This window comes from Onychostruthus taczanowskii, unplaced genomic scaffold, assembly GCF_017590055.1.
Source record: "Onychostruthus taczanowskii isolate IOZ18803 unplaced genomic scaffold, ASM1759005v1 scaffold154, whole genome shotgun sequence".
Lineage (NCBI taxonomy): Eukaryota > Metazoa > Chordata > Aves > Passeriformes > Passeridae > Onychostruthus > Onychostruthus taczanowskii.
This window is the reverse complement of record NW_024498730.1, coordinates 56,223-200,401: the sequence shown is the minus strand read 5'-3', so window position 1 is coordinate 200,401 and position 144,179 is coordinate 56,223. Positions and strand designations below refer to the sequence as shown.

The window sequence follows — 144,179 nt, the reverse complement described above, 5'->3', positions numbered from 1 at the left end:
TGTTTTTGTTTCAGATAGGCAGAAGAAGTTTAATTACCTCTCTTTCTTTATACATAAAGCATAGGTATGCACAAAATGTAAACTGATATGCAAGCAAGTAGTGAAATCACCATTTTAAAACTCTTTTATTATATAAACATGATTTTTTTTCAACAGCTGCCAAAATCCATCAAAATGACAGCAAAATTTCTAAATTGTAAATTCTAAAATGTACATTCTAAAATGTAGCAGATCTGTAGTCTTTCTTCAAATTCCAAAACTGAAAGCATTATTGGTAAACTATATCAGTAATAAATAAAACCTTGTGATTTGTTTCCACTTTCATAAACAGTGAAATATTCAGAAACTGACAGTGGTAGGTAGACACAATGGGTATGCACAATGTGCTGAATCTCCTTCTTTCATGACCACCATGAAAAAACAAACTCAGTTTTGGGTTCATGGCTGTAACCACATCAAGGGATTTTGCAGCTGCCTCTGGCTTTTCTTCTGTCCCTGTTTCTTCCCTGGAGAAGCCATTGCCCATTAAAGATTTTTACAGCCCTTTCTCCAGACACCCTGACCTCTCCTCACTGCAGGATCACACATCTCCTGTGAAAATGCATTTTATGTGTTTTTGTGGTAGCCTTGACACTTTCCCTGCAGACATCTGAAGAGAGTTATCTGAAGGTACTCAGGCAGAAAGGGTCTGGTGACCTTATTACACTCGGGTGGCTCACAACATGAAGATATTCACAAGTGCTCTTAAGGTAACAGGAGCCTTTTACCCTTCCTCTGGCAGAGATAAGGGGAGAGCCACACACGGACTTCCTTGTGATTTAAGTCAAGCACAACCTTAAGTGAATAACAAGCATGGTCCTTAACTCGATTACAGCTGCTCTAATCAGCAAAGCCATTAACCTTTGCACTTTATTCTGGCCTGGTCTGAATGCCCCTGGGCAGTACAGACCTGCTCCACGAGGCTTTCCAAAAGCAACACGTTGTAATCAGTGTGCCTACATAGCCTGTGCTGTGTGGGAGAAGCCAGGACAGCTGTGGCAGTGGCCCTCAGCTCCCAGCTATTCTGGTGACAGGCACTGCTGTCGTGCTCAGTTCTCAAGCAGCAAGCGTAGCACTGGAGCTTCTTAGCAGGCATTAACAGCTCAGCTTTCTTATCCTGCCTTCTCCTTCCGTTCAGAATAGTCTGCTCTGGTGTTGACTGACTTGGAAAGCCACTATGGGACTCCTGTGTCACTTCGGGGTCCCCACTGTGCTACACAGAGCTTCCTGGCAGGGTGCACTGAGAAACATGAATAACACACATAACATGCCTTTTGCCTCTACTGTGCAGCTTCTGAGCTATCAAGATCAAGGTCAATAAATATCTTGCGCTGGGAGATGAACTTGTTAAAAATCCACATAATCCCTGAGCAGTGGGCGGCACTGAGCAACCGGATTCACCTTCCCTCCAGTAATCACTGTGTGTGCATGCTACACACTACCTTGGTGAAACAACAGCAGCTAATAGATCTGTGGAGGTGAGTCTTTGGCTTGCAATGGAGTTCATTTCTTAATCCCTGGCTAGTAACTCTAAATGTCAGCCTACCACTTACAGACCCCTGGAGATTTTGTTTGTGTTTTAGACAAGCAGAATCACATTTCAGGAGACCCTCGAAGACAAAGATATGGACATTTATTACAAAAAATTCCTAGAGGAATACAGCACAGAGAAGAGGCAAGAGTTTGGGTTGCTCAAAATGAACTTTCTTTAATGTCTTATGCTGGTTTATCTTTTACCAGGTGCTGAGTGAAAAGCTCCAAACTAAATTACCTTTTAAATCAACCAGGATGTAAGTTTGTTTGGCTGCAGACTCCCAGACATTATAAAGCTTCTTCCCCCTCCTTCCTCCTCCCACCTCAAATGTGCTGAGTCTTCTCTAAACACCGGATAAGAAATGATCAGGAAAGTCACACAGTGTGATCGCAAATACAGGCTTGTTTTGACATTCCTTTTATCCAGAGCTTGAGAAATAACTGTCTTAACACTGTTCCTTATGAATCAAAAAAGGTGAAGGATATGCCTTGCCTGAACTGACAGTACTGTTATACGTAGTGGTCCCTTTTGGTATACGATGTTAAACTGTTTGAAAATCACTGTGTAAAACAGACAGTTACTAAGTTAAATATGCCAGTGATATTAGCCATAATATATCTAACTTATTTATCAATTTGATTAAATACATTTAGATGGGTACTGGACTAAAGGCCAGAATTCTAATAACCTGCAGACTTGACAGACTATGTATGTTTTATTGTTGTATAAGCCTTAGATAAATTTTACTCTATTAATAGTCTCCCACCTTTCCATGTGACTAAGACCAGTGCATTTTGGTGTTAATAATTTTGATATTGAACATAGTATAACAACTTGTAGTTTCAGAAGAGATCAATTTCAGCATCCTATTTTTTTCCCTGCACCACGGAGCTTTCAAAATAAATATCACAATTCCCAGGCCTGCCTCCCATCATAAATATTACAAAAACTGGAAGAAGTACCCCTTCTGGTTCTCCCCAAATGAAGTGTACCTTCTGTTCTCAGCTTGTGCTCCTCCTGGCCACACTAGAGTCCACAGCTCTTGGGCAGTATGGACTTTCTTCAAATATCCAAATAAGATCTGAGGGAAAATAGTGAAAAGACTGAGCCAAATATACACAGAAGTATAACTTTTCCATTCATATCCCTTTAGCTTTTTTTATATTGTGTTTGGCAAAGAAAGCCGCCCTTCCTTCCACTCCTCCAGCTTTTTTTCAATTATTTCTTTATTGTAAATTACATTGACTTTTTTTTTATTTTTTTTTTTTTTTTTTTTTCCCCCAGGATGAGAACACTGAGAATTTATCATCCTCCCTGCAACATGGAGGTAGTTGAAATTACGACCCTGGATATCAGATGTGAGATAGTCTTGACCTTCCACATGATATTAAGGTCACTTTATTGTCCAACATTCTCACCAATCTACCTCTATGAAACAGTTTTTTCTGGAAGGTACCATGTTTCTTGCCTGTGGCAGTTTTGATTTGTTGTCTAGTTTATCTGCTTTCTCAGTGACGTTAGATGTCTGTTTTCTTCCTGCCTCAAATCCCACAGTAGAGAGAATCATATCTGCTCCCTCGAGCCTCTAATACCCTACTTCAAATACATGCTTTATTAACTCTTTGAGCTCAGGCATTCTCTTTTTGAGTGGCAGTTTGTGGTGGAATGTTTTACCTAATAGTGCAGGAAACAGTTCAATGGGACTTCAGAGAGAAAGCTAGTATTTTCTAGTATTAATGTTTCTCAAGGGTAGAGAAGATGGTGCTCTTGTTATTTGGATATTTTTATAACAGCCTTCCTTAAAGTCCCTGACTTTGCACATACGACTGCAGGATCTAGGACTTGCCTTTGCAGCTGTTCACAGCCTAGAGGCTACAGGTTCCTTCCAAAAGGCTCCATCATGTAGTACAGCACCTACACCTTGACAGTATAAAGAAGGTTCCTGAAGCCAAAAGTAATAGCTAGAAGGTGTCTCCCTTGAGTAACAGTCCAAGGGAATTATTTTTTTCCTTATATGATAGAGGTCTATTTTTTCAGAACAGAGTATTGCTGTTTTAGCTCATGTTTCTTTAATATATAAAAGAAAGTAAATCAGTAAATGCAAGTGAGACTATTCCAGTAGTTCCAATTTTCAAAGTGTGATATTCCTAGGTGCTTCAGTGCCTGTCAAGAAGAAAAAGAACCGTCTTTGGAAACAGACGGCAATTAAGGGGAAATGTTTTTAATCTGTGCATAGAAATACTTATTTCAAGACCCATGGTGCTTCCTTTAAACCCAAAAATATTCCATGACAAGAAAGAAGAGTTTTACTTATCTGCATTAAAAAAATTAATTCTGTGTGCTTCATTGTGTGCAATTATATTTTATCAGATGTAGTGAGTCTGTAAATTTGTAGATGTGTTAACCTGCTAAACCTGAAGAGGTGCCACAATGCAGCCTTGAGATATAAAGAGAACATCCCAGAAAATAGTTTCCTTGTGTAGTTTTTTTCTTATTCCAGCAGAGATATCACTATAGCAATAAAAAACCCACCTGTATGCTGTGTTTTTCCTACACTTATCTGTGAATTGGTGGCTTTAATCCACTTTTGCTGCCCTCCAAATGGAGGTTGTGGTTTAATAGCTGCAATACTGGATTGGGTCCCACACACTTTTTTTTTGTTGTTGTTGTTTTTTTTCACCAAGCACATCTTTCCACAAAGGAATGGATTCCATTTGTTGCATGTGGTTCATTTGTTCAGACACAATTCTAATGATATTTCTGGTGTCGTCCAGAGTTTTTCTGCTCAAAAAAAAAAAAAAAAGGTACAGGAATGCTAGAAAAAGTAAAAGTGTAGCCAGGGTGTTCCTATATGATGGTTTTCATGTGTGGAAAACTCTTTGGTTAGATGCTTTACTTCATAAAGGAATGAAAAAGAGAGGATAAAAGAAATCTGTTATACCATCTGCTGCCAGAAAAAGAGTTTGTTTACTGTTTCATCCAAAAAACATCAAATGGAAACAAGAACTAAGGGCTTCAGAGCAAAATGTATACAATCAAACTGGAACTCTGTATCTCTGCCAGCAATGGGTATTAAAAGTTTGCCTGTGGCAGGGAAGAGAAGCTGAAGTACAGAGGGCTACAAAATGCCAGTGTGCTCAGTCAGGTTCAGATCAAGAAGATCTGTACAAGTAGCTGTACATGCCTGCGTTGTTAGTCTTCCTGAGGCATCTGCTATTGGTTACATTTGGAAACAGAACCACTAAACAGGACGGAGCTTTGATCTGATGTGATATGATCATTCTTATGGTCCCCATATGCTGCTACAACATCTGGCCACTTCTGTTAGCTTTGTCTTAATAAGCCAGAAGAAATCTAATAAATCCTTCTATTACTGTGGCTACCAAGCTTTACATGCAGACCAGCACAATATCTTTGGTGCAGCCTACTGCAAGGCAATACATCTCCTGGTTTCAGAGTAGAGGTGTTTCAGAGAAAGAGCATTGTTTTGTGCACACACCATATTGAGGGAGCTGTGCGCAGGATGCCCCAAGCTTAGATTTTCACAGATTACCGGGTCAAAAAAGCAACCATCTAGCTCTTGTGAGTGTCTTAACCACTAGAGAATGACAGCAACCAGCAAGAAAATCCTGTGATTGCAGTCACTACACATGGTTTCCAGGTTGGACTGTCAAAGTAGCCATTTTTACAGCTTAGACTAAGAAGTGGCTAGAGAATGAAAATCTGGTAATAACCAAAATTTCAAAATGTATCAGTAGGCCAACACATCACATGAAATTCCAAAGGTCAGTAATTTCTTTTGTGAAGATGTACATAAAAACCCTTGACAGATGAGCCAAGCAACCAATCAACCACCCCATCTCCATCCAAAAAAATTCCAGAACCCAATCCAACTCAACTCCACCTCAAAAACCCACAAGTAACAAAATCAAAGCAAAAACCACCACATTGTTGTTGGCTATGTTGTTGGGTTTTTTCCTATTATTATTATTAGTATTAGTGTTAGTATTATTAATGTTGTTAGTATTATTACAACAATCAACAGTCAAAACTTTCACTGGACATGAAAAAGAAGGGAAGCACCCTTTCTAAAGGAGAGCCCGGTGTTCTGTGAGCGCGGATGTGTACTCCCAGTGGATACCGACGGGAGCGGGGCGCGCCCACGGCGGGCGAACAAACATCCCTGCGGCCGTGGGAAAAGGGGCTCTGCGGGAATCCCCGGGGCCAGCGGGAGGTGGTGCTTCTGCAGGGATGCGCCCGGCGGTGCCCGGGCCCGGGCTGTCCCCGCTGTCCCCGCTGGGTGGTGGTAAAACGCTGCAGATGATCGCGCTGCAGTCAAGGAAGCGCGGCGGTCTGCTCAAGAAGTAGCTCACGAGCAAAAAGCCTTTCAGACTTATTCAGATTCTGAGGGATCAGTACATCTTTACTGCCTGCAGTACCAGCCTTGATCTTCTTATCTCCCCGGTGACTGAAGGACCTTGGTAGCAGGCCATGCTGTACCCAGAGAAAGCACGGTGATGGACACTTTCTGGATGCGTACACACTGTTCCTTCCACAGAATCAGAGAATTGCCTGGGTTGGAAGTGACCTTAAAGGTCGCCTGATTCCAAACCTCCTGCAGTGGAAAGGGATACCTTGCACTACACACAGGATGCTCAGAGCCCCATTGAACCTGACCTTAAATATTTTTGCTGTCCTGGTGGTCACAACTTCTCTGGGCATCTGGTTCCAGAGCCTCATCACCCTCACAGATAAGAATTTCTTCCTGCTATCTAGTTTAAACCTACTCTCTTTCAGCCTGAAGCCATTCCCTTAACACAGCACTCCAGGTGGGGTCTCACCAGACCAAAGGAAATGGGTCCTGCTGGTCACACTGCATTGGATGTAATGCAGGATACTATGCACTTTCTGGGCTGCAAGTGCGCATTGCCAACTGCATTCCCAAATCGCTGGTGAAAATAAAGAATCATTGGTGCAAAAGCAATTTCCAGCCATGGCAGGTTATGTGGCAATAAAGAGCCTTTTTGTCATGGCAAGGGCACTGCTATCCTGCCACTGGAGGAGATTTCATTTCACCATTGCTGCATGCACACACTGTGTCCAGACACATCTGGACAGTGTGTGCATGCAGAAATGGTGCAGCACTTGAAATGCTGCCTTGCAGAGAAGTATATGATCTCCCATCTCTATAAAGGACTGGATGAAGTAGCTCGTGGGACACATAATAAAAATTATTTAAATGCACAGTTTTAATCCAACTCCCTAACTTTCAGGCTTAAAAATAGAAACACAAATAAAAGTTTCCTGGAGTTTGAGAGAGATTGATGTAGGGTACTGCAGTACTGCCTCTCTCAAAGTTATCATTTGTCCTAAGAAATTATGTAAAAGCATGCAACATGTAAATGTACAGACACAGAAGAGAACAGTGAAAGTGTCGTCAACATATATGTTACACATTAATTTTCTTATGAACCACAAAGTACTTTTACTGAAGTTTTTGGGAAATGCACTAAGGTTTTTGTGCCTGAAATTTTCCTGGTTTAGCTGTAGACTTTCAGAAGATCACAGTTTATTTCCACTCGCAATTTGCAGCGCAGCTGAATGCTGATGGCAAAATTTGTTAGCAGCCTTCTTTTTTCCTGGCTTGTAGCTGATAAGCTATTTGTCAAATAAGCACATTTAAATCATCATGTCTATGATTTCAGTTGGGTCTGTAGGCCAATTTTTTTCTGCCTTTAGTGAAGGTAACATAGTATTGTGAGGTAACAAGAAGCATGTTTTGTAACAGCAACATCTGTGCTAGAGTGGCCTTCACCTTGAGTAGGTCAATGCTGAAACCCACAAGAGCTAAGTACTAGAAGACTGAAGAAGAACATAAAAAGGAACAATCTCAGTGTCAGGACTTGCTCCCAGTCCTTGCGAGCTGGACCAGATGTTAAAAACTAAACTTGTAAATACGAAGCTGTTTCTAGACCAAGAGCACTCTCTTCTCCATATGCTCAATGTTGTTATTTATATCTCTGGGATAAAATGGCTTGTCCCCATGTGGTAACTGACACTTCCAGATCAATAGCATAGACTGAACTGTTGCTGTCTGAAAGCAGTAGGGCCTGTACTGTTGGAGAGGACAGGCCATGTCCTTGTTAACACCTCAGGAAGTGCAATCCCATCTGGCACTGTTTAGCTAAAGCTTTACAGGAAAGAAACTGCCTTCTGGAGTTTGTCCTTTTGAAACAAGACTGAGGAAATACTGAAGACAACTTTGTCTAGCATTTTCAATTTTATCCTGTCATTGCATAAGGAGAACTTTCCTTCTTGGAGGCTGTTGAAGAACTAGGACATACTGTGCACTTCAACCTGAAAAAGAGATAAGTGGGGACACTATGACAGGATCTGCATCCTTGTGAGTGATATGAAAGGCAGTGATCTACATCTCTTCTGTCAAAAGAAGATGTGAAACAGAAGGCATAAAACTGAAACCCCATCTAGCAGCTTTTTTTACCTCTCTCATGAATAAAGCCATGGAGCTCACAGCCATGAGGTAATTTTAGTGGGCTTAGGGGAAGAGTGCAGAAGTTCATGAAAAACAAAATCAGCAAGACCCTTAAATGGGACGGGAAAAAAAAAAAAAAAAGAACCTCTGATTATGTCCTTTAGCATGAAAACACTGCTGTCTGGGAGGGCATACAGGGGAAGTGCTGCTGTGAGCTGGCTCCCCCTCAGGCAGTACTCTTCAGCTGCTGGTTTCAAAAAACCTTTGATTTCTCACTCTGAGATGGTTGTTTTCTTCCCGTGTCATGAAGGAATTTACTTTGGATTGTCTTTCAAGAATTCTCAGTTGCCTCTCTGGCAAACTGGCATGATTATTAGTCTAAATACATCCTGTTAACAACTTTCTTGCATTTGTTGCCATTGGTGAAAGGCAGACATACTTGGAAAGGTTTCTGAAGCTTGAAGGAGTAGGAAAAGACTGAGACAAAATGGAATGAGGCTTCAATGAGGCTAACCTAAGTTGCTGAATAAGATATAGAAGATGGAGTCTCTGTAGCATTCATAATAGTTTAAAAGCTTAGATGCAGTGTATGCCACCTTCAATCATGTCTTTGTAGTATTACTTATTAACAATGATCATAAAAAAGTAATTGGCAAAATTTAAAGCATCATGTTTCCTGCTGGTGGAAGAGAACTAGGCCTTCTGAGTTTAGTTCTTAGCATTGCAAAATGCTTTTTCTGCCAGTGCTCTGCTGGCAAACTTTGAAGAGGTACAGACTGTAACTATCAACATTCCACCTGCAAATATTTAACCTACTTGCATTTCTACAAGGATTTTGGGTCAATTGGGGAAAAAAGTATACTAAAAATACCTGCATTTTTCTACATTTCTCTAACTTTATGATTTTGGAAGCTGTTTGTGTATTTTGGGTTTTTACTTTGAAACTGTGCTCAGCAGTCACATTGCCAAAGGTCATACGTCTGCGCTGTACCTGTTCTTCATATTTCCTCTATAGTGAAAAGCTTCAGACCTTACAAAAATGTTATATACACATGTGCTGTTAGCTCTAGAAGCTTGAAGAGAGTTGAGCTGGTTTGACACAACTCTTTAGCTGTCACTGACACAAGCCTTTTCTGCACTGAATATGTAAGTCCCAGGAATCAGAACCTCAGTGTAATAGGTCATGGGCTCCTGCAACTTTGCTGTCAGTAACTGATTTATCTACTGATGAAGTGTTCTGCAAGTTTACATGGCTACATTAGAGAGCAGAACTAATATTTCTCTTGTCCTGGTGTTTGGAGGTAAGTGGCTGAAATGCCCTGTCAAAGACGTAGGACGGTCTTTCACACACAAGGTATACATCAGTTTAGGCCAGAGTCTTCTTGATCTTCATTTTCTTTTGCATCATGCATCTTACACTTTCCTCATGCTGCTAGGGTTGTTTTACTCTGTGATTGCCACTAAGCCAGCCCATAATAAATTGAAGGAAAAGGCTGATTCCAAGGAGACTTTTCCGAAAGAAATGAGTCATTTATTGATTCCCCAAGTACAAGTATTTCCACTGGAGAACTGATCAGCTGGAAGTAGCCTCTTGTCACAATGCTTGTCCTGTGTTCAGCCTGTATAGATATGCTGCAGAAATAAGGCAAATCATATAGCACTCTCCATTCCCTCAGACGCATGAAGGCCTCAGTCAGTTGATTAATCAATTAACTTTTTAATCAAGACCTTAGCAAACAGATGATAACGTATGTTGAAGAATGGACACTTTAATCCAAAGCAGTCCATACAAAGAACTGCCTGGTGCAAAGGAGGTAAATTTCTGGTTGCTGTGATAATCACCTCCCACGACTCACAGATGCACTTAAGAGTCCTAGCTTCCTCCATTACCTCAGCTGTGAGAATGCAGATGCCACTTGAGTGAGAAAGAAAGCAGTTAAATATACAGCTGCAGCATGAAATAATTGCTTCTCCAGTTCTCTTCTTTATACTCCCAGAGGATATTCCAAGAAAGTAGACCAAACCCATTTTTAGCTCAGACTTGAATTATTGAACATACTATATACCAGGCTATTAACCAAGGGAAAAAGTGGTTAAGAAAAAGACTTGCATGTATAGAAGAACAGGATATTTATTTGAAAAAAACAAAGTATTTTGTCTTGTTGTTTGGGGTTTTTGTTTTTGTTGTTTTTTGTTGTTTTGTTATGTTTTGTTTTTTGTTTGTTTGGGTTTTTTTGTTTGTTTGTGTATGAAGCACATTATGGGGATGGCAAATGCTGTGAATTTAATTTTTTTTTTTTTTTTTTTTTTTTTTTTTTTTTTTTTTTTTTTTGTTAAGACCTCTTTATCCCAAGTGGATCTTCCAAAATGTCATGTTAATTCGTGCAGTGTATGGCACTTGCTAACAAGTCTAATACCTCTCCCAGTAGAGGTATGTCTGCAGTGCAAATCCAAGGCATGACTGCTGTTCATGGAATTATCCATCTCACAGGTAAGGCAGTAAAGCTACCGCAGAGCAAGATGAGATACATTCAGCAAGTACACAGGAGCTGAGATATGGGGTACCATAACTCTGCTGCTAGTCTGCAAAATATTCAGTAAATCTACATCTAGATAAACCGCAAAACCATCTCCGCATACACTATCACTGGTGAGCTGCTGATCTTAAATCACACTGGACTAAGAGAAGGGAAAACAGACTGAGATGTACTCTATGGCACCCACCACAAAGAGCCACACGCACAGTATGGCATCCGCTCTGCCCTTCCTGTTGGCTGCTCCATGATTCTTTTGGGAGCCCCAGGAGCAACTCCTCAAGGAGAATGGCAGGAAGTGCTGGAGCACTGAAAGAGAGAGGTACCTCCATGTGAAGGGAAAAACTGAAACATCGCTTTAAAAGCAATTCAAACACCTACAGTGGACATCTTTGTAAATGTTTACTGTTCAGCTAACAGCAGCAAAAAAAGAGCAATGAAGCAGCAAAGCAGGACCTTAAAATCCACAGCTGTTTCCCACGACTGCTTGTTGTGCTGATCTGCAACCAGGTGAAGGTTGCTGGCAGCTCAAAATCCAGCCTGACCACCTGGACAATTAATTCATTGTAACTTCCACACCACTTGCAAAAAAGCCACATCATGTCATTGCTGTTGGAGCTATGCATATGAGAAGATGAATAAATTATACAGGGCTTTTTGAATGCATCTGTGCAATCAGTGAGGAGGAGTTACATAAGGCTCCTCTTCCTGGTGAAGGGGAAAGTGCCTTTCTTCAGCACAGTTCATCCAGGGACAGGTTCTGCATAGGAGAGTACTGACAAACTCAGACACAGAAAATAAGGTGACTGTTTTCTCTACAGTTCTCAAAAATTCCCTAGAAGGGCCAAATCCTAGAGCGTATGGAAAGCTTGAGCAAAACAGCTTTTAGGCCAAGCATCTCAACAGGCACAGGTGAAACTTTAAAAGCATTGCAGCCACAGGTCTCCTGCAGGTTGTGCAGTCCTAGACCCTTTTGCAAAAAAGAAAGCCTATAAAAAATATACACACACAATTACAGAGCCCAAATTCCATATTAACATATTTTCCACTCTGGCAGGCAATGTACAACACTGTACATCCCAGGATGTGGTAAGGCGTGGTAAGACATGGCTCCCATGTCAAGCAATCTTCAGAACAATCATTTTGGTAGAGCTTCCCACAGAGATTCCCACAATCACAAACGAAGCAAAAATTGTTGGGTAGCTAGCAGACATATGAGAGTAACCTTACAAGAGCACCTACAGTGCAAGGAGTGTTTCAGTGACTACTTCACAGCATGCAGTGTACACAGTAATTAGTGGTATCTCATGGCTAGTAGCAGAGACAGACTTTTTTCCCAATTGCTTTAAGAGACCATCAAAAGATGGACAGAGAACTGGGAGGTGTCTCAAGACTTCTGCTTAGTGTTTGGAGAAGGAGGGGAAGATGCCTCTTTCAGAGATGCCAGTGGGAACAGTTTTATCTCCAAGTGAAGAAGAGTAGCAGTGTACACATTGAACTGCAAAAACTACATGCTGTTTATTAGAAGAAAATGTCCTGTAAGGCACGCTAGCCCAGTGGAAGGCATTTTTCCCCTCACCTCTGCAGTGGCTTATAAGTACCAACATGGAAAATTACCATAACTCAGCTACTTTTGACATCTTGATTTAGGAAAGAACTTTGTGTAATCTGGTAACTTTCTTCTTATGTGTGTGTGTGTGTGTGTGTGTGTGTGTGTGTGTATGTATAGTTACACACTTTTTGCGACACCTGTGTGACAAAAGAAATCATGACCCCCCAAGTGTTCTGGGTACTAATGAGAGCTTTCCTACACAAAACCTCTGTGATTGCCACTGCTTTTGCAGATTTAGAACCTTTGTTCTGACCCCATTCTATAGTTGAATGCCTGTTTTAACTGCTGTAACTCTTCTACAATTTTTTGAACCAAGCTGGCAAGAAACCAGATTTCAGTGTTTGTTTATTTCCAGTGCTATTTAAAAATAAGAGACATGTTCACTAAAAACATCTCTGCTGCTTATGTCTTGTTGCAGATGGACTCCAGCCACTGATCAGAAGCCAGTGGAGCAGCAGATGTGGATTGTTAAGGAGTCTGTTCACATTTCACAGCTGGGAGGATGCAAATTTCCTCCTATGTGTTTGTAGCTTAGCAAGGAAAAGCCAACAACAGCAGTAACGGTAATAAAAATAACCTAGTATGGATCAGAGACCTATTAGAAAAAAAAAAAAATTAAGTCCTCTCTCTACCTCTGTCTCACACTCTTCTTTCTGTCTTGAGTTCCTTAGGGTTTTTTTTTACATTTATCTTACTAACTTGACAATCATTATCAAAATACAGTATCAGAATACAATAAGAACCTACCTTCTCAGGGAGCAATAAGAATCCAGCCACTATTAGGCATTTTATTGATTGTTTTACATATTTCTAATTCTCCGGAGGGAATAGAGAAACATTTCTGCATTGCTCCTCTCCTCCTCACTTTTGCTCTGCAGCCACTGACGCAGAGGACTGTACCCTGCAGAGCTCTCTGCTCACTGCAGTGCTGACAGACTTACAGTCAGCAGAGCACTCTCACCACGGCTCCTGCTGCTCACCCTTGAAGAGGTGGCACCTCTCAGGGTAGGCACAAGGCTGAGTATCCAAGGCACAGCTCAGCGAGAAAAAACACAGCTGACAATGATGAAATACCTTTCTGAAGAGGGCATCTGGAATAACAAGCAACTGTTATAGGCGCTAAGCTTCTGAAAGGGTCAGAGAGGAACTAGATCTTTGGGTAGTAATTCTAAACTATAGCTTACCCCACCGCTGTAGAGCAGATAGGCTGAGGCTGGGACTGCTGCTAGCAGTTAAGCAGGAGCTCTCTGGCATAAAATTGAAAGGCAGTGTGGCTGCAGCTTGTTGAAAAAGAGACCAGACAAGCATATGAGCAGACAGGTAGATGAAGTGAAAAAATACTGTCTTGGATGACTGTCTTCAGAGATAGGAGGCTAAGAAAATTCTTTTAATGTACTAGGTCGATGAGACAAATGAGAAACCATATTCTTGTTTACAGATATCAAAGCTATTTTACTTTTCCAGTCAATTTAGTAATACTATCTGTCTCTGTGTTGCTTTTTCAACAGTAATACATTTTTCAAAGCTGCTAATGCTGTAAACTGGCTGACAAATTTGCATGTGCTGAGACATCCTCATTAAGACAAGGGCAAGAGATTTGTTAGTCAAGTTAGTAGCACTGAAGGACTTGAATGTATAGCAGGCCTGGCATTTTCTTATGCCTAATCTTCTTGGAAAGTATCAATCTCTTCCTTACTGAAGAGATAAATGTATGGAAAAATTCTGTAAGTGTAACAAAACACGCAAGGAAAGGAAAAACAAAAAGAAAAGCCAAGTGGGAGGAAAAAGCAAAGGGAAAGAAAAACAAGGAAAAGGAGAAAAAAGAATTTGCCAAGCATAAAATTTATACCTATGCAGTTAGTAATAAAATTAGTATTGCCAAAATTTGAAGTAAGTTTGAACTTTCAAAGGAAATTAAATTTTTTAGTCACCAGTACTATATTTAGAATGAAAACAATAACAACAGCAAAAGATGTGGTCTATCTCTCTGCTAGGCTGAATTGAAGATTAATGTGTTTCTACCTATGTTCTAAAATAAAATTAATATTTTTAAAAGACAATGGTGTTGAACATGGAAACAGAGAATGGAAATGGAAACTATAGCCCAAGTACTAAGATTACAGAGTATTTAATAAATATATTTTTGAAAGTATCTATTATTTATTTACAAAGCATGCTTTTTGAGGTTTGTACAATGCAACTAGAAAATAGCATGAACAGTACCTTTAAAGGAAAAAAAAGAAAAATGCAGATCCAGTCACTAGGCTGAAGATATATGATGATTAAGGTCACATTTGCACAATAGCAGATCATCTGTCAGAGAAAAGCTGAGCTTTCCAGAGGGAATGCATGATTCCCATTTCTGTTGAATTATCCAGCATATGTGACACTGTCTATAGAAGACAACTAAATACAGCTCTGGTGAAGAGACCAATTCAGTGCTTTGCTTTACATGGATAAGGTTTTGGACTGGATTTACTGCAACATGGCCACTGCCTAAAAGAACACTAAATATCACAATTTTGAACAAGTGAATAGTTAAAAACTTGGTTGCAAATGGGACAAAACAGAGGCCAGTTGTACAATATACAAATGAAATTAAAATTTAGTATCTTTATTTAACTGTGTACCTGAATTTTCAGGTTTCTCAGATGAGTAAAATCTCACAGAGCTCTTTGAGTGGACTTTTAACAAGCTTTTAATACACTGACCTTTTAATATACTGCCATATGCAAAATTAGGTGATATAGCAGGGTGTTGGGTTGAAGATTATTCATAGTCACATGTAACAGGTTTTGCAGCAATAAAAATATAATCTGATGATGGTTGGCTGCTTGAGAGAATTTCTGCTGAAAATCATGGTGAGTCTACTAAAAGTTTCTAAAAAGTATAATGCCTTATACAGTTTATGTCCTTTACTGATGGTATTGTTAAGTTTTTACACACACTAAACATTTAGTCCTTTGCAGCTCCCACCTGAGCTTTTTGTCCTTATCCTTTCTTAATACCCACAGGAGGTAAATTTTCATCCCTAAGGAACAGTAAAATATTTGATAGGGAGAGGGGATCTTACTGTATGTGTAATGTATGGCTTTCAGCACAGTTTCACAGTTCAGTGGTTGCTGGATTTCTCACTTGCTCTGCTGCACAAGGAAGTTTTACCTTGTTTCTGTATCACTATCTACAATGCATCATCAGAAGCCCTGGTTGATGGCAATTTATGTACACCTGATTCCTTATTAAGTCTGATCTCAGTGAGGTCAAGGCTAATCTGTTCTAACATTGAGACCTTCTGCTTTTGTTTAATATAGCTCACTGAGATTAAAATAGGATTAGAGCTCATCTGATCGGGAGAATAACCTCTGCAGATGAACTCTTCTACTGTTCTTTTGAAAAAATCACAACAGTGTCTTGCAATGTCCACAGTTTCTACATATCAATAGACATAAGGCATTTGGTTGTTTTTTCATTTGTCCCTGTGATAGTTTTGAAACCAGAGTTATTATTTTCTGGAGTCAGATCTAGTTGTTCCTATGCACATGGAATTCATGATTACGGATTTCAGAATGGGTCATTTTCTCATTTATCTCAATGCATTTTCAGCTCACTACAGCACTAAAACTAAAACAAATCTAAACAAATCAATGGAAACTGTCAAGAGGTACATTTAATAAAGTTTAAATTTTCACCTATTTTGTTACCATGTTTGCATTTTACACATTTTTTTCTTCTTTAAACACATTCAAGTACTAACTGTGCAGAACTAAGATGTTTTCACTTAATTTTGGTTCAACATCTACATTGTACATAATCACGGAAAAAAAACAAGTCTATATTATCCAAACTTCTTGTGTGATGAAACCAAGCATAAGGATTGCCAAAAAATTTAAACTAATAATACTTTTCTGGGGTTCCCACCTCCCCCTGCAGTGTGTTCAGTAAAGCCATTCTTCTGCAGTATTTTCAATCTTGACACAGAAAATTTTATATTAAAAATAAGAATTTGATGTGAGTATAAAATTAAAGCAAAAGTAAAAAGAGCAAAATTATTTGGTGAATGCATTCTCTTTATTCAGATTCTAAGAAATGCAAGAAAATATAACTGCCAATGATTAGGATTATATAAAATATCACAGGTAGCATGCAGTGAAAAGATCAGCAGGGAGAGAGTTCTGAAAATGTTATTTGTGCACAGACAGGCTGCTTGGCTGCTGTCCTAGATTTCAGCCTGCTCTAGTTGGAGGTCATGCTGTGGCTAAAGTATTTAGCAAGGTCAATCTGACCAGCTCAGTATAAACCTGGAATAACTCTACTGAAGTGTAGAACAAGAACAATCAAGACGAAAACATGGTATTTTTGTCCTGGTTGCAGTACTACTATCCATACTAGCAATGACACTAGCAGATTTCAGGATGTTTTGTCCTTTGGGATGATCCTTACTTCACTGGTGTAGGATGTTATCTTTTGGGTGACGTTATTTCTTAATAGCAGTCTGAGAATCATTCTGCCACCAAGGTTCGATCTCTACCTTCTCTAGCAGTTAAGTTTTTGTCCTGCTTGGGTATCCAAATGAAGGAACACCCTCTTACATGACAGAAGTGAATACTAAAGAGTTGTTTGAGTTCTTAAAAAATTCTTAGTGGGAGCAAGAGAAGATACATTTAATGATCTGTGTTAATTACATTTTCTTAACTGTATGGGATGAGCTCACATACACTTTTGACTACAAGAGACAGAGCAGCAACTGAAAGCATCAAGTATCTCCCTAAATGAGAATGTATGATGATATCAGTATCATTCCATAAAGGTTGAGATTTTTAATCTGATCAGCAAATTCATAGTTTATAATGTAAGAGTATGCAACCGTGTGAAAACATGAACATAAAAAAAGCAGCATTATTGCATATCTGGAAAATAGAGCTTAGACTGCTACATGACTGTTTAATAAAGTCTTTCTTGCCAGATACTCTACAATGCATCTTACTGTTGTCTGTGTTTCTCATGTAGGCCTAAGTTTGATTTCTCCATAATGAAGCCAGAAGAGCACATGAGCATTGAAGTTGCACGTGTGTGTAGGGGAAATAATACTTTTTTAAGTTAAAGCAGTAATCACCTTTATAATCAGGAGCTGAAAATGCATTCTGTGTTGTACATCACCTTTGAAATTATTTCTTAAGCAACATTTCTTGGTTGCTTCTTGTATGCTAGGAAAAGCAGTGCAGTTTTGTTTGCTATGTTTACAAAACATAAACATCCTGCTCTTCTAACTCAGTAAATATGGTCTTTTTTTTTTTTTCATATGCACAGAAGGACAATTTATTTTGTAAAAGCAAGAATTGCCATGCTGATGGTGTTGCACAATTACAACTAAAGTGAAAGGTCTCATTCTTAACTCTGTTTTCGATAAAGTAAATTTAAATTTTTCCTGATCATCAGAGGTTCTGGCCAAGCCAGCACCAAAAATGCTTACATTGCATATCAGGAAAAATTTGGTCCGTTTACAAAACTTTGGCATTGTTGACTGGGAATTGCATTACTATTCTAACACCTCAGAAACACTTTTTGGGAAAATAGGTCACAGACCCCTATGTGATTGTTTGCCAAAGTTTTTCTTGACAGATACTATACAACTGATGATGGCTGACCATGGGATGTCGTATAATAATCCTCAATTTAAGTAATTGCTGGGAAGCTAGATTTCTTAATTAACAAACCCAGCTGAAGCTGGTCCAAAAATGTTGGTGGAAAGTCATATAGGAATAATAAACCAGCCAACTCAAATGACATTTGTTGTCAGAGTGTGAAGGTAGTCAGTACTGTTAAATGGCAAAACAACACCATTAAATCACAGTGTGTCACTACACAGGTTTTTTGGTAGCATCAATTTGAAAATGGGAATATGTTGTTAAACTGAGGTCTGAAACCTGACAATTGGAAGAATTATGATGAAATGAGCAAAGCTGCACAGAAGAAAAAACAAACTATTTGAAATTATAGGAGCTGCCACATATTTATAAACCTATGATGGAAACTAATGATTGGAAATCATAGGAGTGTCATATAGACTTACTGAGAGAATGGCTGGTACCGTTTTTCTTCAGAAGAAAGGGAAAAAACCAAGCTATAGTACATGGGAGAGTCCAAATTTGGCAACATGCACATCAACATAACTCAGAACACCAACCGCTATAGGGAAAGACTAAATTACTGCCTCCTGAAATTCCCAGCAACTGGATGAGGTACTTAGAGAACAAATGTAAAGAGTTAGAAAGCCTATTTGTACTTGACAGTGCATATAATAAAATGTTAAAGTAGTAATATGCTTTGGAAAAAACAGGTATGCTATTGGAGCTGAAGCTTTAGGAAAATTTTGAAATCTTGTGGACAGCTGCTGTAGTGGTTGAGCCATTGTGCAGAAAAGCATGCATGCTTCCAGACCTTTGGGACCCGCAGCAATCTGTCGTTGCTGGTGTTTGCAAAAGTGCAGCCCTCCCCCAGAAATTCACAGCAGTCCAGTGAATGCCTAGAGCTGGTTCCCTCTGCCTGGGGTAGTCTCCAGCATACCATGCAGCATCCATGGGCCAGGACACCTGTGAGCAGCAATAAGGAAGCAGGACTGGTCCCTGCCTCACAGCTCCCCTCCTCAGAGCCTGCAGGCAGCTCACCTGCCCATAGATCCTCAGGACTGCCCCAAAAGCAATGTCTGACAGGGCCATCCCAACACCAGCTGTGCAACACCACTTGGCAGATCAGGCTAATTTTCTATTTCCACCTTATGTCTCCATTTCATTCTTCATACATAGAAGACATACATGTGCATATACATCCAGAGAGCACATGGTACTGTGTGAAAGCAGAAGCACCCTGGTCATCACCTCTCTCCCTGCAGTCCCTTTCTCACATTTGTGTCTTTTACTCCCCTATAAAACTCATGGCACATGTGCTCTGCTTACTTGTGGGAAATCGAAGTCTGCTGAAGAGCAGATAGATCCTGTTTGGCTCTCAAGTATGTTGATTTATTAAGAAATACATCAATTTCTGTCCCAAGTAAAGTTTCAGCAAATTAACTCTATATAATCTTGAGTTTAGTATGCCTACATAAGAAGCTTAATTTTGGGTTTTAAAATGTATTAATTACCCATCCAACAAAATTACAGACAGAAGGTGACTGATGAGAAAATAATTCCAGTGAATAATTACACTTCCAGCTTCTCTTGCCAGTAAAGTCCTTTGTTTTGAAGCAGCTAGATTTTTCCCTGTCACTCCCCCAAAATAAAACATCAGGCTGGGATAAAACTGAGTACCAACTAGATTGGCAGGAGTTAAGCACCACACAAACCCCTGGCAATTCAGGTAAATCCCACAACTGACTCATCCATTTTGAAATCATGGACTAACTAGGCCACAGATTAAATAAAACAAAACATAGTTCCCGGGCCCTTTAGAAGGGACAGAAATTACCCACAGATGGAATAATTTTGCAGAAGTAGATTTGGCTCTTATAGTTTGCAGCTAAACCCACACAGGCCACAGAATGGAGCTAGTTCCATTCTAAAGGCACCTAAACCACAAATCCTTTGTTTATTGTGTTAACTCCTACTCTGACCCAAGTGACTTTCAACCCTGCATGTGTCTATTCCAAGCTTACTTCCCACACCTAGCATTGCTCCCCAAAATGTCCCTCCAGCAACGTGCAGCCTCTGCCAGACTATGATTTTTGCCTGTCCCAAACCTTTTTGCATTGGTGAATCTGTACTTTGATACAATAAAGCAAACAGCCTGCATGCAAAGGATAAGATTTGAAAGAATCAATTTCCATGGAAACCATGAAGCATCGACACTCATGTTAGCAAAGGCCACACAGATCTCTGATACACATGTAGGGCATCTACAAGTAATGAGACCCAGCCCTTTGTGTCTGAACACCACTGCTGGTGCTGCTTGACCCTACAAGTTCTTGCTGAACTTGAGTAATGAGAATGTCTCCTTAAGGGACAGAGAAAAATAAATTTGTCCAATAAATGTGGATTTGCAATTTGGCCTTCTTTTACTTGGAGGAACTTCTAGTCTTTCGCTTCAGCACACAGCCACCCTTTTCCCCTAATCATGCATAATTGCTGCTTAACATGATATTCTGTCCATTTACATTTTTTCCAAGAAGGTCTGACAATAAACTTATTGCTGAAAAAAACCCAAAAACTTACTGTTATAAGCTGGCCTGCTGTGTTCAGTGATGCATGGAAATCAGCCACCCTGTTCTGAAATAGCTGTGTATCACCATGTTCATTTCCAGGCCTGTTCTTCCTAAAGAAATGACAGAAGTGTGCACTACAAAAGGTGAGAACACTTCAAGAAGGAGCTAAAGCTTTCATCTCAAGACATCCTGCAGAAGATCTGAACATGTTCTTTCAGGTTTTAGGTTGCTCTTCTCTTGCTCTATGCCAGCAAGATGACTCAAAAAATCTTTAGTTCAGCGAGGGTTGTCAATCATTTGCTCTACGTGTTTAGAGAGAGAGAGGACAAGTTTAATGGACTTTCATTACCTGGGCTCTGCTGCAGCAGTTCCCAGGTACATGGAGAGTACCACAAAGCACCGCTTTGCTTTCTTGCCTCGTTTTTGCCTACAGGTGCAGTATACAGAAGCAGATTTCTTCCTCCTTTTACAAGTGAAGAGAACGCCCTTAGCACTAAGCATTTGTATCTCAAACTTTCTATACAACCCATACTAAGGAAAGCTGCTGTTTCAAACCCTAAGACAGAGTCTGTGTGCAAAAAGCTGCCAGCTGGTTTTGTGAAGAGTATCATGTTTCTCGTACTTTGTTGAAAAGCTTGCCCTTGTAGCATCAGCTGTAATATCATCAGTGACAAAAAGTCTGTAAAGTCACTCTCTTTTTACCCACTCGGGAGTAGTCAACCCCAGTTCAGCAACAGCATTGATTAGACCCACTTTCACTTTCTCAGAACACCTAAAGTTTAGCTAAACTGATGCATCTAATGTTATTGTCAAATATCAAGTTTAAAACTGTTCACTTACCTGCCGAAACATTACATAGTCAATGGCATACCTGTTTCTTACAAGTACGGACTTTCACCTGCAGAAGTTATCATGGATGTGTGTGATAAAACTTCATAAGAATATGTTTAGCTTGCTTGCCCTAGCTAGTGCTGAGAAATACAAATCTGGAGTACCAAGATTATAAGGGAATCAACGTGCATTTTATACTACACTTATAATGCTTGGCTTCATTTTAATTGCATGTGTAAATGTTAAATTTCCTTTGATCTTCGGTGTGGTGCATATAATTTACTATTAAATGACAAGAGCCATAAAAAGGCTACTCTTTCCCAATGATTACAGAAATCAGTAAAGATGTTTACTCATTCTTGGCATTAAGATGGAGCTAAATTGAACACATTTTCAACTTATATGTAAATTTCATGTCTTTTAAACAGAGCTAAGGAAATAAACCAAGATGCCTCAAGCCAGTGATATCAATGAGACAGTCCAAAACTGCCTGAAAGCAGTAGTAAAACAAGTCTGGAGCAGCACCTTCTCAGATCTTTTGGCAAAAAGTACGTATCACTGGAGACTGCATTCAAGGTAGCCCTGGCTATTTGTGGGAGACCTTTAGGTTCTGCAGGAACTGATGCTGGTGGTCCAGCTGCAGAGAGCTGCAAAAGTCAACATCTCTTAGATATGACATAGAACAGAGGTTCTTAGCACTAAAGATCGCATATCTGGGAGAAAAGAATAACCAAAAAACAAACACAGCTTAAGTAATTGCATCTGTCTTCTTAAATTGTTCTTAATGTAATGAACATATTACAGTGACCTTTAGAATGTTTAATGGGTGATGCATTTAAGCTTTTTGAATATTTAAGCCACCTTCAAATTATGTTTCACTTGTTTATTTCTACCTTAGTCTGTGCACTAGACTGCATAATAGCCAAAATAGATTAAAAAACAACCCAACCACTACATACGGATAGTTACAGATCTCATTTTTTTATTTTGTCTTAAATCTCAACTACAGAAACAATTCTATGCAGTTTCTCTTGGACTACTATGCTGGTTTGGTCTGTTTTTCCTAATTCTTAAAAAAGCTACTACAGTACATAAAAAGGATCACTGCTCTTCATTTGTGATCAGAATCATTCTACAAAATACAGGTTTGTAAGCTTCAGAAATTTAAACAGATTTGGGATGATTTCACCAGAAAGCTCTTAATGAATGAAGGAAGATTACACACACTTGAATTATTAAAGTCAAGACAGAGAGTCTTCCATTTAAAAAAAAATATGTGTGTCTTGTCTTCTGAAAATTTCTCAGATCATCAGTTTACTCTGGTTCCAACTTCTATTTTATATTCTGGTTCCAGATCTCATTGTTAGTTTGACAGGTCTGTTTTGTTTTTTTTTTTTTTTTCTTTTCATGACACTAATTCCTTCGTGCTGTTTTAAATAATTTTTTCACTTTACTCTAAAATTCAATACAGCACAACTCAGTGCTTTGACCACTACCAAATACAAAACCTGCTATGTCAGCTGTTCTTTGAAAGACTTTTGTTCCTTTTGCAACCACTGCAAATTTTGAAATTCTGTTGATAGATGGGGTCTCTTGTCTACTGGCCTGGGCATGCATTAGTCCATGATATAAGCACTTTCAGTGCACGTGTGCAGGACTCTTTAACTGAGCAATACTAATTGGTGCTACGCACACAAGGACCTAGCAGTGTAAGAAGGAAATGACTCGTGGATTTCTTTTCTTTTCATTGGCAATGCCAGGGGGTTAGCATTGACTTCAGTCATAAAAAGATTTTCTTATCGCTTTCATTTTGCTTCCTTCCTACTCCAACTCTATGCATAGTTAAGCATAGTTCATAAATTCTCACTGTTTCAAACCTCACTATTTGACAACAATTTTTACTTCATATTTACTTCCCTGAAATAAATCCAAAAGAGTGTAAGAATTTACCTGAAAGCTAGATTACTGCAGAGATGAAGACAACTAACTTATAATTCACTGAGTGCAAGGATTATGAGAATATAAGTATAGAGAAATAGTAGAAAAGGAATTTGTGTGATGATATAGCAACAAAGACAATTCAGTTTGTGAGACAAGTATGATCAGTGGGAGACCTTCCTTCCAGCTCTTTCTGGCCAATGGCCTAGTCATAAATATAATGTGTGAGAAACCAAGAATTGTAGCTAGTATTAAGTCTGACCCCTGCTCCTGAGGCACTCCTCAGTCACTGGGAGCTGAGGCTTTAAGCAATGTGGCATGTGGAACTGCTGGGCAATTGGCAAGGATGCTGGAGTTCATCCACCAAAACAACAACTGTTTAAAGTTATACTCAGTTTATATATCCTTATCACTTTATTCACTAGCAGAAAATGGAATTTAAAAAAAAAGCAGTTAGTTTTACCTCCTTTATAAATTGTTCATGGTGCTCATTGTAACTACGGCGTACACAGGTACAGTCCCCAGATTTCTCATCTTTTTTATTTCTAGAAACAAACAAATAAAATAGACTAAAAAACCCAGTAAAAAATTCAAACCAACCAACCAGTGAAACAAACAAAAAAACCCAAAAAAACCCAACTAAAAACAAGCAAAAAACCTCTTCAAAAATTCACAAAGACTTTTAAATTAATTATTTATTATTAAATGTTTTTAAAAACATTGAAATGTGGGGGTTTTTATTAATGTTTTCATTACAACTGATCATGATATATAATAATAGTACCAAGCCTATTTCAAAACGCGTGTGGTAGCAAGTAATATTTAACCCACTGCAAATTAAACAGAAATCTCAGATGATCTTTGAAGCTTAATAGAAAGCAAATACTAACAGTTGAAGGTAAAGCACATACTTTGCATCTTTTACAGCTGAATCCCAAAGTCAGGCTAGATCATGGTAAGACAGCAAACTACAATAGTTACAGAGTGATACCGGTCTACATGCCATTTTACCTTGTGGTATTGACTCCAGTGAAGAATATGTACCATTATGTATAGGCTCATATTTTGTTCCCCAATATACTGAGTGCCAATAAGTAACACTCCTAACTTAAGGCACTTGTAGCATTTACTTATCACTAAGAATTTTGCTTTCTGAATATTAACTTTAGATGTCCTCTTTAATACTGGCTACTGGAAACTTGTTACTGTAGTTAATTTAAAGAAGTTTGATTAATTTTTCTCAATATATTCCTCAAGAATATATTACTCAGGTAATATAAACAGTTTCTGCTCCTTAGACACTATGATTTATATGCAGTGTGTTTGGTTATTATCATTAACAATTAAATTGCTCAACATACTAATAATGAAGACAATATCCATGTTGTTCCAGTTTTTGTCTGGGATAGAGTTATCTACAAGGGCTGTCTTTTGAATTTGTGTTGGAAACAGTGTTGATGACACAGGGATGCTTTCACTACTGCTGAGCAGGGCTTAAGCAGTGCCAGGCCTTTTATGTGAGGTGCCTGTGCTCCTCACAGCACCCAACCAGTGAGTGGCCTGGGGATGCACAATGAGCTGGGAGAGGATAAAGCTGGGACAGCTGGTCCCAGATGACCAAAGGGATATTCCAGACCATATGGCACCATGCTCAGTATATAGAGCTGGAGGAAGGAGAAGGAAGGGTTCCTCACCCACAGCTACCATCCTTTCAGGAGCAAACCTGCTCCAACATAGCCCTACCCATGGCTGCATACTCCCTCATGGGACATACCGACTGTCTCTGGCCACACACATTGAGGTGCTCCAACATGACCTTATGCACACTTCAAGGTGTTCTTGCTGCAGCATGGATTAATCCCTGGGCCACAGCCCTCTCAGAGGTGTATCTGCAGTGGTACACACAAAACCACGGCCACAGAACATCAAGATGTATGTACTGTGGCACAGGCATATCCATGGCCACAGACACTTTGGGGTGCCCTGCTCCCTGCCGTGTGCACTCACTCACAGGGCACAGTGCCTCTCAGCTGATTTTGCGGTGGAGTTCCATCCTGCCCAGTACAGCAGCACAGAATGAGCAGAGATGCCCTGGCCACCTGCCAGCCCACGCGCATCACCACGGCTCTTATCAGAATCCCAGGCCCAGCAGAACAACATGATCTGCAGCACAGCCCTATGGCAAGCAGCGAAAGCAAAAAGCAGTCACTAACAAGCACTAGACTCTAATATACAGCCAGGCAAGCCAGCCCCATGGCAAGCACAGGAGCCTGTTGATTAATAGCTAAGCAGCTTAACTGCTATAAATTCAATGTAGCATTTTCCAATCAAACATTAACTTGCATCCTTTAATACTCATGCTGGGTGACAAAAGGACTATTGTGGTTTAACCTCAGCCATCAACTAGGCCCCACACCGCTACTGGCTTACTACTCTACATCAGAACTGGGGGCAGAATAAGAACGATGAAAGTGAGAAAACTCATGGGTTTGCAATAACAATGATTTAAACAATAATGCAGTAGCTGCACATGCAAGCAAAGCAAAACAAGGAATTCAAACATCACCTCCCATGGGTAGGAAAGAGCTTGTCCATCCCCAAGAAAGCGGGCCTCCATCATATGTAATGGTGACTAGGGAAAACGAAGACAATCATTTCTTGTGATCTGAACACTTCTTGTTTGTTCAGCCCCACCCCGGCTCCATATGCTAAGCATGACACCATGAGATCTGGGATATCTTTTGGGTCAATGGCATTCAGCTGTCTGGATGTTTTCCCTTCCAGCTCCTTGTGCACCCTCAGCCTTCTTGCTGGTGGGGTGGGGTGAGGAACAGTAAAGGTCTTGACTCTGCAATAAAACCAGTAATAAAGCATCCTTGACTTATCAACACTGTTTCCACCACAAATCCAAAACATAATCCCATAGTGGCTCTAACAAAGAAAATTAACTCTATCCCAGCTGAAACCAGAATGAGTGTTTTAATTTAATTCTATGTTGTCATCTTTTCTGTCCTGTTTCACTTGTTAAAAATGGCAAAGTATGAAATAATTTTGATATTTCAAATGTCACCTGTTCCCAACTGCAATTAGCATTTAAAAGCTTAACATCCATTTTCATTCAAATATGCCGCCTCTGTAGTCATGGTAACTTCCTCATCAGCTTTATCTTCCAGCTTTAGAAGGTACTGCTGGGCTACTTAGAGATGTTGTTATTTAGGATTTTTCATTTGACTCCCTCCTCCTTCCCTCTCCAGCACAAAAACACTTCTGTGCTTGCTTTTACCAAGTTAAAGGTTTACACCAGCAAGAAAATAGACAAAACAAAAATTCTGTTCCAAAACCAAAACAACAACAAAAATGTTTTATTTCTTGGAGCTTCCTGGAAATAGGAAGTGGTGAAGAAGAGTGATTTACGAATTCAGATGACTCCTTACATATGATGAAGTAAACTAGAGATAAGATAATAAAAAGTATATATTCAGCATAAATATAAATATAAATATAAATATAAATATAAATATAAATATATAAAAATGAAAACCTAGTCACACTTACAAATGTGTAGGAGTAGAATCCAAACACTTAGCAGTGGTGTCTTCTCTCTTTAAAGCAGAAACATTGAACAGCTGTGAGGAAAATATTGTTCCACTCAAATAATTTCGTTATTCTGTATTTAATCAGGATATACTCTAGTGTTTCATTTTATGAGAAAAAAAAAAAAAAAGGGGGATTTCTGCTATTGTCCTTCTTATACTAAAGTTACCGTGCTTATTTAATATTCTGCTGATTGGTAGGCAGCATTTATATGAGGATGGGTCAGCTGATTCAAAATGCTTAAGTCATTGGTAGAGATACCATTCTGTGAGCCACATAATTTTTGTTACAGATATTATTGTCCCTGGCTTGCAACACATTTTTATTGCTGGGAGAAAAATTTTCGCAACTACAGAGAAACAGATGGATATTAGAATTCAGATACAGGCACTTTCAGATAGTAGATAATATCATTATAGGGAATATAATAGCATAATTATAGGGGATTTTCTACATATTGTCCCTGTTGTCACTTGTAAAAGTCACCTACTTTCAATTTTTAATTCACAAATTGATAAAACGGGGATACTACACACATATCTCAGCCTGCCTCTGGACCATCTCTGAAGCCGTAAAACCATTTTTGATATTTTTCAAGTGGCCACTTCTCATAGACTGCAAGCCAACAATTCAGCAGTCACAAGAAATTTTGTAAGCATACGTACCCTTAATCCCTGTCACATTGTATAGCAGGCACAGGCTGAATGTTTGAGATGCAGCTACTTCATTTAGGTCTTGCATATGAGGATACAGAAGTAAATCCGCATTTTAACTTATTTTCATTTATGTGGGGTCTCTAGAAGCATGGTTAAAAGCAATCTCCACACATCCTTGCATCATCCTGAGACTGAGCAAAGGCAAGTTGTGATAATCAACAGCCCCTCCATCAATTGCTAGTCACTAATGATCACCTCCCAGTATGAAACATGAAATAAATGTACACCGCATGAGCAGACTCTGGCCTTAACGTGCACTTTGCGTGTGCAACTCAGCTGTGGCTCTCACTAGAAACCATTGAAATTTTGGAAATATCTTCGTAACCATTTATGTCTCTTTTGTGGCTACATAGTTTCTAAGATGCCAGGTGCACTTTGGTGTATCTCATTTTGCTATCTCCTAAATCTTTAGAATTTAAGAGTTTTCCGTTAATGCCAAGGGCAAACCAAACAGCCCAGGTCCAACAAAATGCCAGTGTGGAAATATAAACAGAGTGTGCATGCCAGGCTTACCTTAACAGTCCTTATTTTTCATGTGATGTCTTAATAATACTTATAATATCCGTGTATTATCACTTAAGATAAACCCTTACATTTTTGTATTCTTTGTGAAGCACCAATTAACAGTTATTTTCTGTTTGCCAAAGGATGAAATCAGAGTACAAATTGAAGAAAGTAGAAACTCTAAGAGGTTGTTATTTACCCTAAAGAGACTGAGAGTTCACCTCTTAGAGTAGGGCTTTTCAGAATGGGCAAAGTATGCCACTGAAAGCAAAGAAGTGTTAGTGAGCTGTTTATCAAACTTTTCCCATATCTCAATGGCTGTTCTTACCCAACAGCTCAAATATCCTTGCTCTTGTCTGGGCTCTGCATTTTTCAAGGACTCCCACATGAAGTTCTTAAAACTGCCCTGAACCAATCAGGGTCTTCCCGGGATGTTGGCCCGCCTACACTGGATTGCTTTGGTTTATCCATGGATTACCAAGTAGGTTTTTTTAACAATGGTGTAGAGGAGGAGTGCAACTGGTATTTCAAAAGAGCATCACCTGTGTACTCTCATAAATCTCCAGCATACATCACAGGAAATTAGCTATGGCAGAACTGCATTGCAACTGTTTCAATGTTTGTGAATTTTGAAGCATTTACTTAATGAAGCACAGCTTACTGGGGAAGTACTAATGTTGAAAACAGAAGATCAAAATAGAAGGCGACAGCTCTGGCTAAGGAATTCCCCTGTTTTCTCATGTGTACAGGGCATCGCTGCTGCTCTCTTCAGCAACTTGGAAATGCAGTTTGAAGAAATTTCTGTTCAGCAGTAAATTAATCATGACAAACAACTTAATCATGTGTATGTTGTCTTCCTGAAATCAACACCAAAATGAAACGTCCTTATCTTTCATTTCCTGATTTCCCTTCATTTGGCATAAAGGACATTTTGATCAGAAGGCCTCACCTTTTTAAAACAGCCCCGCTCCTCGAGGCTTATTACCTTTGCTAGATGCGCTGAATTTTACCTCGCTTAAAACGGCGCCAGGTAACCCAGGATGAAGGGGGAAAAGTAAAAAGATAAATTCCTGGCCCCCCTTGCTTGGCCGGTGACCCAGCTCCCGAGGGAGCGCGGCAGGCGGGGGCGGGGCGCCGCCAGCCCCGCCTGCGCGGGGCGGGTCCCGCTGCCGCCGCCCGCCGCAGTCGGTGCCGCACGGGGCTGCGCTCGGGCCGCCCATCCCCGTCCCCATCCCGATCCCGCTCCTTCCCGTGCCCTGCCGAGCGTCCGCGGGCCGGCGCGCAGCGCAGCGCAGCGCAGCTCCGGGTGAGCGCCGGCGGAGTGCGCGGGCGGGGGTTGGGCTGCGGCGGTGCGGGGACTCCCATCTGCAAATTCCCGCCTCCATGGGCGGTACCGGCTGCCTTGGGGCGAGCGGTGCCCCGAGTCCCCGGTCGGTGCCGCCGCGGCTCTCCGCTCTTGGGGCTGGACCCGCTCTCCTTTCGGAGGTGAAAAAAGTTTGTGCGGCGCGGCGCGGAGCGCGGCGGAGCGGAGCGAACTTGGGCTGAGTTAGGCGAGGCTCTGCGGCATCTCCGCGGGGGGACGGGGGAGAAGGCGGGGCGGCGGGGGGCTGCGCTGCGCTCCGTCGGGGTCTGGGGTCCGCCGTGTCGGGAGCGGTCTGTCTGAGCTCTACCGTGCGAGTGCCCGGGCAGGGGACAGCACCAGCGCTTCTCCTGTATCCCGTAATGGTCAAGGGAGCGCGGACACCGGCCCGTCGCCGCCGGCTGTGCGCGGCAGCGGCGGTGGTGCCGTTCCGGTACCTTTCCTGCCAAATGTTTTTGTGGCAGTCCGTCGAGTGTTAACTCTGGGGTGGGAAATAAATATCTCTGCTGTGCTACTGCATCTTGCGGATGAAGTATGTCTCTATGACATCTTAGTGTGGAAACTGTTTGAAAAAAAATCAGGAGAAACTGAGAATGACTTAATAACTTCTAGGGAGATAACTGCATGTAATAGCAGTAATCCTGTATTTGAGAATACAAAGTCAGTTATTCTGCTGATCGACAGAATGTTCTGAATTCAGCTACTGCTACAAATTACTTGAATAAGAGAAGTAATAAAGTATTTTTGGGGAGTAATTGTAAAGACTAACATTCAGTTTTATTGAGAAAGTGTCTTATATTTTGTTTCATATCAAATACAACTAACTGTGAAAGACATACATGTAAGTAACTTCTACATTACAAATGTTCTTCAAATTCATTAACCAAAACACCTGTTATTATCTTGAGATTTTTTTTTCCTGTATTAGAAGTGCTGTTAGTCAAGAACGCTCATCTCTGGCATATATGAATAGTCATTCTTGCATAATTCCTTACCGTTTCATTTGTTTCAGGATCTTGTGTAAATTTAAGCAATTTTCTTAAGTATTAGTAAGAGAAGCACTTCTAAAAGGTACCATATAAGTATTCTTAGTAACAGCCTACATTTATTTCTGAATGCATGACATAAATCAAAACAAAATGAGGGGAGACTGGAAATTTTGTCTTGACTCATCCAAGACAGTGTCCTAAGCTCTGATCAGAAGGAAACCAAGTTTTCTCTATAAACCTGAGTTGATTCTACAGTGGAGCTAAAGAAACTCCGATTTCAATCCTGTTCCAGCATCAGAGTGTTCTACTTACACATCAATGACTGTTGCTCTGTGCACACGTAACATTTCAATTAATGCTGCCTCAGCTGCCTAAAGGTCTGATGAGATACTTGTTAGCACTTTGATTGCTTTTCCTGGCACTATTGTCCCTGCGTTTGGGATTTGGACATTACATGTTCATAGTGAAAAGTAATTAAGCAGGTAATAATCCTTGGTGTATCACTTAAAATAATAGTTTCTTCATTTTTGTGCAACATCTGGGGATGGTTTATGCCTTCCACTAGGATTTTTTTTTCTGTCAGCAACTGAGGAGAGCAATGGCTCAGAGACATATGAGAGGCATAAAATGAGTGTTGGTAAATTGTTGTCCATAGGGTTACTGCTTAAACAAACATATGATTGCTGTGTCTGGTGGTATATGTTACATATTCTGCTTCAAATTTTAGATTTGAGCCCAGTCTGTAAAATGCTTTCATAAGTTTCTAATCACTTCTTGTTTAACTAATATCAATGTTTGTCCTTTTAAGATGAATGAAGAAAATACATCCTGTGAAGAGTAAAAGTACTTGAAGAAGGAAGACTCTTACAGCACTTCTAACTTCAAAGCTGGAGAAAAGTATGAAGGAAGAGTCCATCTGACTCCCTCAGCATCTTGCACAGAACACAAAATGGCTCTTCAGAAAAAAACTGTTGTTGGTGTCTTGGAGGAGTGGTGTTTGGCGGAACCGCTGTTCGGTTGCAGGTGGCACCAGAATGTCAGGAAAAAACTGAGACTGATACGAATTGTAGGGCTCCTTGTCAGTGTAGTGGCCATTAGTACTTTTTTGCTTTCAATGAGTGCCTTTTTCAAGATGGAACCACATAGCATGGCGCTGGTCAGCAGCCTAGATAGCCAAAAGCTGGTGCATGGGCACAAAAGAACTCTCTTGGATTTCACAGAACAGAATGAAAATGTCACTCCAGATCCACATGGGCACAACAATGAAACAGATGATCATGCGAAGGGAGAGTACCCCGAGGACCTTTTCTCTCTTGAGGAGAGAAGACAGGGAGCAGTGATCCTCCATATAATTGGAATGATTTACATGTTTATAGCCTTAGCTATAGTCTGTGATGAGTTCTTTGTTCCTTCCTTGACTGTCATCACTGAAAAACTGGCCATTTCTGATGATGTGGCAGGGGCAACCTTCATGGCTGCTGGTGGGTCAGCCCCAGAACTCTTCACTTCTTTGATAGGAGTGTTTATATCCCACAGCAACGTTGGCATTGGTACAATAGTGGGATCTGCCGTGTTCAATATCCTATTTGTTATTGGAATGTGTGCTTTATTTTCTAAAGAGATCTTGAACCTTACTTGGTGGCCACTCTTTCGAGATATGTCCTTTTACATCATTGACTTGATCTTGCTAATCATCTTTTTTCTGGATAACTTCATAATGTGGTGGGAAAGCATAACACTCCTGACAGCATATTTTTGCTATGTGACGTTTATGAAGTTCAATGTCCAAGTAGAAGAATTGGTGAAGAAATTTTTAAACAGGAACAAGGTTGAGAAGGTAACAACAGATGCTGAAGGAAAGGTTGGTCAATTTTTAGTTGAACTATATGTACTAATGTCCTTATAAGTGATAAGTCCTTCTGTAGCATAAGGGTTCTAATAGAGTACGGTAGTCAATGTAGAAAAAGTTCCATGTTTTGCTCAAATGTCTTTTTGTTTAATAAAACCGATGTTATTGAAAATAACAAAAAAAATAGCCTTCTAGTAAATCAATAGATTTTAACTCCAGAATTATCCTGATCACATAGAAAGCAAAGAAAAAAAATGCCAGCAAAAAGACAGAAACCTTTACTCAGCATTTTGGCACATTTGATGAGGTCTGAGCTATTTTTTCCCTAAGCTTTTGGATTAAGCAGTGACAATATCTGGGGAGGATCTTGTGACAAAATTTGGCTTTCTAAAGACTTTCAATGCACTTTCTTCCTCAGAGAAGATGCAAATAATTCAGAACAGTATACAAAGGTATTTTTATACTTGTTTTTCATCTATGGATGCTGATAATACAATTTAACTTTCTGTTGTAATTAGTTGCACTTACATGAAAAAAACTCATGAAAAGAGTGACCACAGTAGCAAGAGTCATAGGTTCTCTGTTTAAGGAGGATGGTTTCCCATATTCTATTTGCAGCTATGCAAACTAATTTTTGTCCACAAGTAGATAATGAAATTTATGCACAGAGGGCTTGTTGAGTCTTCAGCAATTACAATAATCTTTTAAACAGCTTTCCTCTTAAAGCAAGCAATATAATATTTAAGGGACCTATGAAGCTGAGCTGGTTAATACTTATGCACACAGCAATATGTTGGTTGGAGTGTCTGGTTTTATATAACTTTGGGTATATTCATCAGATAAGGTTTGATTATGCAGTAATTATTCAAATTATCAGGACCTAGCTGCTCACTGTTCTGTTTCTTTTGTTTAGCAGTCATATATGAAGTAGTTCAGAAGAGGCATAATCCACCAGTATAAGTGCTCAGGCACATAAACAGGACGACAGAGACATACCAGAGCTGGATATTTTAAAAGGTGTGACAGACACATTCAGTTTTAGGGCAAACCAGGAACCACCAAAATTAAAACCCAAAAAAGTATCATTTTTTTCCTGGTATTCTCTAACCAGTCTCTAATCTGTACACCTACTTATAACTTTATCTTTTCCTTTTTGTTTTTTCCCAAAATCAGCATGCTCATCTTTGTCTTTCTCAAAATGCATTATTGGGATTTTATAAGTAAATGAAAAGAAGGGTCAACACCAACAAAATACTTACCCTAATTAGCAAGGGGCTTCTTTAACTACATTAGTTGGTTATAATAAATAATTATAAATAACATGTAATAAATAATATATAAATTAGTTTGTTAAATAATCTAAGAGTTCATAGTGCACTGTACATCCTTTGACAGCTAGTGCTAAAAATATGTGATGATAGAAAGACTATGGTGTACAAAGCAGTCTTCATCTGTCCAAAACTGGACAGAAAATATAAGTCTGTAATGGGTCTGAAGCAATTATCAATATGAAAAGCAACTGCTGTGTGTTGTCCAGGCTACAAAGTAAGGAAGAATAGCTCCCTTCGTGCTTAATTATTTTCGGCTGAACAGAAGAATAAATCACTTGTGAGCCATATTGCACATTATTTATATTTGAAGTACTCTAGATGGAGTTGATTTTAAAAGGATACCTTTAGGACCACTCATTTATTGTTTAACATTTTAATTACTTAAATTTTGTTCATGATACAGATACACAGATTTCAGATGGGGTGAAATAATCAAAAATTGGCTACTACCACAAGCTTTTGCATTATATGCTTCATGAAAATAATTTTCCTGAATTAAATTTAATTAAAATGATAAAATAATGTATTCATAAATCATTGAAGGGTGAAGAAATATGAAAGATGTTCTAATCTTGTTGCAATTTAGCAAATATGTATTTTTTGCTTCCTGGGAAAAATAGCTTCTCAGGGTGTCAGACCATGTTTTTACTCCGTGATCTATGCTATAAAGACGTATTTTTTAATATTCCACTTAATCTTTGAAATGATAAATCATTATGAATTATTTTATTCTTCAGTTGACCAGCATTAAGCAGCACGAATGAAATTATTTCCTTATAGCAAGGATGTCACAGATTATATTTGTTGGATAAAATCTCAGTGAATTTCTCTCTTAATTTATTTGCTGTTATTGGATTGCTTTTTAAATAAAAAATAGCAACAAAACAAAACAAAAAACCCCCCAAAAAAACCAAAAACCCCCAAACTATTACATGTAGTCCTAAGCCTTATAGAGGTGCTTAGGACTTTCAGCATGAAGTTATTGCTTAAAGCAAAGAATAAATTGCTTTTGTAGTCTGAGGTCTGGTGCCTTGTAGTGAATGCAATGCATATGAATGTTTATTTCCTAAACTCTGAGGTTTATAAGTATCACAGAAGTGATAGTCTTGGCTTTCAGAGGTAAAAAAATATTTCATTCCTACAGTGTTAACTGTTAGCCTAGACTGCTCCCACTCATCAAGAGTGTGTATGTACAATTGTATGCATCAAATTAGTATACTGAACACGGAATTTGCAATCTCAGTTTTTTCTGATGGAAACTTTTTCACTCTCTTTTCTCCCATTGAGCCAGAGAATTGCTAGGCAGCTATCTGGAGCTGGGTGTGTTAAAGTCTCTTGAAATGTTTTAATTTCAGGAGAGTAGAAAAAATTCTCTTTCCTCTAACCAAAACTCCCTCTGCCTATCTGTTGTTGATTCTGCTGCTGCCAAACTGGCAAGTATTCTGCTAAAAAAGCATGTGTGTCATGCTTACCTTTAAGACTGTTGTAATCTGAAAGCAGCTCAACAAATTTGAGAAGTCTAAATAAGGCATCATAAAGCTGGATAGTGAAGGGTTAGGTGGCTTATTAAGTACCAAAGAGTAGAAAACTGATCAGATGAGAAATCTCTTGAGATACTAAAATGTGTTTTAATGTTAATTTCAATGCTTTTATTCTCAGTTGACTTGGGAGGTTGAAGAAAATTTTACATTCTCAAGGACAGTATTTCCCATAAGAAAAGTCTTTAGATATGAACTGATTTTTTTTGTCTAGCTTTCATTTGCTGTAGGTGTATTAAACAGATTGCTGGAATGCATGTGTATCTCTGTAGATGCCTTTTAGATTCCTATCCCCATTCTTAAAAATTAAAGTACATCTTTTTGTACTAGAAGACTGTGACTATTTGAACTTCTGATCTTATTTTCTTTAGTGTGTTGGCTGCTTGTACAAATGTGAATGCAGACAGAGTACTCTATACGAATTCCATTGTGCTCACTATTTTCCTTCACATGCTATCAAACATATACAGTCTGGATTATTATAGTGGCAGGTTGAGAAAATCTGGTAGCTTTAATTTTCAGAACAATTTTGTGTCACTGATGAGAACAGACTACAAATCTTTTTGCATTTAGAGTTCATAGGGTTCACTGGCAAGGCTCTGTTTGAACTGTGGATAGTTCTGCACCTCATGCCACCCCTTAGGAAGCCTGATGGCAGTCTGATACGGATGAACTCGAGAGATCACTGTGAAAAGGATGAAAAAAAGGAGGATAGATGAAAAAGCAAGACAGCATTAAAAGACAAGATAAAAACCAGATGGCTGAGTTCTACAGTGTAGGATGGCGTATGGCATAGGCAGATCAAGATGCGTCCCTACAAGTCACACTGGATGGGCCCTACAGTAGTAAGTGCCATCCCGCTGCTGGATATCCCCAGAAGTCCCTTCCAGCTCAACTTATTCTGTGGTATGATTTTCATATTTTATGTAGCTGTCCTGCAAAGAACAGAGAGGTAAGGACTGAGGTGGAGACTTTGGTGTTAATTTGGTGTCTTCCTCAGCTGAGCATAGAGATTTAAAAATGTAAGCCTGAAATTGACTATAATAGACAGGAAGAGGAACACAGAAGAAGCTGATGGACAAATGTCATAAAAATAAGACTTTTTTTAAACATTTGGCTAAGATTTCAGTCTATTCTTCATCATCTGTGTTGGTGAAGATATGTTGAATGTATTAAGTCACGTTAAAACATCATGTGGAACTACATTTCAGTTTTAAGTACTTTTTTCCCTTTGATGTAGCATGGAGATCATTGCAGAAATGCTTGAATCTGATTGTTCAGTAAATAATTCAAAACAGTTCTGTTTGGCAACTAGGAGAACAGAATGTGGGTGGTGCAGGGATATTGTGCAATGACATCTGTTTCACTGACAGTACCATTTTAGATAAATAGCTTGTGATATATACAAGACAGTTGCAGTTTTTCAACATTTACAGAGAACTGCATGAGCTATTTTTACCAACACAGCGTAACTATTATTTTATTGCCAATTTTGTTGTCTTAAGAAACTTGAATATCTTGTGTGTGATATTTTAAGATCCACATTGATCTCTAGTGTTGCCACGGTGTACTTAATGGCAGCATTCGCATTCTAAAGGAAAGTAACAGTATTTTAGATACTTCTCTGCTTGATGGTTGTATTAGCACTGCACATGCACGTTCACTATTCTAATGTCTGATCTAATATGTGTTCAAGGTAAAACCCAAATTACCTGCATGAATACAAGAAAAACTGAAACTTCCTTTTTCAGGACTTCTTAATTTTGAATCAACAGACCCAGTAATTGTAACTCTATCCACAGAGTAACCTTTTTTTGCTCACTATCAAGAAAAGATATTTTTTTTTCATAGTTTTCATAGTTCGTAGTGTTTAACTGTTCTTAGGAAGTTTGACTTTTATTCTAGGGACATTTCTCAGTTGGTCTACTTGTGCAAGCATGTGTGTGAATACAGAACTATGAGTATCTGGATCTTGCAAGGTAGCTGCATTGTTTTAACTACATGTTTGAAACATAAGCCTCAGCACTGACATTGAACTATCTATCTCTTGTTTAGATATATGTCTCGTTTTGTGTCATGTTTTATCTGCTTTTATTCTTTCAGAAAACTTTCAATCTACTTCTGTTTTAATTTAATGTTACCCCAGTAGCACTAACTATGAGTTAATTTGCCTTGAGTTTTTAGCATTGTTGTTTCAATTTAGGACTATTAATTAACATAACCATAAGCTGATACTTTACATATGGAACCATTAGTGCAGTGAAATGGATACTATTTTCAGTTTCTTTCAGCACTTCTCAGTAATTTATTGATCACAAAGCAATGATTATAGTTTTCACCACTGGAGTCTCTTGATTTTTTATGTATGTACTTTGGTAATGAGCAAAAAGTAACAGCAAGCAAATGTAGTGTAGATTAAATGCTCTTAACACATGGCCATCCGCTAACATACCACCCTTGTTAAGTATGATGGGAAAAGGAAGTCTAGAACTGTGCCACTATTAATTAATAGCAAGGGGAAAAATATCCATCAATATATTTAAAAATAGCAAGCATCTGTAATTAAAAAGAAGTCAAATGATACATCTTAGAGGCTATGCAAAACCAGCTGTGTTGGTTCACCATGTTGTGTTCACCAAATGTTCACCATGCTGTGTTTCAGAACTCCAGATATGGTTAAATTTGTTGTGGCAGAAGCTGTACAAAGAGAGGAAATCAGGGGACTTTATAAATGATTTTCCCTCCATCGTCTCAGTTTTGAATACTTAGTTCCAGATCCTTCACAGAATGTGAGAGCTATGGGAGACTGTAGGTGGAATTTCACCCCAAATCGGTATACCAGACCTTAAAATATCAGCCAGCTTTGGGGTGCTTAATCTCTGGAGTAGCTTTACTTTAAAATCAAAAAGAGGTTCAGAAATCTGTTTTTTGCTTACAGGCTTGTTCAGAAGTGCCAGACACAGGTGCAGCAGTAGGTACTGCTTTTCCATCTGACCCATATTCCTCTAGTTTTTTCCCCAAGATAGTCCTCCAGTTTTACCTCTCAGGTAAATATTTAACAGAATCCAAAGGCTTTTACAAAGTCCTGAGATTCTGGGGATGAGAGTGCTCAACTTTTATGAAATTACATATAGATTTCCCACATTCCCTGCCCATTTTAAGTTGGTGCCGCACTCATAGTGTAGAATTTTTGAGAGGCAAGGCACAGCTGACTCCTCTGCTTTTTTGGTCTTGTTTTAAAAGGCAATAGTGACCACTCCACAATATATGTTTTAGACTCCACAATATATGTTTTAGACTGTGGATGTGGGATGTGGATAGTGGAAGCTGCTCTTGGGCAGTGCTTGTTGCAGTGTTGAGGGTGCCACATTTGGAGTGTGTGATGCTCTGAGCACTGCTGACTTCAGAGTGACCTTGGCCTTTCTGAGTGGTGACATTCTCCAGGCAGCCAGCACTACACTGCCAGGGCCACAGGCCAAAAAATTAGGTTTGATGAAGTACTTCTTTCCTGCTAATGATCTGTGGGTTTGTTGGTTTTATTAGCAGGAGTCAGTTCTCCGCTGCCAGCTGTAGAGGTGTGAAAAGAGCTCTAGTGTGTCATTTCTCCTCTGATTTTTTTTCCCCAAGAATTCATGGATTTTGCTTTTGTAACTATAGAATAAGATTATAACCAATTTGAATTTTGTAGTGGTAAGGGATAGTGTGTTCACAACAAAGAGAGCCCTGCCATAAAAGTGATAAAGAAGTGAAGATCATGAAAGTTCTTAAAAATAAGGTATGTGCCATGCTTCTCTTGGAAAGATCTGTGTGGGATGAATGAGTATTAAAAGTGTTTTATACATGGCATATAGAACAGATGGGAAGATGTATCAGAGATGAGTGTAAATGAACAGCTGTAAAACCTGTAACTCTTAAGACATTCTATCTAACAACCTCTTTTTTACTGCTTATAAAGTAAACTTCAATATAAAAAATAAAACTTCCTTATTTCTCCCCAGACATGTACCAAGTTTTTTTCCTAACCTGCAAATGGTGACTAGTGTGATGTTGATAACTCTGTAAAATAAATGTTGTTTCCTTCACCTTAACCTAGATCAGCCATGTTTTATTTAAACATCACTTTTATTATATAACTTAATTGCTGTTTCCATTAATCTTTACAGCTGTACATGTGCTATTGGCACAAATCAGAGATTCAAATGCTTTCTTGGCACTGACAAGTTTTTTAGAACCTACAATGACAAGATTGACCAAATACTGGGTAATTGTAATTAATTTATTGTGCACAGATGTGTATCATGGGATATAGGTGGCTTAGAAAAAGAAAGGTAACTAGTTTTGTGATTTTTTTTTTTTTTAATTCAAAACCACTTATTAGGTACTACTGAAAATCACTATCTTCCTTTGTCAGTAGAAACCAAATACCTTAATAATACTTAGCTGTGCATTTCAAAATGCTGGAAATTTGGTCTCTGAAGCAGAATGCCTTACAGAATGCTCCTGACTATTGTTCTGAAAGAGGCACATATTATTTTACTATTTTTAATTTTCCTACCACAGTATTTAGATGATAACCTGGTATCCCCTAGACTAGGTGCTTGGATAACTGTATGAAATCACAGTTTCCTTCCTCAGTGGAAAGAAATTCATCATGGGGAAAAGATAAATTTGATTCACATATGATTTGTAATGTATACGACTTTATGTACAGTTAGCATACCATCAGTCTTTTCCTCCTCACCCAAACTGTCATTGAGTTGCTGATTATTTTTTAAACACAGATGTCCAAGAGGTGATTTAAAGAAGTAGCTTATTTCTCTATATAATCTTGCAATAGATCTTCGCAAGTGTCATCAATGAAATATCTGGTAGAAGGCATCACCTTTTTGTATTACAGGATCTAAGTCAAAACAGTATTGTTGATGCTCTATTTTGATTTTGGGGAAAATAGTCAGGTCGGATGGTTTGGATTTAGTTTGGTCTTGTTGTAAATGTATATTTGAAATTCTTGCAATTGTATTGTTAAGTGCGGGTCAGTGTTAGAGGCAAACTGAAAATCCTAAGTTAGAGCAGCCTTAGGGCATACTTTTGGCAAACAAATTGCATCTGACAGAATATATATTGTAGTACATTACCACATTTTGTTATTTTACAGGCAATACCTGTATCTTTGAGGAAATTAGTTATTTGCTCTCATTTGTGGTTTGTTCATTTACCCGTGGTCTGATCTGAAAAAAGGAAATGAAAACAATGCTGTGTTGGAATAGCAGCCACTGCCTTGCTGGTAACAGAAGTGGGCCTCGGGGCTGGGGAGAGCAATGAGAATTCAGTGTGTTGATCATGTATTTGTTTCTGCAGCAGGTGGAGGTTTCAGAGCTCACGTTGCTCTGAAGCAGCTTTATCTAGTGGTATAGCTACTGCCCTGCCCTAACCACGCACTCACTTTGGGTGATTTTACTGTCCCTGTCAGGTACAATTTCGTCAGGGCAACTCAAAGAACAATTACGTCCAAGTTACTGTGTTTTGCACTGTTCCATAGCTATTCCATTGTCGTCCATATTGTGATTTACATGAACAGCCATAAATAGCTTGGATGACTTCCTTTACGGTGAGTGTGCGAAAACAGGCTTAAAGGTGTGTCTGTGCAATGATATCAAAATGGCTATGAAGTCCTACTCTTAAGGGAATAACAGATTGAGCAAAATGTTTTGCTCTATGAGGAAGAATAAAGGTAGTAGGGAATTTGTACTAGAAACTGTGCTGACAAATTAATAAAAATTTTCCTGAGGAATTAATCCTGCTTTATCACCTCTTAACTGCTTAATGCTGCGAGTCTAGTCTGAAGTCAGCAGTAATACCAGTGACATTTATTGCATAACCAGCTAGTGTAAACTCTTCACCCTCTCACATTGCTGTAAAACAGCTCTAGCTGATATAGATCACTGAGGAAAAGGCACGTCTGCAGTCGCAGCCTGTGTTTGGTGACCTTCAGGGCATCATTTGAGCCCGGTCTAGTTATGTAGACTTTTGCCTAAGGGAGGAGGTTGAAGTTTGCAGGGTTTGTAACATTAGAGAGCACCTCTTTTGGGATTAATCAGATGTTAATTTTGTTGTTTGTTTGTGCTGCAAGCTTTTATCAAATTACTAATTAAGGTCCTTCTATTGCTGCCAGGCACAATCACAAAGTTACCATTTAACTAAAAAATTTATGGCAATCAAATGTTTGAGTGGAAAACCCACAGATTTTAGAACCCCAACAATTTCTTTGTTCAGGAGTTGTTTGAAATAATTCATATTATTAGTTACTTATGGATTTTTAAAGTCAACTAAAATAATTTGGAAGCATCATGCTGTCTTACAGCTAATTTTGTTTCAATATATTTTCATTTAAATGTTCCTGGTTTTCTGCTTCATTCCTAGTATTAATTGTATTTATTCACTACAGTTTCTTTTAATTTAGAATGTTTCTGGGTAGAAGCATATTCTGTTTGAAGACTTCATCTTGGCTGAATGCTACAGTGATATAAATGTTATTAAATACTCTGCAAAGTCTGAGTTAAGAAGTGGTTAGTGTTTCCTCTCTGTATTGCAAATCCTGGAAAGCTGTTAAGTTTTCCAGATCTGAATGAGTTTTTTGGAAGCAGATACAGCAATGCTAGTTTATCTCCAGAAATCACAGGCAGAATACCTCAGTCTCCTCTCAAAACTCTTGGCAAAATTCTTTTGAAATTTAGTCAGAGAATGATCCTGGGACTACATTGCAGAGGAATATTGCCGTTGTTTTTGTGTTCCATTTCTGAAATAAAATCACTACTTGCTGCCGCTCCGAACTCGACTCTGGACATTACAAGGAAGTGATTTTGTACCCCTTTGATTGTCTCACTGTCAGTCTGTACCAGAGCCATTTCCTGTCCGTGTGTGTGTGGGCACAGCTACGTGTGCATGTGCATGGGTGCACACACCGTCAGTCTGAAAGGCGCCACACAGGAGGCAGATCAGAAATGCTGCAGCTCTCTAGGATGGTCACTCGCACGCTTCCTACACCATTTCACCTGTCTTCTGCCTAGTAACCCTTTTCCATAAGAGTCACTCAAATATTTAGAGTTTGTGAGCAGCACATTCCTCAAAGGATTTTTCCGGGTTAGTAATTCAGAGAAAAATGTCTGTGTTTTCTTCTTAAATATGGACTCTTTCCAAGCAACAAACAACAATCCTGCCTGAGGCCGAGCACACGATGTACTGAACTATGGACATATTTTAGTGTACCTAAAGTATCACATTAATGATTCTTTATCCTGTACCTCTACAGAGATAGAAACAGGTCTACCTCACTGTACTGGGATAATTTCTTGCTTTACAGTGAAGTAATAATGATTTGATTCTCTAATGGGAATGGCCTATGATGCTGTTCTTTGCTACATGAAATTTCATGCGGAGAAAAGGCATTTCTTATTTAGGTGAAAGGCCAACAGTTATAATTACAGTAACTAAAATTTGTTTCATAAGTAAGAAACTGTGCAGAAAGTTGAGGTGAGGATATATTACTTTCTTCATTTAAAGTTACCTGTAAGGTGTAAGTCCTTTTAAGCAAAGTAATAGAAATGTTTCTGCAACCATTCCTTAATTATCTCCTACATTTCCAAATATATTAGTAATTATTTACAAATATCAATCTTAAAAATCAGTATTTTCAAATAGATTAGTATTGAAATTGCTCACTGAATTGTTTGGATAACTTCCTGTGTCCGTTTTGTACTTGCAAGAAACACCATAAGTGTTTCCATAAAATATAGTGTTTATATATTTAGCATTAAAAAAAAAAAAACCAACCAAAACAAACAAACAAACAAACAAACAAAAAACCAAACTAAAACAAACTAAACCTAAAACAAAACACGCCTCTTCTTTTTAGGGCTGTGGGAAATAAATGAATAAATGTTGATTTATAATCTCATACATAGACATGTGTGAAGAAATACACTCTCATCTTAGTAGCAGCAATGAGTTTAGTAACAGGCTGGACTGAATTGCAAACTCATGCCTTAGCTTTGGATTTAAGGATCAAGATGTGGTTCTCTCATTTAGTTGTTTTAGAAACCTGTGGTTTTCAAGCATGATAGAACGTTGTACAGTGTACTCTAGGAAATTTTCTTTCTGGTTGCTAAATTGGATTACTGTATGCAAGAAAGAAAAAGATCAATGTATTGATGGCAAAATGGTCTTGAGGCAAAGCAAGAACATGGTGACATCTGAGAAAAAGGTGGTCAGGCTTGGTGGAAAGAAACCAGACAGCATACATAAGGCTCTCGTTTTGTATCATGCTGGTTTTGGAGCGTCTTGGTAAGCATATCCTCTTTGCCAAAGCTGTAAATGTTAGTACATTTTCTGCTTAAGAATTCTTCCCATCATTAGCACTATTGTCCTTCCTTAAAATGTTAGGAAGGATAGTAGGAAAAAAAGTCAAATGGAACTTGAATAAATATATGTACAGATTTTTATAACTGCAGTAATTATTTTGTTTTCTTCTTTTGTCAGGAAAAGGACTAAACTCAATGAAATGTAGCTTTAAAGTTGATAACAAGTTTTCCTGTTGATTTTGATGAAAGTGAAATTAAGCCCAAAAGTCAGGACATTGACATTTATGATCTGGATGCTTCTCTGATCTCTGTGTGCCACTGTATGATTCCAAGCCTCTGAGTTGCTCTCCTTCTGTATTAAATCATCTCTAGCAAACAAAGAAAGCAATTTCTTTTGCACTTGTAGCAAGCAAAAGAGGCTTTATCAGCTTCCTTTGCCCTTGGACTCAAACTGGAAAGGGACTTTCAGTATTTCACAGCATGATCTGTCCAGTCATATGGATTATTGATAAATTTCAAAGCAATTATTATGTAGTGGGATCACAATTGTCTTTTCCCAGACCACTGCTAGAAACCACTGCTGGTTTCATCCTTTTTCAGAGGTCTGTCTCTCAAGGGGAAGAGTGGGCATGGGAAAAGTTAAATTCCTTTCTGAAAGGTAGGGAAAACTATTAGCTATTTTGTTGATTAGGTACACATACAGGCACATTTTTGTGAGTGATCAAGTGGAAGAAAACTTTTCTCTGTGAATTATGTGTTCTTCATATAGACAACTACTCTGTAAAAATATGAAGACTAATTTTCATATTTAGTTGATCTACATTCAAAATTACCAGTGAGAAGCTCAAAATGTAGACAATTGCAGAACCCAGCTCTTGGCTGCAGATTCACCTGGCTTAGCTGCGCTGCCTGACCTATGAATATAGTCTCCTCATGTTACTTATGTAATCACTACAGAGAAATGGGCATTTTTATAGTGTCATAGATTCACTGAGGTTGGAAAAAGCACTTAAGATTACTGAGTCCAGCTGTTAACCTAACACTGTCAGCTCTACCACTAAACCATGTCCCTAAGCACCACATCTACATTGTTTTCAAATATCTCCAGGGATGATGGAGACTTTCCTGGGCATTCTGTTCCAATGTCTGACCACCCTTTCAGTGAAGAAATTTTCCTTAGTACTCAGGTGCAACTTGGGGCCATATGCTATTGGCCTATCCATTGTTATTTGAGAGAATAAAATGGTCCCCACCTGGCTACACCCTCCTTCCAGGCTAGTAGTGCTAGTGTAGTGAGTGGTAAGGTCATCCCTGAGCCTCCTTTTCTCCAGGCTGAACAACCCCAGCTCCCTCAGCCACTCCTCACAGGACTTGTGCTCCAGACCCTTCCCCAGCTCCGTTGCCCTTCTGTGGACACCCTCCAGCACCTCAATGTCTGTCCTGCAGTGAGGGGCCCACAGCTGAGCACAGGATCTGAGGTGCAGCCTCAGCAGTGCTGAGTACAGGGGGACAGTCGCTGCCCTGGCCCTGTGGCCACACTATTGCTGTACAGGCCAGCATGCCAGGGGCCTTCTTGGCCACCCAGACACACATTGGCTCATGTTCGACTAGCTGTGAACTAATGCTCCACCACCAGGATCTTTACTGTAATGTTTGATCCTCTCCTGACCTGGAACTGGGCAAAAATCCGGGCTATCACTCACAGCAATAGATTGGTAAAACCTGAAAAGCTGTCTCCTGTGCTTTTATTGCAATACCATGAGTAATTACCACAGTGCTGCCTTTTCTAAAACCTGGAATTACATCAGGTTGTGTGAGGGTAATAGCCTGATGTCATTTAGCACAGGGTCACCTTTGAGATACAGGTAATTTGAAGGTACTGTTTTACTATGCCACCAAGCAAAATAAAATGCTTACATTTAAGTGTTAATCTAGTCTGTGGACATTTAATTTGCTCTCTTTTATTCAGGTCAGTATGTAGATATTACATATGGTTTCAAACAGGTACTTGGGGCAAATAAGGTATTAAGTGAGTCTTACTGTTATTTATAGAGAAGTTATTGGCACTGCAGCCACAGACACTGTTAATGTACATGTTTCATAGCAGATTGTTCTGGATTATCTTTTTTTTTTTTTTTAAATGAGGCATCCTTTTAACTTTCATAGAATTACAGTATTGGTGAACTACTTAATCCATTATTTAACTGATCAAATTTCTAACCTTCCATGTGGATGACTGAGCATTTACAACAAATTAAAGAAATTGCATAGAGCTCCTAAAATAGCAAGGAAACCCTTGTTAGGATCCAGCAACTCCAGCTTCCCATGGAAAAAAGAGTGGTTAATTATAAAAATTCAGATTACATTGTTCTTGCTCCATCTGCTTATAACTGGTTTTGGGTGTTTTTTCTTCACAATTAAATGGTAATTGTTGTTTTCAAATATTTCACAATTTAGTGAGGGAACAGAGCCTGCTGTAAGGAGGTGTGTACATACAGTCCTTAACAAAAGGAAATCAGTTTGCAGTCATGGCTCTTTCAAGCTTGTTTGTTGAATTTCAGCAAGTAATTGATTTTACAATGTCTTGGATCTTCTCACAGTTGTAAAATCCTATGCCTGCCTTATTCATTTTGTGAAAAAGCATCCAAACCCTGAATGTCATTGGATGTCATCTCATTAAAATAATCAATTACAACATCTTTGTGAAGCAAGAAGATAGTGACATTTCACTGATGAAATACAGAGCATGTTTCTTCCTGTTGCAGTCGTTCTGACCATCTCCCTATTTTGACATTGTGAATGAATCGTCAAAGTAATGATTACCCTGTCATATCAGTGTAAAGGTAAAAGAATAAGGCATAAGTGGAGGAGATTAGTATTGAGAAATGTGTATTTTTTAAAAAGCAAATTCCTTCAATTACAATAACGATTTCATGCCACATTTCATTGTTGTGCCTGTGTTACTTCATCTACTGATACTGTACCATACGTATCTATTTGTCTTGGAAAACCTAAAATTTACTATCTTCCGTTCGCCAATCACCCCTTTGAGACATGAGTACCTTCTTTTTAAATTTAGCGGGTGGGTGTGGGGGATTGGCCGATGGTAAGCCTCAGTCCCTGCTCCCTGATCTCTTCTAGGGCCAATGCTGTTTGCAATTTGTTCACCAAGCCTCTTAGAGCAAGGGAAGAATAAAGAAAACCATCAGTTTTTGGTCAAGGAGCCATTACTTACCTGATTTCCTAATATGCTGACATTTCTGCTGCAATGTGTCAGCTTTGTCAGATGCTGTCAGGGACTGAGATTGTTGCATCGCTGTTTCCAAAGTGTGGGCCAAGAAATGCTTTCTCTCAACAGAGAAATGCTTTCTCTCAGCCTGTGAAAGACCACATAGCAAAGTGCATCTTGACATCAAGAGCAAAATGATCTGTTCTTTCAACTCCAAATGTCAGCCAGGGATTGTGCACTGCAGAGAGCTGAACAGCTGCATGGGACTGGCTTTCTGCTCACAGTAGATGGATATCAGCATTGTTGGTTTTAATGGGTTTTAGATAGATTCAGAGTGCTAGAAGGACTTTGTATAATTGCAGTATATTCTGTGCAGAAAGTGCTGATCATTATGATGTTGTTTGGCATCAAATGTTGCAGAAAAATGAAGCAGTATTTCCTAATACATAATGATGATGTCCTGTACCTTTCCGAGTTTTTGTATTGGAGGGGAGCTCTACTGCCCAATATTAACCCCTCCAGCAAGGAGAGTTTTGATAGAAACACAGTTTTTCTAGGCTTGAACAATTACTATAGTTCTCCTGATATAAGAAGCTTACTTAAGTTCATGAAAATATGTGGGATGAATATAAAGCTGAGTGTTAAGAAGAACTGCTAATTTATGTGATCAGAAATAAGTATGGAATGTATCTGTGTTTATGAATTTTACTTTTGATAAAATGCAGCACCATTTCCTGTGAAAAATGCTGCTGCCTTTTTCAGTTTACTTCCAAAATATGGTGCTGCTATATTGTCTGCTGGGTGAATTTATTCCTTGTAAAATGCATGAAAGCTTATAAAAGAAATACAGGAGAAATGTTTTCCATCTGATTGAACTATTTGTGGGGACTTCTGGCAGAGCTCTCCCAGGCCTGTGGTGGCTATTCCATTGCTTTTGGTTAGTTCCATGTGAGTACTGAATGTCCAGGGAAGCATGAACTCTCCAAACTGGAATTTAGGAGAAAACCTTTTGTTCAGATGACCAGTAATGTTAGATTACAATATTGACAAGCTAGGCTTCTTATCAGCACAACCAGTCATGCTTCTGATGTTAGGCAGTGTCTTTCTTCAGCAAGATTGCTAGCTTCTCCAGTGGAGGATGTATGCCAAAAATACACTTCTCATGAAGTAAACTGCTTTCATGAATTTTGCTGTCACATTAATCCTGTTCAAGATTATGAAAAGGTGACTGGTGACTGCATTTTTTCAGAAAAAATTCAGTCAACCTTGTGTGGGTCAGGACTTCTTGTAGGAGTTGACCATTTCCATCTAAAGTTCATGGCCTGCTTTTTTTCCTGTTTCACCACTTATGAGTTTGTTGAAGTACAAAATATAGTTAACAAAAAAATTTGTTATGAATGGGATATGTGAAAGCAAAGTAATAATTTACTGAGTCTAATTCATTATCCTGTGAGTCAGGAAAGAACTGTTAGGCAGCTTGTATAAACTTTCAACAAAGCTGTATCTGAATGAAGCTAAAAAACAGCTATAACCTTGAAGCATTAGCAAGTCTAAATTGCTATTCTAAATTATGCTTCTAACAAGCTATAGAACTAATCATGACACACATATCAGGGGATCACAGGTTAGTAGCCGTAGAAATGAGCAATGGTTTTCTGTTGTAAAATACACATATCAGGAGTTGTTCAGAACATTTGTATGCACTGTGGCAATTAGGAGTGTTAAGGTTACTATTTCTACTCATGTTGTTAAAAGATGAGCTGAGGACAATCAAGAGAGGTTCAAATGCCAGCTTTCATAGTGTGCAGTATTTTTCTGATAGGTGTGCAGACACATTTTAATAGGGTCCAAGATGCACCTTGGATGTGCTGTCTGTCTGTTAGTGTAATAGACAAAAGTAAGTTTTAAATGTATGCCTAGGGCTTTTAATCTCTCTGCAATGACAGCAGAGGGTTTCTGCTTACCAAAGAGGAAAAGTCAGCATAGGCAAATGTGTGTGTGTTCCTGCTGTGATGTGCTCCCATTACATGCTAGTCCTTGAGCAGAGATACATAAATAACAGAACAGTCCGTACCTTTCCTCTTTTTATGTCTGTATTTAAACCTGCACAAGAACATCTAGTTCTCAGAGGACAGTTCCTCTGGAAGAACTTGTTACAGCTGCAGAGATTAAAACAGAGATGCTACTCGTCACACTTGCCCCAAATAGATTTAATGCTACAGTAATAATAACACCAGTTCTTCCACAATTAAAAACTTTCTCTGTGTATTAAGAGACTGAAGTCAGGATGACAATGTGTAATAGTGCCATCTGGTGACCTTCTTTCAGATTGTGCAGTGAAAATATGTGATTCAATATAAGGCATTCTACTTAGAAACACAAGCCTTTAGATTTAATTTTTTTGATTCAAATTCCTTCGAAATTTAGAGGTATCAAGAGGATATTTTATCAACCCATTAGAGATAGATGAGGGTATGCTGTTTAAGCATGTGTATAAAAAATTGGAGTGTTTGTTTCTCTAGTGGTACTGATATTGAAAAAATACAATTTTTACATATCCTGATAGGCATATGAGTCTTCTTGCTTCAGCTGAGAACTGTGCTACCCATTCAGTTTGGTGAGGAATTCAGATTATTCTTAATGCACTGTTTCTTCAGCAAGCCAAATGACACCTCCTGTACAGGCCAGCCTCGCTGTTGCTGATTAGAGCTGATCTGTCATGGCATTTGTCATAGGGCTTAATCTCCTGTGTGAGCAGCAGATTCTCCACACTGCTGCAAGCCGTGGCTCTCAGTCTCCTGCTTGATCCTGAGCTAATAGGGCTGAAGATCCTTTTCAACTTCTCAGCTGCTAAGAGCCACAAAAAAATAAAAATACAACCCCCTAGCTTTGCAGATGGATTGCCTGGAGATCTCTGTACCCCTGCTGGGCCTACTTAGAGACATTACATGAAATCTGATAATGCATCAGATAATTGCTCAGCAGCAGCTGGAAAACAAAAGATCATCTTTAAACATTTTCCTAAATATATTTCCCATTTTCTCCACCTTCTTTTTTCTGAAGCAGGGCAGAGGTAAAGGAGACATGGTTGAGATCTGAAGTAGAAGAAACTATTGCATGTACACTGTTATTACTATAAAATATGGTATCACATTTCCTGCTCTGTAATTATAGTCCTTTGTAATAGGAAATGACATTCACCTGTCTATACAGATATATACGTTATTCACGCTTTGGGCCAGAAAGTACCAAGTCCCATCACAGATCAGTCATCAGGTATATTGCATACAGCAAATAAGTTCACATAAAGGCCCAGATGTATGTGGGGTGATTTTCAGTAGGTTACCAATATTGCAAATATGAACAGAAATGTGCAAATAAATAAGAACTTTTGACAGGCAGGACTATACTTACAAACACTATGATTTTTTTTTTTTCTTTTAATGGCAGTGGTAAAAAATAGTACTGCAAGGTACACACCAGCAAAAGTATTTTGTGCTTCAAGTCCTTAAATTCTGGAAGTCAGATGCCTGTGTTAAATTTTGTAAGCTTGAAAGACAAGATGAATGTAAGTTCTGTTTTTAGCTTTCTTTTGTTATTGAAGGAGTTTGATTGAATATATTGCCCTTCTGAGCACAGAGACTGTAAGCAAGCTTATTGAAATAAACAGCTTTCATTAAAGCATCTCTAATGAGGTTCTCCATTTAGAATCACACCTGGGTTGAGGCTTACCTACCCCTGGAGATTGTCCAGACTCAGCCCGCCCCAGGCAGCTCAGCTACTATGGGTCATGTCACTGCCATACCTGGTTGGACTTAGGAACCTCAAAGGAGAGGGGATCCACACTGCCCTAGGAAATCTGCACCCCTGTTTGACCACCCTTATAGTTCAAAATAATTTTCTTACAAAGGTTAAGAAAAATTTCTTGTGTTTCAATCCGTGCCATTGCTTTCTGTCCTTTCTCTGGGTGCTGCTGAGGGGGTCTGCCCCCTTTACACCCTTCTGTCAGGTACTTACACACAAGTGAAAGCTGTCCCTGAACCTGCTCTGCTCCAGACAGACCAGGCCCAGCTCGCTCAGCCTCTCTTCCTATGACATGATCTGTTCTGCCTATTACCCTGAACATCTAGAATGGAAGCAGGCAATTATTTTTTCTTTCCTATGGGCAAATTCAAGAGTTCAGCCTCTTTCCTGAGGCTAAAACTGTCAGTATTTTAAGGAGTTATTTTCATGTCTGGGTATTAATTTTCTGTGTTTTTTTGATCCCACCATTAATTTTATACAGAATGCCCTCACATTTGTTTTGTATTTGAAATAAAAGGAAGAAAGGAGATTAGGCTGGGTTACATACACTGCATCAAAGTAACCAATTATGTATCAAGCACGATTCTTGGTGGTAAGCTCCAAGTCCAAAGCCTCTACCTTTTAGCCAGGGCAGCATGTGTTTGCACATTGTGTATTAAGTTATAAATGCTCTTGCCCCAGATCAATGTTTTAGATTTTGCAGAATGAATTCATTCCAGTGTGTTTCAGCTTAAATAACTGTTTGGAAAGGGCTAACTTGCTCTGCACAGCATGAGGTCTGGGAGCATTATATGGAGAGATACTTTAATGTTGATCTGGACTTCTTGCTGCCTATTTGTAGTATCGTAGCAAAAGCATCAAAAAATGAGTCTATGGAGAGGCGATAAAAGAACTCATTAACTGATGTCCATCAAGAACGTGACACAAGCCAGAGCTGAACAGGTTGTCCTTCTGATGCAGATAAAATGTGGATGAGTAGGAAATGCAGTACTTTTCTTACCGGGCCAATAAGTAATAGATGTTTCTTGAAAATGCTTAAGATATGCTATTTTGTAATAGCACAAACCTATTCCTGCAGGTCGCTTTGGGTGTCTTGCTTGGGACAGCCTCATGGGTTTCTCTTGCTGAAGAAATCTTGAGTAGTGCAGAGATGAGTTGCTGAAAGAGGCTGAGTTGAGCTTGAGAGATTGATTTTTTGAACAAAAAACAAGGTGCCCTAAAGCACCACTAATGCCAAATTCTAGTGTCCATTATAAGATTCCTTTTATATCTCTGATTTCCCTTGTTCCATGAGCCTGGTATGAGATATCTTTGCAATTATGACAAAACAAGTTTAACTGAGAATAAACCTACTTTTATTTTTTTGTGTGTGGTTGTATTTTAAACCATTCAGCCTAATGGCAGCATTGTGAAATTTTGCCTTTTTAAAATTGTAGACACTTGTATGAAATGGCAACAGTTAACATTTTGCTTGCAGAATCATACCTTGGTACCTGGCCAGCCATAGGAGAAAACAGATGAAACAATGATGTGACTGTGTTCTGTAAGCAATTTTTTTTACCTACTCTCAAATCTTATAGAAAAATGTACCAATCTCTGATGAACTTTTCTTCAGGCACAACATAAAGAACTAAATGAGTAGTTTGATTACTTTGTCATGATGATTGTCACAGTGGAAACCAAACACCTTCTCTGTCAGCAATCTGAAGTATTAACTAGGACTAACTCAATGGGTCTGTTTTCCGTAGAAATGACATCTCATTGAAAACTTGGACTTCCAAGCAGTTCTAAACAGCATTAAAATTCAGAGGTCTGCCCAACGTCTCCCCCCCCTTTTCTTTTTTTTTTGGTTGAAATTACTTGTAACAGAGCTTGTTCCTGAGAAGCTGATATTTTTCTTATGATATGAAAATTTACCACCTTTATTTTATCAACTGTTTCTTCCACAGCATATTTATCCTCTGAGCCTCACAAATTAAAATACTTTATACTGTATATATCAAAATACTTTATATACTTTTATAATACATTATATTTACTCACAGTTACAACAGCATTTACTTTTGGAAGGCAATAAAAATACATAGAAAGCCACATGTGCTTGCTTTCATGTACACTAAGATGAGAATTATCTGGCATAAGACTCTTGTAGACAGATATTATGACTTGACTTTCTCTGTAGTCCATGGATAGAAGTAAATGCATCTGCAATGCTTATCTATGACAAAAATTCCTGTGTTGCACCAAGGAATTGTTTTTGTTTATTTCGTGATGTGCAAGGAAACTATAAAGGTTCATCAGAGTCATATTACTATATTTAAACTATCTCAGTGACCCGAGCACAGTTTGTCTTTAATTATGTACTCTCTACAAGGAATGAAATGTCAAGGAATTTCAGGGCTAATTTCAATTCACTGAATCGCTCTAGTATGAGCTGATTTCCTTCCAGTTACTGGACCACGTCTGGCAGTCCCCAAATGTGAACATCCTTTCACATAAATGTGATAATCGAACAGGTATGTGAAACATGAGGTGAAGTGCAATGGGATGCTGCACCCCACCTTTTTAAGGTCTGCCTTATTGCCCAGGAAGACTCTTCAGAAACAGTCCTCAGAAGAGTGATCAAGGTTGCTAATACAGGATTGACCTGAGTCTGGGATTCTTTTAGCTAGCAACCATGATGGGCAGGTAGGACACAGTTTTCTGGCTAATGTGTGGCAGGTGTTAGGATCACATGTCCATGAACCCTTAAATCAGACTGAATTTCAGTTATTGTAAGAAAGTGGTAAGTACCTTCACTATCTAAATCGCAGAGCCACAAGGATTTCAAGAATTCACAAAGATTTACCATCCCCTTTGTTCCCTAGCAGAAAGCACATCACCACATCAGGAGGAGTAGAAAGGATTAAAATAATTGACTAGCAATGAGTGACTGCTGAATGCAAATTGTAAATTATCGAGAGGTGGAAGAGGGAGTAGAAAAATCAGCTGGTAGATTGTTGTAGCATTGCTATTTTCTATCTTCTGTATGCTGATGATTGAAAAATTTCCTCAATCTTAGTGAAAATAGAACTAGTTTACAGAAGAGTTAAACAAGATGAATGGCAGGTGTCAAGCACAAGAGTTAATTTCAGTTGCAATGAGTAATTTAGGAATGGGCAGGAACATTGGCTGTTGTGACCTTGGCTGAAATAGACACACACAGCTGTTTACTTATTTCAGGTTTTTCTACTCACAGCTTTATGCCTATGTCCTAAATACGGAAGTATTTATAAGAAATCCTCTGTAGATACAAGCGTGCTTAAATTTCCATAGATATGACAGCACACTATAAGCACTAGGACATGATGCTGAGAGCAGTGGAAACTGTGGTTTGTTTATGTCTATCTCACCAATACTCAGTGCACTGTAGTGGTTTCAGCTGTCTGCAGCAGCTTGCTGTGGCCTAGCAGTGTTCTTTGCATTCAGTAATCAAGGGGCAATTTTAAAGCAGTTGCCTTGTTTCAAATGTGGTAAAATTTATATTGTTCTAGCAGGGAGATTTTGCTGTGTAGGAGGCCTCACTGAATTAGAGCTAACTAGGCATGCTGCATAAATTACAGTGGGACCAAGTAAAGGGCTCTATGGGGCTGTTGTTCAGCGAGGGTGGCAGAAATGTATCTGTTCCACCATGCACCGTTGTAGTTTTGTGAAGCAAGGACACTTTGTGACAAGACCTACTTGCTGTTTGTAGGACCAGGTCCTTCCCTAGTAGTTTGTGCAGCCAGTGGCAGGGTGCCCCATGCTGATGGGCAGTGTGCAGTCACTCAAATTTGATGTAAATGGGAGTATCATTGTAAAAGCCTGCCCAAACGCAGCTGTGCATCTGAGGATGCTTTGGCATTTTATCTTTATGTCTTACTGTAAGATAAAGGCAGTGGATGAGGGTAATGGTGAGCTAAGACTGTGTGATACCTGACTGAAAATGTTTGGGGAAAATTAATTCTTGGACAAGAGCTAAGTACTTCTGGTCCTATGTTTATTTCTTCTTTCATGGAAATGTTCAAAATATCTGTGAAGTAGGTTCTTAAAAATACAAATAGTTATTTGGTGGTTCTCTGGGTAGAAGATAATCTTTCTGTCCTCACAGGTAGAGAGTGGTGTTTTACCCTGTATAAAGAACACAATATGAAAACAGAGACATTCAAAGCAATACCACCTTCCATTTGTGACCCCTACTAGACTTAATATTTTTAGGTTCTTACAGAAGGTTATTAAGATTTTTGTATGATAGCTGAGGCATAGAATGAGGAGAATATAGAGGTGAAGACAACTTTATAATAAAGGTTCTTAAGGAGTCCTCATCTCGGTACAGGAAAGGAGGCCTCAGACCCTACATCATCATATTCTTTGCAAAAATCTGTGGAACATTGATGAATAATAGGTAATTAATTTTAAGGAAGCTAGCCAACAAGGATAATGATCCCTCTGTCATATTAAAAGTATAAAAAGCCTAGTAATTACTTTAAGTGGGTATCGTACATGACATCTAGAAATTCAAAGCTGAATTGCTTTATTAACCAGCAGGTATCCACATACCTATCAGGTTAACTTATGCTGGTTATCTAAACCGGGAAGAGAGGGAAAATCATGTTTCACAGAATATCCAGTTCTGTAAAAGTCAGTGTGTCCTGGTGATTCAAAGCAAAGCTGTCTTTTAACATGCCTTTGTCTTTCTGTAGAAACATCATTTATTCCAGCCATCCAGCAGGAAGCAGAGATACTTGATTTAGTATAATTTTAATCTCTTCCTACTTTAGGCGCTGCTCTGTACCTTACACAGGCTTAGCATTCATCAGCGCTGTTATGTAAACTGAATTATACACCACTTTGTTGAATGGAGCTCGGTAGGACAGCTTGCAGCCACAGTTCCTGGTACCTGAACAAACACCGCATTCTGTAGGTTTAACTTGGAATGGAATTGTTGGCATTATCAGGAGCCGTTACTTGTTTTTTAATTAAAGTCTATATTTGGCAGCACTATCAGTTTGGAAGGGTGATTCTTCCACAGAGTCAAGCTGCTGTTTGAGTCTCTCAATAGAAGCAATAGAAGCTACAGAGTCTTTCAATAGAAACAATGAAAATTTTAATTACTAAATTGCTGCATTACAGTATCTGTTATCTCATTTCAGTATTGTGCTGATTCTAACCATCAGATAAGCCACCAACAGCACTATGATTCCTTATATTCATGAGCTGATTTTTCTGGAAACTTCAATTTTATTTGGTCACTCATAGGTGAATGATGTTAGCCAAGAGCAAATTTCTGAATTACAGTGAATTAAGAGAGTTTATGTAGAAGTGTCTGCACCTCATAATTTTTTAATCCTTCATTTTTATGTACCTGGATTGCTCTGTTTGTGGGCAAGGGAGAGGCAGAGGATGCAGAGAACCAGTGAGGTGAACACAAGGTCGGGGGGGGGGGCTGCACTGCTGGTGTTTTTCCCGGGGACCTTGGCAGCAGTGGCAGTGGTGGTTGCATGGTGCCTGCAAACTCTGAAGTGGATTGCTGCACCATAGTGCTTCTGGGTGCTTCTGAAATGCGGGCAGCAGTAACAGAAGTGACTCTTCAGCAAGGCAGCTTTATCAGAGCCAGGGCTGACATTCAGGATCCCGCCATAAGGTGGGGCACAGAAGCAGAAAAGTGCATCTTCTCTCCACCTGGCAAAAGGGTGAGGTACCAAAACTTTCTTCTGTCTGTGTCACCATGCTCCCCATGTCCTACTGTCTGTCCCAGTAGGTTCCCCGCTCATGAATGTGGACTGAGCAGGACTTCATTTTGATGCTCTTGTTCCATGCACTGAATGTGAAGCCAGTAGGCCTCAGTTAGGAATTTGGTTCCAGGATTCTGTTCCTCAGATCCTCCACTCTTGTAAGACCCCACCTGGAGTATTGTATTGTATTCAGCTCTGGAGTACTCAGCACAGGGAGGATATGGACCTGTTGGAGAGGGTCCAGAGGAAGCCACCCGGGTGCTCAGAGGGTTGGAGCACCTCTTCCCGGTGGAAAGGCTGAGAGAGCTGGGATTGTTCATCCTGGAGATGAGAAGGCTTTGGGGTGACCTAGCTGTAGCCTGCCAGTACCTGAAGAGAGCCTGCAAGAAGAATGAGGAGAGACTTTGTAGCAAGGCCTGTTGTAATAGAACAAGGGGTAATGGTTTTAAATTAAAAGAGGGTAGATTTGGATTAGATATTAGAAGGTTTTTTACAGTGAAGGTGGTGAAACCCTTGAACAGGATGCCCAGAGAAATTGTGGATGCCCCATCCCTGGAGACATTCAAGGCCAGACTGGATGGGGCTCTGAGCAATGTGGTATAGTGGAAGATGTTCCTGCTTGTTGCAGGAGCGTTCAACTTGACCTTTTAAAAGTCCCTTACAACCAGACTGTTTGATAATTCTAAACTATGTTCACAGGCCTGAAGACTTTTGGAGCTGTCCACAAATCTGTGTAATCTCAAGTATGCTTTTGCTTACTTTATTTTTTGCTTACTTTATTGTTTATTGCAATACAACTTGTTTGCTTACTCTGCGTGACAGTAAGGGAAGGTGTGGAAAGAGAGGTTATTGAAGGTGACACTACTTTCAGAAACTGACAACCCTACAGAGGAAGAGCCAAAAAGATTTTTTTCCTTATTCATTTAAAATAGGATAGTTTAATCAAGCCTCAAATAGCTCACAATGGCAGTTTTTGCTACAGTGTGAATTGCAAGATAGTTTAAATTAATACTCCTGTTCCAAGAAAATGAGATGGCATGTTTAACTCCAGAAGTTCTTGGCTCACTTGGAGGCAATATTTTTAATTGAGGATTTTCCAAATTCTGCAAAGAATTAATGGTATGCATCTTTATGAGTAACTCCTGTACGTCCAAAGTATAGGCAGAACTCTTTGTAAGATGTGAAAAAGAAAAGCTATGCTTATGTTGCATTTATTGTTACAATGTATCTGATTTTATGATGTTTATTTTATTTCCGGGGTCTTTTCACTTGTAATTCATGAACTCAGTTTACAAATGAAAGTTTTCTGTTATTTAATGTTATTGTTTGTGTTCCTATATAGAGAATATTGTAGATGTTAAGTAAAACTATTTCATGGTAAAATAATTTTTCCATAATATGACATAGTGATTCATGTGATTTTCCAATTTATATTAATTGCCTTAGTAGATTTATGCAAGTAATTAACTGGCTGCTCCTATTGAAACATTGGCCATAAAATATTCTTCTATTGGTAAGATTACAATCTATTTTACTAGATAACAGGCTGCAATAATACAATTGTTTAGAGTTTGACTGCTTTTTAAATTACATATTCAACAAAATATTTTAGTATCATTATATAAAACTGATTCAAAGTTAGCTGTTGTGGAAATATTTACTTTTTAAATATTAATTTATTATTTTTTTAATAAAGTGTTCTTTGGGATCTGTTAACAACAGGATTAGTTAAAAATAATTAAAATTTAAAAGATTACTTTAAAATGGTAATACAGCAGACCCACAATAATCCACATATTTCTAATTCACACAAAAATTATCAGTGTCTCTCCTGTTCTCAGGAAAAGAGGAAAAAGTCTTTCCTTTTTCAGGAAAGACTTCACATCAGGTTTCTGAGCCAGGATTACTAAACCATTGCTTTTTACAATGTCTGTTTCATGCAGCTAGTGCATTCTGATGTGTTACCATAAATAATTGCTGAACAGCGTGTAACTCCTTGTGCCAGTGCTTTTTGTGGCACCACAGTGCACCTGCGGAGGTACTGAGCTACAGTTCCCTACCGAGCTCCCCATTACCAGCTCTGATGTTGAACTGGCTCATTTATTCTTCTTGAAGTGTGAAATTCCATTTTTGCCAGTAACTGCAATGATTTTTAAGTATCCTCATGAAAGGATCTCTCCTCTTTCTGCTCAGATTTTTAGGCTGCAGGCATTGCAGAAAAACCATATCACAGGATGGTTTGGTTTGAAAGGGACCTTAAAGATCACGGCGTTCCAACCCCACTGACATGGGCAGGGATGCTACTCACTCACTCACTCACTCACTCACTCACTCACTCACTCACTCACTCACTCACACATTCACTCACTCACTCACTCACTCACTCACTCACACACTCACTCACATACTCACTCACTCATTCACTCACTCATTCACTCACACTCACACTCATTCATTCTCACTACTCATTCACTCACACTCACTCACTCATTCACTCACTCATTCACTCACTCACACTGCTCAGGGCCCCATCCAACCTGACCTTGAACACCTCCAGGATGGGGCATCCACAGTTCCTCTGGGCAACCTGTTCCAGTGTCTCACTGCCCTGTTAGTAAATAATTTCTTCCCAAAATGTTATCAAAATTGCTCTGGTTTTTAGTTTAAAACCATTGCCCCATGTCCTACTGCTCTCTGCCTGTATGAAAAGTCCCTCTCCCTCTTTTTTATGACATCTACAAGTTTATAAATTATTGATGCTATTGATGTTAAAACCACAGGAAGTGACATTATTTCCAATAATAATAAGTTGTGTCTGTGCAGTGTCAGATAGTGCTTGGAAGTGGTTGTATTTTATCTCACTTCATGCATTCTTACATTCAGGTGTAATAATGTGCAGCAGTTTTCATTAGCACATTTTGTATCTCCTTTTTTAAAATAACAGTAATGAATTATTTGTTCCAGTGATGCAACATTCTAGGGGTTTAATAATATTAGGAGGTTGCTATATGTGATACTGCGTCAGCAAAACGATCCGATGGGAGGTCCTAGGGGAAGGGCACAGAGCAGGCATCATCAGAAAGCTGTTGCACAATGGCTAATTTGTGTCTGAAGCTCATTGTAAAAATCATGAAATATAAATCAGGCTCTCTCACCAGACCTTGAAAAAGAAAAATAGGCATTCTAAACCATTATTTTTCTAAAGAAACATTCATAGGACATAATTTCTGATGTGGTGATTTGATTCTTTCCTTCTCCTTGCTCCTGAAACAAAACTGTTCACTGCTACAATCCATTCTAGCTTCCTCCCTCCCCCTGCCCCATCTCTGTAATAGCTTTATACATGCTTTTTGAAATTTTGAAATATTAAAGCAAAGGTCACTGTTTTCTAGAAGTCCATGTCTCTGTCTTAGCCAAAAACTTACTACAATGCCACATGATCACATTGCAATAGTATTGCTGGCAAAAGAATATAAAGGCAGAAGTAGTGAAAGAAGTAGATTGGCTATGCATTTTCCCCAGGACTATATATGTATATTTTAAACACAGATTTAGCTGCTATTCTTGCTTAAATTGATTTTCAGTCAAGGATTAAAAAGAAATCAATTATACATTGAAATAAGTCTGTAGGAATGCCATGACAAAGAGTGTAGATGCCATCTTCAAAAAAGCTTTTTTGCAGTAACACCATCTTTAAACAACAGGCAGACAAAACAATTGGAAAAAGGGATAGACACTGCTACACACTGAAGCCTTGCAGCAAGTAATCTCTGAGCTGCAGGGATTGAACTTTTGCTCCCTTCTGAAGAGGGAAGAAATAGAAAAAGCGGGGAATGGGGGGAGGAAAATTTTAGACATAGTTAATGTTTTAGTGATAAATCTTAACCCTTACTTTTTTTGCCTGAGAGATAAAACCTAAGACAACAGTCTCTGAAGAAGTGGCTTGGGACAGAAGGACATTTGGCTGCTGGAAAAAAGAAATATTCTCTTCTGGAATTTCATATCACATGTGCAGTTTTTCCCAAAGATGCATCTGCTTGAACTTTCGTTGATCCCATTTCTAAAGCTTTGAAATTCTGCCTTATCAGAAGTTTTAGGGAAAAGTGAATGAGGGTTTTTTTGGAGGAAGTGGTACAGATAGGAAGGTTTCTGAGTCAGTTTCCTCGTCTGTCTATTTCTTAAATCCTTACCATCCATGGATTTGACTGCAGAAGTGTTTGTGAAGGAGTTTAAGGTACTTGCTGTGCAAGGCAAAATGGGACAATATCTTAGAGGTGTCTTCAGCCACTCAAGCTCCTTTAGGAGCCTGAGCTTTTTGTAGTTTTAAATGTCATCTGGTTTCCACAGTTTGATGCCTGCCAGACCCCAGCGGTATGACTCAGAACAGTACACTGAATGCTTGCTTTAAAATAGGAAATTGAAGTTGGGGGTGGTGGTGGGATTTTTAAATGGAAAGAAAATGAAGAAATGGTGACATCTTCATCTTTTAGCACTCTTTTAAGGTACATTTTCTCAGCATCACATGGACTTAAATCTAAGCAATTAAGCACTAGGTGCTTGCACGCTTTAGCATTAGTGGTTTTGATGTTTCTTAAAATTAGATAAAACTGACTCATTAGAAGTAAATGGGAGTTTATGAGTTGGGTTTATGGGTTTTTTGGCTTTGCTAGGTCTTTTTAATACCATGGACAGCAGTGTGCCAGTGTCTGTGTATTACACGCCGGGAATAAGGGGTTGACACATCAGACTTCCAGCTGAAGGGTTACCTAATATTCTCATGTTCAAATAAGGGTATTCAAGGCAGTTGAATACTCCTGTTGTGCAATGTTTTATTTATTTTTTGTATTTGAAAGTCATTATTTCATATGAAAGCATATCATATCAGTATGGCCACTTTGTATTCAAATTAGTAATTGCATCCTTAAGTATCATACCAACTAATTTTCTTTATAAAAACCAAATTAAATAAACTGGTTTTCTATTGAAACATTCCAGTAATATTTTTTTGGCTTCTTGTCATAATTTTTAGTTTGGCCATGTGGGTTTATTTCACAAAATGTACTAGGTAGACTTCTCATTTAAACACAACAATTCAAAGTATATTGTCAGGATGCAAATGTTTAAGTAAATCATGTTTGTCTTTTAATTTTTGTTGTGACTTTTTAGTATTTTATCAATATAGCTAAATGTTTTAGTGGACATACATTGTGATGAATTAAATATAATATTGCATTTATACACTTGACTTAGTCAACCAAATTATTTCCAAGGAAATTATTACTGTTGCAACATATATGTACATATGTACTGCCCTTAATTTTAAGTGCTAGTATAACACAGTAAAGATGGCCTTTTAAAATTGCTGTGACGGAAGGATTTAAAAGTCAATATGTGTGTTATACCCAGCTGAGTCCTTGAAATAGTCTCTATGTTCCATGGCTTAAGCACAAAATATCCCACCTTGGTAGACTTGGAATTACATATAATCTTGAATTAATGCTGAGTGTCACTTCACATCTAATTCTAGTTTGCTCATAGTAATTCTGACTGTAGTAAAAACCTGCAGAGGCTTTTGTTTCAAAATTGTAATTTAGTGTACATAGAGAAAGCAACTATATGAACTTTATTGCTCTTCCATCATGAAAATAGGCAGATTTCTCAAAGTGACACATAAGCATCCCTGAGATGCAAAAATGTACTCACTTTCTGTCACTGAGATTTATTTTTGTAGATGACTACAAAGCTTTCTAAAATATCCTTTCTGTCCAGAGTTCCTTCCTGGGAAATAATTTACCCCAGTTTTTCAATCTTCTCTTCCCCATTACCGTACTTTAAGTGGGGAACAGTGACAAGATCCCATCCTACCAGGAGTATGCAGAAGTCTAAAAACTGTTGAAGTGATGAATCACCATTGAATTGTGTTGACTAGAAGACAATTCAGAAAAAGAAGTTTTTGCTTATTAAAATAAAATGTTGTAATAGTAATAATAATAATAACAAGAAAAAGATCAACAACAATAATAGTCTCCAAATCAAAACCACAAATTCTGCTTCATTCAAAATGTAGTGTTTTGGAGGTTGGAGAGGGAGTGTCTACTTACATGTTTTGAATTTTATTTTATGAATATTAGCTGTTAAAGTTAACAAGAAGTCTGTTACTTGCATATCCCCAAGTAGATGAATTGCTCTTTTGGTAAGTCCTAGTAAAATTCAAATCTACTCCTGGTTTTTCATCGGGATATGCTGCAAGTATTCATTGCAGAACCTGACAATATACCACAGTGTGGACTTGTCTGGTGCAATCAGAGGCAATTTTATGCTATCCTTTGTAAACACTTCTCAAAGCCACAGGAAAAAAGGCAGATTCAAGTGTGGGTGCTCAGAATGTGACCTTTCCCATATGCCAAACCCCTTCTTCTTTCAAGATTAATTGTTTCTACGACCAGCTTACAACCTTTTGTTCTGTCCTTTTTTCACTGATGAATTTTGAAAATGCCTTTGTGTTCTCATTCTCCCATGTTTCCTGTATAGAGAAATAAAGCTTTGAAGTCTTCTCTTTTCTCCTGTTCACTAGCGCCCTTCCTAGCACATGCCCTAGTCAGAACCCGTATTTCCTCTAGGCATGAGACTAGAGCTGTTCACCATCTTGCAGTTGAGCCTTTGTCAGTGCCTTTTTGAAGGGCTGCCAGCCTTTGCTGGAAACACTTTTATTGGCACATACTAGCATTTAGTTTTTCCACAGTGAAAATGTACATGGCTCATCATCATCCTGTGACAGAATATGACCTTTCTCCTTTTCTGTAATTTCTTACTGAAAGTTCCTTGCAATGGTTATGTTGCTGCTTAATGAACTGTGATTCCCTAGGTTTTAATCAGCTCTGCTAATTGAGGTAATGGAATGTCTTTATAAAACCCTTTCTCTATATGGACATAATTGTAGAGACCTATCCAAAATATGTGATCTGTTATTTACTTATCAATTTAATTTCAATGATTTTCACTGTTCACTTACTGTAGGTGAATTCCAAAATTAGATGGCAATCCTTATTTTAACAGCAAGCTGCTGAAGCCAATGAAGTTCTTCTGTGCACCAAAACATCATTAGAAAACATGCTAAAGAATTCCATTATAGTTTTGGTGACTTTTAACAATGTGTAATAAAAACCAAGGCTACTGAGTTCACAGATCTGATTTGAATCAGGTTTGGCTTTATCAGTACTGAAGGGCATGAAAATGCTTAGGCAGTGAGACAGGGACAATACATCTTGATTTGTAGCTTTCTGCCCCAGTAAATGTCTAAGGACAGACAGCATGAACAGACTGTTATTTTCCATTGTCTTCTTACAGGTGTTGTTGCTGCTGTGTATTTTGTAACTAACATGTACTTTTTATAAGGTTGTAAATTAGGTTCTGTGAAATTATCAAAAGCTTTACAAATAAATAAAAAAGTCTAACTCATCTCTTAACTCATACACTCCCTTTTTCAGTGCCACAAAACAATTCAAGTGAAAAACAGTAATATCTGAGTATAACTGAGTATTTCAAGGCAACATTCAGTCTCTTTCTTTGACCTTTTCCTGTCCGTTGGGGAACATCTGCACTGCTTTAATCAAACAAGGACAGACTTTAGTCAGTGTTGTCAGCCTTATCTCACAGCAAGAGCCATATTATAACACATGTAGGGAACAACATGGACTGATTTCCAGCACATCATTGGTACAAAGAACTCATCAAATAACTGATACTACCAAATGCATTACTTAAGCTTCAGTATTCTTCATGAAATCCAACAAACCAGAAAATTATAAAAGACAGTTTTAGCAGAAAAAAGCTGTAATATTGTTTTGGGATAATGAATAAAGTATCCACTTAAACAAAACAAAAATAAAGAACCTCCCAGTTTTGAGTTTTCTTAGCCTTAAATCCGTAAGTAAAGCCAGAAAAGCACTCAAACAATTGGAAGATGCACTATGCATACACCTGTGAATATAGTAATTTGTGCAGAGCAAGAAAAAGCTATGACCATGCACATACATTTTAGTAATTGAAAAGTATAGATATAAACTTCTGGAAAATGTGAAAAGAATGTTACACATATTTATTTCAGCAGTCTGGTGATGATTCTGCTTACATTGATTCCGTCCTTGCTTATTACAGGTTAACGTGTTGGTACATGCTTGCTGCTGGTCTGACTTATGTTACAGTATTGAAAGGAATGTTTGTTTTGCAAATTTCATACAGTGAAATATAAATATTTCTGAAAATATTTCTAAGATGCATTGAATCTCTTCTTATTTTTACATACATTGCAACAATAAAAAACCATTCTAGGCATCACACAGAAATAGTAGTTCTTCAGATGTTTGTTTTCATCACTGACCAAAAAACACTGCCCAAGTTGCATGAGATTTAGCTAGAAGCAGATGGAATTAGAAATATCTATTAACAAGGGAGTAGTGAAGATGCTGGATGATTAATCCAATACTTAGTTCATTCTCTGCATTTTTTGTGTGTGATTGGCCAAACTCTTTGCAAAAAGCCCATATTATTATCTTAAATCTCCAGATGGGGAAACAAACAGCAATACAGTACATCAGAGGGGGTAGCCCTGTGGTGTCAGTAAGTAGTGCTGGTTTATAGAAATATAAAACTCTGTAGTTTGTTCTAAATCTGCAGCAATGGTGCAACACTCTCCGGAAGGAAAGTCATTCCAGAGGAGACAATTTTATCTCTTGGTGATTGCTCTTGTTCTTGTAATATTTTCTGTGGCTAACAAAAAAGCTGCATATTCACTGAGGACCTGCTTCACAAAGGGTTTTAAACACACATTTTAGTGGGATCAAAGAGATACACTTAATAAGATTTTCAGTTTCAAAGTAGGCCCCTCAGTTTCCAGCATTTTGAGCAAGTATTCTTCAGGGCCACAGAGCCTGTGCATGGGAAACAGAATTTGCCAGTTACAGAGAGAAGGCAGATTTGGTTTTAGGATTCATCTAACATTGTATGACCTCAATGTTTTACTGTATTTTGTTAGATATATCACAAGAAGCACTTGTAAATACCTCTGTTCTCTTCTCCACCTCTGCTAGGACTGCCAAGGTCATCCAAGTCTTACCTGTCTTAATAAACAATAAAATTCTCAAAAAAGCCAGGATTCTCCTACTTTAGGTCACCACTGTCCTTGCAAGAGAAGAAAAAGTGGCTAGAGAATATTTTTAAACCTTCCATATATTGGCAAAAGAAGAAGAGCTTAGATAAGCTCCTGCCTAAGAGGAATATAACCATATTGCCTCATATAGTAATGCTCATCATTGAATCAATAGTGGTTTTCATTTCACATTTTAATGAACTAAATAAATCCATATACAAATTCTATATAAGCCCCTGCTTAGATACTTTCAAACTGTAAAATGAAAGCTTTCAGTAGCTTGTATGACCATTTTCGGCCCTCAGAATTGTAGAAATTCTGTCCCTGCTTTTGCTTATAAAGGTTGAGAAATGATAGGACATACAAGATTCAGCAGCACTAACTGCTGCTGTGTGGATCTGTTAAATTTAAACCAGGAATTTAGCTGCAGCATAAAGAATGTAATTCCATTTTCTGCCTAGAGACAGGAAAATAAGATCTAAAGATCAAGAAGTTGACACGTTCTTCGTTAGGTTTCGCTTTTCTTTCTAGCTCTTGCTTATTGTGCATAATTGAGACCATTTACCTGCCCAGAATGAAGGAAGTGCTAAAATGCAAACCTACAAAGCACTGGTAGGAAGTGCTGTTGCTGCGCTCCTTGCAGCCACTTTAGGGCTTTGTCTAACCACTCCCCCAGCTGACAAATCTGTGACTCTGCCTTCCCTTGTAAACAGCTCTGACCAAAATCTATAGACTGGCAGCAGAGTACCCCCTTTTTGAAGAAAATGTTGGCAAGATACAGTGTACTGAGCCAAGTTCCATAACCACCATGGGAAATCTGAGGCTGCTCTACTGAGGTGAATGGGGTTCCTCTGCGCACAGTTGTCTGGCACCTAAGTAAAGTTGTGAGTTAACATTGTTTAAATAAAAATGTGGGTATATCGAGGGAAAGAGACATTTCTTATTATGGAGCTAGCATTAGGCTCCCTTATCTCCCAGCAGACCAGAAATGTAGACACTTATGTATCTACATAGTGGGCCCCCTAAACTGTAAGGTGGCTGGCGGCAGCAGGCAGGCAAGGAGAATCCACACGGCTTCTGAGGGTGCTGATTAGATGAGGGTTTATTTGGGGTCCCATCCCCAGGAACAACACAATTACTGAGGGAGAAGGGGGGAAGGGGTTGGGAGGGGGAGAGAGGGAGAGCCTAGGGGAGAGAAGGGCCAAGAGAGAGTCTGGTCTCACTAGCGCAGCTTAACAGGGAGATTCAAAGTGGGCGCGGAATAAGATTTGGGCCAATGGGATTACAGGTACATGATGGTTCAGGGCAGGACCACAGCTTGGAATAAACCGTGCGTTTTCAAGGGGTGAGACAGAGCATACCATTTAACTAAAATGCAACACCACGCATAAGGCTATAAGAAATGGATATTCTCACATGGTGTGGGAGTAACTTTTGTCTTTAAAAAGTATGTGAATGAGTTTTGGGGCTTTTAAGAGAAAGGTGCTGCAGTACTCGCAGACCTGTGCTAATACACTCAGGAAATGTGTAGGTATAAATACATTCTTGTTCTAATAGACAAAATGAAAGCAAGGTCTTGTTCCCTCCCATCTGCCAGGCAAAGTTATGCCCCAACTCTTTTCCAGCAAATCTCAAGGAAGAAAGAGATGTCACAAATTTTGTCTGGTCAAATGCCAGATCCTGATTATCCTTTCCATTTGCATAAAGGACAGCGCAGCTGATCTAAGATGACTGTAAAGCACCTCTGGTAAGAGTGATTTGGATAGCCTAAGGATCTTATATTTAAATGCGACTTAAGTCCACTACTAATTTTATTCCATTTGAAGGAAAGATATTTATGCAAAATTACTTAGAATTTATCTAACTTGTCCGGCACAGCAAAATCCACATGCAGATGCAAGTGTGATTTCATCATTGTTTCTGTGGTTCCTTCAGAGGGCTGTAGAAGCAGTTTGCAGTTTTCTTCACTAACCCTGCTATTTCCCTTCAGTGTTCATCATCTGTGTGGGAGAAGCAGCAGATCAGCAAGTCCATAGAGGACTATCCCCGTTCTCACTTCAGTGGTTTATAGTCAACTTCAGTAAAAGAGCCTTAGCCAAATTTCTGGTGTGTCAGTCTAATCTGGCGATCTACACAGACATTCATTGTATTTAGATGTAGGAGGGGAGACAACAAGGAGAATTATGTGACTCCTGCCTTTGGTTGTGTGTAGCTGTACCAGGGATGCTATGAAAATCAGTACACAGCAAAGAAAGAAGCCTCATTAATCACAGTGTGGACTTGGGCTTCCACTGAGATTTGGCTTAGTCTTCCTGGGATTTATATAAAAGTCTTTTAATAATAAAATATTGGAAGGAGCAATTCATGTTATCCAAAAAAGGATTCAGTAAAAGGAACATTGTAAAATAGATGTAGAGTACCTCACAAACCACTTGACAGATGGGCAAAATTCAGGTGAAACACAGCAGCCATGTGACAACATACTACAGCAGTGTGTGAAAATGTAAATAAAAATGAAGAAAACTGTTACACTCTTCAATAAATACAGACCAAGTAGCCCCGGTTTTCTCAAGACGTTTTTTTATCCTCTCTCTGTCTCAAATTACTGTGTTGTTTTACAGTGAACTGTAGCTGTCTTTCGGAGAGAAATAAAGGGATTTTCTTTGATAGACAGAGAGAAGTAAAGGTGTTAAGTCAGTAGAAGTTTAACTTCGGGAGCAGGCATAGAGATTTTCAGTCTGCTCTTTCAAAAATGCTTTGTAAAATAAACACAAATAAACACAAAAAATATTATTACATTACTTACATAAGGCTTAAAATAAACAAAATTACTGAAATTTCAATGTTACAGTCTCTTCTCCTGAAAGCTCTCTGACTGAACAAATTAAAGTCTTGGTGTTGGGATATGGGTACTTTATTTTACCTTGCACTGTAAAAATACTTTTATTAATTTTGTGTGTTTGAGACCAAACCTGGAGTATCTATATCTGAAAAATATGAAAACCATCTAATAGTACACTTAACAAGTGCTTATAATATATCCTCAAGAAACCTGAACTCACTATGCTAAGTAGTACTTTTTCTGAGTACTACCCATATGTGCAGATGGTGAGCACTATTTCGTGACAATAAAATTATAAATGTGGTAAAGGAATTATTTTTGTGTCTGCTAAGTTCATCCTTCTAACAAATGGTCTGAACCACTACTCTTTGTCCTCTAAAACTTTCTGACACATACTGTCATTTGACATGGTGTGTTGTTGCAACATCAGCTGGCATGAAAAAAGTAAAGAGGAAAAATAGTAAAATCAGTGTTACTTGAGAAGATCAGCCCTGGCCTGTTGTTGGAGTCAGGCAAAAGATTACTTGAGTGCAGGTTTTGTTTATTGCTGCAGTACCCATGTCTAATATGGTAGTTACATTTTACCATGGAAACAGACTCATCTTTTTATTTCCAGTCATAATCAGTATAGTATTGTTTGGTTGACTTATCTGTAAAGCATTTCTAATTGTTATTTTTAGATTATAATTGCACATGGTCTTGAAAGTTAAACTTTTCCAGAGCTGGAAAAGGAAAGGCAGTTAAAATTAAAGAAAATGTAAAGAAATAGTTTGCCAAAATGGGCACTTCACAATTAAGTGAGAAACAGTACATAATTTTACTGACTGGCTTAATTTTAACCATATTTACTAAAAGGACAAAAGAATAGCTTTTCTGTGACTCTGGAATAATAAAGTTTTACAGATGAGAAAGACCAAACGTATTTCTGCCATGAATGCTGCAGAAATTAATGAGCAGCATTACAGTGATGAATACATTACCATTTTTCCTGTCATTTGATTACAATTATTTTGAGATATGTGTATGAAGTCTCAAGTCTGAGAATACAGTTTCACATTTATAAAACCAGTACTGTAAACCATTTTCGTTCAGAGGCATGAAAGTTAGATTTTCAACATAAATTAATTGACTGCCGTTGAGGGTAGCAAATATCCACCTATTTGCTTATGGCAGAAAAGCTAGGATTATTGCTTTTGATATTAGTATGTGACACTCAATAAAAAATGATAAGAAATGTATTCTAAGCTAGCCATACCTCTGTAATTGGCCCTACTTGATGTACCAAAAGAAGACAAAGGCTGAGGATATTAACACTTCACTAAGTTAAAACAAAATAGCTAGAATGCAAAATGGAACACTGGGACATCTCCAAAGAACATTAGCTAAAAAGTTCATTTTAATTTAGTTTTGTTGAACTTGCCAGTTTAGTTTTGTTGAACTTGCACAGAAATTTGTCTTTAAGCAACTTCTGAATGAAAGTGAGAAGAATAAAAATGAAGCAAATGCTTGTGGAGAACATCCAGAAAAGAGTGTGGAGCAGTAGTCACAAGAAGTAAGTGGAGCAGAGCTGGCCATGGGAGCAGTGTGTCTGATGCATTTTGCAGCAGGTGAAATAGTGCAAACAAGTAAAAATATAAATAAGCTAAAGGAAGCAGTGTATTTTATCCTCTGGCTTAATAAATGAAACATCATTTTAACAGAGAAGGCATTTTCATATATTTAAAATATGACACTGCTATAACATGGAAGAAGTTTCTGGGGTTTATATTCTTTTCTAGCAGAACCTGAAATATGAAAAATTGTCTTACAGAGAATGATTTCTTCAGTCTTCTTTATATCGCTAAGGAGGCTTCATGCTGAGCATTTAGATTGGAGACAGATCAAAATGCAGATGCTTTATTTGGTTACCTTAATAGCTTAATAGGCTTTATGGATTATTAGTCTCACAAGCCTTTTTGAGCTTATAAAATCCTAATGTATTTGCTATTAGAAATTATGAGCTCAGTCCCAAAAACTCTTACTCGTATGAGCCCCTTGGTGACTTGCCTGATCTTTTAGGGTCTGCAAGACAGCCATTCTGTGGTTACAAAAATACTGCAGAAGACAGAAAGTGCAAGAAATTCCCAAGGGGAGCCAGTTGGCCTATAAAACTACCTTATTCCACTCCACTCAGTCCCTTGCCAAGGATTTTTGCATTCATGCTAACCAAAAAACAATTGGATTTGTGTGGTAGATGTTATCACCAAAACTGGGTGTTTCAGTGACACCGATGAGGAAGAGGAGTCATCACGTAGAGTAGGAATATCAGGCTATAAAATCTGTTCAATGGCATTTGAATTCTGAAATCCAGCTCTTCACATGCAGACACAAATCTACTCTACAGTATGTCTCCCTTAGTTTGCCATGGTTTTCCCAGGGATAAAGTTACACTGCTGTTGTCCCCTAAACTGCTGCGTGCCCATCTGTGTATTCTAGCCTTGCTTTTTGTTTTGTTTTATGATATTTTTTGTAATATTGATATTTTTTGTTGATATTTTTTATAACAGACCAAGTTCCCTTGACCTTGAAGTTAATAGCAAACTGAGACTCACCTTCATAGTTTCTGAAATCAGAAGAATTTGTAGGTATAAGACACTAGGCATGACTTTGAGTAAGTGATAAAGGCAAATTTGAGGACATATATGACCTGGAAGATTAAATACTTTTTTTAGGAGAAAACAGTTCATAAAATTTAGCTCACAGAGCAGCTCTCTTCAGCTAATGAAAGAAGGGAAAAAATAAATTAAGAAAATCTATTTTTTTTCTACAAAAGTCAGTCATGCAGACACCACAATAAACTGTGAGGTCCTACATGACAAAAACAAAAGAGCAGAAATTATTCCTATTCTCCTTTCTGTAGAGGGCTACACATTCTGAGAGACAAAATGCCTGAATTAATCAGACAGAATAGTGCTCCAATTATCTGTTGGAAGAATTACATGAAAATTGATAATAAAAGGCTTGCTGCAAAGGCTTTAAATCTCTCTATTTCAATTAAATAGCAAGTAGGTTATGATTATAGGAAATTCATACTACTGTGGTGCCAGTGGAAAAAGCTGCTCTTTCTAAATACACTTTATGTAAGTACAATCCACACTGCCACGTCAAAGTTTTACAACTCTGTGTGTAACATGACTTCTTTTTTGCAGAACGTGTGATAAAAGTGATCAGGTTTTGTTTGCTTGGAGCATTTCTACTTCTAGTTCTGTTGGTGTTCTGCTATACTTGATGGTCTTTAGCTACAGATATGCAGTGTCTTTCTTATTAGGTTTTCACAGTACCTTTGTCAGAGGCATACACCAGCCCCTTTATTGGGTATTCTTTCATGGTCCCAGAAGGCATAATTATGATTAACTTGTGCCACAAATATTTCATGATCACTATGGTTCATGAAATATTTTCATCACATGATCATAGAAAAAGATGCAATCACAGATCTCAGAATCAGTCGTCCTTGGGAAGTCATGGTTGGGAAGATCTAGCCAACACATCTCCATTTCTCCAGAAGATTTCTGTCCTGTGTTTCTGAGAGATAAATAACATAAAACAGTTCCTTCCCCCAAAAAATCAGTAGTTAGAATTTAGCCTGCCCCTGGGTCTATGATTGCTTCTCAGGTAGAAAAGAAACACTTTACAGACAAAAAAATATAGGCAGTCATTTGAGTTTTTATTTAATAAGAAGATAGGTAAGAGAAAAACACCACTGATTATGTTAGTAGAGCATTTTCTTCAGGCACACAAACTTTTGTGCCTTCTGTGTCTTGGAAACATTTTTGTCTGTTTTAGTTTTCCATCTCTTGACTTGTTTTCATCCAAGATACCATGTCATTTTATGTGGCCTAAACCAAAGAATGTCTTCTTCTGTATTATATAGGATTGCAAATTAAGCTGGTATAGTTGTGTTAGCCAATTTATTTCCATCAGTGGAATTAATATATGTAGCTTCTCCACAGAACTAATAAGAATCTGGAGAGCAGTTTTTCTAAAGGGTGTACCGAAACTTTGATTCTATGTTGGCTTTTAGGTCCAAAGTCTTTGGTGAAATGACCAGACCATCCCCTATGCAAATCTGTATTTTACTGTTCTCTAGCTGTGCCCAAAAACTTGATAGGGATTGGAAATGCTATGATAGATTCTGTTAATACAACAAAATCCCTCAGGTCTATTCTCCAGTCCATTTTTCACAGATGGCATTACTAATCCAGCAGACAGGAGCAGCTCTTGTTTATACCCAACCTGAACAAGCCTTCAGCTAGAAATGAGACACGAAAAGGTTGGAATCCTGTTATAGTTCCTGCTTTGCCATCCTTTAATGAGCTCAGAGACTAGTTTATAAGGTTGTCCTTACTTGCCTGTGACTCTGGCTGCGGTGGAGGCCAGGAGTGAAAGCAGTGAGTGGCGTGGCACGTGGCTGAGCCACAGCGTGATTGCTTGGTGCTGTGTGAAGCTGCTCTGGATGCTGCGTTTGGGAGCGGCCAGGCATTCCTTTATCTGGGAGAAGCACTAGCACAACTCAATTTGCTATAGCCTTAGGAGAGCAATTTTAGTAGTGTATTATTTTTTTAAACAGCCGTTGCTGCGAGAGCTGACTAGCATAGGTAGAATATGAAGTGACTTAAATGCTTTTTGCAGAAATATTTAGGCAATTGGTCTTGTTGGAGCAGTTGAACACTCCAGAGTTCATCAATGTAGTTTGGTCTGGCTTGTCAGGATAAGTAAGTCGACCTTGAACCCTCTGTTTTCCCAGCTCTCAGTGTTGTGTATCAGACGCTTGTGACTTTAAACTACACCAAAGTCTTCACATTTTTGCATCTGGCTGTTTGCTGGGAGAGGCTCCAGGCAGAGCTGACAAAATCCCAACAATCTGCAGGGTGACAGACTTCAAAAGCCCTTGTCTGGAAAGGTCTGGGAAAAGGTTTGAAATAGGAGCATATCCTATAGATAAACTTTATTATAACCATAATAAAACCATAGTTTGCATTGCAAAATGTGTCTTTTATTTTCACTGTGGTTTTGCTTTATATCTAACAAACTATGAGATGGACACCTTCTTTCATCATACTGTGGAATAAATACCACCTCTTCTTGCATGCACAATCAGATCCTGCTCTCAATGAATTTAGTTTTATGCTAATGCCATGAAATTAATTCCAAGTGGTGTGAAATCAGACTTAGAGCCAGGGGTTTTTTTTGTTTTGATCTGTAGGGCATATTCCAGTGTCCCCTGTACTTGTTATTTTTTTATTAAGATTATGATTTTACCTCATCTTCTTAATTTTTTGTCATGTAATCTCTGTGAACCAGAATGCAGAGGTTTTGATAATTCAGATTTAACTGGAATATTGAAAACTATTGAAAATTGTGATTGGTTTGAGAGAAGATTTCTGCGACTGTAAATAGGAAAGTTTGCAAACAGAACACTGTTAGCAGGAATTGAACAGTGACAGATCTGATGATTCTGTCCCTTTCAATAAGCATGCTTTTGAACCAAAAGAAAAAAAAAATTATTTTAATAAAACAAGCACTCTTCAGGTATCACCACTGATGTCCACAAAACACAGCACACTAATTGCATACTATTTATGAAGCATATTAAAAATCTACATACACAAAGATGTCTACTGTAAAACAGCCAGCAAAGCTACTACAGGAGATAGACAGACTTCGGGAGTTCTAATTTGCATTTCTCCTCATTCTGTCCACACACTATTTTACAAATGGAAAGATGACTCTACAAGATTCAAATACATTTATTCCTTTGACTCTCTTAGTCAACATTACAAGCATAAAAGGTTAATGTAAAAGACCATGTATATAAAAATATGAAGACTGTATAGTAAATAAAAGACCATATAATAAAAAGTAACTTAAATTCATAAAATCCTGATTGGATTACTCCCACATGGAAGATCCATGTTTACTGACAATTTAGCTTGAAACAGACTGCAGTTGTACAAATCTCAGGTGAATATCGTGAAAAGAATCATGTGTGCATTGTTCACTGAAGTTTTTATATGCTTGCAGAGTGATTGCAAAACTAGAAACAAGTAGATTCATAGCAATGGGAGTTTTCCAGTTTCTGTATTACTTCCAGATGGATTAACATTGCTGAGTATATAGTGATTTCTGTTTTACCTTAACTAAAAGTTTTCTTTCTATGACTAATTTAATTGTATTAAAATTGTATCCTAGGGAGCTGGGTTGTTCCCTCCTAGAGCAACCAGATTTTTGTAGATCCAACAGTGTATGCACTACCTGGAAACAGATCTATTTTGGGATGTTAAAACCAAAAACATGCTAACCTAGAACATAGCCACAGGAACTGGCTATTAAATAATCCACAAATGTATATACCTGCTGTATTTCATTATGAGGGTCCAGCTTCACTGTGCAAGTTCAGCTCTTAGTTTCAAATCCCCTGTGTCTTGGGTGGCTTCACTCAATGCAAGGGTGTAGTTTTTGCTAAAAATTCTCCCCAGTCCTTCCATTTGGTGTACATTTTACACTGAAGAAGGACTGTTTGGGCTGGGCAGTATTGAAAGTAGTGGGATGTAACAGGCCTCTTGTTGCTAAGTGCAGATAGTTATGACCGCACTTATTAAAAGCAAATAGCTGAAACAGTGGGAACATCCCTTTCAGATACAGAGGTGTGCCAGTCCCTGAAACACAAGTGTTCCTGATGGGCTGGGTTTCCATGGGCATTGTGTGATGTGCCTGCCAATGAGAAAGGAGAAAGAAATGCACCAGGAAAGTCCAAGATACAATGAAAGAAGCACAGGTTCTTTAGGAAAAATCATAATAAAAGACCTCCTTATCGCTGTCTACTGTTTCCTCTCCAGAGGAAGCAGAGGGCCAGGCAGTGATCTCATCTTTCTGGTGACCAGTGACAGGACCTGAGGGAACATTATGAAGTTGTGTTAGAGAAGGTTTCGTTTGGAAAAGGCTCTTCACTCCGAGGGTGGCTGGGCACTGGAACAGCTCCTCAGTGCAGTGGTCACAGCAGCAGCCTGAGAGAGCTCAAGACACATTTGGACAGTGCTCTCAGGCACACGGTGTGACTCTTGGAGCTGTCCTGTGCTGAGGCAGGAGTTGGGCTTGATGATCCTTGTTGATGCCTTCCAAGTCAGCATATTCTGTGATTCTGTGATTTTATGATAGAGACAGACTGTGCATTTGGGGAGTAACTGATGGCTAAAAGGATGCTTACAGCTAGGCCTAATGGCATGGTCTTGTTCTTCTGACTTCTGCAGTTAAAGACTGCAGACTTAGAGATACCAGACTTTAATTTTTATTGTAGTGGAATGGAATTACATAAAAGATTGATAGAGTTACTGTGAGTTTCTCTTCTCTTGCTAATTGAAAGACCTTGCAGACTCTGATTTTGGCTGGTGTCCAAAATAGCATTTCTCAGCAAGAGACTCAGAGAAACTTCATGTTTTGCAGTGAAGCTCATCTGGCAGCTTACAGGTGAAGAATTGCTTTTGCCATAGGCTGTAAATGGTATAGAGGTGAAACACAGCTAAGAGCTGTACCTCAGTAGCACCTCTGTACTTCACAATGAACTCTTTTTTGCTTTCCTCTAGCTATTACATCCTATGAATGTAATAATAATGTCTCCTATTACATCCATGTAAGTCCTTCCTAACTCCAGCACCTCTGCTTTCCCAAATGCCTTATTCTCTTTTATCACAAGGTAAATTGTCCTTGGAGCTGTATGTTTTGCTTAAATATTGATTGGAAGCTGTTTTGGGAGGACCAGATTTTATGGGGAAGAGCAACAGAGACACTGGCAATGATTTCCCTGGAGGCATCTGGTTCATAGTTGTAGAGACAAATCAGTAGTGTGAAAGGCAGTGTGAAATAGCACTGATGAAGGAAGGTGAGCACAAAGATTTTCTGTCTATCCTCAGTTATGTCATAAAGGACAGAATTTCTCTAATGATCCAGACACTGAGAGCCCCACAAGATGGGGGAGGTCTGATTTAAGGTCTGAATGTTGTAACCCTTTGTTTAGGAAGAACAATGTCATTTAGATCTTTCTGCCGCAGTTTCATCTCTTAGCTCTAAAAAAGTTTAAAGCAACCTGGAATGTGCCTACTGCAGATTGTCCAGAGTCTGGACAATGTCTGCTGCTCTCTAGAATCCCAGCACATAGGGATGCTCATGATTTCAGAGTCACAAATCTTAGATCTCTTTCATCTTAATGCCAAGCAAAACATTGTAGAAAAATAGTTAAAACCAGGTGTAATCAGAGTAAGACAGAAGCTAATGTAGTCCTGTTTTTTCTTCTTCTAATCTGAGGAAAACTCTCTGTTTTATGGTTGTAGATGAAATTTGGAAATCTGACTTGCTTTTCTTTCCAGAGCTCCATCAGACATATTTGCAGTACAGTGCTGGTTTCTTATCTGCAGGTTCTCCTGTAAAATTTCTTCACTATTTCTTCATAAAATATTTTCTCCCTACCATTTCTTACCCCTGCGCCAGGTATAAGACAAAGCCTTAGATGGCATTTCCCTGTTTCATTTGAGAAGAAGGACCTAAGAGGCAGCGATGGAAAAGCTGAAAATGGTTATGTGAAGGATTAATATAGAGGAAAATGGTATTCAGTGTCAGTTAGGAGGACAGTGAGCCTGAAATACTGTTGAGTCAAATAGGTAAAATTAAGATGCTTTCTTTTAGTAGTACTTTCTCTTGGACATGATGTCTAGTTTCACATTGTAAAACTGTGAACATGTAGCATAATCCAGTTGGTGGGTGAATAAAGAAATTAAACCATCATATTTTCATTTGTTTCCCTCTTACAATGTTGAGGAATTAGTCCACATCCTACGGAATGTAAAAAGCACTTGTACATCTTATGGGATGTGCAAGTGTTATGTGTGCTTTGATGACATGAATTCTCATATAATCTTGTAAAGCCTAATCTAGGTTCAGACTTATTGGAAACGTAAACAGCACGAAAAAATTTAGAATCTTAAGTGTTTGTTAGCTCACAAAACATTGTAGGACATACATATTGATCCTTTACCTACAGCTGCTCTCAAAGATTTGCTTTGTATCTTATCGAAATGAACCTGTAGGTTGTGCTCAGCATGAGATGCAAAACCCAAAAGAGCACAGTTAATTTCTGTAGAGAGGGCAGTCATACCCAGTAACCAGCCCCTAAAGCAATCAGCCCCCTCCATAAGAAAAGAGTTCTTTACAAGCACTGTCATATTCCTGATTAACAAATGAGGATATGGAGGAACAGAAGTTGACTGCTAGATTTTGCCTGTTACACGGGTATAAAACTGATACCCATGTTCCTGCAGCCCATAGCTGCCATCATGCTCCCAGGGATGATGATTTTACATTTTGAAACACAGTATTTGAAATAACTGTTTGTACCTCAATACCAACTGTGTTAGTGATGCTTTCCTTTAAAGCTGCTCTCTCTTTTTTTGTTTTAAATGTGTGAATTAGACCACTTTTAATGTTATTTCATAGAAAAGGTAGTACCACAGGATAGCCAAGACTTTCCCTTTGGTCAGTGTTCTATGTTCTAGTCTCTGTCCCTTTCTAACACTGTGGGAAACATCCACTGTTAGCAATACTTCACTAGTTTTCCCAATATCATTCATTATTGTACATGCCCCTCACACATTTGCTTATCCAGAGATCTGGATCAGGCATTTCTGTCATCTGACAATAAAGTCGGCCGAGATCCTGGTAACAAAAAAGTTGCCTGGAGGGGAAAGGCAGCTGTAAAATAAGATGAGAGAAGTGAGATCTTGGTGGAACAGTGACATGACAAGGGCAGCTGAGGATGTTGATTCAGCATTTCCTCCCTATGGGCTGTGCAGGCTGGTTTCTTTTCTGCAGCTGGAGCTGTCCTTCAGGATCTCCAGGGTGCTTGAGGTGGAAAGGCAGTGAAACTGCAGCTTTTTTGCCCATGTGATAAATCGTCTGCAGTATACAGCCAACTGACTGCAGTGAAATTTATTCAGGAGCTGCAAATCAGCGTAGCAACAGCCACAGCTGAGATTTGTCAAACCATTTCCCCTCTGGGAATTATTGTGACCACTTCTAAGGCAAACTCTGAAACCCCCATTATCTGTAGCAGAGCCTTTGTGTATTTAGGCAAGGAGAAGTACCAGGAAATGCTTTTTTTTGCTGGCTTCTTACTAAGCCACTCATGTTTGATTGAGTTACAAGAAATGAAGAGCAAACGTTTCCTGTCAGTGGTCTCTATGGTGTTGTCACAGTTCAGATGAAAACATTCCCAGTCCCCTTCTTAGATTTTGCTTCTTGTTTTTTAGGTGATTTTACTTCCAAAATTTCTTAAGTTTCAAAAACTTATACTAATGCACTTATGCTTTCTCATGTAATGTTGTTGAGGCAGTAGCAGCATATTAAAGACTTTAAATCCATGTATTTTGAAGCTATCCACATAAATCCATACTGAAGTACTTAAACTGTCACTTGTGAACACATGTTTTGTGCATGTGTATCTAATGACTGCTAAATAGGTAGATTTATTTGTTTATTTATTTATTTACTTAAGGATTATTTTGCCCTTCTGAAAGTTACATAGTCATACAGAACTGTGGTGCTAATTTGACTCAAAAAATAGCAAAAGGTGACTTCATTAGTAAGTCTTGAAACGAGGATAAGAGTGACAACTTAAAACTGCATAATTACTTTTGACACTAAGGTGATTAAAAACTCATGAAGTCTTTAAGCTTGAGCTATTACATTGCCACCCTAAGCCAAAGATACCTGACTTTAAGCAAGTTCAGAGAAGGTAAGAGACATGGGGCAGACTCTTCCTTACACATGATGAGTAACTAAATACCATATAATTGGTTATACAGTCTGACTAGAAGAGCCTTATTTCACACAGTGGGATGCACAGATATCTGGAATTAAAACAGTTGACCTAGCTTTAGCATGTGATTTAGCAACTGATGGCTTACACCATCTATTTGTCACTGCTCAAATCAACTGAGATGCATCTCGCCTGAACATTTATGAGGATTCACTATGTGTATGCACATTGGGTAATTGCATGAATAGACTGGCATAAAGGAGACAACTGATCTGAAATAACAAAGCCATTTTGTTTGTTCCAGAGCTACAGCTTTCACAATTGTTGTCTCTAAACAAGCAGTTATAAATGTAGTCAGATATTCCATTTTGGTGGTCCAGGTTAATGTCTTTGGAAGTTCAACCTCTAATAAATTGTTCATATTGATGAGTATAGCAGCTTTACAATTTCAGTTAATTTTGAATGTGGTTTTCTGAATCGTTTCTTCAACAACACCGAAATATGCTTCTTTAGGTAAAACTCACTGTTTAATTTTACTTTTAGGAAAGGGAAAGGTGAAAAGAAGAAAGAAAGCAAAGTTAAAAAATAACTTCAGCACATTTTTCTACGGTGTAGTTACTAAAGCTTTTTCTTCCTCTGTTTTTAATAAGATCCAGGGTTAATTCACAGTCTGGATTCAGATACTGATGTCTAAGCAGTAGCATATAGGTTAAAATCTTTGCCATCAGTTTACTATGGCTTAAATACAGATGTGTTCCCTTGCAGCCATGTACAGCTTTTCTAGAGAAATAATCTAGAGTGTGGAGTAATGAGGTGTGTCACCTCAGGACTTTTACTTTAGCTTAAAGTTAGTTCTCCCCCATTGCAGCACCTCACAGAGGTTCTGCATGTAGTGATGGTCAACTTTAATTTCCATGGATATCTAGAATTTTAGTGTAAGTATATTGAAATCCACTAGGATTTGATCTTTTGAGCCAACCATCAAGTAGGCAAAGGTTATAATTTTGGATTGTTTTGGAGTATTCACAGAAAGGAGCTCTAAGGGATTCTAATTTGGTAAAATTTGAAGATGTATGCATTAAGAGAACTAGATAAAGTATTAGCTTCGTATTTTGGTTCCCTCACTAAGCTTATTAGACTTATTTCTGAAATCTGCCTAGCTGAATTTGTTGCTAGGATTTTAGCTATGTTTTAACTTGAGTTACCATATAATTTAAAAGAAATGCAGAGCAGTTCTATTCCAAGTTCATTACTAGCACTCCGTAGGATACTGGTTTTTAGAAATTAACTAAACTGTCTTAGGTTAACTAGATTGACTTCAATGGCTGGCTTTGAAATCTATCTCATTTTTCTGCAGTTCAGTCTAACAAATACCCTACAGACCTTAAGTGTAAGATTATACAACCCTAGACAAATGCTCCAACAAAATTTATCTTCTATAATTTACTTGAGAACTTTCAAGTGGTGACTCACTGCCAGCTGTAAAGTTGCTGTGTCCAGATGCCACTTTTTAAAACAGGCGTAAGAGAGAGCAGCAGAAGCCTTGGGCTAGAAAGCATCTTGAGGCAATTATGCAAATTTCTCATATAATACAATAATTGGAGACACCATATTGCATTCAGCACCACAATGCGAGCCAACAAATGTCACTAAATGCCTTTATTCCCAAAAAAAGCTCATTGATTGATTGATTGATTTTTAACAGCTTTTCATTATTATATTTGGAAAATATTTATCAAGCAGAAAAGAGATGTGAACCCACACTGCAGAAAGGGTGTTGAAATCCCATTACATTTTTATTTGATTTTTTTTGACAGCTTGCTTTTCTCATGTTAGGAGAAGAGAATGGGCAGTCCAGTTCACTGATTGTTTCTGGCTACTGAACCTTTAACATGGAACTTTCAATTAGGGCAACAACTGCTCGACAGTCAGCTGCAGACAGTCAGCTTTCTGATTCTGGCTGTGGACTACACACACTAACAGATGATTCTAGTTACTAGCCATCTTTTGTTAACAGGGGTGCTCTGTGTCAAATACCTAGGGCTTTTTATAGATTCTGCTCCTCCTTTGACTGTCATGATGCCCTTTATGACAAAGGAAAGCACTGGGAGACTCACAAGGCACTTAGTGAGGCATCACCTTTGCATAAATTACTCAGTTTTCAAGAACGTGTTCCCAAACAAGGCAAGGAAGTTGTCAGGCTCAATCATTGATGAACCTAGTTCACTTAGGAAGAGAGACATATAAAAAGGATTCCAGGAAACATTTCTCCATAGCAAGTAGACGTTTTTAATGCGACCTTTCTGAAACAAAATATTTTAAGACTTTTAGCTCACCTGAAGCAAGCTTGAATACGTGATCACTGATGGAGGCAGGAGGATGGGCAAATTCCTATGTCCTTCCATGGGGAATGGGGGAGAACTAACAAATACTCTACTGAATTCTCTAAAAACATTAGTCATCTGTCCAATGATTAATAATTTTATAATTCTGATAAAAACAGGATAATGGATTATGCCCCAATATTTTGAATAAGGTATTTTTTTTCACTTTTCAGAATCATAATAAAGTCATGGTTTTAGAGAAATTAATGTATGTAATTGCAAAAGATAATTTTTACTAGTAAAATCTTCAGAAATATTTGTAGTTTATAAGACATGGAGCCTTCATCTCTTTCTGATCCTAAGTGAACTAACATGCAAGAGTTGCCATGATTTAAGAACAAACCTATCTTTAGCAGAAACCATGTATTTGCTTTTAAATATCATTGTTGAATGTGTCCACAAATGCAATATTCACTCCCAGTGCAAAGAAACACCACCAACTGGACCAGTTTTTAAATGTTGCCTCAAATTAAGACGGCATAAAATGCCTGAATACTAATGTTTCTGCAAGGGAAAAATGATGCTTTAAGATACTTTCCCATGCAGTGTATGATACCAAAACTAAATAGCAAAGACCGTGTTCAAAACTTGCTGTGAACGATAGTAAAATAGTTTAATTTTTCCATCCTGGTTTGGACAAAATGCCATCCAACACTGTAAACAGCAACACAACTGAAATTTTTCACTTCCGTAGTTTAAGACACTATTTAAAGGTGGGGTTTTTTATTGTTTCTCCAGGATAGAATCCAGGAAATAGGAGTATTTAGTATCACCAGATTGTCAAACAACTGTTTACATTCCTGTTTTTGAAATTGTCGTGAATATTTCTGCTAGAATATAACTTGACTGGCAAGTTAAACTCAGAAACAATTGCATGGCTAATCATGTGTGGAAAAAATAATTTTAAAAATCCATTTCATGGTGTATGCCCCAATTTGTATTGGCAAATAATTAAATTATTTCACACTTCTATTTCCTTAATGCATATGGAAAATGTGTTTCATGGTTCTTTCTCTTTTCTATATAATTATCTTTTACTAAGTGAATTATGTGGTGCAAATTATCAACTAGCTGTTTTTATGCATTCATTTAGCTCCATCTCGTTCTTTTTCAAATAAATGAGAAGTGTTTCATTCAACACGAAATTTTGAAAAGTGATAGTTTTCAGACCTTTGTCAGGTAAAAAGTACAATTTACTCATCAATTATACATTCTCATATCTTTCAAAATTAAAAATAAAAAAAATTATTTCCTATCTTCAGAAAATCAAAGTTCCAAATAATACATTTTTTAACTTCTAATCAAGTTCCATTTCTGCACATCTATCACAGATTTTATTTCTATAAGTATAAGCACTGATCCTTAAGACTCATCTACTCTACTACTTTTTGAAGGGAGGTCGTAGACAGGTGAGGGTCGGTCTCTTCCACTGGGCAGCAACTGGCAGAACCAGAGGGCACAGTCTCAAGCTGCGTCAGGGAAGGTATAGGTTGGATATTAGGGAAAAAAATTTCACTGAAAGAATAGTATGGTACTGGAATGCTCTTCCCAGGGAGGTGTTGGAATCACCCTCTCTGGATGTGTTTAAAAAAAGGCTGGACATGGCACTTGGTGCTATAGTCTAGATTCTGAGCTGAGGTGTTAGGACATAGGTTGGACTTAGCGATCTTAGAGGTCTCTTCCAGCCTCATTATTTTGTGATTCTGTGATTCTGTGATACTCTAAATTGCTTTTTTTTGGAGACAATAGAAGCTTTTCTCAGCTTGTCCCTTTTGCCTCCTTGCAAATTTTGCTGTGAGTTGGATTTTTTTCCCATTAAGGTCTCTCAAAATACTCACATATAAACTGTGGATTTGCTCGTTTTTGTGTGTTTGTATCTGAAACGCAGGAGTACGAAAATATATATCCATATATATGTACACATTAGGCCAACATTTTCTGAGATGCATTTACTTTTAAAATGACATTTTAGAACACAGATTTTGTATTTTCTTTTTGTTTCCTTTTCTTTTTATTCTTTTCAAAGTTCTTTTTATGATAGTTTTCTTCAATAGAGCATAATACTTTTTTCCTATTATTTTCTTATACAAGGATAGATTTATTTTAGAGGTGACAGGTAGTTCTTTTATTAGAATGAAGATTTTTTTTTTTTTGTCTGATTATCTTTTCTTTGAGTTAATAGTCAGAGCTGTAACAGTACATTTTTAACAAGGAGTTTGGTTCTCATTATTCTTGTATTTATTATGGAACATAAAGGATTTGCTCTGTCATCAGTGTTTGTTCATGGCTGCTTGCCTTCCACTTGACCTTCAAAGTCAGTTAACCTGAAAGGCATGTCCAAAAAATCCCTGTTGATGTGTGTCCAAAAACCGTGTTTCACTGAATGAGAGCAGTTCCGTGGAGCACTTGCAATGAAATTTGTTTTCTGTGTATTACATAGCACTAAAGAGTCTTTGAGATGGAGAAAATAATTTAAGACCCATTCAGAGTCTCATTTTCTTTCATGGCAGGACAGTGTGTGCCATGTTGGTTGCCCTTAATCAGAGCTAAATGGTTATTTGTAGGGAGTTGTTAAACTGAAACACTTTTTTTCATTTCCTTGCCTAGTCTATTCCTGCAAAATATGAAGGTTACTCCTTTTTGGGCTTTTTGTGGAACAGTTGGTCAAACCTGAGTTTCTTGTTGCCCTTAGTCTTCTATCTTCACTCTCTCAAACTGGTTCCTGTACAGGGAGTTTGCCTCCGTGGGTAATTTGTACAAAGTGAACATTGTGATCTGCAGCCCAGCTGCTGTGCCAGGCCTGAAATGACAACAGTTCCTGTCCAAGAAACTGACAAGAGTAAGAGGTGCTTCCACATTGCAGTGTGAATTTACTCTGATTTACTGGATCAGTAGGATGCCTTGAGTGGTTCAAAAATCTATCACAACATAATTCATAGGATCAGACATGTATGATGTTCTACTGCCTTTCCATTCCCTGTGTGCTCCATCTGACATTTCTTTTTGTTCTTTTTCCCATTCTTGCAGTCACCTAATGCTGGAGACAAGGATGACCAAACGTTGACGGTAGGCAGCAATTATGCATCTGAGCATTTGTTTCTCAGGAGGGTGCTGAGGCAAGCCTTACATTGGTTTGCAGTGCATCAACATTTTTCTACATTTTTCTAAATGGCTGGGATTTCTTTCTCCTCCTATACTGCTACAGAGTTTAAATAATTTATTTCCAAACATAAAGCAGTGAATTAATCTTCTTTATTGGTTTCTATAATTTATCACTTTGCATGTATATGACACCAAAGCTTAATCCATGGATCATTGCCAAATATTATTTTCTTCAGTGTTGGTTTTTCCCTCTAATTGGATTTCAGGGTCTTTCTAGTCAGTAGTCTGTTGGCTCTCACTATACTTTTTATTGAAACAAACAACCACAAAACAGTCTTACTCTGTGAGATATGTATATATAGTGAATTGATTATTGTACTAGACAATTGCATGGGGAACAGAATCTGAGTATGTTTTGTATTTCATTACAAGCATGCAAAAGGTGCTTGTACATTAGATTCATTGCTGTAGATGTCTGTACTGCCTTACCACGCTTTCAATCTCTTTTTGCCATGAGACTTCAGTGAACCCAGCCAAAGCAAGGAGCATGTTTCTGACTGAGGGCCATTAAAAAAGAGTACTACTGCCCTTTTTCTCCATAGTTTTGATCATATGCATATTTGCAATGTATTGAAGTAATAAATGTTATAACTTCAGGTATTCCAGCAAAAGGTTCTACAAAGAAACAAATTGTTAATTCTTCCTGATGCAAGTATGAGGTTTTCATTTTCTTAACGCTTTATGAGTTTTCACAAAGAAGGATTCTTTTTGCCATGTTTTTTTCCTGAGTCCTGGGAGACTAATGACTGTTCTGACAATCCATCTCCTCCAGAGAAATTATCTATAGTTATGGCAATGGGTGATAAAGTCTGTAGTTTAACATAACCTGCTACAGGCGATAGTTCAAAATGTTACATTGTGCAGTGAGGTGTGAGATTAATTCATATTGTTTCAGACATCTTTCCACACAAAAACCAAAAAGACCCTAAATTCTTCACTGATTTTTTTTACCCTAGACCAAGCCACGTCTCCAGCGGGGAGGAAGCTCTGCATCTCTCCACAACAGTCTAATGAGGAATAGTATCTTCCAGCTTATGATTCACACACTTGACCCCCTTGCTGAAGGTATGGTTTGGGGTTTTTTTTGTCATCCCTGGTGCAAAAACAAACAAATGCTTTGTTTTCCTTTCTCTCCATGAAACTGTTTGTTGCATATCTCTTGCTTTAATCAGTCTTTTCTGTATGTGTCTGGAGACACATTTTCTGAGAGAGTTCCTCACTTTTATAGTGTGATATACCTGCTCCCACCAAGACTTTCAACTTAGGAAATGTGTTCATTACAGTAAAACTAAAACTGGTCACTTGGTTGATGCATAAGTACTGATTCTCTTCTCTTCTGGTTTCAGCAGCAACTAAAAACTACATGAACTGTATTGTCCTGTACTTTCATAAAGATTTTTGTTTGTTTTCTTAGCTGGTTTTGATTTTATTTTAAAAACTGTCTCAATGGTGGATAATTTGTCATGTGCACTGTAGAAAAGAATGAGAATCTGTTGATTTGACTTCAGGTTGTTTAATGCTGGCATTAATAAAAATGCAGCCACCACACCTCTGTGTTACATGTGTGTAAACGGTTTATTTGTTTTATTCAAGTGTGGCATGATTTATTGTTTCTCTGACAAATTAGCAAGACCACTGCTTTGACCTGAGAAGCTGGCAGGAAAACCATATTGGCTTTGTAATTGTGGGGAGATCTGACTCTCAGATTCTTGTAGAAGAACCAAAAAAAATCAAGGCCATGTTATTTGATATCTATGCATCTATAGGACTTTGCTTGCTGCAGTAATAGTTGTCTTGAGAAATAGCAGTTGTGAAAGAATAGGGATGTTCTAAAGAGACTAAAAGATTACTGACAGACATTTCAAACTTCAGTGACCAAAAACTATGTATAGCACTTCACATGAGCATATATGACAGATTGAAGACTACAACAAAACTAGAATTGTTGACTGGAGCACAATTTGAGCCTAATGTAAATTGAGAATAAGATCATCTCTCAGGTATTTTTCCATTGCTCAAGCTTATTTCACTTGTTTCCCATACATAGCTTGTTCAGTGTTCAGACCTCTCTACTTTTCTGCTGTAGTAAGCTTGCACTGTGTAGTGTGATCCAGAGGCTTCCCCCTTCACGACAGTGAAGGACAAAAGGGGTTTGAAATCTGAAATTCATCTTGAGAGAGACAAAAGCCCTACACTTCTGACAAACATATATTGCTTATAATTAAGTTTGTCAAGTACCTCAATTCTGGTTTTCATTTTGTCAGTAAAAGTATTGATACAATTGAAATGATTGATTGATTGATTGATTGATTGTGGACTGATAGAGATGTATGCAATGCATAAATCTTACTTAAATTAATCCAGTAACATTTTCTTCAGGGTTTTTTCACATGTAGTACTTCACTGTTGACAGATTTTTTCCTTTCCAAAGTCTTACATTTGTCCTGGAAGTAATACTCTTTAAAAAGACTGGGAATAGAAATATATTCTGGCCTTCAAGTAAGTGCAAGGCAGTAGCCATTTCATTATCTGAACATTTCATTACAACTAACACACTGCATTAAATTTACAAAGGGGAAAAAGAATCTACCTACATTTACAGTAAGCTCTGTATTTTAATGCAAGACTTCCATGAAAAAATGTCCAAAAAGCTGCTGGGAAATAGCCTATGTATATGCAGGTATTTAAGTTGGTATATATAAAGAAGCTAGTATTTCAAGCTTTTGCTGACTTTACAGAATTCAAACTTTAGTTCATGAGAGCATGAAAGTGCAATTCATTCAATCACTTGTTTTTGTATATGGAACTCTGGTTTTAGCTTTTTATAAACAGACTTGTGACTATAGGAAAAATCTGAAAAAAAATGCATCCATGTTTCTGTCACACATTATTAACCTTTTCTGAGCACCACCTCATTTGTACACAGACTCTGCTTTCAAGAGCTTTTGCACAGCAGGCAGTTTTAGGGCAAACATGGGGAGTACTGGATGTCTCCACTGACCAATGTTGTTTTCCAAGATTTTGACCTTTTGAGTGCTGTATTAATTATTCTGCATTCAGCTTATTCTGCAAACTTTCATGAAAGAAAAAATCCATTTTATGTAAATACTGTGTCAGCTTGAGGCAGGTAATGCTAGTTAATACATTTGGATGTCATTGTATTTTAATCTTACATTCACTTAAAAACTATGTATGCAAATGGATGTGGGTACCTGCTGTATACAATATTAATTATCTACATGGATCTGCATGAATTTTACTGACCAAATTCTCCCCATCTTTTTGTGTTTTAATCTGTGTATAATGACATCAAAGAACCAATTTGTGCATCATCTTTATTTTAAAAGTCTTTTGCCATGCCATCTAAGTAATTTTTTAAGCTGATAGCATTTAATTATTACAAATTGAAAGAAATAGTATTTATTAAAAGGCTGAGAAATCAGTCCTTTGCTCTGTAAACATATTATCTGGGGAGATGAGAAATGTAAAAGAGTACCTGGTGCCTTCTCTGGCCCATGTGGCTCTCTCCAATTTACATGTCCTTTCCTCTACGAAAAAGAACTCAACAGTTTTGAGTTTTGTGTAAGGAAAGAAAACTAGCTCTTCTGCACCCATGTAGTGAGTGATGGTGGACCCGCTGCATGACCTGTGGGGTTAAAGGGTTTGTTCCAAATAATTTGATGAAAGTATGGATCAGACTCAAAGGAATAGCAGAAAGATGTTATAAAATTTTTCATTCTTGCTTTAGTCAGCTTACATTTCCTCAGTATTTTTGCCAGATGATGACTTAGATCAATAGGTCAAAACCATTGCATCACTTGCTGAATTTGTTGGATTTGCTGAAAAAGAACAGCTTATGAGAGCATTAAAAAGTGCCACTCTCAAATAAAAGAAAAGTTTGAAAGGTGCCTATTAAAGCTAACATATACACGGGGACTCTGGCAGCCCCTGCACTCAGGCGTACTCCTGATGTCTTCCTCCTTCTTGTTGCCTTTCCTTTTTCTGCATTTCTCTAGCATTTACTTCTTGGCCTTTCTCATACTGGATCTCGCTCACCTGCACCCACCTTCTTTCAGCCTTCTCCCATAAGGTGGTCCTTCAGCCCCTGCTGTCTTTCTGGGTCCGTTAGTCAGATCACTTCCCAGTCAGACACCAGCAACACTGCGGCTGTCACAGCCAAGTCAACTGTGTTTTCAGTGGCAGGAAAAGTGTGGATAAAGTTTGGGAGCTCTGTGCTTGATTCTTGAGGGCTTCTCAATCAAATATTGCCTTTAGAAGATACATTTCTAATTTTTGCACTGCTGCTGAGAGATACAGCTTTTCTTTCTCTTTAAGTCAGTAATAAAATTCACTGTTACAGTCCCTTGAACAATTGCAAGGGAAATGGGGGCATCAGAAGGCACACTGCACTGTCATTTGGAGTTACGTGCATTTTGTAAGGGTGACAGAGAAGAAGTCCCATCTGTATCCTCTTGGTAGGGAAAGCTGTATAGAGTGTATAAACAGGCCATGTGACTGTTAAAGATCGGCTTGACCTACACACCATTATTACTGCATTAACATTCAGTGTATTTATAGAAAACCAGCTCATCAAATTTACTTCTGAATAATTCATTTGTGAAGTCAGAACCAACTTCTACCGCAATTGAAAGCATATTAAAAATGCACTTGATTGCAAGTAGGATAACATTAAATGAGAGAGTAAGATTTACTTTCCAAAACTGTGAATAAACAGAGCAGTTCCAAAATACTATTACACACTTTTGAACCTGTCCTTTCTTTTCCCTTTTCACATAAATGTGGCTTTGTATGGCTTGTGCCTGTCTTGTAAAAGCCAACTTGCAAACTCTCCAGAATCAGCAGGCTTGCAAGGTGTTCAGCCCACCTCTGACAGATGAGTAATATCTGAGATCAGTGGGAGCTGCTGGATATTTGGCTCTTTATATTCAGACAGGTGTGCGGTCATGCTGTGGATTTGACAGTCTAGACAAGGAAGGCTTCTCCCCTTCAAAATCTTGGTCTCAGCATAAAGCTTCTAAGAAGATAAGAGTTCAGCCACTCTAGCAGGTGAATGTGTAGGATGTTTGTTAATGAGATGTGAATTTTACATTACAGCTGAGACATCATAATTCATTAAAAATATAAATATCTGTATGACATTAGGTATTTGTTTGCTTTTATCTTATTACAGAAATAATGACCTTGATAGACATAATTTCCTGAGGATTAAGATTAATGACTGCCTGTGTTTCTGGCTATCATCAACTCTCAGCCAGTCATTAATCCCCAGGAAATCCTATGCCATATTTGCTTCTGCTTAAGTGCTAGTCTTGCAATCCAGCTGGTCTGCTCATAACAACATTACCCGTATGAATAAGGATGGCATCATCTGACCTGCTGTGTTGGTCAGACCCCAATCCAAAATCCAAGCAACCTGAATATAAATCTTGACAATCATTGATAATTTGTAGCTGTTTTCTTCTGAGTCCTGTACCTCAGATACCTTTGCCCTAGTTTTGAAAAGGATATTCCTGGGTTAGGAAAGTGTAGGTTTTACAAAGATCTCTTTACATTTTTTAATAGAAGATGGCTGTTGTTTTGCAGTGGGAGCAGGGCAAGAATAAGATGGTAAGTATTTTTTATGAAAGTGTGCCATGAATAGTAATCCTGCCTTCTCCCTATAAGCTGTAGGTTGCTGTAAAGATGATTTCTTCAGAAGTGGAGGGAGCATTTTCTCTCTGGAGGCTTCTACAGCTGCTCTGTTGAGCAGGGAAGATACCAGCACTGAAGAGAGGATTTAGAGCCATCTGAGACTACATTGTTTTTCTTGCACAGCTTTATCAAGATACAGGAAGAATGAGATCTTTTCATTGGCATAGCACCCCTTTTGTGCCTGCTGATAAGGTGCCACAGCCCAGCAAAACATCTCCCACAACTGAGGGTTTAGCTAGTTGCTGACTTTCTTGCTCTGTGTGACAAAGCTATAACTCATACGCAAATGACATCCTCTGCATGAAAATGGGTGTGATATAAATCTCTGTCATGGCTTAGTCCCCAGTGAGAAGTAGGTATCTTTGGCAATTTTCTCCTATTCCCATCTTGAGTCCTATTTCTAAAATGGAAAACTACAGGACGTACTTCTGCAGAAAATGAATTGTTTATCTTATAAGCTGTACTCTTTTTTTAAAGATATAAATATGGTGCATGTTATTGGTGAGAGAAGTAACCTTCTGTTACATAAAGCTGAGCTTACAATTCTGTCACTTCCTTCACTGAACACAGAAAAGTACAGTACTTTGTTCTGACAAAAAAAGAGAGAAAACCTGCATTCATACTTCTCAGGAAAATAAAGAAGAATACTCAAAGTTTTTGACATAGTAGTGAATTATTTATAATGGCTTGGTAGATGCTGTTGTGTTCCTAAATATTGGTCTTAAGAATTTTCCAACTTTTCCATTCACCATGAACTGTTCTGCTTCATTTGCTCCTGCTGCTTGGGTACTTTTCTTAGATGTCATGGAAACTGTCAGCTCACCCAAAAGAGACCCTGCAGAGATTGGGTAGCCTTTGCCTGGACGGTTACTCAGCAGCCTCGCAGCTTTTGTCTCATTTTGCAAAAAACCCTCATGTTCTTACTCTTCCCATGGCCTAGGTGAGATGCACCATCATGTCTGTTCTCGCTGCCATTGGTACCATTGGAAACCTTGTTTGCCAGAAGCTGTTTATTTGCTTAGAGAGTAAGGAGTCTGCTTACGCCAACTCATGGGTAATGCTCAGCTTCTGCATGGCTGTAATAGCCTAAGCGCTTCCATGTTCCTCATCTCCAGAACATGGGTCTCAGAAATCTTTTTCAACCTTAACCATTCTTTGATTCTGTTATGCAGCAGGATTTGACTGCACTTCAGAGAAGAGCAGAATCACAGAATCACAGAATCACAGAATCACAGAATGAACTAGGTCAGAAAAGACCTTTGAGATCATATGACCTAATGCCTCTTCATCAACTAAACCACGGCACTGAGTGCCACTTCCAGCCTTTTTTAAACATGCCCATCAACAGTGACTCCACCACCTGGGCAGACGATTCCAGTGCCCAATGACGCTTTCAGTGAAGGAATTTTTTTTACATCCAACCTAAACTCCCCCTGGCACAGCTTAAGGCTGTGGCCTCTCATTCTGTCAGTGGTTGCCTGGAGAAGAGACCAACCCCACCTGACCACAACCACCCTTCAGGGAGTTGTAGAGAGTGACAAGGTCACCCCTGAGTCTCCTTTTCTCCAGGCTAAACACCCTCAGCTCCCACAGCTATTCTTTACAGGGTTGTGTTCCAAACCCCTCACCTGGATGCACTCAAGCATCTCAAGGTCCTTCCCAAATTGAGGGGCCAGAACTGGCACAGCACTCAAGGTGTGGCCTCACCACTTCCTAGTACCATGCCAGAGAAGAAAGAAATACATCTTGAGAATTATACAGACACAAAAAGTACTTTATTTAACATGAAGAAATATGCAAATCTAGACAAAATTTATAGAAGTAATTTTGTATGTTATTAACTATCTCCACTTTAAATCCTTCATCATTCTTGAGCATCCTTTAGGCATACCCAAAGGCCTGTAAAGAAGCTGAGCATCCCTCTTCTTGCACCTTTGTTCTTACACAGCTTGTCCTTGGCTCTTATGTCCCATCAAGGGAAAACAGTTCTCTGAGCATGATGCTCAGACCATTCTGGCTCTCCTCTCAGCTGCAGAGTGAAATGTTTGCAAGGGATTTCTGCCAGAGAAGATGGGGGCTCCCTGCCAGGCTGGGATACATATTAGTAGTATCCCAGTAGTAACACGGTATTAATTATAATGCAGTGTTTTTTCTTTAATTCCTTCCCACAGTATTTCAGTCTGATAGGAAGGTGGGAAACCAATGAAAAAGATAATTAAACTAACCTTCAAAGTGTAGTGTCATGTCAGGGAGATACTTTTACTCTTTTTCTGTGTCTAGCTTTCACAAAAGTGATGTGGTTTTTCTCATTTAAGTTGAAAGGGACTTTTTGCATTACAGAATCCAGCTAGTCCAATCCACTGCTCAAGCAAGATCAGCTTCAGCAGCTTAACTATGACAGCTTCCAGTCATGATTAGAAATTGTTCATAAATGGAGACCCCGCAGTCTTTTTGAGAGACACATTTCAGTGTTTGCTCATCATCCTAATATGTGTCTGGATTAAATTTTCTGGTTTTTCATTTGTCTCCATTGACTCTTCCCCTCTTCCACTTCTGAGGGAAGTGCTTTTTCCTTTTGTTCTTTCTGTCCCATCAGGTGCTTATACATGGGGATAAGAGCTCCCTGAACCTGCTTTCCCCCTGGCTGAACAGTCCTAGCTCTCAGCCTTTCCTCTGATGAGAAGTGTTCCAGTCCACTCATAATTTGTGGCCCAGTGCTGGACTGGTTCTAGTATGTCTATGACTGCTCCATACTGGTGAGCCTGGGACTAGTCCCTGCACGCACCTCTGTCTCATGAGCACTGGTGGAAGCAAAATATCGCCTCCTTGACCTGGTGGAAGTGCTCTCCCTAGTGGAGCACCCTAAGGGTCACCGTTGCTGCAGTGGCACTTTTCTTGCTTTCGGTGGAATGACTCTCCACACAGCCATTTGCAAGAAGAAAGCTTTTTTCCTGGGGAAGTTTTCAAAGAGTTGAATGAGGTAGGTGAAGCAGTCATTCTCCAGCAAGGTCTTCTTTCACCTTTCGCTACATTTCAACTAGGGTAGAGACCACCAAAATTGTGCTCCTAACTTAGATACCTGAGGTTCTGTGATAATGTAGATGAGATGAGTATTTTAAAAGAATCTCCAACATCAAACACCCCATAATTCTAGAGTCAGTAACAGCATAGGTAGAGTAGAAACTCATATGGGTTGTATGCAGCCAGGGGCACGTCTATTTAAATAGGCAGAGACAGTATTTTAGATAGCCTAGTTCATATCTGTCAGAAAGAGAAAGAGACAAATTATATAGCTGTTTCCTCCGGTATCACTTAGGACTTGCAAGCTAAGAATGGATAGCAGTTGTATTTACAAACTTATACGTAACACACAGAAGACATACATGTCACTGTAACAGCTGTGAAACCTGACCTGTCTATAAAAATATGTGATTTTGGCATAGAGAAAAATGACATCTTGGGCTAGTGAAGAGAATTGTATTATGAGGTTTTGGTTCTGCTGATTTTTTAATATGTCAATCATAAATATATAGTGATGATCAAAGTAGACATTTAAAGTCTAAATTATTTTACTGAGTGGATCTATTTAGCTTACATACAGGAACCATTTCATTCTTGTCATACTTTGGGCATGTAGGTTTTGCTTTTTCTAGGTAACGGAGGCTGCACTTCCACGACTACAGGGTGAGTGGGCTTGCAACCTTTATCCTACCCACAGATATTAAAAAGTCACTGTCTTTTTGTTATACATAACTCTGTGGGCAATGAAAGCCTTGCAGATTTCCCTCAGAAAGGCCAGTTCAGTGGGAAAACTCAGCTCTTTGTTAATGCTCTCCAGCTCTGTATCAGTAAGTGTCAGATTTGCTTATCCTCAGAGGTTCCCAAGACTCAGAGAGAAGGCACAGCTCATTGTGCCTTGTGTTGTGTTAGTTTCATTATGATGTCTACTTACATAAAATTGAAGCATAGGTCTCCCTTTAAAATCCATATTGACCTTTGTAGGTGGGAAAAGTTAAATAATGAAAGTTTTCTGATGCCTTTATAATTTAGTTTTGAATCTGAAATGTAATCTTTGTATTGGTTTTGTTGTCAGTTTTCACAACAATTTACTTCTGCATGCCCTGTTTGTTGTTTTAACTATAATCTACTCAGGTTGTACAGTGCAGGCAGAATTCTTGTTTCTCTTGTCCATAATTTTTTCCAGTTTGCCCTGTTCTTCAGACAGTGTATTCTTCTTGGGGTTTCCTACAGAGAATGCAAGGAAGACATGAATATTTAAATACAAGCCTGATCCCAGCTCAGGGTACAGCTGTTCTGGCTATGTGTTTACATGTTTAATGGCTTTAGTTTCATTTAAAGTTTTTTCCTAACTCAGTATTTCTTTGTTAAAAATATGAACAATAAAGAACTTAAGCAATGGATAAACCTGCACAGTTTAGGGAACAGTAGTGTCTGCGAGGGGCTTTCCATTGAAACTGAAAAGTGGGAGATTTCCTTTAGTACAGCTTGCACATGACAGATGACTTCATCATCCACGGGTTGGTTGGATTTTGTGACTGGCTAGTGAAAGGAAAGCATGCTGTTTTCTGTTATTCTCCTTGGATATGCTGGAAAGCAAAACAGCTGAAATTTATTCAGCTGGAGTTGTAGGTTTCCAGATCCTACTGTGTCTGGCCCAAGAGACACTCAAGGAAACCCTGATCCCAGTTGTTGAATCCAGAATCAGTTGCTGAACTCCCAGTTTCATCAGCAGAATGAGGTTTTCACTTCCACTCCTTGAAATTCCTATTTTCATTAATATTTGAAAATTGTTGGAAGATAAATACCATCTTTAACGTCAGCAGAAATTGTGTTCGATCCAGGCCAAGTAAATTCTGTTGTATTGGTTGTCTTTTGGTGTTACTACCTTGTAGAGAATGTTTGGCACTTGTCTTCAAGAGTTGATGGCAGATGGAAAAAGGTGTCTTATGATGGAAGAAACAAAGCTCTCAGGAACGAGCAATTTCATGCTTTTCTTTAATTTAAGCAAAATAAAAGTACCTAAAAATATCAAAATCTGGGACTGACACGCAGTAGTAGTTTTGTTTGCTTTCTGCTCCATTGCATATGTCATTGACCATCCCCTTAAAAACATTTGCTCTTCAGCCCATATCAATTAAAGCCCCAACAAATTTCCATTTGTCACCACAAGGAGATTTGTTAGATGGTATGGACTGAAAACAGTGGATTTTTGCTCTTCATTTTAAATGTTGCACTAAGAGCAAAGTAATAGGTACATCTAACTTTTGGATGTTGTCACTACCTTAAACTGCCCAGAACTCTGCTGATATGATTGTAAAAATTTTTGTTTATATTTCTATTCACACTTCAACTTTATCAAGTTGAAATAAACTCATTATATAAAAGCAAACAACTCTAATAAAATTATTTTTAGGGCAGAACTGCCTAAAATAAAATTAAAATAACAGGGCAAATACACATGAGGAGTGAGAATAGAAATAGAAGGCTTGCAATTTAAAGAGATGAAAGGTGACCATATGTTACTAGAGCTCAGATGCACAAAGTAATAAATTATTTAGTTACTCTCAATGGCCCAATAGACAAATACCTGAAAGACTGAATTTATATTATTTTCTGTATTTATTTAGGACCGTTAATAGAGCAGTACTGGTGTAGTATAAGCAAAAAAGATGTAATTCTGAAATTCAATGCAATTTTTAACTGTATTACTTACATGCAAAAGGGATCTTTTTGTGTTTTCCACAGAAACAGCTCAGTGGCAAAGCCTCTATTTTTGAAGGACTGGCAGCTGGAAGGTCCACAAGTGAAAAATGTAGGGTACAGCATCTAATTATCCAGATGTAGTAGGAGAATAAGTATCTTGCTTTTCAAAAGAATATTTGTTTTCTCTCCTCTGCATTCTGCAATGATACTACATACAAACTCCCACAGCTGTCCCAGTCTATCCCAGATAGAATATAATTACTCAGTAAGGAAGCTAAGAGGTTTAGGAAAATTCACAGTTCCTGGTAGCCTTCAGTTACTGGGACTTTTTGTGTGTTTTTCCTTTAATAGTATAAGTAAAAAGGCATTTTCTTTTGTTAAAGATCTCTTAGAAGTTAGGACTCTAATTGTAAAACTGTAATGTTAATCTTCACTAGATCTTTCACAAGTTTTTAACATCAAGAGACCTTTGTTCCTAATCTAACATCATTGCTGAAACCAAATTCAACTTTGATTCCAGTTTAGTTTGGACAGTCACTACAACTTATCTAGAAAAGTTTTGAAGTGGCCTCCTTTTTCTGTTTTTTGGATAAGACTGATCATCTAATTAAATTTTCTCAAAACCTTGATGTCTAACAGAAAAAAAACAGTAAAGACATCTTTGTGCTCCTTGATGTTATCATATTAATTCCTCTAATTCCTTTGACCATTTTTTTGCCTGCTTTTTAAAAAATGCAAATAAAAAAAGTCTTGACACCTTCATGATTGTAGAGGTCAAAGAAAATGAGTGTCTAGTAAATACAGCCGTGTAATTGTGCTAAAAATTATGGGGTTGCCATCAGTAATTTTTCTTTACCAATTTTGTTTTAAATAATAGATATATCAGCTTTGAAGCTTTTAATGAACTTGGAGGAGTGTGACATGAATTCTCATAAAAATACATTTTTTATGCAAAGTGAAAGTCTCATGCCTGTTGAAGAAATCCACAATTAGTTTCTTTCATTTGAGAGTCTGACTTTTCCATGAAGGGATACACACCTTTAGTAATGCAGGTTGCTGTCTCTAAAATAGCTGTATGGCTTATGAGTAGCTCTAGAAACTCTGACAGGCTCATTTCTAGCCTTACCTGGGTCAGCTGCAGTCTGTACCTGAGATCTTAGTTGCAGGAGAGTGAAGAGCAATATTGGTTCTGCTTTTCTTCTATGGCAGCCTGGGTCTATATACTTAAAAGACAGAAATGGGTATTTCACCACAGACAGTATGTACTGTACTTAGTGAGTGTAAAATTAACTGAGTTATTAGCTATCTTATTTAACAGAATCACAGAAGAGTTTGGTTGCAATGGACATGTAAAGATCATCTCTCTGCAACGAGCAAGGACATGTTCAACCAGTCAGGTTGCTCAGAGCCCTGTACATCTTGACTTTGAATATATCCAGGCATGGGGCTCACCTCTCTGAAAAACCTGGGCCATTGTTTCAACATCCTCCATATGAAAAATACCTTTCTTATGTTTAGTGTGAATCTACATTCTTTCTACCACAGTAACTCCTACTAAAAAGCTTGTCCCTATTTTTTTTGCAGCTCCCCTTTAAGTGACAGGCTGCTCTATGGTCTTCTCAGAGCCTTTTCTTCTGTATGCTGAACTACCCAAATACTCTGTCTTTATACGAGAGGTGCTCCATCCCGCTAATCATCTTGGAGGCCCTTCTGTGGATTCTCTCTAACAGCTCCATGTCCTTCCTGTGCTGTGACCCCAGAGCTGATGCAGCCCTGCAGGTGGGCTCTCAGCAGAGCAGAGCAGAGGAGCAGAATCCCCTCCCTGGCCCTGCTGCCCACGCTGCTTTGGATGCAGCCCAGGACACGTTTGGCTTTCTGGGCTGGGAGTGCTAATGGCTGGGTCATGTCCAGCCTCTCCTCCAGCACCCCCAAGTCCTTCTCCCCAGCGCTGCTCTCCATCTGTTCATCCCTCAGCCTGTGTTGGAACCAGGGGTTGCTCCAGCCCAGGTTCAGCACCTTGCACTTTGTCTTGTTAAACCTTTTGAAATTCCCATTCCCATTTGTCCAGGTCCCTCTGAAATACATCCTGTCCTTCAGATGTGGTGTTGTCTTCAAACTTTCTGAGAATGCACTTGATCTCCCCGTCAATGTAGTTGATGAAGATATTAAATAAGACGGATCTCAGAGGGACACCACTCATTGCCAGCATCCATCAGGACTCTGAGCAGTTGACCACTACCCTCTGGATGCAACCATCCAGTCTATTTCTTCCCACTAACACAGATACACCTCTCTCCAATTTCAGTGAGAGGGAGCATGAGGGGATCTTACAGAAGTCCAGATAAGTGACATCTGTAGCTCTTCCCTTGTCCATTGATGTAGTCCCTCCATTGTAGAAGGTCACTGAGTTGGTCAGGCAGGACTTTTCTCTTGGTAAAGCTGTGCTTGGTGTTGTGAACGTAATTTGAAATCACAAATAACATAGCCCCATTAACCAACAATATTTTTTTGTTTGCTTTGATGTGGTGTAACACCTACAAACACAGTAGAGAACAGTGCGTAGTAAGACTGTTGCTGTGATACTTCAGGAATGTCAGTCAGGATTACTAGGAACCTTCTGTTCTGCTCTGGTGTAAAAATATGCAGAAGGGAGCAAATTAATTCAGTGACTATGTAACTGAATTGTTGGGGATCAGCTGTTGGGGATCAGCTGTTAAGCTGCATCTCTGCATCCTCTTTGTTTTATGTGACAAGCAGGGATGCAGGTACTGGCTGCCATCCAGCCTATCTACTATGACCTCACCATGGGAATTGCATGGCATGTTCACAAAAACGGAATGGTCAAATTTTAATTGTATTGGATTTGGGGATAATTTTTCAAGTAGCCTTTACAATTCCATTTCAAACAAGTTTACTTCTAAAACTGTGAAATTTTTCCAATACAATATTTTTTTCCTGAAAAGTACTTAATTTTCTGTTTACTCAAAGTTATATTAAAGAGGGTATATATATCTTGGTATAACAGGAGAACTCAAAAACAAAGAGCAGATTTAGTCCAAATTTTACAGCAGAAGTACTGTATATTGGAGGTAGACTGTGTAGAGGCAGATCTGTCTTGATGCCAAGCAGCACTGACCTAAGTAATCTTAAAACCTTAAAATATAATACTTGTGAATACATGCAGCTGATGTCTTCTGGGATCATTGTAGTGCATTGTCAGTGTGCTGATGATTGAATAAAGCATTCCACTCTGGGTATAGGACTATAAGCTTTGAAGAACATAATCTCACCAGCAAGATTGGAGTTTTCCTGGAATAATCCTTGGTGTGTTGAATTGCTGAAGTTCCAGGAACATGATTATCACCAGCATCATTCACTGTCATGCATCACCTTGTTTCTCTTCTTTTTTGGTCTCTGTAAGGTCGGATTGACCCTTTTTTCATTACTGTTTTTCTTTTATCTCTCACTTCAGATGGGAAGTAAATAGATTTAAGTGGGATTGCCAGTGTATGGAATGTCCTGCCTTGCTGCCACCCCATATTTTTGGTTCTTTGTTTTGAGATTTATAATTCACAGTTGTTGTCAGTTTCCTCTGAAATCTCTTCTTCTTCATCTGCTGAGTCAGAACCCTCATGCTATTCTGTTAATTCTGAAATTTGTTGCTGTGGTGCAATGTTCTTCTCAACTTCATTCATGCAGTCCCTCTCAGCCAACGTTTTGTTCTCCACATGCCTCCATTTCTGTATTTACTTTTACATTCCTTTTGGCAGACTCTTTCTGGCATGTGTGTTCCAGTCCTGTCCTCAGTCTCCAGTGAATGCCTCAGCCCAGGTTCTAGCAAAGCAGACCCCAGACACATGAAGGCAAAGATCAGTGAGAATAAGTACAAGCAAAGGTGCTGCCCGTAGAATCAGCAAATACTGAGCCCTAATTAAATACAACAAGTAGCTCCAAATGCTGTATATAGGGGTTCCTGTATTGAAGTTACTGGGAGCTCTTTCCAGGTAAGGAGTGAAATTAAGATAGTAGGACAATAGCTTATATGTACTAGCAGCTACAAAGATTTTGTTGCAAGGCATTTTTACAAAACAGTATATGCATTCTTTATTGCAGTAAAACAATATATTAAATTCTGTCTTTAAACTACATTTCTCTTTGCTTTAAGAGAGACTTAATGTCCTATTCTATTGGGCTTACTTATGGGCAAGTAAGACACTACATTTTATTAACAGGAGCATGTGAATACTTGTAAGTTTCTTTATAATATGCCTATGAAAAATCACTACAATCCACTCATACTTACTAAAAAATCCCAGTGATAATATCCTGTATATTTTAGTTAGATGGCATAAGGCATTCTCTATCTCTGCAAATGATGTAAGATTTCTTTTTTTTATTATTTTTAAATGTATCTCTGAAAGTGTCAGATTTGATATCATCACAGTATTTTACAGTTAAAAACTAATAGCCATGTCTCAATTGAAATTCACCTTTGTGAAAAATTGTTGAAAAATCATCATGCATCATTGAAAAACAAAATAACTGAATATCACTTTTGCATTTAATTGCTTAAGGTGTTTCATAAATATGAAGAAGAATATTTGCAAAGAAAAAAGCGTCATCAAACTGTTAAGTATCCACTTTTTAATGGTTACATTCTGTCAAAGGTTGGATGCTCAGAAACTCTGTTGCAAAACTTTTCATAAAAATTACGAGTGGTCATCCACAAATGCCTCAGCCAGATCATTTACCAATTCCTCCTTGAGATTAATTTTTCATTGTCCTGTTTTGTAGGTTTATATAAATTATTGTGTTCATACATACAATAACATGTATGCCAAATATTAAGAAAAAAACACTTCAAGAAAAGTAGTGTAAAGCCACATCTGGAGTAAAAGGGTGACTTCATGCAAGATTTTATCACACAGAAACAAATAGTAGTAGCCCTACAGACCTGGAGACCTCTGCATTCCATTCTTTTTTCTGCCTGATAGAATCTAATAATGCAATATATTCTGATAGATTGAATTATTTAATTAATTTAGGTGTCATATCACCTGATGAGGCAAGTAACTTTTTTTCGGATTTCACAAGTGACATGAGCGTGGTCAAATTAAGTAGCCCCTCTAAAGCCAGTCAATATCAGCACTGGTATCAAAACAGTGTTTGGGACACTGTATTATGAACAGCTCCTAAAATTATGTGGTTTGAGACTTTTTTGTTTAATTTGGGTACAGACATATTTGAATGTCTGACCTAGGGAATGATAAATGAGCTAAGTTTGCAAAATTACCACTATTTGGGTACTCTCACCATTTATTATCTTTTCCCAAATATAAAGGCACCAAATTGGCAAGAAACTTGAAAGGGCTAAATTTTAGATTTCAGTGCTTCTCCTACGTCTCACTTTAGCAAGTTTAACACTTTAGCTAAAGTCAATGACTTGTGAAATTTTGGAGGGGGAAAGCAGTGCCATTTCTGTAATCTGTGTTTCGTTGTCCTGGAAAATGTTTTGCATAATCACTGTTCCAGTTTATGAAGCACATGCAAAAACATGTACATTTCTTGAATGTCTGCTGGTTCCTTATCTCTGTGTCTTTTACTGTGATGTTATAGAGCTTGGATCATATGGAAACCTAAAATATTATGACACAATGACTGAAGAAGGTAAGAAATATTTTAGAATTGTTTGTATGAGCTTTTTTTGAAGCCCTATGAGTGCCTTTTTTGTGTTTCCATTTTCCTTTGTTTTTCTTGGTCCTATTTTCATTTTCTCCATTTTGGAATAACTCATTCTTGCATGTGTTTATTGGTGGCTCAATCAGTTACAACTCTTTTTTCAAGTCTTTGTTTTCAACATTTCAGTTCTGCTATTTCAGGTAAGAAAATACAATGGGATGCTTTTAGCAAAGAACATATGCAAAACCATACTTGCAAATTATATGGCACAGTATAACATCAATTGTAGGTACTTATTTGATGCCATGTTTTACAATGCATTCAAGAAGAGAAATTAATTTATTGATTTTCAAATCACTCAGAATGATTGCTAAGTGACTTCAGTTTACTGTATTATTGAAAAGCAATGAATAACCTTTAAAAACTAGGCGTGCTTATTCCTGGAGTATTAATTGTATGCTTGATTGCAGTGCAAAAAATTTGCAGTTTGAAATCCTCATTCTAGCAATACAAGAAGGAAGTAATTAGGGCCTGAATCAGGGATCAGTGAAATCTCAGGAAATTTTTCTGCTGATTCAAAAGCACTGCAGTTCTATCATACTAATTCAGGAAAGCAGTTAAGTCCATACTAAATTTCCAACACATGCTTTTTGTCCTAGTGCGATCAGCATTTCTACAGTTTAGAATTATCCCTGAATTGAGACCTGATTGTCTGTAGGATCAAGGCATCTTGTCCATCTTTCTGATTATAATGACAGATGTTTTCATTATGTTAAGTTTAGACATTAGCAGCATGTTTGGGGATGAGGAAAATCTTGAGGCCTGTAGAAAAGTTAGCCACCTATTCCTACTTGTTTTTAATCATGGGAATTTAAGACAAATACTGTAATTATCTCTTTTTAAAAACACAATTGCTTTCTAGTGTTGTGTAATCTTGAAGATTTTAAGAGAATCTTCATTGCATGACTTACTCATGATCCCTTCCTCAGGGAGGATGGAAAGTGGTAATGCCTGTTTCCCTCTTTCTGAAACTGCTGTTGATGCCCCAGTATACTCATCTGGTTCTAGGGCTGGCAGTGGGAGGTGGTTCCATGCACCTTTGCACCACGTGCTGGAAGATGCTGTTTTCATCTGTGGCAGGCCTGACCTCCTAGAATGGTCTTGCCTCACTGCGCTCCATTGCCCAGATTAAGCATCTGGTTCACGGGGGTGGTACCAATATAAGAAAAGATGACTGACAGTAGATTTTAACAGTCAAACAGTCGTGTCTACGTTGTTTAAATACAGCTCTCAAGAACCTGTAAGGAGCCATTCACCTGGGCCACTCAGATATGGCTACCAGAGATAAAGCATTTGCAGTATGTCTTATCTCAACCTTCATTACAATCAAGATAAAAAGATAATTTCTTATTGTAGCCTTAAATGTGGGTGTGTTAAGTTTTTTATTTTTTATGGTGAAGTATCATATCTGTTATTTCAAATGTAGCCTTCTGAGATTCATAAATACTCTATTGACATCTAAGTGTAGCTATTTGTAGGGAAATACCTGTTGCAGTATAATACATACATATATGTATATTATTCCTGTGCCTATGCAGAAGTAATGCTTTTAATATTCAATGTCACCTCAGAATGCATTTCTCCTTAATAAATAATTCAGGACCATACTGTAGCAACAGGAAAAATCCAGTAGCAGAAATAAAAAGGAAGCTCTTTTTCTTTAGAAACACTGACAAGAGTCTGATGCAGTTTACCTTCTCAAATACAACCATCATCATTTTCACTTGTCTTTCACAAGGCAAGTAATGATTAGTGTATTGCAGAAGTTGTATTTTGATCAAAGTGTACTATATTTTCAGCTTTCTGTGTGTATTTTCAGAAGTTTAGTTGCTACCTCTCTGTATCACACTTACTTGCATTACCCATTTGCTTCTTTCTCTTCATTTTATGACTGAGGCTTTTGTACCTTTTGCACAGCTACTTAGTCACAGGAATATATAAATCCAGTTACAAATCCATTGATTTTTTTTGTAACATCCTTATGTCCAGTCCTCAAGCCTGGAGTGGAGGTATGGAATATTCTTTCAGTCCTTCAGTGAAGAAACTCAGGTGCATTTATTCTTCCTGCTGCATCAGAACAGGACAAGAATTGTTCTGTAACCCAATTAATGGTTAAGCTATAATACACAATCAGGTTCAGCCTAATGGCCAGAGGGCCGTTGTACTCCATGTCTTAGAAACTGATTTCTATTATTTTGATAGTTTCTCTTTGGTCTGAAAGTGACTTTAAATTAGTTTTAGATTAATCAGGTCAAACTGAGAGACTAAATGTGCCCCGCAAGATGAGAAGAGATCCTCACTGGAGTCTTGTGCTCCACCAATAGTCTACAACATGACAAAATTGCATGTGTTTTCATTTGATACTTCTGCTTGATCTTAAAGGAGAAAGCATGTAAGGTGGATTTCTGGATTTAGATCGGTAGTCACTCACTAGTTATCTTCCACAGCAGGTCATAAGCAGAATTAGTAAGTACAATTCAGAGTGCTCAACAGCCGCGGATTCGACATGTTCAGACTCATGAAAGCTTGGCTACAGGCAGATGGATGCAGTAATTTTCCTTTGATCACAGACTGAAAACAAGGCAAGTGGTAGAGTCTTGAATTTTTTAAATGAGTGAATTTCTGAAGAACGGTTTTCACATCAAATCAGATATTTTTCTGACCGTAGGAGCCTGTAGACTGCAATTTACTTTGTAGATAAAGGCTTGACTTTTTAATATATCCTTTATCAGGAGGAGAATCTCTGCCAACGGATGCCAGCTGGAGTTACTCATGCAGATCAATGCATATCTACATTATACAATACTGATTTGTTTGTGTCTATTCAAACAAAAACCAATGTCGTTTTAAGCTACCTTCTTTGATAATCATCTGGCCTTGATCACCTCTTCTTTCTACTTCATTCTTTGCAAACTGAAATAAGCTGCCAAATCTGTTGGAGTTCAGTGAACCTAGATTAACTAAGAATTTTCTATAGTGATCTGTTTTATTTTGGGTCCATGGAAGCATGCATTGTCATTCATCTAAACTCTCATTATACCACCTGTTGTGAAAAGCTCTGTTACACAAACCATAGTACATAGGAATGTTCTGGAGGAAACATAGGCACCTACCTTCTAGAAATAATAACAGTGGCATAGGATTCCAATGCTTGCTTTATTTAATGACCCCACCTAAAAATAAGAAAAAAGACACAAGAGAAAATCTGTGCCTAAGATTGACCTTAGTGGCTTTTTGAGAATTGGAATGACTTAGATACATCCTCAGCCAGTCCTTTTTCTTGGTGGCTCTGTGCTTCCCCTTCAGTGAACAAGTTTTGGTTTGGTTTAAAGGAGGAGAATGGTAGAGGAAGGGAGGGACGACGGGAGGCAGAGAGGGAGGGAGGGGGCATTGCTCTGCTGTCTTTTCTACATTTCAGTGTCTTCATGCAGGTGGGTACTACTGCTTTGGTCAGTTTCATGTTTTTGATAGTTAATAATGTGTTTTAATAATTTTCTTGCACTTTCGTTGCCTACATTGAGTGAATCTAATCAAAGGTAGTGATGTAAAACAATATAAACTGAATCATGCATCTACTGAGAAATAAAAATAAAACAAAAGACATTTTCCATTTCAAATGTTGATTTTAACTTCCATGACAGTGACTTACAACTGTGGAACAGTCTCCTGAATGAAATGGTGTAACTTAAAATCATTAAAAATCAGTATCAGAAATTCTTTCTAAAGATGCTGGGAGGTTTTTGTAAATGTGAAAAAAATGGAGGACACATTCAACTACACTAATCTACACCAGAAAGAGCGTGAATCTCTGTGAAAACATTTTCTTTTCAGTTCAATAGTGGCCATGTTTCTCTGTTAAGAAAACCTACACAGTTTCACACAGTCTCAAATAAAATACTAGAATATCCTTAGGTTCTTCATCATTTTAATTAACCTCTATACCTGGACATTTAATGGAAAGCTCCTACACCATCCTGGACTAGGTGGGGACATGGATGGCTCCACAGATATTTTTCAGAAATGTGTCAGCTGCATCATTTTCATTGCTTGCATAAAATGCATTTCTATATATGTGGCATCACAAGCTGAATTCTTAAACATATAAAGCTGAGTTGGAATCTGAAAGCTAGCATAATCCTTTAGGAGACTGAAATTATATCAAGCACCTTTTAATATCTACTCACTCTTCCGGATAAGCAGTTTTAAATGCCCCTACTCTCTCTTTCAAAAGAAGTTAGGAACCACCATGACTCAGCATCTCAGCTTAAAATATTTGGGGATATGATTCGTATTTTTTCTGGTTTTCTTCTCTTTTATCTACTGTCCAGAAAATTATTTTTCTTTCTCTCACTCTCTTTAACTTCTTCCCTTCTAACTGGAATCTCTACCTCTTACCCTATGCAGTGAAATAATGCGATGCCTTGTTATTTATGATTGTGTTCTATGCTTAAATACCGTTCTGCAGGCATTTAACTCTGGGTGCCAAAAAGTATAATATTTTCAAAATATTGTGAATTGCTAATTTTGCTTGTTTTGGTTTTTTTGTTTTTTTTTTTTTTTTTACTTTCCAAGTGGTTTGCTGCTGAGAAATTAGTTCCACTTCCCAGCAAATGATAGCTGCTAGTCCCTGTGAACTGCTCATATGCTCCTCCATGTACAAAAGTGTGGGTACAGGGGTGTGAAGCTTCCATTTTAAGGAGGGAAGAGAGGATTTCCTTCCTGACTAATGATTTATCCTTATATGCTTGGAATTTTTCCAAGTATTTATCTTGTCAAGAAGTGACTGTTATCCAAATAACTGAATTAATTCATGACTTCTTACTTTTACTTTCTGCTGTTAGTCTTTTATATAAGTCCATTTAAATATCTTCTGGTCTTAAGTCTGTGCTGGTTTTGCTGCAGAGACACCAACAGTTTTCAATAGAATTTTTAAACTGGAGATGAAGAATTAAAAGAGCTACAGGCCCTGTATCATAATAGTATTTTTAATTAGAAAATCTGCTGTAAAATAGCCACCAGTTAAACTTCTAGAAAATATTTTTAAATGCTTAAAGTGCAATAACAATCAGGATAAATCAGTAAAGGCAGATACATCAACTTTCTACACATAAGATGTCCAAAGAGTCCTTATACAGAAAGATCTATGAAGGCAGAAAAATGTTTTGTTTCACCTAATATTGACATCTTTGACATTACCTTGTTTTAATGTATGATTTAGACACAGTGGTCAATAAAGAGTGACAAAACCTGGGACCTCTGGAGAGTGTGTTGCCCTAGAGAGTGTAGAGGTTGAGCTGGGTGGTTAACTTCATGGGAGACAAAAAAACTCCAACCGGGCAGGTTTAGAAGAAAAATTACCTCTAATAATCTGATATGAAAATCATGTATTCTGGAGACTTCTTTTTCCCCTTCTGAATCATAGAATCACAGAATATGCTGAAGGCACCAACAGGGATCATCAAGTCCAACTCCTGCCTCAGCACAGGACAGCTCCAAGAGTCACACCGTGTGCCTGAGAGCACTGTCCAAATGTGTCTTGAGCTCTCTCAGGCTGGTGCTGTGACCACTGCCCTGAGGAGCTGTTCCAGTGCCCACCCACCCTCGGGGTTTATCTAGCATCCAACATAAATCTCCCCTGACACATCTCCAGGCCATTCCCTACGGTCCTGTTACTGTCACCACAGAGCAGAGATCAATGCCTGCCCCCCCTCTTCCCCTCACAAGGAAGCTGTAACTGCGATGAGGCCTGTCCTCAGTCCCTTGTTCTCCAGGCTGGACAGACCAAGTGATCTCAGCTGCTCCTCACACACCTTCCCCTCAAGGCCCTTCAACATCTTTGTAGTCCTGCTTTGGACACTCTCTAACAGTTTCATGTCTTTCTCATATTGTGACACCCAAACCAGCCCCCAGCACTCGAGGTGAGTCTGCCCCAGCTCAGAGCAGAGCAGGACAATCCCCTCCCTTGCCTGGCTGGCGATGCTGTGCCTGATGCCCCCCAGGGCAGGGCTGGCCCTCCTGGCTGCCAGGGCACTGCTGACCCATGTTCAACTTGCCATCAACCAGGAACCCCAGGTCTCTTCCTGTGGCCCTGCTTTCCAGTTTCTCATTCCCAGTCTGTCCATACATCCAGGGCTGCCCCATCCCAGATGCAGAATCCAGCACTTTCCCATGTTGAATTTTATATCGTTGGTGGTTGCTCAGACCCTGATTTGTCAAGGCCTCTCTGCAGGGTCTCCCTGCCTTTTGAGGGAGTCAGCAGCTCCTCTGTTTTTGGGAACTTACTGAGTATTTCTTCCAGTTCTACATCCAAGTCATTTATGAAGATGTTGAAGATCAGAGGGCCAAGGATGGGGCCCAGTGGAACCCAACTAATGACAGGTTCCCAGTCTGCTGTCACCCCACTCACTGTAACCCTTTGTGGCTGACCTGTGACCCAGCTGCTCACCCATCACATGATGTGTTTATCCAGCTGTGGGCTGCCCATTTTTTCCAGAAGATTTATTGGAAGATTTCTTGAAATCCAAAAAGATCAAATACATTAGTCGCCGTTTATCACCTACACGTGTTACCTTATCATTAAAGGAAATCAGGTTTGATTAAGCAGGACTTTGCCCCTCATGAAGCCATGCTGGCTGTGATAAGTGATAGTGTTGTCTTTCAGGTTCTTTTTAGTGACTCCCATAACAATCTTCTTCATAATTTTACCAAGCCCTGAAGTGAGTAGAAGTCACAGACAAATAAGTCCAAAGTGACAAAACTGACCACACTCACTATAATGCAATATACATGTTAATATGAAATTCTGTTCTATGGTACTACTAATTGAGAACTGAAACTGTTTATGTTTATTTATGATATCTTGATTCATCTGTATTCATCTTCTGCTTCAGCTGAAATCTTACACCAGCACATTTATGGGTGAAACTTTACTGACTTCTTCCAGAGAAAAATCATAGATTTGGTTTCAATTTCTTGTTCTATTCATTGCTGAGTTCTCAAAAAAAAAAAAAAAAAAAAAAAGATAAAAAAACCCAACCCTGTATACAGGAACATGAGATAGTGTTTAATAACATTTGCTATAAATATTTGCTGTTTGAGGAGGAATTAAAATGGATTATCAGCAGTGATCTATGGAGTCTAAGCTATGGCAAATAAACTTTGCATCTCAAAATGGCTACATTGTAATAATGACAATGTTTTCTTTTAGGAAAGTTCAAGGAAAGGGCCTCAATTCTGCATAAGATTGCCAAAAAAAAGTGCCAGGTGGACGACAGTGAAAGGCAGAATGGAGCTGCTAATCATGGTGAGTGCAGCATTGCAGATTTATCACCTGTGCCTGAGAGTCTCTTTCACCGTTTCATTTTGTTTGAAAATTGTTAATCATTACTTTCTCCTACATTACATGTGCAATTTTAGTAAAAATACTCTGATTCTCCTTACCAAAGAATATTAAATTTATGGATGTGACAGAAGTTAAATGCAAGAATAGAAAGCCAGTCAAGGTATATAGAAAGCCTTCTAGGCGGGTTGAAAAGAAAAAGCAAGGCTGATTTTGGTTATGTGTTGAAGTGATAGAGAGACAAAACTTTCTTGCAGTATATATGGGAAAATTTAATTAATTTATTGAAATGCTCTAGTAGAATATCTGTTTTATATGGTACCACCCTCATCACAAAAAGCATCACCTTCATATTTAAGATTTGATTTGTCTGTATACTACTTTCTGGGAGTCATTGAGGCCCATCTATGCTAATTGTGGAAAATTAACTTACTAAAGTTTGACATTAAGGCAAGAATTTTTATTTTAGTTCCAAAGTTCCTATGCTAAAGGAAAATCTGTACCATGACCTGTTTTCTCTACTTTACCTTATCATATTATCTGCATTAGAAAACCAGATACAAATGTGTCCAATAAAATCTGAATAATTTTATTACTTACACTTTTTCTGACCTTGTGTTATATTTACATAGTTTTTGCTTCCAAAATCAGGCAGTTGGTTGGGACGGTCTGTTAATAAACCATAATGCTGACTGCGGGGTTAGGAGACAACATACATATACTGAAATAATTACAGATAGTCTGGCACTCTGCTGTGGCTGTGATCTCAGATTTTTAATTTAGAAGAATCTCAGGATAGCAGTAATGTAACTAGACAGATGTATTTACTTCTATGCACAAGAGCATACCATAAGGCATGTTGAACTTGAGTAAGGCATTTCATATTGCTATTCCCCATTATGTTGTATTGTCCAAGGGATTTTGGGCCATTGACACATTTATGTACTACATAATTATACAGCTGATTGCCGCTTAGAGAATTCTGAGAGAGTCAAAGTAAGAATAAATTTTAATAAACTTGGCATCAAAAACCTAAGGCCTAACTTTATCCCTTTAAGTCCTGTGGAAGTTTAGCACATGGACTAGAGGACTCTGGTTTGAAGATCATCCCCTATTATTAGATGTTATTACACCATATGTTTACTCTTTCCTATGTTTTTACATGGAAGACAACAGGATTACAGCTTGGAAGCTACTTTACTAATTGCAGGGGTTAGTGTGTTATAAAACTTTTATCGCTGAATGTATCCCCCCACCTGTATTCAACACAGTGCATTCTATAATGTCAGGTGAATGCTGTGTGTCACTTTTTACCTGAAGTATTAGGCTCAGTGCATTTAGCATAAACAAAGAGCACTGAATATTGCAATGAGCTTAAATATTTCTCAAAATGCTAGCTCACCGCTTATAAGATTTTTATTGAAAATGTGTACTAAGCAAATTTTTTTCTTTCTTTTAACACACGTGTTGACTCAACATTAGTATTTGATAGTTTGCTCAGACTGAATATAAGACAGTTTTTCATAGTATATTTGTAATTTAATATTCTGATCTGTTGTTTTTCCTCTCTTATCTATGGATGGTGCCACAGAGAAAGGTGCAAAAGTGGAAGTTGCAGTAACACCACCGAGTGATTCAGGACCAGTGCAAAATGGAATCGCCCATAATGTTGAAGAGGTTAATGACTTTTTTATTCTTCTTTTTATTCTTGTGTTAGCAAATATATTGCATGTTTGATTGTGCTTTTCACTGAAAGTAAATATCTTAATAGAAAGAAGCTGACAGTATGAACTGTCTACATAATATTTAGTTTTCATATACACCTGAAACCAATGTACAGTTTGCCATATGTAAAAGATCTTGCATTCTGTTCCTGCCCTTTAGTGTAAGGTAAGGTAGGAGTCTGAAATCTATTATTTTGGGAAATGTACTTTTACTTTACAGATAAGATGTTTGAAGCCATAAATATAGCTAATAGAAATTACTTGTCATATTGCACAAAACCTGTTCTCTTAAGAGAACCTGTCATGATGTGCATCATTAAATAGTCAAAATTCATTGTGAAAGAGGACCTGTACACAAACTCCTGCATCGTGCCTTCTGTTATTTGCTTCATAAGATTTTTTTCCCCACTGAGTATGTTCAGTGAAAACAATGAAGAAAAAGCAATCTTAAGCAATCACATATCACAGCAATGTCCACATGCTTTTAATTTACATTTTAATAAAACATTTCCTAGCCTTGTTCAGAAATCTGCAAGGTCAAGGAGCTTTGTCATTTGAGATAATGGTTTCAGTCTCAAGCCACTGCAGGGGAAGAAGGGAAAATTGTTGCAAGAGTACATTACTCAGCAATGTGCAGTTCCTTTCATCTCCCTTTGGACAGTTTAAATTTGCAGTTATGCAGGCTTTGGAACTTTTATGTTAATTTCAGCAGGTATCAGGATATTCTGAACAATGATTCTGATGAATTAGATGTGGGATACATTATTTATCCTTATCCGAATGGCACAATAGAACAAAGCACGGTGATTTGTAACTGGTGGAAGAATGAGTCTGCAGATTTAGCTCCATCAATCTAAATGAAAGGATTTCAGGTATCTGCTGTCAAAAACTAGCAGTCTCCTAACAGCATTTTGAGATGGTGCATGCTGGATTCCTCCCCAGTGGCCTTTCCAGTTTTGTCTTCCAGTGGTAACCTGGCAGATTTTTTAGGCTGCTTCAGTATTGCTGAAACATGTTTTGTAATTTAAAAGCACATACTGGAATTTTTGAAAAGTTGTAATGTAAATAGTCTACTCATCCATGGAACAAGTAAATGGGCTTCCATGATACTTAGGGCCCTACTTCACTGTCAGGGTCTCTGCCAACTCTGTAGTGTACCAGAGGCTCTCCTCAATGTATTGCCTGTCTTTTTGTACATAGCTTCCTTAAACACCTTTCCAAACTCTAGCATTACTCTGAAGGTAATACTGGATGCTTCTGTTTCCTTCTGCTCTGTATTTTGACTTAATGGATGCTAATAAGATTACTCTTGATTTATAGAAGACAACAAAATTTGCAGGCAACAACAAAGGCCACTCACAGCATTTCTGTGACTGTTTACATTGATGAATATTAAAATTTGAAGAAGGGAACTTGGTCATTGCCCTCCTAAGCCGCCTTTTAGCTTTTCAAAACTTGACCTACAAATAGTCTTGAATTTTGATCTTTTTGTAAGTGCTCTCCATTGTATATTGATACCATTTGCTTCTAAGTAGAATTCAATCAAGTAGCTTGAAATTTAGATTACTTCTCCTTACTCTAATGCAAAAGGAATTGCTGTAGTGTCAGAATTTGGAAAGACAGTCTAAAATTGCTTATCTCTGGTTTTCAACTTGCATAGTCTAAGGATAAGGTTTTGTGACCTGTAAGTGCTGCTTAGAAAAATGCCTTTAAAAAACTGTTAGAGCCTCCATGTTGTGGTAATGATAATTTAGAAATGAGAAAACTGGAGGCACTGCCAATCTGGGCTGACAAAGCTTCAAGTATGCCTTTGGGGGAAAAAAATGCTGTCCTGAAAACTGCAGGATGTGAAATGGCTCTAGTCACATAGCAGGTCATTGTGAACCATGTTTGCCATGATGATACAGAAGACCTGCATAGACATCTAATTCTTTCTTCTCCATTGTCAAGTTCCACTATGGTCTTCATGCTTTCCCCTCCTGCAAAACAAGCATATTTCTGGGTTTTTTCTTACTTTTCACTGATGCAGATTATAGTGTCTGGGTCTAAATCCCTGGACAAGCATTTTAGAATATCAATCTCTATATCAGAGTTAGAATTATCTTAAAATAAGTCCATTAAATATTCTATGTTCCTCTAGTAAAAGTAGAATATGCACATAAGTCCATTTTACTTATAAATTCCATATTATTGTAAAATTACAGAGTTGAGGAAAAGACCCTTGTGTAAAGACAGTCTTAGGCTAAGACTGCAAGCAAAGAAGAAAAAAACTGCTTTTGTATTGTATTTTAATTTTCATATATTTGTAAAATATTTTTTAAGGATAATACTCTATTGCCATGATTTAGTTTTCCATACACCTCCCCTGGTTTCTTTAGGGGCTTTTTAGGAACCTCTTTATATTTTTCCCAAATTCTTTTTCTTTCCTCCTTTGCTTCTTTTTCAAGAAAGAAGGAAAGGCTTACACAGAGCTGAAACACCACACAAGACAGATGCCAGGATGCTGTCAAGTTAATGACTTCTGCAAGGTGTCATGACTAGGTGGATTTCACCTAATTTATTTGTGGTTTTGTTTTGTTTTGTTTTTAATTTCTTCATTTCTCTCTTCCAAACTCCACTGTATTGCTTTTCCCTTTCCCTTTTTCCTAGGACTTTAACTCCCATTTTTCTTACTCCACTGTCTTCCAGGGATATTCAGCTGTTCTCTTTCTAGCTCAAGCTCTTAAGCAACAAGAAAAACTCTAATGCTGCTTAGAGAAATTCAAAAAGGGTGTCTAGAAAATATACCCAGCAACATTTGTGATATTGAGACTCTTATTGCCCCACTTTACTACAAGTAGCAGCTGATATCCTACTCTTTGATAAAACTGGGATCATCAGCTAAGAAGGACAGACGGCTGTGGTCTCCTTCCTATTTCTTAGCTGGCACAGGAGGGAACAATACCTCCTCCCACCATACCATCTGTAAGACATTACTGCTTTATTTGAAGTCAGAAATTGCCTTCCTTTCTGCTGGATATTGCATCTTCCTTGGGGATTCTGTTCTACTTACAGCATTCTGTCTCTTAACCTTTAGCAGGTTGCCACAGAGGAGAAGATTCTGTTATATAACACTTCATAGAGTGGTACCAACCATGCACAAGAAAATGAAGGAAGACTGAAAGGACACTTACTAGCTCATTAAATGTTTTATAAAGTGTCCTTCAGAATGTGATCCTTCTGAGAAGTCCAGTTCCACCCCCTGCCACCTTCTTAACTAGCATTTGGTAGCTGTTTTAACCTGTGGCTTACCTAAAAATAGTTTCCAATCTGAAGATAACACCTTTTCCTCCCACCCACACACGCACGCACACATGCACGCACATACACACATACACATGTACACATGCGCACAGCTTTTCCTGTTTCCGTGGAAACCCCTCTGGAAAGTATTTACATGCCAACCATGACTGAGATAACTTTTCCATGAAAATATAAGGCAATTTTTGTGTCGTAGGAGAGTGGTGCAAAGGCTTCATTGCTTGAATTGGATTTAATCTGCTTACCTGAGCAACAGTCTGGCAAAGCATGTTTTGCCTTCCCTGCGAAAGAGCAGCAGCACCATTTTAGGACAGAGCCTTGATTGGGACATATCTCCCCTGCCCTGGAATACTCATTCCATTCACATAAAATTAGCTTGGTGAGAATATGAGTAGCATTGCATTCTCTGTCTCAGGGTATTAATCTGAGCCATGTTAAACATTACTAGTTCATAGATAGATAGCACAGAGAAGATTAGAGCAGCCTGTGTTGTAAGACTGTGATATATTCCAGCATCCAAATACTTTTTCAGTTGCCCCACTTGGTCTAAAGAAAATGTCTGCATCTTGTTTGCTTATTGTAACTTAAAGAGAAGATGCTGCTATCAAAAGGAGTTGATCTTTATTTTCACAATGTTACCCAGTTGCCTACTCCACATTTTTTGCGGTTGTATACCAGTTTGACTTACTTGAAAATTAGGACTGTGCAAAATGGCATGAAGACAAAGTCTTATTCTTTAGAAGTATCTCCATGATACCATAGCTGTTATTTTTCCAGGTGAGCTCACTGCAGTTTTGTGTGTTACATTGTGAGAATTTCTTCTCAAATTCCCCAAAGAGTGCTGGCAATAACATAGCATAAAAACTAGCATATAAGTTTTGGGTGCTGTAGTTTTACTTATTTCTGCAAATGCCCAAGAGGACACAAGCAGCAAGAGGGGAATCTGAACCAAACACCTACCTGACCTTACTCCTTCCTATAGGGTCCACTCTAAAGGCAGTTGTTTTTAGCTCTTTTCAGTGATGGTGCAGCAAGGATTAGCACAAATTAGCTGTCCTAAGAAGAGTGTACACATATACAGAATGCATTCTGAAAGTTAATGGATTTAATACTATTGCCTGCTTGAATTTTACTCAAGAATTTGTGAGGAAAGATGTTGCTTTCTTAGTCACCCCATAGAAATTGCATACTCGTGTACTAGCTTACCATCTCAACTTGTTTCTTTTTTTTTTTTAATTACTTGTAGGAGAACATAAATGAGTAATGTGGCTTACAGATAAGAAGCAGAAGGCAGAGACTTGAGGCTATTCATAGAGCATTGCCTATACTCTCTGCCTTTCTAGTGAAATAGATTAATGTGAGATGTGCCCTTCTAAAGAAAAAAATAAACCTCAAATTTGAAAATCACTATATACCTCTGGGACAGAGAACATTTGAGATCACAATCACATCTGTTTTTCTTGACTTACTTATTGTGAAAAGTTGGGTTGTACAGAGCTCATTTCCAAAAGAAACCTCACAAACAAGCAAACAAACAAACAAAAATCCACCCCAAAACAAAAGAAGACCTGAGCAGTCCTTTGCAGCAAAGAAAGGAATTGCCTCTTTATAGGTGGTACAATATCCATACTGTAGCATAAGCAAATTGAACTGTGCATAATTCCTGTCTTAAGTTTCCTTTCTTCTCGAGACCTCATGCTAATTCTTTATTGATTAATTGTATCAGCAGTCAGAATGCACAAGAAATGTACAAGCATGAGAATTTATAGCTAAGCTCTTCATCTTAGGTGGACTAAGATTAATCCTCAGAATATGGTATTTATAGTTCATATGTTATAGCTGTTATGCAATATGAGTAGTTGGTGAACAGTGGCAGATTCAGTATTTCTGTAAGTTTGAGGTGGTTCTTTGTACTTGTTTTCCATTTCCTCCTCATGTGTAGAAAAAAAGTGTAAAATTCTGTTTCATGTTGTGCCAGAAAAGCAACTGTTTTTCCTAATGTAATATGACTGTAAGCCTCTATGAAGACAGTGATTTTGTGATGTTTGCTAGAAGGAGTGACTACCTTGTGACTTTGGCAGATAGAGTTTGCTATAAGCTGTTGTTTATAAACAAAATAATTGTGGATGAAATGTCACCATATGTTGGTAGGGTTTACATAATGTGAACACACTGTCATTTCCTCTGTTTGGAAAATTTTTACTGGGAAAATTGGATAGGTTTAGATTAGATACTAAGAAGAAATTGCTTACTATGGAGGGTGGTGAGGTGTTCCAACTGGAACAGGTTGCCCAGAGAAGTTGTGAATGCCCTAACTGGAGCTGTGGAAGTGTTCGAGGCCAGGCTGGGTGGGGCTTTGAGCAATCTGGTCTAGTGGCAGAGGTCTCTGTCCATGACAGGGGGGTTGGAACAAGGGGATCTTTAAGGTTCTTTCTAACCCACACCACCCCCAGTTTCTTGAACAGTCCTAGAGCAAACCAGTACGTGCTTTCTTCCCTGGGATTACAGGTAGTATTTAATAGATGCTCTTGCATAAAGAACTGTGAAATATGGAACATCCATAGATTTTGTACCCTTTAAATTGTTTTTAATGATTTAAGTAAAAGAAGAGCTGAAGTAGCAAGAATAGAGTTTTGAATGTATGTAGATTGGTTTAAAAGAGTACTTGTTACAGATGTGTGAAAGAGAACACCAAGCAGAATAACACTTCTAATCTCATTTCTTAAGATGCAAAGAGGGCATTTTCCTAATAGAGGATTCATTTCCTTATTGTCATTAACAATAATAATAACAACAATAAAATATATACCAGGGTACCACAATTATCCCTTCAAGGCATTAGTATATACTTGATATTCAGCACTGCAGATGTCTCTGTGACAAAAAGACAGCTCAAACATCAGCAAGAAGAAATGAGGATCCAATGCATAAAGAGTAAAAAGAGTTATGACAGAATTAGTAAGGATTTCGTAGAAACACAGTATGGACTATTATATGTGAAGATCTAATGCAGCTATGCCTAAATCTTTAATGACTGGTTAAGGGATGAGGAGCACAAGTATGTCATTCTGTATTCTTCCAGTTGAAGGACATGATGCTGGAAGAAACAGGAAGACTCAGAAGGTCAATAACTTGCTCCAAGAGTGGTATCACCAACAGAATTTTAGGGGGTTTTATCGTGGCTTGGCTTAAACAAATCTGGACCTGCTGATGACAGACAGGGTACACTTGTCTCAAAGGGGCAAAGGGTTAGCAGGGTTTAGTAAAAGAGCCTTCAACTAGATTTGAAAGAAGAAAGGGATGAAACCAGGCATGCTAGAGCTAAGCCCAGGAGTGGCACATCAATATTTGAGGAGCAGTGTGCTGTTGCAGCCCTTCAGTCTGCTCTGTCGTGTGCTGAGTACACCAAAGCGCATTCAAAACGTTCCTGTACTAATTCACATTGCACCTTCACCATCTCAGTGGAGGTTGTGGGTCAAGATCCATAGACAGCTGCAAAGACCTAATCATCATCAATCCATTACAAACACCAGAAGCACCTGAGACCAGTCATATAGTAATTAAGGCTCCTTCCCAACCAGTGTATGACAGGACTGACAGACCACCTAAAGTGCATCTACACCAAAGTATGCAGCATGCACAACAAACAGGAGGGCCTGGAAGCCATTGAGCAGATGGAAAACTGTGATGCAATTGCAGTAACATAAACATGGTGGGATTACTTACACAACTGGAGTGATGCAATAGATGGCTATAAGTTCTTCAGAAGGGATGGGCAAAGAAGGAGAGGTGGTGTGGTAGCCCTGTATGTTATGGAGTATTTGACTTTCTAGAGCTTGATGATGGTGATAAAAGGGTTGAGTATTTATAGGTAAGCCCAACAAAATCAATATCCTGGTGGGAGTCTAGTATAGACTATCGAACCAGTTCAAAGAGGAAGAAAAAAATATACTGTAAGCTGTGGAGGAAGTCTTACAATTGCTAGACCTTTTTCTTCTGGGACACTTCAACATACCAGATACCTGCTGGAAATACAATAGAGCAGAAAGGGAACAGCCCAGGAGGTTTCTGAACTGTGTGGAACATGCCTTGGTACTTCTCTCACAGTGGGTGAGGAAGCCAGCCAGAGAAGGTGCCCAGCTGGACCTGCTGCTTGTGAACAGAGGATTAGTGGGAGATGTGGTGGTCAGAGGCCACCTTGGGCACAGATACCACAAAAGGAGAGCTTCTTTCTGTTCTCAGGGCTGTAAGGAAGGGGTCAGGAGAAGTGCCAGAAATGCCTGGGACTTCCAGAGGGCAGACTTTGGCCTGTTTACAGGGCTGGCTGATAGCATTCCTTGGGATGTGGCCCCAAGGGGACAAGGGAGTGCAGGAAGGCTGAACATTGTTTGAGAAAACAATCTTAAAGGTGCGGAAGCAGGCTGTCCTTATGTGCTGAAAGAGGAGCTGTCTGGGAAGAAGACTGGCCTGGCTGAACAGAGCTTAGGCTGAACTCAGGATTAAAAGGAGAGTTTATGACCTTTGGAAGAAGGCACAGGCAGCTCAGGAGGACTACAAGGATATTGGGAGGTAATGCAGGGAGAAAATTAGATTGGCCAAAGTCCATCTAGAACTTAATTTGTCTTCTGCAGTTAAAGACAATGAAAGGTATTTCTAGAAATGAAAGGTGTTCTAGAAAGATATCAGCACCAGAAGGAGGGTTAAGGACATTCTTTATCCTTTCTTGGATACAATAGCAAACGTTGCAACAAGGAATAAGTGGAAAGTAGAGATATGGAATGCCCTTTTTTTGCCTTATTCTTTAATGGCAAGATTGACTGTCATCAGGGTCAATCAGACCCCTGGGCTGGATGACAAGGATGGGGAGCAGAATGAAGCCCCCATAGTCAAAGGGGAAATAGTCAGTGATTTACTGTACTGCTTGACACACATGAATCTCTGAGGCTGGATGGGATCCACTCAAGAGTACTGGGGGTGCTGATGGAAGTGCTCACAAGCCACTTTGCATCATTTACCAGCAGTCCTGGCTAACTAGGAAGGTCCCAGTGGCAAATGTGATGCCCAGCTACAGGAAGGGTGGGAAAAGGGTGTCGAGAACTACAGACCTTTTCAGTATGACCTTGATGTCAGGGATGGTCATGAAGCAGATCACCCTGAGTGCCATCACACAGCATGTGCGGGACATCAAGGGGGTCATGCCCTGCCAGCCTGGGTTTGTCAAACACAGATCCTGCTTGACCAACCTGATCTCGTTCTGTGACAAATTGACTCATAGTAAATGTGGAAAAGGCTATGGATTTTGTCTACCTGGACCTTAGTAAAGCATTTGACACCATTTCTCACATCATTCCTCTGGAGATACTGGCTTTCCATGGTGTGGATGAGTGGACTGGGTGTGGACAGTTCACTGAGCAGACAGCAGGGTTCAAAGAGTACTGGTGAATGGAGGTAAATCCAGCTGTCAGTCACTGGTGGTGCTCTTCAGCGCTCTGTACTGGGGCCAGTCCTGCTTGTTGTCTTTATTGATAATTTGGATGAAGGGATCAAGAACCCTGTCAACATGGGAGTGTTGATCTTCTGGGAGGTAGGAAGGCTCTTCAGAGGGGTTGGACAGGCTGGATCCATGGGCTGAGGCCAGTGGTATGAGGTTTAGTAAAGCCAGATGCTGTGGCCTGCTCTTGGGTCACAACAACCCTATGCAACAATGCTACAGGCTGGGGAATGAAAAACTTCACAGTGGGAAAGAACCTGGGAGTCATTTAGTCCAGATTTCCAGAGATCCCTTCCAAGCCTGACTAGTCTATGATGCTGTGATTCTGTGCTGGCCTACAGCAACTAATCACTAGCCAGCTGTGTGCTGAGGTGGCCAAGATGTCCAGTGGCATCCTGGCTCATATTAGCAATAGTGTGGCCAGCAGGACCAGAACAGTGATTTTCCCACCGTACCCATGGTACTAGTAAGGCATCTCAAATCCTGTATTCACTTTTGTGCCCCTCACTACAAGAAAGACATTGAATTGCTGTAGTGTGTCCAAGAAGGACAATGGAGCTGGTTATGGGTCTGGAGCACAAGTCCTGTGGGAAGCAGCAGAGGGAGATGGGTTTTTCAGCCTGGAGAAACTGAAGCTCAATGGAGACCTTATCATTTCTACAACTGCCTGAAAGGACTGCGTAGCCAGGTAGGGGTCAGCCTCTTGTCCCAAGCAGCAAGTGACAGAACAAGAGGAAACACCCTCAAGATGTGTCAGAGACGGTTAGATCAGAGATTACAACAATTGCTTCATGGAAATGCTTATCAAGTATTGGATCAGTTATCAAGCATAAAAGTGGTTGTGTCACCATTCATAGAAGTATTTAGAATATGTGTAGGTATGGTGCTTGAGGACATGACTTCATGATGGAGCTGGCAGTGTTAGGTTTATGGTTGGACTTGTTAATCTAAAATGTTTTTCCCAGCTTAAATATTGCTATGATTCTATGAATTTGTGGAAGATGAAAAATACGCAGTATTCCGATACTTAGTCTCTGGACGCCCATGTCTGACCATTGCAAGGTACTGATGTAAATTGGCTTTTGTTCTGCATTTATGCAGCAATTTCTTTCTAATGGATTATCATCAGAGTTCATCATATCAGGTGATGCAGCTTTCCCATATATCCAGTCCAATTGAAGTTAACTAGCTACTGAGTCATAGCAGGGAATGAGTTTTGGAGTGGAGATGGGCAGGTAGTAGCACTTTGGCCACCCTAAAAGAATTGAGATCAGGTGTGTCATAAAGTGAGCAGAATATCCTTCACTTCTGTTAGAGCATGTGGAGGTCAAGGCAGATACCAGAAGGTATCTAAAATAGTACCATCATATGTGTTCAGGCAATTGAATTCCTCAGTATATATTAAGTTATAATTGCACTTTCTTCTTAGCGTTGCAGAATCTAATCCTACTGAACATTGCAAGTACAGAGTTTCATTATATAGACTGAAATAAAAATATATTTTCAGGATTAGTTTCTACAGACTGTGATAGTGCATATTCACTATGTACGTGGCTAGAGCCAGTACAGTGCATGCAATCTCTGCCATAAATCTGTCCTGAGTCATTTTCTGTCATTGCTGCTTAGTCCACAGCATGACACTGGCATTTATGTGGTTTTAGAGCTACCGAAATTATTTCCCATTCTTCATCAGGGGATAATTTAGTATTGCTTTGAAATTCATGGAAGCTAGATCTACAAATACTTTGAACTTCGTTACTTCCACTGATTTCTGGAAGGTCAGCACTGAAAATCAGATGCCAAATCCAATTTACAAAATGGGAAAAGAATATCCAATCTGCAACATCTAATGTGTCCTGGAGTTAAACTAGCAAAAGAAGTGTTTTGCCTGCACTGTGAGCTTGTGTTTGTCCTTATATTTTATGGATAGTTGTCTTGGGGAAAGGGATGATGTAGGACAACTGGAAGGGAAAAAGATCTTGAACAGATAGATTAAGGTTTCTCAGGAGACATCTGGCAATCTCCAAAAGCAATTCTGTGTAGTTCTTTGCTACAGCCACTCACGTTGCCTCTGTGCTCATGCACACCCAGAGGTGTTCGACACAGACATGAGAATAGAGCAAGGCCCAGTGTTGAGCCATATGTGTGTACTGGTACAGTATTGCATGAACCAACATAGGCATTACTGTCTAGATATTTTTAAGACTTATGTGCAAACTCAGACTAATGTAAAGTTTTGTTGTAATTAAATATAATTGTTAATCATGGCTAATCTCTAAAGATGGCAATTCAGGAAGTACTTTGCCACTCAGTGCTGTTTATGCAGCAGTCACTTAGAAAGCTTTATTCCAGCTGAGTTGGCTGATTGAATTACAGAGAGGCCATTCAGAAAGAGTTACCTAGGCAACCCTTCAATTGGTCCTTTTGTGCTCAAATTTTATCTCAGTCATCATAATTCAAAGCTGAGCCTGTGTCTCAGGTTGATTTTCCCACCCCAAAAGCATCAACCAGAATGGAAAGTGAATGGATTTGGGTTTGGGAAGTAGCCTCACAAATTTCTCCTCCAGCACAGTTCCTCTAAAGTCAGGCTTCAGTAGGTTTCCAGTAATGAAGCATAGTATGTCCATTTCAGAGAGGAGCTGAAAGCTAAAAACAAAAGCTAGCCTCTTAAGATGCTCAGGAGTCTCTGAAGTACTGTGTTGAGTGCTACAAATTGTGGTTATACATTTTTAAAATGTTTTTAATTGTTATAACCATTATGACCTGTTCACTTTACTATTGTCGTACAATTGTGCAACTTGGGAGTTTCACAAAGTATAGGGGTTAGCAAAATATTGTCCTCTGTTAACATTGACACACAATTCAAAAGTTGCTCCAACTTGTTAGTGTGTCAAGAGGTAAATAGGAGTTTGTTTCCGGTACATTGATGTCAGGTGATACCTTCATAGTGAAAAATCCCAAGCTAAGAGCTGAGCTTGCTTTTGTAAGTACTGATCAGCTCAGGTAGTTGAACAATTTGGAAGTTCATAACAGTGGAATAATCAAGACCAGATCTTCAAAATTAGCAGTAAGTAGAATGTTATTAACAGTGTAAACATATGGTGACATTTCATCAATAACTCTTTTGCTTAGAAAAGAACAACTGGTGCTAAAATTTAAATGATTGTTTTATATAGCATTGTCATAAGGTTTATGTAAGTAATCTTAATAACTGAAAAGAAACTGATTATAAATCTACAGGAGGAATAACATGCATATTGTGAACATGTCTCAATTTTTATCTTTTTTTTTTCAAAAATAAAACCCAAAAACACTACTGGAAGAAGTCACATCACTCACATTGTCAAACAGTTTTCACTGGGTGCTCTTTTTCAGACTTTTTTAGCTTTCTTTGAGCTCTCTAGAAATCTTTCCAAGTTTTAACAGCATTTGCATTATACACATCTGTGTGAAAGTATTATTCAGGCCATTTTTTCAGTTGCCTGATTCTGCAATTTATGTGCAGTTCTGGAGACATCATCTACCTATGCTAACAATTTAAAAGTTATTTTAACCTATGTGCAAAAGGCTGAGTCATGCCCACTATACTTGTTCCATTTTGTTAGCAGAAGCAGTGGAAGCCAAATGTTTGCTGTCATAGGAGAGGGTTCCTATACACCTACTCTGTAACAGAGATGACAAGTGGGCAGCTTACACATAAATGGAAACTAGGGACCGATGTGAAAATCAGTGACACAAATTGGAGAGGAATGTCTTCAGTTTTAGCACCAAGTTGCTAGGAACACTGCTGTGTTGTGACTGGTCTGAACACAAGAGTCTTTGGGTAGAGACAAGGAGAAGCCCTTTCCTCATGTAGACAACCTGGCAACAGTGTTGGGGCCCGGAGAAGCTGAGCCATCGCTGTCCTTGCTGGTTTCACAGTTTGAATGGGCAGAGCCCTGAGCAGCCCGGTCTGACCCCAGCAGCTTAGCACTACAGCTCCACAATTGAGGGTGCCTGAATTACGCTATCTCCCAGTGGAGAAGACAACACATACCAATATATGTATGCCTGAATATTTAATAGTAAGGTTTCAAGTTACTCACAAAAGCTTTAGGAGTTAGATACACACACATCTATATGCACACATTAACGTGCGCACACGTGCGTGTGTGTGCGCTCAGGCATGTGTGTGCACACGTGCTCTCTCTCCTGTCTGTGTGGCCAGGCTTGATGCAGCCCAGACAAGTCTTAACCCATGACTAGACGAGCCCACATCCCAAGGGAGAGCCATGGGAACACTTGTCAGAGACACCCTGTGCATCACAAGGGACCACCCACATTGCCAAGAGATGGACATCCTCAGGCAGCTTGTGCTGTAGGGATACCTTGCAGTATGGCCAAAGTCTGTCTTGGTGTGTCCTGCTAATGCTGTTAGGTATGTGTGGTGTTAATGCAATGTTTTCAGTTCTCTCTGAAACACAACACTGTCCTTGAACTCCTTTTGAAAGAATCCCTGACTTCATTCATCCACTTTGATAACCTGCTCACTGGAGCTTTTCTTACAGAATGAAGAGGATGAGGAGGAACAGCCTCTCAGCCTGGCCTGGCCTGAAACCCCACGCAAGCAGATCACCTATCTTTTGGTGTTACCCATTGTTTTTCCACTGTGGGCTACCCTGCCAGACGTCAGAAAACCTGTAAGTAACTGTTGTTGTAAGTCAGTGTGTACTACACAAAAAAGTGACTTTCTAATTAAATGCCAAAAAAGAACTAGAGCTATTAGGTTTTTCTAATTGTTCCTTCTTTGAAGAAGAGGTCACAATGTTAGTATTCAAATCTTCAAATGGCATATGGGTGTTTAGGAGCAGCTGGTTGTTAATAGCTCTATAAAGATTACAACTTGTATTCACTTGTACTTTTTGATATAAAGTGAACAGTCTGAAAAATTCTTTGAGGCCTTCACATTTGTATTTCTGAATCTCTGCAGAACACATGAGTGCCGAGTATCTATCTATATGCAGTGCCCTAAAGATTATGACTGGAAGGCTTTTAGACTGTCTAAATATTTTCTGTAGTTCAAACATAATTTATGTTCTATTAGACTTTTTTCTTCCATCCATAATCTTGTTATTTTATACTAGGATGAGATCTGTAAGTCCTTTCATGTATAAAATACTTGGTAGTTTTGTCCTAAACACAGTTCGAAGTAATGTAAGCCTGACGGGTTACCAAGGCTTACCACTTTTATACTTACATATACAAATAGACCTGACTGGGAAAGCTCATGGAAAGTAAAAGAGAGAGCATCAAGACCTGAAAAAAAAAAAAAAAAAAATTAGTGGTGTTTTAATCTCTTTTCCTTTCTGGATCAAAAACGGGTTTAAAACTGCTGCAAGAAAGGCATGCACAGCATGTAAGTTTATAAATCAACACCCTGAATTATTCTTTCCTCTTCACACACAGTGAAAAACCTTCCCATCCCACACACTGAAAAACTGCAATTCAGTGCAAGAAAGAAGCTAAAATAAGATCTCTTTTTTTCAGATAAAAAGTTCCAAAGGCTATAAAGTGACGTTTGCCCTTCTTTCCCTTCTGATGCTTTTTCCCTTTCCAATTTTTAGGCTTTCTTTTTCTTAAAGATTCCAGAAAACTCTGGAAGTGACTTTTGTTACATAACACACAGAACATACTGCATGAATTTCAAGATTGTTTATTTCTGAATTTATGTCCTCCTTTCATCATTCAAAACCATCCTTGTAATTTTTTTTTTTTTTGCAATTTGATATAAAATTAGTGAGAAATATTTATAGGCTTTATTTTGAATTTTGAAAAACTGAAGGCAATATAAGTAGACCTGTAGCTTTATCCAATATTCTGTGCTGTACAAATGGGAACATTTTTTCAATAATAGTTTTGGTAAGTGAATATCTTGACAGGTTGCCTGCAACTATTGCATGTTATTATTAACACTAGTACCATTCACAACAGAATTCTGTGCTGACATCCATCAGCTATAACACAAAAGATAGCACATAAAGATGCACTTGCCATAGTACTAAAGATAAGCATGGATGTATGTTCCAGGTAGGCAGGTTTTAAAAACAGAGTTTTAAAACTCCATTCACTGAAAGGAGTAGTTTATACAGAAAAAAACCCTGAAAATGTAGTTTGTAATTACATGTAGATTAACGGAAGAGGTAATGGGCTGTATCAGTATGACAAGCTGCTTACTTTGAACATTGCTGTCAAAGAATTAACCACATAGTTGCATAAACTATCTAACATTTTAAGTATGCTTCATTAATTTATCTTCAAAATTTCTCACTTATTTCAGTGTGCCATCCCCACTAATTTCTTCCTAGCAAAAATTATGCCTGCTATCACAGCTCAGCATGTGCATCAGAAAACAATTTTCAATTATATCTGTGAGATAAAAGTGAATGCAAACCTAAAATAATACTCAACTAGACTTTTTAGATAGGTCCGCCATCAGGGGCTTGATTTGCAAGTGTGGTAATTTTAATCAGAAACCCAAATTCTGCATCAGGACACTCAGATTAGCATATGCATATATAAAGTGAATGCTTTTGTGCTATATACTGATTTGAAAGACCATATGGAGCTTTGGTATCCTCTGTGGGTGTCCACTTTTCAGTAAGTTCTTCCTTCTATCTGGAGTTTTTTTCTAGTGTGTGTTTTATCTCCACACAAAGAAGATGGTTTCCCTGCATTTATCTGTACTATTTTGAGATACATTTAGTTCCATGAAACCCAGGAGCTCTAGAAAAATTATTTTGTAGACAAGGTCTCTGGTTCTAAAGTTAGCAAAATCCTGCTGCCTTATTATGCTGTGGTGCACACATCATATGCAGATTTTTGTATACTTAAAGTAGATTATGCATTAGTTCAGCTAACCGCCAGCTGATTGACTAACTGAGATGTTTTAACATGTTTAGTGCCTTAATAACACCTGCTCACATTAAGCCAGCATATATTAAAATCCTTGCTATAACATCAATAATGTTGTTGGCATATCCCAAGGGTGGGTGTGCCCTTAGGGAATTTTTTTCCTGAGTTTTTGCTCAGGTGTTTCGAACACTAATGGCTATTTTTCCTGCACTATTGGCTTGTTTCCCCAGTGGCTCTGTAAAGGTCATATGTAACTGCCCGTTTCCTGGAGTAACAGATATTGAAAGGCTGAAAGAAAAATTATGTGACCAAGGTGCCCCAGTAGGTCAGGAGCAGATACTGAAAACCACCTCTTTTATTATAACCAAACTCCACTGTCCATCCCTTTGCATTACAGGCCAGAAAAATGGCCCTTGGGGCTCCAGTCCTGCCATCACTGGACCCATAAGGGGGAGTTCCTTCTATCTCTGCAAATTCCCATTATAAACGAAGAGCTACAACTTGCATGAACTCTTGTTGCCATACAGAGATGCACTGTTACCAAGGGGACAAGGACAACATGTTCCTGTACAGATCCAGTTAGAAGAGCAGATTCTGAGTAATCAGAGTTAAGCACTGTTAAGTGTGAAAGAAAGATCAAACTTTGCAATGCAGATACATTTATGAACAAGACAAACATGTGAATCATTCAGGTTAAAGATGTTGGTAATAATGCTGGCTAAAATTAGAAGAGTTACTTTCCAGATTATTCAGCAGACAATACCTTCCAGGATCAAGCTCTTAGAAGAAAAGCCTTCATACCTGGATTATTTTTGCTACTTATAGTCCTGTTTTTCAGACACTGGTACTAAATAAATATGTAGAAATGTATCAAGAAAAATGTTCTTAAGGTTTCTTATAGACAGGAACAGTACCAATCCATCTAATCTACAGTGGAACTACAAAATCCTTTTGCTTTTCTTAAGGGAAAATAGCATATGAACTGAGTGAGCCATGGCTTCTCTCATTTATCTCTTACTTGGACCACAAAAGAGCCAATTGCTAATAAACTCTGCACTCTGTCTTTACAAGTCAACCACCACAACAACTACTGAAAAAGATGGAGAGAAGTATTGCTGTCTGCTGTCTCTGACTAATTCTTTTAGGAAAATGCTTAGAATTGGCAGCCCTGTGTATTTCAAAGAGCTAGAGAGTAGAAATTACATAAATATCAAAAGAATGCTGAAACTATTTACCAAACAAGCATGATTGTTATTGTTATAGTCTGGAATAAAATCCAGCATACAAAAAAGAATCGGCGTTCTGGTTATGGCTTTTTCAAATTTTCATCTATATGCACATTATATAGCAGTATCTGTGGATTCCATTTTTTATTTCATCTCCTGTAAAATGTACAAGCTTTACATTTTGCCCTTTCTGAATTTAAATGTTCCCCTTTTTAAAATAGATAATTTAAGTGTTAAGCCTATTAAAGTATCTTGGACTGCTGCTTATCAGTTAATTTTAGTGGGAGAGGATTAGCTAAGACAGGCGAGGAGTACACATGCTGCAAAGTTACTGAGTCGTAATTCTTAGCCATCCAAATTCTGTGGGTGTCTGGCTCAGATAGGCAGTGTCTCCTTGTTTTGCAAGAACCGTTTGATGTATATAATCGCACCATCAGAGAACTGTTACTGACCAGCATGTATTGTATTAGTTTTGCTTAAGCCAGTGTGTGCTTAAATCTTGAGCATTGTGCAGTGATCATTCAAATTGCATTGCTGCAGATGGTGCTCTATGCAGATTTTGTGACCAGTTCCACCAATTTTTTTGCTTCATTGTCTCATTACCATATGTCCTGCCAAAAGATCGGAGCTTTTACAAGGCAGATGAAAAATGTTGGAAGTTGGAAAAGTTGACGACTAGGAATGGTGAAAAAAAAGTGCTACCTGCTTAGTTTTAAAAGAGAAATTGCTATTTAGATTCATTTATTTCTACCAGTCTTAATTTTGCTCCCACTGGTGTCAGATCATTATAACAGCCATTGATATGTTTCTTTCAATTGTGTTCCTTTTCTCATTGTCTTCTGTCCCCCAATGCATGTAAAATTTTGATTTTAAACTTAAAATTCCATCTGAGTAGGTTTTAAATATCGTAAGCTCATTATCATATTTTCTGGTTTGATAGAAATTTAGAACTCTCTTTTGAAAAAGTTACTCTGTAATGAGTTGAGAAGCAATTAAGAAATAGATCAACCAAAGTACCATGAGTACTTCTAAAAACAGTGCTTGTGACAGTAGTGGAATTTATATGAAAAGGATGTTTCCAGGTGCTGTGGTGGTTATTTGAGGGTAATCTGTTTAAAACACCTACTGGACCACTTCTACTCCAACAGATCTTCAGTTATTTATGTTATGAAGGAGTTTAGAATCACAGATATATAAAATGGTTTGGGTTGGATGGGAACCTTAGAGATCATCTAGCTCCAACCCCCATGATGTGGGCAAGGACACATTTCTCTAGGCCAGGTTGCTCAGAGCCTGGTCCAGCCTGGCCTTGAGCACTGTCAGAGATGGGGCATTCGCAACTTCTCTGGGCAGCCTGTTCCAGTGTCTCACCATCCTCAAACTAAAGGCTTCTTCCTAATGTCCAGTGTAAATCTTTCTTTCTACTTTTTTAGTCCTCTTGTCCTGTCATTACATGCTCTTGTGAATAGTCTCTCTCCATCTTTCTTAGAAGCTCCCTTTAGGTACTGGAAGACTGCAATTAGATCACGCCAAAGCCTTCTCTTCTCCAGGCTGTACAATCCAAATTCTCTCAGAAGAGGTATTCCATCCCTCTGGTAGTGTTGTTAAATCTCTACCATTTTTAATGTGTGTTCCTGTGTGTATTCAGTTATGAAATTGTATAGCTCGTGTTAGTCAACATGCTCAGTTTTCAGGAGGACATTTAGCATTATGCAAAGTACACACAGGGAGTGAGTTAGTGCTCTGTAGCACAGCCAGCAGCTGCACCTGCCGCTGGAGCAGATACGGACCTTCTATTTGTCCCATGTTGTAGATAAGCGTGCACAATTGGCATTGCTGACTTTACCCTTTTTACATCAGTTAATGTCCTGAGCTTGTTCCAGTTACATCAGCAGAAAATCTACCCAGTCTCATTGAGCTACAGCCCAGCCTCACTTTTTCCAGGTTCAGCTGGCAAAACACAGTGACATTCCTGCTTGACCAGCTCTAATGGCCAGCCCAATACACTGATCATTTTTTGGTCTACAGCCACTCTATGGTTCCGTGCTGATCAGTTCCTAATTGTGAAACTGTTTCATACAAATGTCTGCTGAGTTTGTTATATAAGGAAAGCTGACTGTGCAGCTCTGTAAGCTCCCTAGAAAAAGAAGTGTTTGTTATGGCTTGAAGAATCTGAATCAGAACAAATGGTATTTTCTGTCCAAAAGTCACACTGAGGGAAAGCCCTGCAGTCCCATATACTTCCACAACACCTAGGAATGATCCACTGTCTTAAGGAGCCTCCTGATACAGCAGGGGCATGACCTGCAATGAAAGGGGGCACAAAAATTCTGGAATGGAAGTGGATTTAGTGAGGACCAAATGGGAAGAAGTACTGCAAGACTGAGCAGCAGCCATAAGAGGCATTCAGAGTGGTATAACTTACTTCCACAGGCAGTCCTACTGGCTATTCATGCAATTTGTAGGACTCTGCTAGTCACATGTCAGAAATCATCTGAGGAAAGATCTGCACTCAGAAGGTCAATGACCATAAAGAAAGACTGGTAGAATTCATTCACAGGACAAATTTAATTTTAAGTACTGATTTGATTTAGATAGTGTTAGCCTGGTGCAGTACTGCAATTTTGTTTCCTTCCTTTAGTAGTTAACTTGACCTCTTTTTGTTACATAGATTCAGTTAGTCCATAGGTAATACAGAAAATGCAAAAGATTTCTGAAAGAACAGAAACCAAAATAAATCATTAATCTGAATATAACCCATTCATTGGCTGCAAGAACACTGTCTGTTCAAAATCTGACACTAGTAAGGGAGACAGTGAAAATGAAAATTACACAGAGTTTCTAATTCATTGAAGGGCCTGACAGTATGTTTTGCGTGTTTTTATAACATTATAACATTAAATTTTTCTACAAAATGAAGTATGGAAAATATGTGCTTAACATATCTTCTGTTGAGAAAGTGAGTAGTTTTCACAAGCAGAGTAAATGCTGTAATAAATTTTAGGTGTACATGTTTTTAGCCCTGCCAGATGGCAGTCTTTTTTATACTGATTGTGAAATTTGTTTCAAAAAGTTACTAATGTAGGAAGGAAAGATATGGACACCTGTTGAAGCAATTTGAAAACATTCATTCTGAAGAAACATGAAATTATTAACAAATTTAGAAGTCAAACCACTGTTGTGCTACACACATATGCAAACTGCATTGTAACAAATTACAAACAAATTTTCCATTCATCAAGTTCTTAGGAAATCTTATTTTATGACTGAAGCAATTGTAAGAATGAGGTACAATGTCAGGGCATCTGTTTCTTACTTTTCTTGACAGGTATTTTGATCATCTGATGATGATCAGAACAGCTGCTTAGAACAGACCATCAGAAAAAAATAAGAAGCCACTCTCATATTGAAAAGGAATTGAGTATGGCATGTCAGCCTTCAATATAGGTTTTCACTGTTTCTCCTTGTTTCTGTTTCAGACATCAAGAAAATTTTTTCCTATCACATTTTTTGGCTCTATCAGCTGGATTGCCTTCTTTTCTTACTTGATGGTCTGGTGGGCACACCAGGTAAGGAGGTGATACTGTCACAAAATAAAAGCCCTGCATTATGTTTTGCACTGTAAAAGATCATTTCTGTCAGAGTCCATCTATCTCGTGCTGGGTGCTGCTTTATTTTAGGAGCTGTAACCATGGATAAAGTAAATCAGTACTCAGTAAATGGAAGGTAGTTCAGAGAGCTGTGGTTGGCCTGACCACAGGACTTGATCATTCTTGTAACATCAGAACCATCCACAACTGTTGTCAATACCTTATGCTTCTATTTGAAAGCCTTACCTTTCTCCTGATACATGGGAAAATCCATGAAAACTAGTATTTCTCTGATCTTGCCTGGTATTTTCCAAACTAGTGGGAAAGTCCAGGACAGTTGAAAACATTTCTTCACTACAGGACACTTTTTTCTGGTTTTATTTATACTCTTCTAGGTTGGAGAGACCATTGGTATTACTGAAGAAATCATGGGATTGACTATTCTAGCTGCTGGCACATCCATTCCTGACCTTATTACCAGTGTTATTGTGGCACGCAAAGGTCTGGGGGACATGGCTGTATCCAGTTCTGTTGGAAGCAACATATTTGACATCACAGTGGGGTAAGTTCTACATCAAGAAAATTGTGTCTATTTTAAGCAAGTCTTTTGTTCTTAGCACATTGCTGTGTTATTGCCTACAAGCAGCAATCTTTAAAAAGCAGAGTAATGCAAATACAAAGCAAATGTTACTGTAGCAAGTGCTCTGAAGTTTATAGATGTCTGAATAAAGAAATGTTATAAATTTTTTGCTTAATCCTTGCTTTGGTATGTTACAGAGAGGCTTAGGCAAGTGAATTGCACTTTAAAATTGTGCAAGAGCATTGTTCCGAAAAGGAATTTCAAAGCTTTTTACACTTTTGTGAGGTTGCTCTTTGTTTTCTGCTACAACTCATTGTGCTTATACTAGAGCTTTCTTTATAAATGATGATCAGGAACAATTCATTGCCTCTGCAGTATTCAACATGTTTGCTGCAACAACAGAAATTCATTGTCTTGTGTAACTGGTTTAGGCTGCTGTTGACATGTGCTTAATTTTTTTTTCTATACCTGACAAGTCCCAAATTACAAACCAATTATCTGTTAACAAAAAGGGACCCTTTTTATAGCTCTGACAATATGAAGCTACATGAGATTGTGCAGAAGTTTTCTACTTACCCTTCACTGCTTCATGGCAGCTCTAGGGTAATGATTTGTGGCATAATGTTGTAATTCAAATTCTTTTTTGATCTTTTGAGACCAAGGTAGATCAGGTTCAGAAATAGTGTAATCCATGCCTCAGTGTTTCAAAAATGTGCAGGAAATACACAGATAAATTCTGTCTTTCTTCTCACATTCCCATCTTCAACGCAGGATGGAGGTACTGAGAATCGTGACCATACTTTCAATTTCTCCATCTTTGGTTGTTCCTTGCTATCACACACAAACAGAAGAACAGGTCTAGTCATAGTTACAGTGCCAGACAGCCTGGTTGTAGAAGAGATCCTAGTTTTCATAGCTGAAAATATACCAGCAACAGCACAAAGATACAAAAAAAAGATCCTGAAGTTAGAATGTATAGAAAATATATTTTTTTACTTTATCTCTTAGCTAATGGCAGTACTTTAGACATAGTAGGAAAACTTGGCCAATTTTCTATTAATCCAGAAGCATTAAGTCTTTGAAATATCTATATGCAGCACACCTGTAAAATGCATGAAAGCCATGTCTTCCAACTTGGAGTAGAAGGATGCATTACAAAATTATTTCTCTTTTGCAGTGCTTTCTTTCTTTTTAAAAATGTTTAATGTTCCTGCCAAAGGAAATGGTTTTGTTCTGCACCAGTCTGCTACATTTACAACAGAAATGGCACAGTTGAGCTGTAGACTGCTGTAGTTAGTACTGCAGCTGTAATAAATTATTCTCTCCTGAGCTGCTTATTCAAAGTTTTAATGTTGTGAGCTTCTGACAATTCACGTCTTGCTTTCTAAGCCTGCTGAGCTCCAGTCAGTGTCTTAAATATTTATTTCAGCTTGACATCTTGCAGAGGGATATTGTCTCCTTCTGTAGCGTGAGAGATGAGAAATGCAAAGACAGCAAACACAGAAATAGAAGTTAAGCTGAAGTTCAATTGAAGTTCACAGTTAAACAGAGGTTTATACAGTAAATGTGGACAAAGATATTTAAGGGTGAAATTTTGCATGCAGTGGCTTGCAGAGTGCTGGTTCTTCATGGCAAGGACATGTTTCTTTCCAACCCACCCTCCTGTCAGATGGGCTCTTGGAAAGAGTGTGCAAATAGCGTCTGCAGATAGTGTGAAGTCTAGAAACAAATGAAAGAGGTTTTCCTCTTCGCAAACAGGATGCGAGGTGATTTGCCAGCCAAGGGAAATATAATTCACCCGAATAATTGGTGGAAGAGTGGAGGGCAAAAAATCCTGTGTGTTCTCCCCAAGAACCATGAGAAAGCTTACAATTTATATTTATGCAATTATCGTGAGAGTTGAGCCTCTTCCTACCTCACTTTATGTAGAAAGCCTTTGGTTGTGTTTTGATTTGTCACCAGAAACTTTCTAGTGCTCCCTTCTGGACTTCTGCAATGTTTTAAATTAATTTTTCTGTTTCTTTAAAGCCTTCCTCTTCCATGGCTCCTGTATGCTGTGGTTAACAGCTTTGCCCCAGTGACAGTCAGCAGCAATGGTCTGTTCTGTGCGATTGTCCTCCTCTTCATCATGCTGCTCTTTGTCATCCTCTCCATTGCTTCCTGCAAGTGGAGGATGAATAAAATCCTGGGTTTCCTCATGTTTGGACTTTATTTTGTGTTCCTGATTGTCAGTGTCCTTCTGGAGGACAAAGTGATCCAGTGTCCTGTCTCCATCTAGTGGAAAGTGCTGTTTCTCGACAGGAAAAAAAAAAAAAAAAAAAAAAAAAAATATATATATATATATATATTTATTAAAGAAAAGATACATACATCAAAACAAAACAGCGGGGGAAAAAAAACCACAGTGGAAAATTGCAGCAGGAATAACCCGTGGATCTGTAAATTTCCTCTTCCTCAATTTTGAAAGAGTGAAAGAAAGAAAAGAATACAAAGGGTCAATCTCAGAGCTGAAGAATGGCTGCTGCTGGCCAGTGCAGTAACTGCAGGGCTGAGTCTGGGTGCACCGAGGGTTCCTCTGCTGTAGAACATCCTCACTGCTCAGCACTGGACACACGACGTACTCACGGCAACAGCGAAAGTTACTGCTTCTCCTCTGCCTACGGTACCTACCCGCAGACTTCTCCTTCTCTGTCGTAGTATACACAGACACAGTGTGCTCAGTTCTTACAGCTCTCCTCTTCCAAGGGGAATGCTAATATTAACTTTGTGGAGGCACCACCCCCCACACACCCTGGTACAGGATTTTTCCGATAACCTGCTGAAACTCCTGAGTGGAAAGCATACACCAAGTGATGAGTCACAAACAGGGAAGGGCTTGTATGTCTCTTCATGTAAGTGGATTTATGTGATGTGATTTCAGCAAAGCCAGGGAATTCATCAGTGTTTTGATTATCTGCATCACAGGTCCGTAAAGGCAATCAGCAGGATGTTAATGGTGGTTTTTTACATCTTGCAAAACTCTTCAGGTTCCAGAAACTCTGGCACTGAAGGAGCCATGATGCCTGACCATTTTGTAACTGGTGCAGATTTTCATTGCATTCTCATGCAAAGACCAGAATGGGGATAATCTTTCTTCTCTAATAGCAAAGCAGCATGCAGTGACATCATACAGCTATGTGAACACACCATTTTTTCTAATGCAGCAATATCAACAGTACCAATGGCTTTCAGATGCTGTTATGAGTTTGTCTTTTCATGCCAGAATAAAAAGGCTAATTTGCTTATGCATAGTATTTCATACAGAAAATAGAAGTAGTTATAAAGTGGCAGCCTAATTGCTAAGTGGATATATACTTTATAGGCTTTCACTATTACTTGGAGTGTAAGGACCTTCACAGCTACACATAGTTATTGCTGGAAGAGATCTCCAGCTGTTGTATAAAGCTGGGGAAGTTCACATTTGCTGTTATAAATCTTGAAACTAGGTAGGAGAAACACAATTTAAATACAGTGGAGCTGCAGGAAACTTACATGAAAATTCTTCAGTATTGCTGGAAGTGTACATGTCTAAAGAAAGGAAGGAGTGAAAATGCAACATCCTTTTTCTGAGATACTGAGAGAATGAGAAGGTCCAAACCTAGAGCAGAAAAAAACAAGAAGGGAGAAAGCAACTAACTTTCTGTAGCTTGGCTGATTTTTTTAAAAAATGAGAGGACTGGAATGAATGTTAAGAAATTATTTCAGATAATCATCATTTGTTTGTTCAAGTCTTTTGTGCAATTAAGAGTTCATGAAGTTTCAGTGCATTTCTGTGACCTGTTTCATCATTGTTTTATATGTGTATTGTGCTCACAATGGCAATGTCATTCTCACATCTGTGTAACAAAAGTCTCAGCACATTTTGTCTTGTCTGTTTTTCTCTGCTCCACACTGTTCATTTCTCACTCCTCCCCTTTGTCCTTTACTGTTTTCCTGTTATATGTGTTTGTATAACAGTGTATGATTAGAAACTAAGCACTTGACAGAAAAACAATGGTAGAGAAAACAGTACAAAATTCATATTAGGAATATTAATATTATGTGATACCATGAAGAAAAAAGTGAGATGTTAATGAAATAAAGGAAGGATACTAGGAGTTGCAAAGTCTGCTACTCATATATTGTCCCAAGTCCTTGCTACATGCAGAATCAGTATTTGATCTTAACCATACAACAAGCAACATCTCTTACTTCTTAGTGCTTTTTAGAGTGAGCTTCTCACATTGAGAGCAAAAGCTTGTCTTTGTATTCAAGATCCTTCATTGATGCAGAATCCTTACCTGTCTTAACGATAGTGCTGCCCATCTGTGACATTTGTTCCTAGGGGTGTACGCGATGGAAAGGTGGGTGTATATACATAACTGTGGTGCCCTCTACTGACAGAACCGCAGCCTAAAGCAATTGGTGACCCAAATTCTGACCTCAACCGAAACGTGTGTCCCAAAATACAGAGCTGACTCCACAGTACAGTCTATTCCAGAGGAGTCACCAAATGCTTTTGTTTCTGATGACAATGCTCAAAACAGGCAATCCTTTCGCAAGTAAGCAGAATCATACATAGGAGTGATGTAAAGGAAGGGCTGTGTATGTGGACACTAAAATACTGCAATTCCCAGCTTTCACTGATCTGACATTTCCAATCAAGAAACCAAGAGTCCAATAGAGTCCAATCTCTATTTAGTACAGTGGTTTTTGGGTTTTTTTTTTTTTGGTGTTTTTAATTTTTGTTTATTTGTTTTTGTTTGTTTGTTTGTTGTTGTTTTGGGGGTTTTTTTGGGTTTTTTTTACCTTCATACCATCATGGTGTAACAACTCCCACACTGGAAAAGGAAAATTCCTACCTGACCTTCAGAGCTCTAAGAGCACTCTGGTGCACTCAGGGCATCAGCAGCAGAGACTGCTACCCCACTGAGGGCAGGCAGGGAGTAGAGAGTAACTGACATCAACAGCTTATAGGAAGACCTTTATGTATACCATTCAGGACTGGTATCCTGTAAAGGCATTTCTATACTGTCTTAAAATGTGTCTCATTTCTTTCCTATGTCTGTTTGTCATTATCACATCTTTATCTAAGAAAGTATTACGAATAACTTTTCCTCCTTCAGAATAAGACACCTCATGGCTCCCACTGCCTTCTATCTGTTGGGCAGATCATTTTTCAAATGGCTGAATAACTGTGCCAGTGGTACCTCAGATCCAGGGGTAATAGGACAAATTTCAATTGTGTAGTACTTTCTGTGAAGGCTGTCTGTAGACAATGTTTATACTTGCCAAGGCAACTTTCTACTCCTGGCGTAAACTGTTTGTGGATACTTGGATGCTAATGTGCTCTTTGATTACAAGACAACAGCTTTGCTGGCTAGAAGAGAAAAAGAGGAGTGGGATGGAGGGAGAAGCTTAGTCCCTTATCCTGTACAGAAGGAATTCAATCTTAAACTAGAATGCAGAGAAAACAGTCAAAAGTTGTTCCAACCCAGTGACTGGATGCCAGTGAGTTGTCCAGACACAATGCTGCCAGAAACACACACACTTGTTGCAACATTCCTATTTCACAATTTCAGCAAATTTTCCCAGCATAAAGTGTTTCTATTCATAATTATTTCAGCGTAGGATCATGAAGTCTTCTCAACATTGCACACCTAGAAGTCAAAGTTCTATTTTCTTCAGCCAAAGTTCTGAATGACTTCACTAGGGATCTGGTGCTTCACACTGCCCAAATTCTATAGTGAGATGGTTGGTGTTGAAGCCTTTTCCACCTGCCTGTATGCCTGTACTCATTTACTCAATCGCTACTGATATCTGCATAAACCTTATGAAGTATAAATGAATAATTAATAGAAAAATTGGTGTTGATAAAGATCCTGTTCTAGCTTAGCACTTTCAGGACACAAGCTTGGAAACATAGAAGTAAGATAAGAATGCAACTTCAGGTTAAATAACCAGCCCTCTGTGGCACCATCATCTCTGAATGGAATCAATGTTGAACAAAATTTTTGGAAGGGATTTCTGGTAGCATTTGAATAGGATTATGGTTCAGATTGTAGCCAGTTTTAAAGCTCTTCTGGACTAACTTCATTGGAATAAAATATGAGAATAGGCCCCACTGGTACAAAATACCACTGGAGTTCTACAACTGTTCTGTTTTCCCTCTGCATAAGCCACCCTGGTCACAACTGGTAAAAACTATAGAAGTGTGATTAAAAGTGTGGTGTGAAGATTCTCTCCTTAAGAACTACATGTAGACATGGAAAAGTCTTTCAGCAAAGCTCTATGTATTTTAAATTAACTATTTTACTGAAGGCTAGTGCTTTCTTATAGTGCAGACAGGCTCTTGTGTCTGTATGCTTCTGCTCATGTATCCAGTTGATGTGGCTGACTGCATAAACTTCATGAAGCATAAAGCACAGTGGGTGACAAGCAACCTTATCTAGGTGTCATTTGTTCGTAATGGCAATGAACCTACCATATAATTTCCACATATACTACTATGAAGTAGTTTATGGTCACTGTCACTCATGGTACTGTTGTGTGTGGATATGAAGGTCCACAAGTTAAGTTAAACATGTAGTTAATCCAAGTACAGTGAAAAAATAGATGCTTAGAAATATTATTAATGTTTGGGTGTTTTTTAAGGGATTATTTATCTGGTTGTCTTTTACTTCATTACATATTTTGCAAAAAAGGGGATATTCAATGTTTTTTAATTATTATTCTTTCAGCAGTAATTTCTTAAAATAGCATCTTGTGGTCCATATAACTTATGTTCTGAGTCAAGTATGAGTCTGTATCAGATGGTTTTCTTTATTTATAGCAAGGAAATAATCCCTTCTCTAAGAACTGGCCCAATGAAATACAGAAGAATTCTGCCATTAACCTGGACAAAATAGAGACTTTTACCTTAGGTTCCCGTATTTCATAAATGCAGTTACATAACAAACCTAATTGTCCTGGGAGCTATGTACAAAGAGATAAATTACATTCACTTGTATTCTTGGAAACAATTTTACCTCGTGTAAATTACAGTGACACAACTAACTCAGAAAGAGGCATGGTTTGAGCAGATGATTTTTTTTTTTCCTGCTATTCCTGGAAAGTTAAATTGAAGAAAAATACTTGCAGAAAGTGAATTTGAGATTATCAAATTGGATAGTTTGCACTCAACAGTGGGGAGAAGAATCCTGCTCCACTCCTCCAAAAGCCATGGGTTTCATTCTTGATTGATGTTAAAATTGTCCTTCTTGGGTGTGTTGCCATCAGTTACAGGAATATTGGTATTGAGATATCCATCATTTCCATTGGTACTGGGGAGAGTCAAATTCCAAACTGAAGTTCTGCAGTTCAGTGCACCCATGAAATGCAGCAGTCACATATGGCTCACAGCCCTGCAGACAGGCCATCCTGTAGCTCTGCAGTGTGTTGCTGGCTGTCAGTGTGCAGCATCCCAGGACTTGTCTGCCTGGATGGGTGCAGACAGTTTGAGCCTTCCCCTGCCTGTGCTCCTGCCTGATGCAAGCCATGTCGTCTCCAGAAGTCATGTTGTCACAACAGCATGGGCACTGAGCCCATGCTCCAGCCAGCCAGCCAGACACATGCCAGCCCCAGTCTAGAAGCCATGTAATCCCTTGGAGTGTGTGTAGACCAGGCACATAATTGGCCATATTGTTCCTACATGAGCCATAAGTGAAACAGCCCAGAACAAGAATGAGTATTCAAGATTGGTAAATGAACTGTACATTCATGTAGATTTGTTGTAAATTCTCCACTCATTGAACACAAAACCAATCCCAACAATGAAATTTGTACACATTTTTAAAGATCATGCACTTTACTATTTTATTTTTATTTTTACTTTATGTCACATAGTTGTCTTAATGCAAAAAGAAGCCATAAAGAACCCAGAAGACTAGTATGGGGTTTCTAAGTAAGGGGATCATTAATTTTAAAGTAAACAATCAATTCCATGTCTCTGTTTAAGGTATAATGTCAAATACTGACAAACAAATGTACAGTAAAGCAGGATCTGGCTTCACCTTAGTGATGCCAGTGACTGTGAGTGACTTAGTGATGCTTAGTGACTGTGAGTAAGTCGGGGGAGTTTGCTCCTCATATTCTTGAGTTTTCCTGTGGGGCTGTACAAAATGCTGCACACAACCTTTGCAGTAGAGACTCAATCCTGCTACCCTTGTTCACCCCAGGAGAAGGAATAAAATGCTTGCAGAGTCAGGCCCAAGAAGCAATTAAATCATTTTGCTATTCTGATGTTTTCTCACACTGACTTCACAGTAAAGGAAGCTCCTTATGTTTTAGTAAGTTTATAAGAGATGAGTTGCTTCTATCAGTTTTTCAAAAAGTTTTCAGGGTCAGGTTATCCAATAGAAATCAATCATTTATTTTAATCCCTCATCAAAATTAAGTAATGCCAAAGGATTTCACTTGGTTTTGTGTTCCGTTATCAAGATCTCTGTTGCAGTTTTAATTTTGCAATCCTGACTCTGGGGAGTTGACTTACATTAATTAAAATTATTTCTGTCACTTATGATGGCAAGATCAGGACATGGTATTGTGATGTGAAAATAGTAGTGTGTTATAACTGACAATCAGAGGCTATTTTTGTAATAAAGTGTTTCTAGCATGTTTGTTTCACTTGTAGTTTTCATACTCTTATCATCCATCATTTTCAGCCTATTGTAAGAAAAATCTGAAGTCCCCCATCTTTACTCATTTCAAACTTTAAAAGTAAAAATACATTTCCATGTATTTTTTATTTTGCAAGTCCAGGCAACCCCCTGAAAATTCCAGTTTTTCTCATGTATTTAAGTGTATGGATCATTATTCACTAGATGATACTCTTGTATCTCTGAATCAGTATATTCTCTGTGAATATAAGTTTGTATATAGTAAGAAAGTTACTTTTATTTGTACATAGGCTCTTGGAAATAATCCCTTCTATCAAGGTCCTACTTCACTATCTACAGAATGTTTCACTGTGGCGTGTACACTTTCTCACCTTATCATATTAATACAGAGTTCTTCATATAAATCACTTAATGTAACTGAGTTGTCTAAGTGTGAATAACAATAACAACAATAAATACTAATAAAAAGAATGAAGAGTGTGTCACTTTGCTCAGAATCTTTTGTCTTAATGGTCTTGGGTTTGCTGTTGCTCTGAAAATAGTATTTTAACTACCTTCTCTCACTGAACTAACATAGGTTCAGTGATGGTCTGCAGTGCTGCTCATCATTACTGGTGTTCAAGCTGCACTGCTTGCCTCTTGCCATGTCCCAGTGCTGCTTTCTGCATATACAAAGAGTAAGGAAATTGCCTGTCTTTCAGTGAGCTTAAAATTCTGTTGGACAAGGATTTTTCACCTAGACCCAATGTGAATCCAAACTACCTGGAGCTGTGTATGTCTGGAGCCCTGTTGTTCCGTTCTGGATCAAGTTCCCTTACGTTTCTTTACTGAAACATTTGATCACAAGATGTTTGAATGCCATTCTTTATTTTGACACCTTGTTTAATCTCCAGTCTATGCACAGTCTATTGTCCTTGCCAGCTAGGCTTTTTCTTTTTTTTTTTTTTTTTTAAGTCTGTCCTTGGGTGGTGAATGATGCATTTAAATAAAAGAATGAGCATCAAAAAACTACAGTACAAGAAAGTCAATAATACTAACATTTTCTGATAGTCAACCAAAATTTCCATCTTCACAAGTTACAAAACATTGCACATGGACATTATTACTTAATATTTCTCCCACAGTAGCCCCAGGAAGTCATCCTCCCCAATGAAGTAAAGTGTTTTTTGTGAGGCATCATGCCAATGCTGAAGGTGTGAGCTCAGGAGAGTGGTTGTTCATTCATCTTTAACCTTACTGGAGCCTTAAATTTTAGATTGGAAACAAAAGAAATTTGCAGATAGCTTAGGAGTTGAGAACGACAATTGTACTGAGACATCTATGCCTGCCAAATAACAAAAAACAGCAAGGTCAAACACATCCTACAAAAACTAAAATTGGTGTAGGTTCCAAGCCACAGAGGCACATGCAGGATGTTTTGAAATTTAGATTGGAGATAGAGTTTGTAAAAGGACATTTAGGTTTTATCTGAGAAGTGAACATGCATACATACACACAGAGGTGCTCATAGCTTTGCTCTGTGGGTGTGTGTTTTCTTACCCTACTGCTTGCTAACATTTGATCCCTTCCTCAACTGCAGTGACTTTTGTAAAACGGAGGATTTTAAATCCTTCAGTGCCACAGCAGGCCTTGATGCTATATGACTGGGCTGAACAGGGAGAAAAGAAAAACATATTATATATCCACCACAATCCTGCCTGGGGGAATGAAGGCCAGTTGCCTTGCTATGTGTCTACAAGCAAGTACTTCACCGCCTTACCTGTAGCGCTGAAAAAAGCATTTACTATTACTTTTTTCCTTTACAAGCAGTTGCATTTGGAGTGTTAATTGACAAGGAGAAAAGCAATGTACATGTTAAAACTGAGTTGAAACTTTCCTTCCCTGGAAACACTTCAGAATTTCTCTTTAAAACAAAGAATTCCTTTTCTGTCAACACATACCTCAGAGAAATAAATATTTGTGCCAGAAACTTGCAAAGAGTACAGACTTCAGCCCTGAAGAGATGTTCATCCCTTCATCTCTTATTTATGCAAATTTTCACATCACAGTCTGAACAACGGATCTATTTTGTGGACAAGGGGGTTTTTTGGCAGGATGATGAAGTACTAGCAATTAGTTGTAAATCTACAGTATTGCTTCTGAGGCATCAAACCCAAACTGAACCATTTTTTGTTAGCTAAATATGAGTATAGTCAGAGAAGTTACCAGCATCCTGTAAGTGTAAAGCACTGCAAATAGGATGCTTGAACAACACTTTTACAATGAAAGAAACTACAAATGAAGAGGTGTCCCCCAAACCCTTGAGTTGCTTGCAATTACTTTTTGCCTGTCCACCAAAAATTATGAGCAAATACCGCCCTCAGCTACAACTTTCCACCAACTGCTGCTAAAAATGTGAAACTGCATGTGCTGGCTCTGCTGTGTTGGAGGATTCCCTGCGGTGGGGTTGTGTCGGAGCAAAGAGCAGGTCTGGGCTTGCTGACTGGGGCAGAGGGGCAGAGGAGGAGGTGGGTGTGAGGGTGGGCACTGTCTGGCATGGGAAAACACGCCACTTCATTGGACCGTGCATTTAACACTGTGATCCAGAGAGCAGGGCAGGAGGGAAGACTATGAGAAAAACTGACATAAAAATCAGTTACAATTTATGTCTAAAAGGACATGTAACAGATGGTTTTCCCTCCTGGCTCTCTGCAGCCCGGTTTAATTTTGCTGTAAAATGAAGGAGTACAACCCTAAGTAACATCCTCTAGGGGACACTGTGTAAGCAGGGAGGCTGGACTCGATGAGCCCACCTGTGATGCCTTCCAGCCAAATTCAGTGATTCTGTAAATGGTTTAGTGAAAAAAATGCTCCCACTGCCCGCTCCTCACCCCCACTTATTTCCTATTCTTTGTTACCAACTAGTATGAGGGAAAAGGGAAACTACTTCCAGAACTGTCAAATTCCCTGTGAAGATCTGGACCTGCTCTTGTCCTGTACTGCCTGCCTCCTTGCCTGCCTATCTTGATACCATGCCGCAGTGCTGGTCAGAATTTGCCTCTCACAGGAGCAGCCAACTCTTGCCAATTTGGTAGCTGGATTTTCAAGACTAAGAGATTGTAGTCTGATCCTCTGGAACCAGAACATACTGCTGGCCAAAACTATCTCTAAAGAGTTTCACTGAAGTTCACAAAACACAAGACAGTTGAAGAAAAATCAGTTTGTGTGTTGGAAAAATTAGCTTGTTCGAGGCTAATGTGCTGTAGGATTCAACATTTGTGCCTCAGTCAAAAGTATTAGTAAACCCATTTTCTGTCATATTATATAATGAATTTTTGGAAAATTATTCCCTAAAATTCACTTTACTTTCCACTCAGAAGAGTAACTTTCAGCAAAGCTTTTACCAGAAACTGGCTGGAAACAGAAATTGCTAAGGGCTCATGCTTGTTAATATGCAATTTTTCCAAAAAGAAATTTCCTGGACAGCTTTTCCCTACCACCTGTCCTTCTAAAAACCTATTTAAAACATGCCAGGGTGTTGTCCTGAGAAGAGCTGGGACAAGCATGGTGCAGCCAAATCTTCCTTGTCCTCAGGCCTGTTTTTACTGCCCTGGATCCCTCTACACTC

General features: G+C 38.5%; 1 protein-coding gene across 1 annotated transcript; it reads left to right on the top strand.

Annotated features, from left to right (window-relative positions):
• The first annotated feature begins 31,154 nt into the window (after positions 1–31,154).
• SLC24A2 (solute carrier family 24 member 2) lies at positions 31,155–134,296 on the top strand. The gene is made up of 9 exons (XM_041399086.1): positions 31,155–32,199; positions 84,447–84,485; positions 85,538–85,646; positions 108,964–109,059; positions 110,687–110,772; positions 124,158–124,289; positions 131,207–131,296; positions 131,713–131,879; positions 133,926–134,296. The coding sequence occupies exons 1-9, from the start codon at positions 31,288–31,290 to the stop codon at positions 134,173–134,175; spliced, it is 1,881 nt and encodes a 626-aa protein (XP_041255020.1). The 5' UTR covers positions 31,155–31,287; the 3' UTR covers positions 134,176–134,296.
• The last annotated feature ends 9,883 nt before the right edge of the window (positions 134,297–144,179 follow it).

What these genes read in the sequence shown, in the direction of transcription:
- SLC24A2 (XM_041399086.1), top strand. Translation starts at nt 31,288, where the DNA reads ATGGCTCTTCAGAAAAAAACTGTTGTTGGTGTCTTGGAGGAGTGGTGT. An exon ending in AGGATGACCAAACGTTGACG is followed by an intron (nt 84,486 to 85,537) that starts GTAGGCAGCAAT and finishes TTTTTACCCTAG; the next exon opens with ACCAAGCCACGTCTCCAGCG. An exon ending in ATATTTGACATCACAGTGGG is followed by an intron (nt 131,880 to 133,925) that starts GTAAGTTCTACA and finishes GTTTCTTTAAAG; the next exon opens with CCTTCCTCTTCCATGGCTCC.